Genomic DNA, 144,179 nt, shown 5'->3' on the forward strand with positions numbered 1-144,179 from the left:
TTGATAGAAAATGAATATTACAAAAATGAGTAAAGTGTCCCGCTTATGGGGTGGTTACAACTATATATACTACTAGGACTAATACTACTTGTAACTAAACTATATATCTCTAATAGTCCCCCTCAAGTTGGAAGGTGTTCAAAACATTTCCAGCTTGAAAAGAGAAAATACAAGGAAAGATGCCGGAAATACATCGGCCAAGAGAATAGCAACAACGCTTAACCACCATCCGGTAGAAGCCAACAACCACAAAGCCTTAAAAGGCACAACACTTAACCATCCTTGGACAGAAGCACAAGACATGAAAAACAAGGATATCCAAAAACAATGATGATATCCAAGAGAAAAGAAGTGCAAGGAAGGGCCAAAGTCTACAATGGAAGGAGGTCATATGTTGAAAAAACTTCACACCAAAGATACCATGAAGCAACAAGACCAAGTTTCCAAAGATAAAAAAGTGATGCCCTCCAATGCCGAGCCGAGACAAGAATAACCAAATGCAACCTGTAAACTACAGGGCATGTCAAGAGCAACAAAAAAAACAAGGAGCCAATGGAGATGCATAGCCATGTGATGTGTCTTCAAACCATATAAAAATGTGATGTGCCTTCAAACCGTAGAAAACAAAGCCATGTTGATGCATTCAAACCATAGGCCAAAATCAACGAGAGAAGCACAAATTGTACAACCCAGCTATATCCATATATTGGTGGCAGAAGTAAAACAAATTGGAAGGATAATTCCAAGTTGAACTTCCAATACTATGTAGTATCAAATGAGGATCTTGTAGTTGTCTAAAACCTTTTAGAATTGCAGCAACAAACAACATTCTCATAGCTGATCATATGCCACAACCAAGAGAGAACAAGGTGTGTACCATAAAACTCACCAAATATCAGCCATAAGCAAAACACAGAATATCTGTCAAACTAGAACTGCAGGTGTGTGTTGATTCAGCCAGAAACTCAACATAGGTAGAACACAGGAGCAATGTTCATAACAAAGCTAACATCTCAATATTATCTTATCAATAACATCCAGGTGAAGGAGAACCTTCATTTGCAATCATAAGACCAATAACAGTAGTTGAAAGCCTTATTTCAACCAAATCCCAGGTATGAATGAAATATAGACAAAGCAACACCCATAGAATAGGAGAAACCATCATCAACGATCCAGGAATGAAAAGAAAGGTAAGCAATCAAAGAACTTCCAACTATCCAAAACTGAGTTGGAGCCATAAGCCTCACCAAATACCAAACAGAAGCAAAGGTAACTCACAATTAAAACCAAACCGAATAATCAATATTGGCAGAAGAATTATGCAGCCCAAAACAAATGTCTTCAAAGAACATGATTGAAGAAAATCCAATATAACCAAGGCTGATCAACACACTATACAGAAAGTTAAAGTAACAAGTCGAATGTGTTTAAAATGACAACCCAAACAGCTTATGGTAAACATCCAAATCAAAGTATCTATGAACAACAACCAGCTAAATGCAGTATTGAACAAAGGTAATAAAAAATCTGCAACTATTTACTATTCCATCACTTGTTTCTTCACGTCAAACCCTCCATTCCAGCAAAGAGGTAAATCAAATCCAAAGAATTTCCAAACAATAGAGAGAAACTAACCAACCAACTAAATCTCAAATACAATCATGATATAAGAGTGCTTCACAACCACATTTCTATCAAGTGCATTCGACACATACCTGGTGAAATATCTTAGCACATAAATAGAGTAATTGGAATGATGAACACAAAAGGCATAAGCAAACAGCGGTGGTGATGATCGAAAGAGTCGAGTCGCAAGAAGCCACGGCCGTAGTAGAACACATAAACCAGAAGACAAAAAAACACCATTCTCATTGATCAAAATCCTTCACCACTTTCAACAAAATCAGATAGAACAAGAATCTCAGCGGAGACTAAAAATGAAGAGGCCGAAGTGGAGTAACACAAATAGGTTTCCAATCCCTCACCAACAACCAGTTATTGTAGCCTTGCAAGTTCTACTTGAATCATCATTTTACTGTCAGTTAAGACTTTCCACAAACACCTTGTGAACAAAATTTGTCACAGATTGCAAGAAACAAATCGTAACACAAAGCTCAACTAATGAAACAGAGATAGTGATTCCCAGTCAAAACCAATGAATTGAGCTGAACCAAATTAGAGAACTATGAAACCCTAGAAATTGGGGAAAAAACTTTGAGAACAGAATTTTGAACAGAATCGTGAAGGAGAAGATACACAAAACACGAAATAGATCGAAATTGAATCAAAACTTGAAAACAAGAAATTGAATCGAAAAGAAAATGAACGAGAAAGATGGAAGGATCGATTCAACAGAAAGGAGAAAACGACAACAAATCGCAAATTGAATCACGCGGGAGAAAGGAAACGCATGCAGGAATTAGGAACCCTAACATTTGGGAAAAACGGTTAGAACGAAGATTGAAAATCAGGAATAATCGAAGATGGAATCGCTTGAGAAGAAAAAGGAGGAGACAATGAAAAATGTTACGGAAACAGTGAGAAAAGAAGAGAAAACGAAGGAAAAATGCAACGAGAAAGGGAAAAAAAAATGGAGTAAGAAAAAAAAATGGAACGAGAAAAAAAGGTGAAGTTGAGAAAATTATATTTTCTCGAGAAAATGCAGCGGAAAAATCTTTCAAGGAGGATACCAGATTAGCTCTGATACCATGTTATGAAACATGGCATCCATGGAAGGAATGGGAGAAATAGATCAAAGTTCTTTGTATTGATAGAAAATGAATATTACAAAAATGAGTAAAGTGTCCCATTTATGGGGTGGTTACAACTATATATACTACTAGGACTAATACTACTTGTAACTAAACTATATATCTCTAATAAATTGCAGTACCGAAAGGTGAAGATTGATATTAGAAGAAGTGAGATTAGACAAGATGAACGAAACATGAGATTAGTTTTCTGAATCTTGAGACAAAATAAGATTTACACTTAGAGGGTCTCAATAATAATCAACCATGAGAATAGACTTGATTATCATTGAGATACACTCATGTATTCTGAAAGGAAACATGAAATGCAAAAGAGAATATTGTGTTTAGAAATGAATTTATCATAAGATAGAGATATAGACTTGGAATTGTTAGTATTTATCATTAAGATCTAACCACAATCCAAAGGCTTCTTTATAAAATCTGAATTTAAACAAAGAAACTATTTGACTTTTAATACTTAATCTTTTCAGCTAATCATCATTGAAAACGAAATTTGTAATTACAATAACTCTCTGTGGAACGATATTCTTTTACTACTCAATAGAACCGTACACTTGCGGATTCGTATCGATGTGTTCGCTAACCACTTCTATGGCTTGTTCTGGGAACAAAAAGCTCACAAACCATTTCTATGACTATTTTTTGGAAAATGGCAGAGATGACTAAGAGCACAATGAAAGGGTTTGTTTGAGGAAGATTCCATGATAGCTAAGAAAGTTTTGATGTTTCTATTCACTAATCAAACATCTTTAACTTTCAACTTTCAAGATAATCAATCATTTTTAACTTCTTAAAGATAGTAGTTATATATTTGTAACTTCTATGATATAGCAATTACTTATGGTTCATAATGATTAAAGTTTCTACATATAGTTCATAATGATTCAAGTTTCTGTCAAAAATCTCATATATATTAATTAGTGGATAAATATGATTGCTTTTATTTTAGTATACAAAACAAAACAAAATTACCAGAGTTTCAGTCAAAATTTTGAAAAAATAAAATAAAATATTACGGGCAATTTAACAGCGCTGTCAAAAGATTTGCTTTTAATTCTGCTTATTAATAGAGAACGCTATAATATACCAAATTTTGACAGCATTTACATCTGAAAGGATTGTTATAATTTAGAAGACATCCTATATCAGCGATTATATAAATAAAGAGCTGAGAAAAATAGTTTTTGATGAACTAACCTAATTATTTTTAAGGTCTTGCTAACAAGTGTCCTACGAATGTTCATTGTAACCTCTTCAAAAAACCTCTCTCTTCTCTCCTTCTCTCCTCTCTTTCTCAAACCTCAGCCATCACCCTTTCTTCTTCTTCTTCTTCTTCTTCTTCTTCTTCTTCTTCTTCTTCTTCTTCTTCTTCTTGTCAGAGAGGTGATTTAGGGTCAATTTTGACCTAAAAATCACCCCTCCGATTTGTTTTTCTTTATATCTTAATTGAATAAGTGATTTCACATGTTTTCTGTTTTCTTGTTTGTTTTTGTGATTTCGTCGTCCCTGCACGACTCTGTTTGTTTTGATTTCCCGTCTTTGTGCGGTGTGTTTTTGATTTCCCGTCTTAGTGCGGTGTTTATTTGATTCAATTGAAAGATTAGCTTTGAGCAAGTGTAGATCTGATCAATGACAATGACTTTGGCGTCGTCAACGTTGCAGATCCGGAGACACGAGTATTCCGGAGACTTGAATATAGTCATATTAGTCGTATTTGTAGGCATATGTACTTTGTCGTTTTATGCTATTAACATAGATGTTGTGAGTTTGTTCACATATTCATCCTTTTTGTTTTTAGCGATTTTGAAATTGTATTGTATCGATATACTCTATCAATTTGAATGAATGAATATCGTTTATTTTTGTAAAAAAAAAGTGTCCTACGAACATTCCAATGCATTGAATGCATCATCAATTTCTATAAAAACTTACTATTTAAAGGTTGTTAAAGAGTTTCCGAAAACACTCGTTTACATTTTCCTTATTATTAAACGGTCTATCTCAACTAATGAGACAAATAAATAATATTGAATTTGGCTTTAAATAAACTATCCTTGTAGACTAACTGCAGCTACTTAATTTGTCTAGCAATGGTCAGTGTAGGTTTAGATTAGAAGACGTCATTTTGAAAATTGATCATTGTTTAAACAATTAAAGATAAGTTAAACAATTACTCGATTTCTTTATGACTATCAAATAAACTAATCCAACAACCATATAAGATAATCTTGTCCAATCTTCCAACGATATGAACTTTCCATCAAGTCTTAATCATGAAGTTCACATGCAAATACGACTTTTCAGGGGTTCCACTATATATCTTTTTAGCTAGAGAAATGATATTCGTAAAACATTTTAGAACGACTTTTCAACAAGTTTCTCACTTAATTTTTTATTATATTCTTATTTCTCTCTATTATTTTTATCAATAAGAAAAATTTAAAATTATTTTTAAAGTTGTCATAAAGCATGGCAACAAAATCCATATCTGCGGGTACCCACCCGAATCAAAACTAATTTGACAGGTTTCTCCGTTTTGACTAGGTTTTGGTATTGGTTTGGGTTTTACTCAATTTTAAAACACGGGTACGAAACGGGTAACAAGTATATAGGTACTCACCCCGAACTCATATCCAAACCTGTTCTGAATGTAGAAAATAAATTTATTACCCCTTTAATATAAATAGATACCCAAATCCTAAATCACTTCACTCACACAATTAGAGTCTCAGTCTTTCAGATGACATTCATTTATTGTAGTTCCCTCTTTTCTCTTTCCATACCTCACATTCTCGGTCTCTCTTCTCCTTTACATAAGTTGTCGATTGTCATCATCTCTTTGCTGGATAATGCATTACATTATTACGCTCATGACTGAAAAATACTTTTATTTTTATTTTTTTTTTAAAAATTATCCATTGCGAAAATGGGGATGAGGCGGGGATACCCAAACCCGTCAAAGACGGGGATGAGATTTGATTTCTCCTCTCCAGTAGATATAAGTATAGTAATAAGTAAGTATATGAGGGTATGGTATGGGGATAAGGAAGGCAAAATTCGTCCCCACCCCATTGTCATGCCTACTTGGACAGCTAATTCCAATATTATATGTAAATTATTAAATGTCGACATCAATTTCAATGAAAAACTTCTTACAGAAAAATTCGAATAAAAAACAAACACTTAAAGACAGAAAAATATTTTTTTTTAAGGTAAAAGACAGAAAAATATTTTAAAATTCTAAAAATCGAAATTCAAAAATAGTATTAATATACGACTAATGTGTTTAAATATTTTAATAAATATATCTCATGTCTTCAAGAATAGTTATGTTAGTTTTACACTCTTCATAATTATTTTACTTTTGAGTCATGATAGACACTTGTTAGGGTTTTAAAAATAAAATTTATTGATAAAAATTTTGTAGAAAAAAATAATTTTTGTCATTTTAATGTGTTAAACGCACAAATTTTAAGATAAAATTTTTACTTTAAACTTTCTAACAAGTGTGCGCACTTGTTGGCATTTTCCTTTACTGTTTTATCATAAAATTACACAAATTCTATTGTTGATCCGGGAGAAAAAAAACCCATAAGATAAAAGATGAAACCCTACAACACCCACATCAAACAAAAATAAAACCCCCAACAACATCCTCAATAAAAACAAAAAGATAAACACCGCATAAAACAACTACAACTTGAAAGAACGACCCCTATCATAATTATTTGGCAAAGATTCTACAATTTATATTCTGAATTATGCAAATCAAGATAATTTGAACCCTGAAACTGAGTGTTTAGAGAATGAACAAATCAAAGAAGAGGAAGAGGAAGAATAGCTAATTGGATCACATTTCAAAGATTCATACTTGTATTCTTCTTGCACAATGTCAAATGAAATGTTTAATAGTCTTTTAGTTCATTTATCTTAATCTTATCATTTTTTGTGGAGTATTTTTTTATAAGGGCACCACTCTCCTGTTTCGCCCAAGACATCCAAATTTAAACGACCGGAAGGTGATTTGAGGGACAAATTTGTAAGGAAAATAAGGTACGTAAAATAAAAGTACTAAATCAAATTAAGGGGCCAAAGATCTAATTTAGCATATATAGATACCACTCACTTCTAGCCAGTATTGGCGTTCCCTAGGTTATTGACACTTTAAATTGAAGATGTATGACATCGTTCCGACATCGACTTATATTGAAGTCAATCATATATTGTCAAATTTCTGAATGGTTACATGTATATATATGTGCATGGAGATATTCATCCAACTTTGAGGCGGCTTTTAGTAGTAAGACTCATGCCGATTTAACATGACATCAGCTGGATTAAGGATGATGAATATGAGGAAGTTGGATCTAAGACCCGCGTTAGGTGTGCAGGGACGGATCCAGAAATTTCAAATAGTGGGGTCAAGCTCCTTTATTGTATGTATGCAAGTTCTTGAACATGAATTAAACATTGCCAAAATTTCTGGACTATTGCATGTATGCAAGTTTTTGAACAGCTTCATCTTTAAACTAGTTAGATAAGACTCGAATCCATTTAATAATATTGTCACGTTCAATTACCCTATGTATCAATGCTTCATATATAGCATATTGTTTATTGCCAAGCTACCCATAAAAAATGGATTGAATGAATAAAAAAATTGAAAGCAAGACAAGTGTTCCTAATAGTGTCATTTTATTTGGTGGGGGAAGGGACAAGAGAGTGAGTGAAAGAACAATTTGTTAATGCATCCCAAATTATTCTTTGATTCTTTATATATTGATGAACTAGATTGGCAAAAAATAGCTTCATTATATTTTTAAGAAAAATGAAGGGATTTTTTTCTCTAGTGTTGTTGATAGTACTGGTGACATTATTCATCAAACCACTCCATAACAAGGTTGCTGCTGCTTTGGATTCCAAGTTGAAAAACAACAATACTCAAGATCAAAGATGCATTGGCTTTCACTGCTTAGTCACCGGCGACAACGAAACTGATTTCTTCATGGATCAAAGAGGACCTAGCAGAATGCTTGCTACTAATAATAATCAAGTAACTCCACAAATTAAACAGCGAATTCAGGTCAACAATCACCTAATTGTCAGCCAAATGGCTTGCAAGGTTCAAGTTCATGTCTTGGCAGTCCTCAGTTAAATCAAGAAGGAAGGCCTTGCGAACCTTTATACAGAGCATCATATCCTTACTGCAAGTGAACAATGTGGTTTACTGTGACTCAATTATTTATCTTTCATTAAATGGTTTCCATATTTCTATTTTCAAGTTGAGCCATGTAAGGCTTCACATTTTTTACTTTGGTTTCTTTAAAGTATGTATTTCTATGTTGACGATGAATTGTTATGATGAATAATTCTATGATAATAAGTGACTTCTGCGATACACAATTAAGTTATTGTGCAACGAGCTAGCAAATTTATTTTGGTGTAAAATAAAATAAATTGATACTAATGATTATCACTGCATTAAGCACCTCAAGTGTAAATAAGCATTTAAACGACATGATAAATATAAAATAACAAAATATTTTTTATTAACATGAGAAAACGTGTTCCAACAATCAAAATGTTTTTATATTATTTGTGTTTGATACATTTTGATTCCTAGCAATAGAGATTGTTAACCTTCTATTAGAGTTGACAACGAATCAAACTAACTTAAAAATAATTCGACACTCAATTCGGTAAAAAAATATGTTAAACTTGTTTCGTTAACCAAATGAGTCAGACTTGAGTTAAAAGTTAAACTCATTAAAAGTTAATTCCTCTATATTTGAGCGGTTGTTTTGCCCAATTTTATTGTTAACTAAGCTCCCTTTGTAATTGGTTAAGAGATCAAAAGTGTCAAAATGATATGAAATACATCTATTAAACTTATTTAAATAAATAATAATAATTTGGGTAACTAAAGCTATAGCTTTGAACTCATAGGTTCTCCCCTGCGTTCATTTAAATTGGCTCCATTCGCCTCATCCCACTTTATAGTGGACTTAAATGGGACAGGCCATCTTGCTTTATCATTTATAGATGTTCTACGTATATCAGAGTATATTGAATCCCATAGTTAGTTAATATGTAAAATATAGTTCTTTCAAAAAAAATATAAAATATAGTTACTTGGTTGGTTAGGTAGTTAGGAGTTAGTTATATTAACTTTCCCCTTTAAATAACTTTCACCATCGTACTCTCTTATTCATCTTTTATCAATCTAATTCATTTTTACAAGAATCTCTATGAGTATCTCCCTCATGAGTGGAATTATGTTTGTTATCTTGCTGATCATTATGACCTTCTTCCCTATGATTTCATGATTCATAACATGGTATCATAGAGATACCACAGGGAGGAAGATGATGATGCTTCTGTTTCCAATTCAACATCTGTTGAAGATGAAGATTCCAGTGACGATGAAGTCCTCGTAGTTTCGGCACACGTTTTGGAAAATTTAGGTTCTTCTGATCGCATTGTTTTCGGCAGGTTCGAGTCTCCAATTAATCCATTTTCCAATCCTGTAATTGAACCAGAATTTGATGGATTTTTCATGAAGATTGGGGAGATTTCTTGTTTTATTGCTACTTCTTCCAGCAACATCGTTGACGATGACGATTTTATGTTCTTTGTTCAAAAAGAAATTGCAGTTTCTTGAACCAAACATGAAGATTTGCGACTCTGTTTTCATTAATTGTCTCTGAAGCGTCCAAGGAATTCGTCATTCACATACTTCCGGTGAGATTGTGTAGCTCTGTTTGCGGTGTCGCCAACGAGGGGCCTTTCGCCTCTTGGTTCTTCGTCGGAAAACAGGCTGAACCAATCGTTATTTTGCATCAGATTATGGAAAAGCGTTTTTTTAAAAACACCTTTAGTACAAGCTTTTTGGTAAAGCACATTCTGTTAGCAGTCTCGTGCAGTCTTCTGTTAGCAGTCTTTTGGTAGAGCTTTGGCAATACCGTACTGAAATTCCTTGCTATTTCTATTGGGCCTGGGCTATGGGTGAATCAGAATTTAACATTGGGACTGTGCTACCTCATTTCCTATCAGTTTCTTGTCATTTGCTAATTTTACCCCCCATTTTATTTAGTTACTTCAAATATGAATAATCATTGTATTTTTCATTGTATTTCTAACTTAAATTGGTGAATTTTTCCATTTTGAGTTTGAGGGGGACTACTACAGTATGAATAATCAACTATAGTTAGAATTGATAGGTTAACTAGCGTTAATAGCTTTGGTTAGAATTGCTAGCTTTTTTTTGATCATTTTGACCTTCTTCCCTATGATTCCATGATTCCCTAAACTAATTGCATTTTTTCCATAAAAAAAATAATTTAAACTAATTGCATCTCGATTCAAACTTTTACTTGACACAATTTTTAATTTAACTTTAATTTTTAAATATCTTTATATTTTGGGAATATTGAAATTAATATCGCATAATTCTATGGTAAAGCGTAATGCTTTCATATTTCAATCACTGAAAATTATAATAGTAATCAAACATCTGAATTATTTCCGGTTAGCTGTTTCCCTTGTCACTAGTACTTTCTATGGTGGTGAGCAAGCATGTGATGTTGATCCAGGCTGAAATTAAACAATCAACATAAATTCATAATTATTGGTACTCTTTATATTAATTTATAATATACACTAAGAGTTAAGTTAATTTCCTTACCACACATGTATGAACATCATCACATCCACACAATAGCTTTCCATTGAGAGTGTCCACAGCTTGAAATGACCCTCCTCCTTCACTCCTCTACATTTTAACCACCAAATTTTAAATAATATAAGGATTTCGAGTAAATTTTATTTTCTTAAGCAACCAAATTTAGAAGAAATAACTAATAAGCTAGAGATAAAATTTGCTTAAATCATCAACCTTGTAAAAATCAACAGCAACAAAATTAGCCCAACGGTTACCAGCAGCACCATAACAAGTGTGCAACATGTCAATGAGTCCATCAGAATTATCTTGACATGTGACTGGCTTAAATGGAGCTGTTCTAAAATAGTTTACCAAGACTAGGGATTTGCTTTTGTCATTAAGAGGAGGTGATTCTGCCCTGTTTGGACAACTTCCTTCTTTCCTTCCACCATCTCCATCTGCAAAATGGCAAACAAAGTATTAGAAAAATGGTTGTGTTGATGAGAACGAACTAGTAGTAATGAAATTCGTGTAAACAAATATTTTAAAAACCAAACCACATCTAACCACGGCAATGGCAATATATCTTCGTCATGATTCAACTGCTTTAAACTATTTAAAATGCGTCGAAACTGCAACTGAACCGCCAAAATAACTGAACCTTAGTAAAGCCTGGTTCGAAGTTTAATCGGTTGAATCTCCCGTCTAGGTTGGTTTTTTAACCATTTAGTGTAATTGTACTACAACAAAAAAAGGGTTGGGTGGGAAATGTGTAAACAACCGTTTTGATCCCTAATTGTGTTAGGCGGTATCACTAATTGTCTTTGAATGTGTCAAAATTGCATAAATAAATATATACACAGTTTTTTGTTGGTAATTTCAATCTCAATTTCAATGGATCAAATTGACTAATGAAAGACATATATGATCACCAAAGTAACCAATAAAAGACGCATTCAAAGACCAAATTAACCAAAAATTGAAGTACATTCATGTATGTTTTTGTAATTGTAAAACAAAGACTATAGTAAGGCTTTCTCACAAATTCCAAGAACAAAGTGACTATTTACTCATGTTTTTCCATCAAATGGCTATTTCTCACATATTCAAAGAACTTAGTGAATATTTATTTATTTATGTTTTTCCATCAAATCGCTATTTTGCAATGGTTTGGTGGCAAATGCATGCGCCCCTTCACCAAAAGGTACCAGGTTCAACACTCGGTGAATAAACTTTTCGCATTATACACTCGGTTAATGAAACTTTTCGCATTATACATTTCGTTGACCCTAATTAGTGGAATAAAGTTTGGCCTGTGTTAGATATATGCATAGATTTGATAGATGGTGTTTACTTACACTGATTTTCAACCATGTAATTCCACTGGTAAGCAATGCCCTCACTTTGTTCCTTGGCCTTTTTAGAAGTGAACACTAATAATCTTTGGTTTTTGGCTACCATATCACTCACTAGAGGCCAATTTCCACCATTTTTTGGCATGCTAGCCAATGGAAACCAATACTTCTTAAGACCAGCTTTGTTGAAGACATTTGTCAAACCATTTGGGGCTTCAACATAATCTTCCAAGATAAGTGTGACAATTTCATTCGGATTTGTTGACAAAAATGCTTCAATTTCCTTCAATGTGTCAATAGCTGGTTCCTAACAGTATGCACAAAGTTATTGATTATAGTTAAAAAAAATTGTAAACCGTATCTAATGTTAAAATAAATCATGTTCAACCGATTTTACGATGCAGTTGACTACTACAGATCGTTAGATTATTTTTCTCTTTATCTAATCGTTTAAAGCGACTTCAGAGGATCCAAACCCTTCTAAAAGCATAGAAAAATAAAGACAAACATAAATTAGGTAGATAAATTTTACATACAAATGCTGTGAAGTCATGGCAATGGCCTTGAAATGAATGACATAACCACACATCTCCATCAAAATCATATGTATCTAACATTAGTGCCCGAACTCCATTCTACAAATTAACCATTATTGAAACAATTGTGAGTGAAATTAACATTGTCAATAAGCTACTAAAAAATTGAAAATTCATGATATTTTAACCATATAATATATTTGTAATTTAAATAGCATACGTTAAGTTGTTGGGTGATGTTGTCTTCTTGGTTGGTGACAGTAATTCGAGGCACGCCTGTGTGAGATGGTTCCCCTTCAATTGCAAATGCGTTATGCGTTGTCAAAAATGCATATTTATTGAATGGTAGAGAATTATTCTGTACATAGAAAAATTGGAACAATTAGCAAGAGATCAAGATTAACACTACTCAATTTTTTTGTCTTTTTACGTTAAAAGAAAAACTGTAGGGTTAATTGCATGTTTGATCAAGTATTGTGGGTGTACAATTCGGGTTAAGATCCTCTCCATTTATAATTTTGTCCATTTGTTGCAATTTGGAGAGAGATAGACACAACAAAAATAATGATGGTGGGATCCACTTAGTGATAGGACCCACAACTTATTTTTTTGTGTCTATCTCTCTCCAAATTGCAACAAATGAAGAAAGTTATAAATGGAGAGGATTTTTACCCGTACAATTCGGTCTCTCATTTTATTCTTTTTTCACATAAGTATTGATTGACGTGTTACCGTCATCCAAAAATCAGCTTGTGCATATGAAATGAAGGGGTGGCACTTCAGTGCCATTGGAAAACTAATGGTATGGTGACATTACCAATCAGGTGCTGACACGTGGCATCTAGTTATTAAAATAAAAAAAAAGAATTTAAATGAAAAGGAAAGAAACACAAACACATCCCTCCACCGGAGCCGCCCCTTCTTTCTTTCTCTCTCTCTCTCTCTCTACATTACTTTCTCTCTCTTACTTTCGCCGGAAAATTAAATCTCCGGCGAGTTTTCCGTTTCCTGTTTCACTGGAGTTTGTTAAATCAAATCATTTTTGCTTAATCTTAATTATTCTAAAGCTATTTTTCGTTTTAAGTTTGTTGCGTGCATGATAAAACGGCGACGTTTTCTTACGGTGAGAAATCTTCGGAGAGTGGGAAAATGGCGTCGTACTGATGTAGTTTGATCGATCGGTGAAGATGGGAAGAGTGGTAGTGGGAGTGACGGCGGCAGTGGCGGTGGCGGCGTGTGCAGTGGCGGCGGTTATTGTCGCTAGAAGAGTGAAGAGTAGAAAAAAATGGAAGAAAGTAGCTAATTTGTTGAATGAGTTTGAAGAAGGTTGTGATACGAGTGTTGGAAGGTTAAGGTAAGTGGTGGATGCTAAGTTTGTGTGAACTGAGACTAAAATTAATAACTATAACGATAAAACAATTGAAGAAGAGGAATATGTCATATACGATGAACGGCCATTGATATAGAAAAACATTCAAAAGTATCCCAAATCTGAAATTAGATTTATGCGGCTGAGGGATGTGTTTGTGCGGCGGAGGGATGTGTTTGTGTTTCTTTCCTTTTCATTTAAACTATTTTTTTTATTTTAATAACTAGATGCCACGTGTCAGCACCTGATTGGTAATGTCACCATACCATTAGTTTTTCAATGGCACTGAAGTGCCACCCGAAATGAAGGAAATCTCTAATAATAGTTTCAAAAATTTTGTTGTCTTTTTCCTTTTTAATTTTAAAGAAAAGTTACGTTGGCTATGAGAGTTGCATTCCACTTTAACAAAGAATGCCTAAAATGAGAGGAGGCTACACAAATTATCACAAAGAAGAAAAATATAAGGTTTTAAAATCATACAATCACGATATTTGAAGGGGGTAAAAGTGTAATTGACTAAAAATTGTATTGTTGTCGATCCCACCAAAGATGATGTGAAGACAAAGGTGTTTTATGGTCACAACTCACAAGGTTTTGACATAAAGTTTAGGTACACCCTTCAAAAAGAAAAAAGAACAAAAATTAAATAATATATATTTTTAAAATTATTAAATGATGTATACTTTGGGTGTGAACAACCAAGTATTCCTCCAATTTCCCCTAAAAAAAAAGTATTTCTCAATGTGAAATGGTTTAGAAATAATTTCTTTCCTGCCCCACCAAACATGAAAAATGCAACGGGACAAATCAAAGTGATCCAACCACCATATGGTTGTTGTAGGATGCTACACAATCTTTTTGTGTTTGTGTGGGTCAGTTTTCTGAGAAAATTATGCAAAATGCAATGTAACATTAGTGCAGACATAAAATGCACACGTCAACACTAATAATAATTTGATAAAGAAAAAAATTAATTAAATATAATAAGATGTGTCAATGTCATATCATGGGTGCTCTGTCGGTGGACACTGGACACACACATCAATCAGAAACATCGTACTACCAAAAAATATATATAATTGAAGAGATAAGTATCATCTTACAATGAGCTTGAATTGATCTGTAACAGATGATCTCACACACCTTTTCCCATCAAATTCAAGAGCACAATCGAAACAGTAGAGTCCAGTTCCACAATCTTCATCAGAATTGCACTCATCACCAAGCTAACAAATTAAACATAATTTGAAACAAAGTAATTAACTGATAAGAACAATTAATAAATTTGATAATGTTGTATCAATGTAGAGATACATACCTTGCAAGCTCCATTAGAACAATCAGCAGCAACATTATAAACCAATGGAAGAATTAACATAAGCATGAACAAAACAGAACCCATGTTGACAATGAACAAAGAAATGAATAACAAGAGAGACTATAGTTTATATATATTAATGGATGATGGATTTTCTGTTTGACTGAGAAAACGAAGTAAATTTGGTATATTCTCAGTACTTAGATAAATTATAGGGAAAACCGTTACTCTATAATAAATGGTTTTCATCGTGGGCAAAATGTTTTCATTGTTGGTACAAAGGTTTTCAAATTTTTGGGCAAAATGTTTTCATTGTTGGTACAAAGGTTTTCAAATTTTTTTTAGCAATAAATAATGTTTTCAACCATCGCTCCATATAAAGAATAATTATAAATTACAGATAATGATAGAAGACCACAAAAAAGATCTTTTTTTTTAAGGACTACAAAAAAAGATCATGTTTGAACAAAATAGTGTAGTACGTTATTTGGTACAAGAATTAATATTTCTTTTATGTCCAAATTATTATTATTTATAGGATATATGATTTTTTTATGGGTAGTTTACAATTTTTTTCCTTATATTAAAATTTAAGTAAAGAGATTTTTTTCCTTCAAAAAGAAGGTAAAGAGATTTTTTTTATGTTCACCCTCATTGGGAAAGGGGTCGTAATTGGAATTCAATCGAAAGGTAAACATAGTCCGACAGAAAATTGTTCTACGTAAGAATTGAACTCAAATTTTCCTCAACGATTCATCTTTGCTCATGTACCACTTACATTCATTTGACACAGGGAAGACATTTGTACTCAAGAAACATTTACAGATAATTTACAATTAAAAAAATGGTTGATAATGCGATAATAATTTCGTTAAAAGTTATACGAATGAATAATTGGTTTATATCATTCTATGAATTCGAAGCCATAAGCCTTGTGTAGACCAAAGACAAAAACATTTCGCTTTCACTACATAAATGGAAATCGATGACCGCAACTTTGCCTAGTGAAATTGATAAAATTCAATTTTTAGGTTGAGATTTTCGTGGTTTTACTTTAAGCTTTTCCGCATTAAGAATTTATAATTAATCCACTTTTTGTTGGAAACTTACAATTTTACGTGGAAAGTCTTAGTTTAACATCCTAAACACGCATGCAAAAATTCAACTTTATGTCTACAAGGAAAATTCAAATTTTTTTCCTAGTTTAACGTTATTAAAAAATTTAAGTTTGGATTATTTTTCTTGATTTTATGTTCTTAAGGAAAAAATATAAAGTCAAAAAATAGAAATTATGTCAAATTATGTCGTATTTTCGATTGGTTGATGTGGAAAAACCTAGCATTGATAATCTCAATTTAAAATGCTTAATGTGGGGCCATGTTGAGATCTAATCAAAATTTTCATAGTTGACATCAAGAGTCCAGGTCCAGATGGTGTTAATTTTGACTTTATCAAAGACTTTTGGCTAGAATTAATGGAAGACATTATGCGTTTTATCTCTGAATTTCACAGGAATGGGAAGTTATCAAATAATATTAATAGTGCTTTTATTGCTTTAATTGTTAAAATTGAGAGCTTGCAATGCCTAAATCATTTCAGACTCATCTCTATGGTTGGAAGTTTGTACAGGGTTCTTTCTAAGGTTCTCACCAATTGATTGCGAAGGGTTGTGAGTAGTGTAATCTCCGAAATACAATGAACTTTTTATTCATGCTAGACATTCTTGATTGAACTCTGATTGCTAATGAGTTGGTGGAAGATGTTAAGTGTCTGAAAAAGGATTTACTTCTTTTCAAGGTTGGTTTTGAGAAGGCTTTTGATTCAATAGATTGGTCCTATCTTGAAGTAGTCATGGAAAAAATGAATTTTCCTACCTTGTGACGAAAGTGGATCATGGATTCTTATCAATGGATGCCCAACAGATGAATTCAAATTTGAACGTGGTTTGAGGCAATGTGACCCACTTTCACCTTTTTTATTTTTAATAGCAACCGAAGGCTTGAATGTTATGGTGAATGCTTTAGTGGAGGCTGGACTTTTCTCTGGTTTAAGATGTCGCTAATGATCTAGTTCCTATCACTCATTTTTTTAGTCAGTGTTTGGTCTAAAGGTGAATTTTCATAAAAGTATGTTAATTGGTGTTAACGTTCATGATTCTTGGGCAGCTTCTGTTCTTAACAGTAAATTGGCCCGATTACCTTTCCTCTGCATGGGGCTTCCTATAGGTGGCAATACTTGTAAGTTAAATTGTTGGCGTCATTTGCTCTATCGAATTAATTCAAGATTATCAAGTTAAAAGAGTAAAAATCTATCATTGGGTGGTCGTTTATTACTACTGAAGTTTGTCTTGTCCTCTCTTTCGGTCTATTTTCTTTCCTTCTTCAAGGCTCTCGTGGGTACCATTTCCTATATTAAATCTTTTTTTTTTTTTTTTTTGGGGGGGGGGGGATATTAGGAAAATAGCGTGGAGGTAAATGATGGTACTCAAAATTTATTTTGGTGGGATGGATAACATAATTTAATTTGACATTACTTGGTAAATGATGTTGGAGGATGAGGGTTGAGATTAGGAGCCTGTGGTATATAGTTTTAGCAGCGAGATACAGGGAGGTAGGAGGAACGATAGCATGGGCGATTTAATTCAATATGGTGGAATAATATGTGATTAATATTAAAAGTGGGGTTGGTGTGGGAGTTAGGGGGTTGTTTGATGTTAATGTTGGGCGGGAGGTAGGTGATGGTACTCAAACTATATTTTGGTCGGATCCTTGGGTAGATGACATGGTTTTGAAGAATAATTTTAATCGCATTTTTAATCTTGCTATTAATGAAATGGCAATGGTGGTTGAAATGTATTCTCTTAGGTTGGGGGAGAAAAGTGAGTTTTGGAAGTGGAGATGTTAGTTATTAGCTTGGGAGTGTTGCAAGTTCTTAACTAATATTGTTTTGCAGCCTAATCTTTATGACAGGTGAATTTGACATTGATACGTGTCCATCAAATACAACATAACAAATGCTTATAATTATATGATGCCATCGGTCAACAACTTGGCAGCCGATCACACAACAAAAATTTGGAATAAGGAGGTGCCCCTAAAAGTCTGTCGTTTTGCTTTTCGTCTGCTGTGTAATCGTTTATCAACAACAGACAATTTAATTAAAAGACAAATATTACAACCTAATGCTCATCTTTTTGTGGATGGATGTGGCGTGATGGAAGATGCAAGGCACGTATTACTGTCTTGTGATTTTTTTGGTAAACTTTGGTACAATATTTTTAACTAGCTTAGTTTCAACACAATGTATCTTGAACATGTGCCATATCATTTATCTCAATTTGGCACCTTAGGCGGGTTATCAAAAAGTATCCACTCAACTTTTACCGTCATTTGGTTTGTATGTGTGTGGATGATTTGGATTTAAAGAAATGTTCGAGTCTTTCGTCTACAAGAGGCCTTGTTACAAGAAATGCTCGACAAAATTAAGTTTCAATCTTATTGGTTGCTGAAAGCGAATTGTTCTAATTTGTATTTCTCTAATCATTTGTGGTGGCTTAATCCTTAACCTTGTTTGGGTATATATAAATATTGTATTGGGGTTGCTTTGACCCTTGTTCATTTTCTATTTGTTTCTCGTTGTTTTTGGATGTAAATTGATACTCTTTCTACTGGATTTTTGGTACTTCTTGTAGTAAAATTTCCATACTGTTTCAGTAATGTATACCATTTTAGCTTCTTAAAAAAAAAACAACAAACTATATATGTTAGATGATCAATTTAAACAATTAACTTTAGAAAATAATAACAAGTTCTGGGTAACCAACCACCTGCATTGCCTAACTGCCTAAATATAGGTAACAAGTTTTTAATTGTACATGCATCACACCTTCGTGTATTCATGTATTTTCGTGGGTGATGCATTGGAACCATACTTCGAAAGATACGAGGAACAAATCTGCCTTTATTTATTAGCCGCAAATACATGTGTCAGAGGATGGGCTGTTGGGTGAAGGCTTATATAGTCAAGGGTGTGTTTGGTAAAATTAAGCTATAAGCTAGTTTATAGCTGATAAGCTAGATGATAGCTGAAAAGCTAGCTTATAGCTGATAGCTGAATGCTTATAGCTGAAAAAGCTTGCTGATTTAAATTAAAGTGTTTGGTAAAATTAGCTTTTGAAGTTACATATATGTTTAATGTATTATAAATTTAATTTATAAAAAAATTTAACTTTTTTTACCCATAAATAATTTAACTACAAATTTATCTTAATAATTTTAATTTATTTCAAAATATTTTTATGGAAAATTATTTCTAAGATTTATATTGGTAAAATATGTTCAAAGAAAAAAATAATGATAAATATTTACAGATATTTTTTTTGAAGGAATAAATAAATATTTAAATATGAATTTAATAGGAAGTTACCGTGTAAAAAAAAAATCAAATCTAGAACAATATTTCAACCAGCAGGAAAAAATAAATCAAATAGAAACCAATGTAAAGCAAACTTCAAAAAAAATTAAGCACTACGTGGGAAGTTTTTTCCTTTTACGTGGGTAGTTTTTTTAATAAAAAATAATAATATTAAAGGTTAAAAATGGAATAAAATGTAAAAAGCTACAAGCTCTAAGCTCAAAAGTTACTTGGATTAGCTTCTTAAAAAACGCTATAAGTTAGTGAGAAAAGCTTTTTATCAAACACATCTCATTCTATCAAAACTATCTTGTAAGCTAATCCAACAAGCTATAAGCTAGCTTTTTTATGTTACCAAACACAACCTAAGAACTAGTGTAGTGACCCATACGGACACACCGATAGCATCAACTGTGATTAATTGTAATAGAAAAACATAAATTTAAATATAAAAAAAGACATAACATTAATCCAAATCACATTTACAATCAAACACACAAACAAAATCCAACCAAACGAGGCAATCTAACAACAATAGTCTCAAACACCAATACACCAACAATATAAATAATTTGCAGCAGTTGCACTGACATAAAGCAAGCAATGCACCAAATGTGTTGGTTCAGTAGTAGCACTTACATACAACAGTAGGACTTCATTTCACTAATCCTTTTATTTCCTTTAATACTTTCTGCTGCAACAACCGGTAACTTCCAAAGCCCCCTGAATACTCCTAAATGTGTAATGCATCTACTACTGAAAACCAATCCAATTCCCATCCAAAAATGGTCCTTCTTTTGCTACCGCATTTGTTATTGAATTTCTTTCCATCAGTATGCTCGAGATTGAGGCAGATGAATCTTACTGGTTCAATATGACGGATACAGCGATAAGCTATAGGGTTCAATAGCTTTTCCCAAAAAAAAAATTTACGAAATTGTGGCTTTGAAATTCTTTTGAAAACAAATGACTATGGAATTTTATGCAACGAATGCTAACGATAGCAAGATATACAATGTGTTTGAGCAATTCAAATCAAACGAAAGTTCACTTGAATTGTATATATTATTACACACAATAATCTTAATCAAGAAATCACTACCACAAGAAACAAACAAATTTGATATATGATTATCCCAAGTTAATCACCTATATGCTAAGTCAATGAATTTATATTGAATTGGTCTTAACAAAGATCAATGGAAATTAGGTTTCAGGAAAATATTCAATCACACTCACAAGGCAATTAAACTCATCGTATATCAAATTGATTTTGCAAAAACTAAATAGGTTAAAGGAGAAGAGAACACCAAAGATTTATAGAGATTGATGTAATTTTTATATCGTTTTCACAGGGAACAGCGCGCTATATTATAAGCCGATCAACAATCGTTATCATTCTAAGTTAGGGTTCAAATGATTGTTTGTTACGAAAACCTATTCGAACTATAATGCGGTAAATAAACGAGATTTGATACAGACTAAAAACTGTTGGGATTAGACTTCACTGACTAAACGTCGCATATATCGTCATGATCACACATATAGATTCTAGCTATTACTAGATATTACCACATATCCTCGACAACATCATTTATGTCTAAATAATGTTGTGATTTCAATCGTATTGTTTAATTGACGATTTCTCAGCCTATTAAGCAATACAATAGCATCAAGCTTTGATACATAATGTTATTATCAAAACCTAAAACCATTTTTAGCATTTAGGGTTTAATAGATGTTATTCTAACCTAGATTCAAAAAGTATTTTTCAATAAAAATTCAAATCTATAAGATCAAAGCATGGAAAACAAGAATAACATCAAATATCATGAATAACTAGAAGTCTAGAATCATATATATATATATATATATATATATATATATATATATATATATATATATATATATTGCTTATATGATAAGATTAATTTACCTCTAATCCCAACAAGATGAGATTTATCTACTTATTGTCATGGTAGCCTTGCAAAAATGGAAGAAATGATTAAAATACATCATCAATAAACCTTTTGATTTCTCAATAAACCTTTTGAATCCACACTTTAAGACTCTTGCTCTATGTTCTCTGATGACACCCTGTCATTACACTTTTAGTAGGCATTTTTCATGTAATTTTAGGTGATATTCATTGTAATTCATGGAGCTGTAAACCAAAAAAGCACAAAAATTGTAGAATTTGGATTTCCAACAAAGTTCAATTCAGGCGTCAAATCCAAGCATTCGAGCACCGAATTCCAACCACCAGAAGAGTAGTTTGATTCGTAAAAATTTGGGCCCTGAATAGAAAAGTTCGGGCACCGATTTTGACAAACTTGGGGAACGCGTTTTTGACTTCGGGCACCGAATTTCTGGGCTCGGGGTCCGATTTTCACCGGCCTATATATAGAAAAGTCCGTTTTTGACATAAGGGTTCGCGATTTTAGAGAGAAAAGGCATATTTTGGAGTGGAGGCTTTGCAGATCTGGTGGGAGACCATCCCAACTTATAGTTAATCATCCATTACATGTATGAACCCTTGTTTTTATGTTAGTTATCTTGTACTTTAGCTATGAGTAACTAATCTCTTTGTAGTTAAGCTTGAGATGAATCTGATGTAATCCTATGGGAACCCTAATTTGTTGAACTCCTTTAAATTTCAATGAAAGTTTAGTCTTTATTCATAATACTTTTTGTTTAATGCTTTTTGTATGTTTATCATCGACTACTGACCCTAGCTTTATGAATATGCAAATTGATCGTAGAGATTGAATGACCACTGGCCCCGGCTTTTGACTATGAACTAGGTAATAGGTTTAACCTAAGTAATCAAGCTAGAGATAGATCATTATTAGATTATGACATATGGATTAATGTTCTTTTAATACCTCCAACAGTTTCGAATTCACTTAAGAGATTAAGGGGTAGTCACTTGCGGGTAGAATTCTAGGTCAAGGGGTAGTCACTTGCGAGTTACCAAGTTAATCTGTCGTGAAACTAAATAATCATTGTTTGAACTAGGAGTGCAAATTACCATAGGAGAGCTTCGGAGGATTCAAAGGTCTTAACCATACTTCTCTCTAATATTCTTAAAACCAACTTTTATTGTTTTATTTACTTTTACGTTACAAAAACCAATCCAACTGCCTAAGGCAACCTTGAATTTAATACATCTTTTTTGATAAAGAAATTGTTGAGTAGAAGTTAACAGCGGTCCTCGTTGATACGAATTTATTTATTACTTCGATAATTTTAGTTCACTTGCCAAATATCAACCAAGTTTTTGGCGCCGTTGCCGGGGACTGTTGAATCATTTCAACTTGGTAATTTCGTTATTATTTAGGATTTCTGTCATTTATATTTTTGTTTATATATAAAAAAATTGAAAAAAAAATTATTATGATTTGATCCCTTCATGTTTATCTCATTGTACTTTGCTGCTAAAGAGTTTATCCAAGTTTTGCAGCTATGATAGACAGGTTAGTAGAAAATTACGCCTTTATGACACATAAGAGATTGTTACGTTAGAGTATGGAAAATATATGCTATCTTTGAAGATAAAATATTTGGAGAATAAAATCTTGAGATTAAATGAGAGATGTGATCTTTACAAGGTAAATCAACCAGGTAGTGATTGTGAAGGGAAGAAAGAGGTGATCAACATCGATTACAATACTCAACTTTAAAATATTTTAGATGATTTTTTGATGTCAAATCAAGTTTCATTTGAGAAATTTGAAGTTTAGTGTGGTGATCTTGTTGAGAAAGCATATGAGTCTCAGCAAAATTTGGTTTAGATGGAGACTGAGTGTCAGACTACTGTGGTGGACAACAGTCCACAAGTGATGAATGTTGGTCTCTACCTGAAGTCTCAGCAAATGGGGTCAGAAGAACTCACTCATGTGCAAATGAATACATATCCTTGTTTTAGGTGGGAGAGCTTAAATTCCAAAGGATTAACAGTGAACGCAAGGGAATATATGATTCTTTATGCCAAGTTCATGGAATTCCTGCCAAACAAGAGGTAGAAGAAGGGTGATATATTCTTTCTATCATTTTTGCCACCCTAACAGTGGTTGAAGCATCAAGCTCAATGACGTAAAAGAAAGCGCTTGATGGGAGGCAACCCGTCCTTTTCCTTGCTTTGTTATTTGTTTCTATTATTTCCATTTGTAACGAGTCAGATTTGAAGAGTGTCTTGAATAAGATTGTACAAGTCCCCTATTTTGTAATGCATCTAAACTTGTTTGATTTTAATGAATTTACTTTTCTTGAAATTTACCAGTTCAGTAACAAAGACTTCATCAATGGTTTGTCAAAAGTTCAAAGGAGGTAGTGCTTGCATGATTCTATTAGGGAAGTGTACGGTTGGAAAGATGCTTAGGTAGCCACAACTTCCAGAAACGTCAGCTTGTAAGGTTATTGCCTAAATTTATTTTTCAATTTTTACAAATATGAGTGTTTCCGTGTAGGTGCTATTTCTAGGATTTGTGATTTTCTTTATAATTGATTGGTCATATATTGTACACACTAAGGCAAATTGCTTGTACCTTGACCCTTTGTAGCCCACATTTGTTTATATTGAATTATGCTTTGTTTAAACCTAGTTGAGCCACTAAGATTAGACCCCTTGTTTCGGTGACTAGCCACATTACAAGCCTAGAGACCTTAAGAATGTACCCAAAAAATTTGTTGGAGTTAGGCATGTTTATGTGTGTTATGTTGAAAATTAAGTTCAATTTTGGGGTTGCTCTTGGAACTAGCAACACTTTAAGTTTGGGGTAGAGATAGTAGAGAAAAAGGAAAAGAAAATCAATCCGTGATAAAAATATATATATATATATAATAAGCATGATAAAATAAGCTGAATTGTCAAATTTGCAGCTCAAAAAAAAATATAGAATGCTTAAAGACAAAAAGTGATCACAAATTATTAAGAGTCTAGATGTTGAAGGAGTTAAGGGGTTAATATTAGAATATGTCTATATTCGTTGTATATTTGACTTCTAAATATTCATTAGCAATTCATTAGCCATGAATTATATAGTAATTATGTAGTTACCAAAATAGGATATATTAACAATAGTTGTATATTCTGTCAAAAAAAAAAAAACAATAGTTGTATATTATTCAGAAATCATATCAATGAAAGGAAGAGGATTACATTTCTATGTGATATCAGCTTTACCGATCCAAACCTAAAACTCTCTCTCCACCGTCGCTTCCCTTCCTTCAATCCTAGCCATCTCTGCAAGCACCAATCCCCCCATAAACGATGATGTCGACATTTTGTCGATGTCAAGCCCACCTGCTCCTACAACATCAAAATCAAATTTTCACACCGCTTTCTCCATTACCAATGTCAAAACCATCGTCCCGCTCACATTGGATACTAATGCTATGTCTATCTATTATGGTCTGCACAACCATGTTATAAAATTCGCTCTACCTAGGAACCCCGTGTCTGCACTTAAAGACCCAAATTGGAAAATGGCCATGGATGATGAATATAATGCTCTAAATAAAAAGGAGACGTGGGACCTAGAACCCCGACCATCTGATTTTAATGTTATTCGTTCCATGTGGATTTTTGGACATAAAGAAAAATCTGACGATACTTTTGAGAGGCATAAAGCCCAACTTCTAGGTGATGGTGCATGTCAATAGATTTTGGCATTGACTGTGGAGAAACTTTTAGCCCAGTTGTAAAACCAGCTACTATTCACACAGTTCCCAGCATTGCTACATCCAGATCTTGGCAAATTCATCAATTGGATGTCAAGAATGCTTTTCTTCATGGTGAATTGAAAGAAACAGTCTACATGCACCAACCTTTGGGATTTAAAGATCTTGAAAAAAAACCCCATCATGTATGCCGTCTCCGCAAATCACTCTATGGGCTAAAACAAGCTCCTTGAGCTTGGTATAAGCAATTTGCCGACTACGTGTCATCTGTTGGTTTTTCTCAAAGCAAATGTGATCACTCTCTTTTCATATACCGGAAAAAAACTCATATGGCATACATTTTACTTTATGTTGATGATATTATTCTCGCCACCTCCTCAACTGATTTGCGACAATCTATCATTTCACTACTCAGTTCTGAATTTTCTATGAAAGATTTGGGACCCTTAAGTTAATTCTTGGGTATTGCAGTCACTCGTCACCAACGTGTTGTTTCTTTCGCAAAAGAAGTATGCTGAAGAAATTCTTGCACATGCTGGAATGTCCTCTTGTAAGCCGTGTCTAACCCCAGTTGATATAAAACCGAAAATGAGTGCCGCAACTAGCAATCCATGTGAGGATCCATCTCTCTTTCGTCGTTTGATAGGAGCTCTTCAATATCTCACCTTCACTCGTCCTGATATCTCATATGTAGTACAAAATATATGTCTCTTTATGCATAATCCGACGGAAGACCACATGAACGCTCTTCGACGTATCTTGCGCTACATTCAGGGCACAAGCCAATACGGTTTGCATCTTTATCATTCATCCACTACTTCCTTAATTTCCTATACAGATGCTGATTGGGGTGGGTGCCCCGATACTAGACGTTCCACTTTTGGATATTGTGTATTTCTTTGTGATAACTTGATCTCTTGGTCATCCAAACGGCAACCCACTTTATCTTGATCTAGTGCCGAAGCCAAATATTGTGGGATTTCCAACGTGGTTTCTGAGTCTTGCTGGCTACGCAACGTTCTTCTCGAATTACATTCTCCCATTCACAAAGCCACCATGCTTTATTGTGACAACGTCAGTGCAATCTATCTTTCTGGTAACCCTATCCAACATCAAATAACAAAACACATTGAGCTAAATATTCATTTTGTTCGAGAAAAGTTGGCTCGTGGCCAAGTCCGAGTTCTACCATTACCCTATCAGATTGCGGATGTTTTCACCAAAGGTCTTCCCTTGATACTTTTCCAAGATTTTAGGGACAGCCCCAGCGTCCGTCAACATCCCGCTTCAACTACAGGGGAGCATTAGAATATGTATATATTCATTGAATATTTGACTTGTAAATATTCATTAGCAATTCATTAGCTATGAATTATATTCATTAGCAATTATGTAGCCATGAATTATGTTCATTAACAATTATGTAGTTACCAAAAAAGGATCAACAATAGTTGTATATTATTCAGAAATCATATCAATGAAAGCAGAGATTATATTTCTATAGTTAAAGGGACAATCATTGCTTAAAGAAATTGGAAATCTAGGTAGTCTTAAAAGCAGTCATATACAAATTCTTCCATCTTCACGAGGAAATTTAGTGAATTTGCAGAGCATAAATTTGCAAACCATCAATGAACTATGTTGGGATTCGATAGTAGAAATTCCAAACATATTATACAAGTTGAAAAACTTGAGGCATTTATATCTTCCAAAATGGAGTAGAAACGTTTCTGGCATCTTGCAACTTGACACTCTTATCGACTTGCAAACACTAGTAAAGTTTCCAGCCAATCAATGTTAGGTAAAAGATTTATTCAAAATTGAAAAAGCTGAGAAAATTGGTATTGAACGATACAAGGTATTTTCAAAACTTCGTCGTAAGTTTCAGTTTGTTCGATAAAATATTGGAGTATAATCATTGTGCTTAAAAAATAAGTTGCTTTCATTCCCTCATCAAGCAGTGGATGTCCAAAAATAGCTGTTAGGCTGTCCTTCACAAACTACATGTAGAGGCAACAATTGAAAGTTTTCCAGAAGCTCAGCTATTTCCTCCACAACTTTCAAAGTTAACTCTGTGGGGTTGTAAGCTTGTGGAAGATCCAATGATAACCTTAGAGAGGCTTCCTAATTTGAAGTATCTAAGTTGTTAGCAAATGTTTGTTCGAAAGAAAATGGAATGCTCAACAAAGGATTTTCCTAAATTAGATTTTATTGATCCGTGGTTTTCATAATTTAGAAGAGCGGGTGATAGAAAATCAAGCCATATGCCTTATCTTTGTAGATTGAGCATATCTGGTTGCACAAAGTTAAAGAGGGTTCCTATGGACTAAAATTTGTTGTTGGTCTAAGGGAGTTAGAGATTAAATGGATGCCTAAATCATTCAAGAACATGCTTGGAATTCCTGAAGAGGATTACAACAAAGTTCAACATTTTCCATCCATTATGTTTTTAAACTAGACATGCAATTTGAAATCATCAAAGGTAAAAGTCACTTTCCCAAAATTCTATTTTCATTTGACTATATCTGATTTATTTTATTACTTTGTTTTTCCCTAATTATAAAACCCTTTGGAATATTTTCTTTTCCCATAAATTTTTCCAAAATCATATAAAGAAATTAAAATTATTTTGACAGAGTTTTGTTTCGACAATAGTTTACTCTTAGAACGGCCAGGATGAGAGACCTCTTAGAGCCCCATACTTAAAGGAGAATCATGTATTTTTTTAGTAAGATATATATCATGTATAAATATTTACAAGTCCACTAAATTTTTAAGAATCGTATATGTTAATAGTAAATTTTATAAAATAGCATATGTTAATAGATAATTTTTATTATAGATGAAGACAAATGTGAGACAAAAAGAATAATTAACATTTTAAATTTTTATATGTATTTACACATTTATTTGATTTTTTAAAGGATTTATTTGATAGATAATAGATATATAAATGTAGTAGCGTTTAAAATTTAGAATGACTTTATATTTCTAATATATAATATTCATTTTCACATGACATGCATGACTCAATGAGTAATATTTAATACATGAAGAATTAAGAAGATATATTCTTTGTAAGATTTCTTGGTGGTTCAGGCGTATAGTTGGTGGTATTATTTGTGATTAAAATGCATGATTCAAAGAGTCATGTTAACTTCATGATAATGAGAGAACATAAATTTTTGTGTGATTTACATAATATTCAAAATTTGTTTTTTAATTTAAAATTCATGATAAATTAATTGTGCTTTTGTCGTTTCTTTAATTACTAAATCTTACATATGCGGATTTCTGATATATATTTAAAAGGCTTCTCATTGTTAATTGATTCATGCAAAATCAATTCGTAATATTTAATTTTGTAATGGCTAGTATCTTGGCAGAATTTAAGTTATTTATTTTTTAGATCATTCTTATCAACAAAAAGAAAATTTTGTTGTTTATTGGAACGAAAGATATTATGTAAAGGGAAAATGAGTTGTATTAAAGCTCTAAGAGACCTATTCACTGATTATGCTCTTTGTTCTGGAAAATGAGTCCCTCCAAATCAACCATTTACTCTGGCTCCATATCTTTATTAGAACATGTTAGCCTCTTTTGTCAACTTGTTGGGTTTTAATATTGGAACTTTACCTTTTATTTATCTAGGGGTCCCAATCGTTAAAGGTAAACCTATAGCTGACAGAATACAGGTTAAATTAGCTCCATGGAAAGCCACACTTCTTACTATGGTTGGTAGAGTTTAGTTGGTTTCATATGTGATTCAAAGCATGCTTATTCATAGCATTTCTGTCAACTCCTGGCCAGTTTCCTTGCTTAAAGATATTGAAAGATGGGTCAGAAACTTCATTTGGTCTGGTGACACTAAAAAGCGAAAATTGGTGATAGTTGCATGGCACAAGTGTTGTAAGCCTCTGAAAGAAGGTGGATTAGGTCTGAAATGGCTTACAAAGCTAAATGAAGCTTCCAACTTGAAGCTTTGTTGGGATTTGATGACCTCACAGGAAACTTGGGCTATGCTTCTTAAAAGTAGAGTCTTCAACAAAAATGGTCCAATTAAATCTCACATTTATTCTTCTTTATGTAGCAGCGTGAAAGTCGTGGTTAACCATGTTTTATAGAATTCATCTTGAAATCCTGGTAATGGGAATCAAATTAATTTTTGGAGAGTAATTGGTGTTGGAAGCCTTCTCATTTTATGGACCGTTGAGGATGATACATTTCAATTTCCAAACCTATTCCCAATTGAGGTGCAACAAGCTGTCTACAAATTACTTCTTGTTAATTCCAGATTTCAGCTTGCAGATTTTTTTTACTATGCCATTGCCTACTAAAAGTTTTCACTCATTCATTTCCAAGCTCAGCATGTTAAATATCTACCATGTTCAGCTTTAGGGAAGGTGTTAAGCATAACAAAATAAGAGTTTACTTGCAGACCAAGTAATTGGATTTTAGCTTAATTCTAGCTAATCAACCATAGGATTGTTAATTATTATGGTGAGCACAACATAGCCTAGAATAGCCTAGTAGAGTTAGTTATGCAGACTCACCGATCTTATTTAGAGTTAGTTAGATTGACTACCAATAGTTTGTTAGATTGACATGCTATAAATAGCATTTTTTATCATTTTCTCACCATTGACTCAATAACAAAATTTGATTCTCAGTTAGTTTTTCTCGATTTCATCTTCAAGATTCTAGAACGATGTTCGTGTTTGGTCTTGATCTTGAAATCTTCCATTTGACACCACCTACATCTTGTTGACGTTCACATATTGTCAACAACGTGTTTTTACTCCATTGATGTAACTTTTGACAGTCACTACCAAAACTCTTAATCTTCTCTTTGACACTATATCATAAATGTTTGTCAAATTATAAAATTAAAATCGTTGTAACAGGAACGTTTGGAAAGGATATATTTTCCTTTTCTTTTCTTTGTTATTCCAAGAATTGTATTCAACCTCAACGACAACGTCACCCATTGTTGGTTTTTCATTTGATTCTATATTCAAACGTATTTTGATGATATCCATGAACACTGCCAAAGATACTGGTGCAATCAATCTTATAAGAATGGGATCCATAATCTCAGATCTAGGAACTTCTCAAAAAAGCTAACTGCATTATTTATATCCTCTTCTAAGAACTCAATTTTGTCCATGAACATTTTCATCTTATCCAAGATCATATACTTGTTGTTTGTGCATGCTACATCAAGTAGAATCGTACCAAAAGAGTAAACATCGCATTTATTTGTGAAAGTATTTGTTCGGACACACTCTGGTGCCGTGTAACCATGGCCAGTTGTACCTGTCAACAAAAGCATTCTATCTAACTTAACTTCTGAAATTATCAACAAAACTTGCATATGCCATTTTATTTCTTCAGAATTTTATTTTCATAATTAGTGCTCAAGAAGGAAAATTTCAGAATACACTGGTCTTTTAAGAAGGAGAAACCCAGGGCATTTAGGGATTATCATGTCCGACTCTATCATTTTCATTGAAATAAACTTAAGTGCCACATTAAAAAGGTTAATAAAGAGTGGTTCCTTGAACGTTATAAACTGAATTTGTAAGGATGAATTAGAACTAATATAAAAGTATACTAAGTCAACCCTATCGTACTAGGCGTGAGGTATATTAAGAAACACTCAAATTCTACATTAGAACAGGATAAAATATAAAGAAATATAAATTGTGATGCTTTTCATCCTAGTAAGGATACACAACAACAATTTCAACAAGAATTGCATAACTAATTTCATTGAGTGTTTACTCTAAAAATAGAAGAAAGTGAATCAAAAATAATGTTAAGGAGTTGATTGGTGTATAGTCGGTGTTGCCTTTGATTTAAAATGATTCTCTTGTAAGGAAATTCCAAGTTGCGCGAGTTTTGGTACCATTTTGTTATCTAAAAGAATGGTTTGAGGCTTTATATCACAATGAAGAATTGTGCGCTTTGCTCCGGTGTGAAGATAGTGTAGGGAGAGTATACATTTTCTTTTTCTTTCCTTTTTCCATTCCAAGAATTGTATTTAGAAGCACAACATTACCATGGTTAATTATGTAGAACTGGTGCTTGGAAAAAGGTAAAATCACCATGACTTTTTCCACAATCTGCTTCCTCCTGCAGTGCCAGAGCAAGCTCAAGTTCAACCTCAACCTCACCTATCGTCGGCCTTTCATTTGGTTCTATTTTCAAACATCTTTTCATGATATCCATGAACACTTTCAAACATTGCGGCGCTATCAATCTCATGAGAATGGGATCAATAATCTCATCAGGAGGGAACCTCTCCAAAAAGTTAGCTGGATTAGATGACTTTTCTAACATGACCATCTTATCAAAGATAGTATTCTTGTAATTTGTGCCAGCTAGTTCAAGTAGAACCATACCAAAGGAGTAAACATCACATTTATCTGTGAATGTATTGGTTCGAACACATTCTGGCGCCATGTAACCATGGCCAGTTGTACCTGTCAACAAAAGCATTTTGTGTAACTTAACTTCTGAAATTATAGACAAAACTTGCATATACCATTTTAGTTTTTCATAAACTTTCTTTCATAATTAGTGCTTGAGAAAGAAAATATTCGAATACATTGGTCTTTCAAGAAGGACAAAATCTGAGCATTTAGGGACTATCATGTCTAAGCTTTATCTTTCTCATTGCACCAAAAGAAGGTATATTAAGAAAAACTCAAATTCTACCTGCAAGATCAGCAAAAGGAATTAGCTCAAGGCTCCGTTGAAAGCTTATTGTTTATAGAAAATGGTGTGATGACTTGTGACTTGAAAAAATTAAATTTATTAAACTTCCATATGCTACTTCAAATTTCTACGTTGACTTGATGAGACTTGCTTCTTCGAGCAAAATGGAAGAAGGCAAAAACGACGAAGCTTCAATTCTCAATTTAACTTCATCCATTTGTCTACTCTTTCAGAAATTTTGGATCACACGTTGTTAGATTATGATATTAAACCAAAGTAATGGCTTGTATGTCATTTTATTTTGGTTATTGTGACTTAGTCCCACAAGGCTTGTGTTATTTATTGGTGTGTGTAACTTTGTATACGTAATAGTTTAACACATCTTTGTTCGGATTAATATATCTAATTATACTGCTTTTCTAATAAAAAAAATTAAATTGATCCAATTTATATAAGGTTTATGTTAAAAAAAAAAGGTTTATGTTAAAGATATAAGATTTTGTTTTAATCTTAAAATTTTTGCTCTTATTAAAAAATAAATCATTTTTTACGCAATAAAAAGAATGTTTTTTTTTTGTTGGCACTAGAAGAAATCATTTTAAAATATTGTATTTTTATTAAATGAAGCAATAAAAACTCAAAAATATTATTATTCCAAAAGTTTTTAAGTCTACATTTAAATATGATAACTGTTCTTGACCAAAAAAAAAAAAAATATATATATATATATGATAACTGTTTATTAAAATTTACTAATGTTTTAATCACCAAATATAATATTTTTTTTGACATAAAGTAAGTATGCTATAAAATGTTATTACAATGAATAAAATGTTATCGAATTGTTATTTTATTTTTTTTGGTTACATATTGAATTGTTATATGATCATATGTTATAGTACTTTTTTTCCAAAAAAAAAAATTAAATATACGTTACAATATAAATTTAGCATTTCAAATGCCTCAATCTCCTTCCAAGTTCAACCTTAGGATCCCTCAAAAAAGTTGAACCTTAGGAATGGGACCCTCATTTCATTGGAGTAGTATATACACAAATCAAATCGAAGTAGAAAACTGAAGCTTCTTCGTTTTTGACTTGTCCATTTTGATCTAAAAGGCATGAGTACGAAAGTTTCATTTCAACAATTAGTTTCTTTCAAGTCTCGAGTCAATCATATATTTTTTACGGAAATGGAAGCAAAGGCTTGAACCTTTAATCTACATCTGTTCTAACTTGAACTCAAATTCAAAATTATACAAAAATGTTCCATATCCTATATCTAAAAAATTTCTTTATCAAAAAAATTAAGAAACCAAAAATATTACCAATTTCTAAATTTCATGAAGAAAATAAAGAAGTTTAGGGACATTCCTCATCCGCATAAAAATAACTTCCAACCAACATATATCAGTTTTGCCATTGTCGTCCTTGACCTTGTGTATTTCGTTTTGATCTTAAACTCGTCCATCCGACACCATATGACACCACCTTCATCTTGTTGATGCTCACATATTGTCGAAGACATGTTTTTACTTCATTGATATAGCTTTTGATAGTAACTACTAGAACTCTTAATCTTCTCTGACACTATACAATAGATGCTTGTCGAATCAAAATTGACATTCTCATCGTAACAGGAATGTAACGTAGGGAGAGTATACATTCTCTTTTTCTTTTCTTCTTTCCTTCCAAGAATTGTATTTAGCAGCAAGCCAAAAAGGAAGCACAACATCCATAAAATTTATTCTCAGCCCAAATGGGAGCTTACCGTGGTTACTTAGGTAGAACTAGTGCTTGGAAAAAGGTAAAAATCACCATTACTTTTTCCACAATCTGCTTCCTCCTGCAGTTCCAGCGCATGCTCAAGTTCAACCTCGACCTCACCCATAGCTGGTCTTTCATTTGGTTCTATATTCAAGCATCTTTTCATGATATCCATGAACACTGCCAAACATTCCGGCGCAATCAATCTCATGAGAATGGGATCGATAATATCATCAGCTCGGAACCTCTCGAAAAAGTTAGCTGGAATAAATGACTTATCAAAAAACCAATCTGTGCATGCTACTTGAAGTAGAACCATACCAAAGGAGTAAACGTCAGATTTATCTGTGAAAGTATTGGTTAGGACATACTTTGGTGCCATGTAACCTAATGTTATAAAGAGAATAAAGACCGAATTTGTTCCCTCGCAATTTGTTTGCAGCCTAATTCAGTCCGTGATGAAAAAATACTTGGGACATTATAACACAGGGTCTACTTTGTCTCCCGTATGAAATGTTGTTTTATCTTGGTTTTTCGGGTGTCAAACATTGATTACGTTTGAACCTTTTAAACCGGTGATATCTTATTTTTTCTTGGGAAGGGAAAAAGTAAGCAAAACCCTTGAGAATCGAGGTCCGGGAGTTGTTTTCGCTACGGGAAGGTGTTAGGCACCCATAACGACTATAGTATCCTATAGGAACCGTCTTTAATTTCTACGCGCGCGCTTTATTTTTAAATGCTATTTTGAAAGTGATATTAAGCCTAAGAGTTTCTAAGTGAAGAATTGGAGGGAGAAGAATGTGTTTGGTTTTTTATTTTAGTTGAATTGAAGGAATTTTGTTCCTTGCCTACGTACCCGTTTAAGGGATCAAATCCACCGTAGTTCTCTCTCAAAAATGTTTTTGTTTTTGTTGGTTGATTTTAAGTTTGAAAATTGGAATTTGAAGAATAGAAAGAGAGGCCTCAAGGGCATGAGATTTAGAAAAGAGTGGGGTTTGATTAGTTATTTGCAAAAACAAGTCAAGGTATGATTAGAATTTATTGAGATTTGATTAAGAAAATGAAAAGGAAAATCAATGGGGTTTTGACCCCAAGGTTTATTGTGAAAAAGATTTGAGTGAAGTTTGTTCATATTTTTTGGAAAATGATTTTTCTAAGTATAAAGCCTAAACATTCATCTAAGCATACAATCCTAAACATACATCTAAACATGCATATTCTAGCTATATCTAAAGTGGTGTGTGTGCATGTGTCGGTGCTTGTGTCGGTGTACATTATTAGAGTCCATTGTCCTTTACATCATACCCTAGATACATTCTATGGCCTCTTTGCCAAGAAATTAAAGTTGCATAAAAGCAAAATACAAAAAAACTCCTAAGTATTTACATTCTAATTTTTTTGTATGAAAATTTAAAGTGCTAAAAAGAATATGAAGGGATGAGGAAGTGGGATGGAGAAATGCTTGTAATGCTCATGGAACAAGGGGTAGAAATGTTAGTAGAGAGAGATGAAAAATGATGGGACTATGAACAAAGAAAAATGGTATGGAAGGATAGTAAAAGTTAGAAGTAAAGAAAAAAGCAACCAAAGGGGCCTAAAAGGCTAATAATGTGAGAAACAAGGTCATGACCTATAATTGTTCAAGTCATGCTTGTTTTCAAATAGCTTTAGGTGCTGTAGCAATATGAACAATTATAGGTCAATATCACACTAAAATGACATGAAACACATAGACATCATCCACCCATTTAATTACACCATGTCTCATAATGCAAGAAATTAATCATACTCATTCTTATGCAGCAAGAAACACACCCAAACAGTAGTCAATTCATCATAAACTCCCTCATCACCAATCACAAACATATATCAAGAATTGAGATCAAAAAAATCATGTTCATTTCCACAAGTTTTTTCAACATAGGATTCATAAGTTAAACACAAAAAAAAACAGTATATATTTTTTTTGAAGTTTTTTGGTGCAAAAACATCACAAAAAAAAACCAAGCAGTCTTTACAGAATTTTGAGAATTTTTTTTTAACATTCAAGACATGGTAGGGGTGTGATTATCAAACAATGGTAAGAAAATAGCACAAAGTATGCAAAACACAGAAAATGAACGGGCTTAAGGCCCAAACCCAAACTCAAGCGGATCCTGGGTCACAGGGAACAACACAGACCGTCAGATTGACCCAGGGACCTAATCCTGGATCAGACGGTGGGCATTCAGGTTTTAGGAGTGAACCAGACCGGTCTGACTGAACCAATCTGGTTCACTCCAGTATAAAAGCAGGGAGACCGGTTCAAAATCATTCTAACCCTAGTTTTCTCTCTCACTTCTTCAGACTCTCTCATACTCTCTCGTTCCCTCTTCATCGTTTTCATTCATCCTCATGATTCTTGAATTATAAACTATGAACTAAGCCACAAACTAGCATGGATCTGACACAGAACGTTTCGATCTTGTGATTTTTGAAGGATGTTGCTCAAACCGTTTCGAACTTTGTGATTTTTTGAAAGATGTTGTTCAAACCATTTCGAACTTGTAGTTTTTCGCAGAAAAGTATTCGGAACACTTCGATCTTGAAGTTTCTTGAAAGAAACTGTTCGAACTGCTTCGATTTTGATATTTTTGACAGGAAATCGTTCGAAATAGTTTGAACTTGTTGTTTTTGATGGAAAATTGTTCGAAGTGATTTGAACTCGTTGATTCGAACGGATTTAATCTCAAACTCTCACCAATTCGAAACGTTTCGGATTTCTGGAGATTTTTGGAACTGAAACCCTAATTGATTTGTTAATGATGAATTTGCATTCTGAATTGAAAGGTAACCGGTGAATTTTCATGATCTTGTGTCTTAGGGTTTCAGTTTTCAACTTGTTCGAATTTTTTCAAGTTTTCAATTGAATTCACCGTTCATCTTTCAATACGAAGCTTCGATGATGAATATGAGAAGGTTTCTTTGTGTTTTTACCTGAATTACTTGGAGATTTGAACAAGTGGATCCTTGCGAGCTTCAGATCCTTTTGGTAAGCTTCGAAACCGAAAATAAATCGGTGTTGATCTTCTTCTTCTTCGAACTGGTCTGATTTTGCTTCGATTTCCCTTCTTCTCTCTTCCTTTATCCCTGTGATCGCACGATTTGTCACTCCAGTGATGAATCTGTGCTTGAATTGCAGGGAAACAAGCTCGATGATGAAGATTACGCAAGTAATCCCTGAGAGTTTGTTGAATCCGAAAACCTTTTCGATGAATTGCAATTTTTTGATCTTGATTCTCAGAAACTTGTATTGATTTTCGTGTATTTGGCAATGGATTGGTGAATTTGTGATAGTTCTGTGTCGAATTTGCAAAGAATTGGTGTAGTTTTGTGTTTGTTACGGTGGTTCAAAGGCTGAAAAAGTTTGTTAGAGTTTTTGTTAGGGTGGCGCGTGGGCGCGTGGAAATGAATGGTGTCAGTTTTTTTTTGTGAGTTGGCAATGAATCCTTGGCTCTGTGATGCTGATGTGTTGTATTTATAGCTGACATGTGTACTTGTGAGCCAGTGGCAAGCTGCCACGTGTTTCTTGACTTGTTTGGACTGGAACCTGGACTTTTGGCCTTGAAGGACTGATCTGCAATTCCTAAACATCAAAGGACCAATTTGCAATTGACTAACAAACTTTAAAACAAAAAAACTTGACTAAAATTCGAATAAAAACTTAAAAAGAAATGAAAATGAGATAGAGGGACGAAAATGCAATTACTAAAAATTTGTGGACTAAAAGGAAAATTAATAAAATTGGAATAAAATTGGTAAACTTGACTAAACGTAAAGTGAAACCAATAAAAAACACACAACGGACTAAAACGAACCAATGGCCTAAATGAGGTACTTTAAAGTACCTCTCTGCCGAAATTTCGTGTGAAATGACCAAAATGCCCCTGGGGCTAAAACGACTGAAAATGACTCAGATGCAAATTTAAAATGGATTTTTAACAGAGAAATGAAACAACAGTTTATTTAAACCAACTTGAAAGACTCAGAGACAATTTTTAAGATTTGAACAGAGTCTTGACACTTGAAAAGACTAAAATGCCCCTAGGGGCAAAACTGACCTAAGATGACTTCAAATGTAATTTTTTTGAAATGGATTCTGACATGGAATGAATCAAAGATTTATTCAAACTTATCTGAAAAGGACTTTAAACAAAATTTTGAAAGACTGAGAGAAATTTTGACACAGGAAATGACTAAAATGCCCTTCCATGTGAATTTTGCAAATAACATTGAAATAGAATGCAGAGAAAGATGCCATTGATCAGAGACAGTTCAAATGACTTATAATACAAGAAAAAAAAGGAATTGAGTTAGTATTTTTAGGTCCAAAATTAGGGTATGACAGCTGCCCCTATTTAAGTTTCTTTGTCCGGAGAGTCAAGAGACGAAGTCTTAGAGTTGACGGGACGAAGATACTTAAATATTAGCATTTGCACTGCTTTTGGACATAAAAATACATTTTCAGATTTTCAAAAACATGAATGTTATGCAATACTTTGATTATGAATGCAAGACAAACGACTGGAGTCTATGGAACCTGTCATGTCACTGGGGACTCCGGTGGACATTAACAGGGTAGACAAACCAGGGGGTAGAAAAAGGGTACAAGTTGTTCTTTGGGTCGAACTAGCCACTTGACCAAGGAATACAAAACAATAGATGGGTGCAAGCTGTTCTTGGGATTGAACTTGGCACTTGACCGGAAACATAGACATATAGGCAGATACAAGTTGTTTTTTGGATCGAACTTGACACTTGGTTGAAGATACAAACAGATAGGCAGACACAAACTGTTCTTTTGGATTGAACTGGCTGTTTGGCTGGAGACATAGACAAAAGAGTTGATACAAGCTGTTTCTTTGGATCGAACTTGCTGGTTGGATTATCACCACATCATGTGGGAAGGTGCAGACTGTTCTCTTAGAACGAACTTGTCGTTTGACCGATAACAAAGCATAAGCTGGGTACAAACTGTTCTTCAGATTGAACTTGCCGTCTGACTGATAACAAAGCATGAGCTGGGTACAAACTGTTCTTTTTAGATCGAACTTGTCGTTTGTCCGGAAGCATAGGTATATGAGCAGGTACAAGTGGTTCTTTTTTGGATCGAACCTTGCACTTGACCAGTAACGAGATACAAATTGAAAGTCTGGTTTAACAAGATACCCATTGAGGGTAAATTGTCATTGACTTAATTTGAGAATAGACATGACCATTTTGGTTGGCCCAAGAGTAAATTGAGAGTAAATTGACATTGATTTGAATTGAAAATTGACATTGGAAGAGGGGTTGAGAATTGAGATTGAGCAGAGACATAGACATAGACATTGGATTGAGAGTTGAAATTGAAAAAGATATTGGAAATTGGAATTGGACTGAGACATAAACATTGACATTGGATTGGAGAGTTGCAATTGACATTGACATTGGATTGGAATTGAATTGAAAATTGAAATTGACATTGACATTGGATATTGACATTGGAGATTGTCATTGGAGATTGACATTGAAATTGGAATTGAAATTGGAGATTGGAAATTGCTTCGAATTTGACACTGAATTGAAATTGAGATTTCTTCGAATTTGACATTTGACATGGTTTGAAATTGAGATTGGAAAATTGAGATTGCATCGAATTTGACAGTTGAAATCGAATTGAATTTGACATTGGAATTGGAATTGAAATTTGAAATTGAATTTGACGGTTGACAGTTGGATATGCAACATGTATGCATGGTATAGCAAGATTATTGGATGTATGAGCACATAAAATGCATGATTATGCATGTATGAATGCTTGAAATGCATGATTGGTTGGCAATTTGGCAGAGAAATTTCACAAAGGCAGACAAGGCATTGGAAGATTGGGCACGTAGTGGCTCGTGCTGCAACATATTTACAGGGGAAAAAACCTCTTTGGAGAGACCGTCGTTGAGAGACGTATCAAAACCATGGCTGAGGGCAATAAAACTTGTAAAGGAGGAACTCTTGGAAGATTCCTGGATACAGGTCGCCGTTGCTAGGCGTGTCAGTGCTGGGTAAACATTGGATGTTCGCATCTGTGGTCAATGCTTTTTCAATATTCCATTCTTTCATTTTTCATTTTCAAACCCCACTTTTGCCTGAACCGCCCTTTCGGGTTTTCGATTCACCGGGGAGTAAAGATTCTTTTCATTGCCCCATTTTTGCCTGAATTGCCTTCATAGGTTGTCAATCAGCGGGGTGCTCATTTTTGCCTAAGCCGCCCTTTCGGGTTTTCAACTTAGCGAGCTTCTTATTTTCATTTTTCATTTTTTCATTTTCATTCTTTTCATTCTGTTTTTTTTCATTCTTGCTATTGACCACAGATCATCCTGGGGGTAACCTGCTTGTAACATGTATTGAAATAGACATTGACACTCATTCATTCATGCATGTTTCATTGAAATGTACCCTATTGCTCAGGTTTGCTTTCAAAATAGACATGGAAAGAGTTTTCAAGTTTTCAAAAGATGTTTGTTTCAGACATTGTCATTATCAAATAGAAAGAAAATATTTTGTATAAAGCATTGAAAGCAGAAAGAAAATAGAATTTCAAACAATAGAAAGGCTCAAATTGATGTAGAAGAGTGAGAATCAGCCAAGGGCATGACTTCACGGATTTACAAAGCTTGGAAAATGGTAATTTTATTGGTTGGTGATACATTGAACACGATGACCGCTACATTTCATAGAAATCTTGATTTCCAAAGTACAGAAGCCTCTGATGAAGACGACCGTTGACAGTTGCAGATGCCCCAAGGGGTGATGGTGATTTGCTAGGTATAGTTACTTGTCTTTTATTGTCAACCTCATTTTTGCATGAACCGCCCTTTCGGGTTTTCGGCTCATCGAGGCGCTCATTCTTGCCTGAGTTGCGTACAATCTCAGCGAGCTCTTTCATATTCATTTTTTGTCCCTAACTTTTGCCTGGATCGCCCTTTCGGGTTTTCGATCCACCGGGATGCGCATTTTTGCCTAGGCCGCCATTTCGGCTTTTCGACCTACCACGCTGTTCTTTTCTCTTTAGACAAAGTATTTCTTGACTATATCGGCATTAACAGGATTTGGGAGCTCAACACCATCCATGTGTGTAAGAATCAAAGCACCACCAGAGAAAGCCTTCTTGACAACATAAGGACCTTCATAGTTAGGTGTCCACTTGCCCCTTGGGTCGGGTTGCTGACTTATCCTTCTTTTCAATACAAGTTCGCCTTCCTTGAATTCTCGAGGTCGGACTTTCTTGTCAAAAGCATTCTTCATTCGCACTTGATACAACTGTCCATGAGTCATAGCATCCATACGTTTCTCTTCAATCAGATTCAATTGATCGTACCGACTTTGACACCATTCAGCCTCAGTTAATTTTGCTTCCATGATTACTCGAAGAGATGGAATCTCCACTTCCAGAGGGAGAACTGCTTCCATGCCATACACGAGAGAAAGGAGTTGCCCCGGTTGAGCTGCGCACTGTAGTACGGTAACCATGCAGGGCAAAAGGTAGCATTTCATGCCAGTCTTTGTAAGTAGTGACCATCTTCTGAACAATTTTCTTGATGTTCTTGTTAGCGGCCTCAACTGCACCATTCATCTGAGGTCTATAAGGAGAAGAGTTGTGATGTTCAATCTTGAATTCTTCACATAAAGCTTGCATCATACTATTGTTCAGATTGGAACCATTGTCAGTGATAATTTTGTTGGGAACACCATATCGACAGATGATGTTATTCTTGATAAATTTGACAACCACTTGCTTGGTCACATTTGCATAGGAGGCAGCTTCAACCCACTTGGTGAAGTAGTCAATTGCCACTAGAATGAAACGATGTCCATTGGAAGCTTTCGGTTCAATTCTTCCGATCATGTCAATGCCCCACATAGAGAAAGGCCATGGGGAAGAGATAACTTTGAGGGCATGTGGAGGCACATGAATCTTGTCAGCATAAATTTGGCATTTGTGGCATCTTTTAGCATGTTTGTGGCAGTCACGCTCCATAGTTATCCAGTAATAGCCGGCTCTTAATAGCTTCCTTGACATGGTGTGACCCGAAGCATGGGTCCCAAAAGTACCATCATGTACATCATGCATCAATTTCTCAGCTTCTTGTTTGTCAACACATCTCAACAAGACCATGTCATAGTTCCTCTTGTATAGGATTTCTCCGTCCAGAAGGAATCTGCTAGCCCATCGTCTCAATGTCTTTTTATCCCTGTTAGAAGCACCAGGTGGATATTCACGACTCTGCAAGAATTGTTTGATGTTGTGATACCAAGGCCTTTTGTCATTCACATCTTCATCAGCTTGATCTGGCATATTTTCAATGGTAAACACATGGACGGGTCTATCAAGACGCTGCACCTTGATCACTGGCACATCATTCCAATGATTGACACGAAACATAGAAGACAACGTAGCAAGAGCGTCAGTCATCTGGTTTTCATCCCGAGGGATGTGGTGCAGCTCAACTTTTGTGAAGTATGTCAACAGGCGTCTTGCATAGTCACGGTAAGGGATCAGCTTCTCATGATGAGTCTCCCATTCACCCTTTATCTGATTGATAACAAGTGCAGAGTCTCCATAGATGTCAAGGTGTTTCATTCTCAGGTCAAGGGCTTCTTCAATGCCCAAGATGCATGCTTCATATTCAGCTATGTTGTTTGTGCATTCAAAGGTTATTCGAGCAGTGAAAGGAATGTGGTGCCCCTGTGGAGTTACAATGATGGCTCCAATTCCTTTACCATAAGCATTGACAGCACCGTCAAACACCAATCCCCACTTGCTGTTGGGATCTGGCCCTTCATTGATCTGTGGTTCTTCACAGCCTTTTGCTTTCAGATACGTAATCTCTTCATCAGGGAAATCAAACTTAATTGGCTGGTAATCATCAAGAGGTTGACAAGCAAGATGCTCAGCAAGGACACTTCCTTTGATTGCTTTCTGAGCTTTGTACACAATATCATATTCAGACAACAACATTTGCCAACGTGCAATCTTTCCAGTAACAGCAGGTTTCTCAAAGATGTACTTGATTGGATCCATTCGGGATATCAACCAAGTTGTATGATTCACCATATAATGACGCAGGCGTTTGGAAGCCCAAGCTAAAGCACAACAAGTCTTTTCAAGCATCGTATACCGAGTCTCACAGTCGGTGAACTTCTTGCTCAGATAGTAGATAGCATGCTCCTTCTTACCAGTCTCATCTTGCTGACCGAGAACACAACCCACTGAATCGTCTAACACTGATAGATACATAATCAAGGGCCTTCCTTCCACTGGTGGGACAAGGATAGGTGGTTCCAACAGGTATTCTTTAATGCTATCAAAAGCTTCCTGACATTCATCATTCCATACGACAGGCTGATTCTTTCTGAGCAATTTGAAAATTGGTCCACAGGTAGTAGTCATGTGAGATATGAATCTTGAAATATAATTCAGACGTCCGAGGAAACCTCTAACTTGCTTCTCAGTTTGAGGGGCCGGCATTTCTCTGATGGCTCGGACTTTATCAGGATCAACTTCAATGCCTCTCTGACTGACAATGAAGCCTAGCAACTTTCCAGATCTTACACCAAATGTGCACTTGTTCGGATTCAACCGTAGCTTGTACTTTCTCAATCTTTCAAACATCTTTTTCAGATACACAATATGCTGCTCTTCATCACTTGACTTCACAATCATATCATCGACATATACTTCAATCTCTTTGTGAATCATATCATGAAACAGAGTTGTCATACCTCTTTGATAGGTAGCACCAGCATTTATCAAGCCAAACGGCATCACTTTATAACAGAACGTTCCCCATGGAGTGATGAAGGACGTCTTTTCTCTATCTTCAGGAGACATTCGTATTTGATTATAACCGGAGAAACCATCCATAAAAGAGAACACTTTGGATTGAGCAGTACTGTCCACAAGCACATCAATATGAGGCAATGGGAAGTTATCTTTTGGACTGGCTTTGTTCAGATCTCTGTAATCAACACACATTCGAACTTTCCCATCTTTCTTTGGTACTGGTACGATGTTGGCAATCCACTCAGGATATTCAGCTGTCATGAGGAAACCCGCATCAATTTGCTTTTGGTACTTCAGCCTTGATCTTGAGAGCCATGTCTGGACGAGACCTTCTCAATTTCTGCTTGACAGGAGGACATTCAGGTCTTGTCGGTATCCGATGTTCCACAATCTTGGGATCTAGACCCGGCATATCTTCATAGGACCATGCAAAGACATCTGGATAATCATGGAGGAGCTGAATAATCTTCCTTTTCACTTCTGGCTCAAGTGCAGCACCAATCTTGATCTCCCGCTTGTTCTCTTCAGTACCCAGGTTGATAAGCTCAATCTCTTCCTGGTGAGGCTGAATGGCTCTTCTTTCTTGCTCAAGCAGTCGAGTGATCTCATACGGTATCTCTTCATAATCATCATCCTCATCTTCAGCTTCATATACAGGGAATTCAAAATTTGGAGGAACCATAGAGTCACTGTGTTCAACGGGTTTATTGTGGTTCAATCTGCATAATATGATTGGGATGATTTTTAGAAAAAGTTTTTCTATGCAGATCTTTGAAATTAATAAGAAAATACAGATGTTTTGGTTTTTTCTGGCATTACCATTATTTCCAAGAGAAAAAAGCACTAAAAGTGAAGAAATCAAAGAGTCGTGAGAAAGACGACAACTTTTATTGAAAACGGCAATGCCGAAACAAACACGCCCTTACAATGATATCACTTTCGCCTTGGGCAGAGCGAAAGGATTGTTATTTTGAAAACAAAAAACACGAGCAACAAAGCACATTACATGGAAGCATGCATGACTAAAGGAACATCAATGGCTTCCCAATTTCTCACAGTGCCTCCTGGTATAACAAAGGTAGGCACGTAACCACCTCCAGCAGTATCTTCAGTAATAGCATTGATGTACCCAGCACTGTAGAAAGTTCCCTTTGAAACAGCAGATGTCGGGGAGAATCCAAGGCCTTCTTTACGCTTGTTTTCCAGAATCTGAATCACTTTGCCCCAGCCAGCAGCTTGCCCTGCTTGAACAGCCTTCTGGGCGTCTTTCAGTGAAGCCATGCTAGCACCCGCCCTCCGGGGCTCTGCACCCTCAACAGTCAAGCCTTGAAACGACGTCCCTTCAGCGGACCCTGCTTCAACACAAGAGAATGATGATACCTGGCTAACTAGATATGCTTCCTCACCATGCACAGTGACAATCTTACCATTCCTCATGAACTTGAGCTTCTGATGCAAAGTGGAAGTTACCGCTCCAGCGTCATGGATCCATGGTCTTCCGAGGAGACAACTGTAGGAAGCATTGATGTCCATAACTTGGAAAGTAATCTGAAATGTCTCGGGACCAACGGTAATTGGCAAGTCCACTTCCCCGAGAACATCCTTGCGGGATCCATCAAAAGCTTTAACCAGATAGCTGCTACCCCTCAGAGAAATTTCATGATAGCTCTATTGCCTTAGTGTGGATTCAGGCATTACATTCAGAGACGATCCAGTGTCCACCAATACATTGGATATCATATCAGACCCACAGTGTACCGAGATATGTAGAGCCAAGTTGTGGCGTTTCCCTGCTTCGGGGAGCTCATCGTCACCGAACCCCAAGTTGTTGCAGGCAGTAATATTACTCACTATCCCATCAAATTGATCCACAGAGACTTCGTGGTCAACATAAGCTTGCTCCAGTATCTTCATTAACACCTTCCTGTGAGCTTCTGAGCTCATAAGTAGAGACAAGATGGATATCTTTGATGGGGTTTGTAGCAGCTGGTCAACAATCTTATAGTCACTTTTCTTGATAAGCCTCAGGATTTCGTCCAGATTGGACTCTTCAATAGATTGGCCTGCTGGGCCAGTATTCTTGTCAACAGGAGGAGCAACTGGTGGAGTTACCGTGGCAATGGGTGTCACCACCTTCTTTTGAAACAAGGGTGGACGGACTTTTCCACTTCTCAGAGTTGTAATTTCACTGGCAACATTGTCAACTGTAGCTGGGGATACCAGAGGCACCTCCACCCCGTTTTCAACCATGGTTGCATTGTATTTGTAGGGAATTGCTTTGGTAGAGGTATAAGATACCGGACCAGGTAGCCTGATCACCAAAGGCTCAACATTCTTTGCCTGAGATACACTTTCAACAGGAGAGTCATGGAACACTGGCACAATCACACATATCACTGGCAATCAAATACTTGTCATCCATCAGGCTCTGGATATCATTTTGCACCACACAACAGCCCATAGGATTCTGCAGACATTCTGAACAAGAATCATGATCATGTTTGAACAGAGAAGCCTGGCAAAGTTTGACATGTAATGGCACCAAGGGAGTGACAACATTACGGACATCCAATATGGGCTCTTCCTGAGGAACAGGGATTCTTTCAAAGGTCTCAATCATGTTAACAGCAGCATGGTTTGGAAGCGGGTTGTCAAGAACATGAGGAACACTATTCTCAAAAGTCAACCGTCCCTTTTCTATCAGGTCTTTCACAATATATTTCAGAGCAAAGCAACCTTCAACATCGTGGCCTTGAGCGCCCTGATGGAACTCACACGTCAGATCCTGTCGGAACCTGGGAGGCAATGGATTAGGCGGAGGCTTGCCTGGTCTAGTGACACAGTGTCCCTTAGCCAGTAGAGTTGGGAGCAGTTCACCATACCGCATTGGTATTGGTGGAAAAGAAGGTTTGGGTCGGGGACCCTGTTGTTGCTGCCGTTGCTGTTGAGCGGGAGGCTGTTGTTGTACTTGCTGAGGAATGGCATTGACGGGCATTGGTGGTTGACCCGGTGGTAGAGGATACTGTTGATAGAATTCCCTACGTCAGATTCTTTCCTCTTGTGATGACCGTTACCGTACTTCTTCGGTGCACTGTTTGAAGATTCACCTTTCTCAAGGACAATAATACCATCTCGTACAGCCTCCTCTAGGCGAGTTCCCATTGTAACCATATCAGAGAAGTTGTTTGGAGCAGAGACTATCATTCTCTCCTTATATTCCTTCTTCAGAGTCTTCAGGAATGTCTGTGTCAATTCTTCCTCATCGAGTCGGGGAGAGACACGGGCAGCTGCCCCTCTCCACCTCTGAGCATATTCTCGAAAGGTCTCATCTGATTTCTGAGATAGAGCCTTGAGAGAGTCCCTATTTGGCCTCAGACGGGTGTTGAACTCATATTGACCCTCGAAAGCAGCAGCGAGTTCCTCAAAGGTATGAATGTTATCTTTGCTCAGACTAGTGTACCAATCTGCTGCATCATCTGTCAAGCTACTCTGAAAGCAGTGGATCATCAGTGCATCATTGTCGGCGTAGTTAGCCATCTTTCGGACATACCGGATAACATGGTTGTGCGGACAAGAAGTTCCATTATACTTGTCAAATTCTGGCTCTTTGAATTTCTTAGGAACCTCAAATCGGGATACCAAGCATAGATCACGAGCTTTAGCAGGAGCACCATTGTTTCCCCGGCTAGCCTTGACCTCACGGAGTTCTCCAGCCAACTCCCTTAACTGTCTCTTCATAGCTTCCATTGCGGGATCTTGTCCACGCGGAGTGTCAACATCAATCACTTGTTGCACAGTGTGTACAATAGGGTCGGTGACAACAGTAGTTACCTGAGGCATGGCAGTAGACACAGGAATCTGTCCTTGACCAGCAAAACCAGAAACACCAGCAGCAGTATTAGGAGAGTAGTAAGCTGAGAGGCCATAAGGACGGCCATCGGGCATAACAAAACGAGCATCAGTAGCCACAGTAGATAGTGGGATAGAGGGAATCACCTCAGCAGTGACCGGAATAGAAGTGGCTGGCTGTTCTTGTGAAGCCATCATAGCGGACATAGCGTCATGAGCCTTAGCCAAGTCTTCTTTCATAGCAGCCAATTCGGCACGGAGCTGAGCATTTTCCTCTTCAAAATTAGCCATCATCCTTCTCTTGTGAAATCTTGTCTGATGAATTCTATCTGGTTGGTAGACTTTGCGAACACGAGCCACTTTTCAGACTGCGGCGGACAAAACCAGGAGGCAATGAGCACGAGAGAAGTTTTTTTGTGACCAATGAATGCATATGATGCATGAAATGTGTTAATGCATATGCAAAAAAGACTCTTTTTAGGTTATCGAAGGGTTTTAGACAAATTATAAACTCGTAAACATTACTAAACCACAATTAACATAAACGGGAAACAAACAACCAACATATAGTTTTACAAGACAATTTCAACATAAACAAATGGAAATAACAACCGGAAAAGAAATCCTCAAGCATAGGAAGTGGAAGCATCATCCTCAGACTCAGACTCATAGCTGCAGTATCGTGCATAGAAGTCACGGGCACCCCTAGCCCTCTTGGAGTCCCTCATAAGCATCCTATCTTTCTCTTCAATCTCTCTCTTAGCCTTAGCTAACTCTTTCTTCAGTGTCAAGACCTCATGAGTCTGCTGCTCGCCCTTTCCATCCAAAGTCATGATCAAGTTCTCAGCCTCGTAGTATCTAGCCCTCCACTGATGCTTCTCCCGACTCTCCATAGCTAGATGCTCCTGATACATCTCCTGGGTAGGTGGGAGTAGAGGCAAAGGCATGGTAGGAACAGATGCAGACACATATCTCATAGAGGGGTAAGGCATACCGATCTCCTCAGCTTGGTTTATCACCCACTGTGTATAGGCCTCATGAGCAACACCGGACCTTACACCCATGTGATTCACCTCTTTCTTTCGAAGCTTAGTCCAAGCTTCCATGAAATCCTCTCTAATTCCCGTGGGAGCACTGGAGTAGTGAAAGAAGTAAGGAGCCGTAGCAAGATTGATGGGCTTATCTTTCATCGGGAAACCAAATTGTCGCAAAGCAAGCTCCGGGTTATAGTTAATTCCACCCCGGGTACCAAGAAGAGGTACATTAAGAAACTTCCCACCACCAAAGATAATTTCCTTAACTCTAGAAGCTGGAGTAAGCCAAACCACTTCATTAGGAGTGAGAGCCATAATCTTCTGTGAAATAGACCAATTCCTCGGATTGTCGTGGAAAGACTGCGGAAGGTGCGAAATAAACCACCTATAGAGGAGAGGCATACAACAAAGAATGTATCCACGACCTTTGTCAGAGCGATCGTGAATAGCATGGTATGTGTCAGCTAGCAAAGTAGGGACCGGATTCTTGGAGTGGAAGATCATAATAGCATTCATGTCCACGAAGCCATCAAGATTCGGAAAGAGAATAAGCCCATAGATGAGAAGTGCAAGAATAGCCTCAAGAGTGTCCTGACAAGTGGTATTGAGGTTGGCTTTCCCAAGAAGATACTCTGAAGTGAACCCTCGGATGCGTGCCTTAGTGATAAGATTCTTGGAGACATCGGTGGTCTTGAGATAGAGATCTTTAGCAATAACCAATGGAGTAGGAGAATTTTCAGGTCCTGAGAAAGGTATCCCCTTAGCAATAGATAAACCTATCAAGGAAGAATAAGCCTCTAGAGTAGGCACCAACTGAAAGTCTGGGAAAGTGAAGCACCGATACCCCTGATCATAGAATTGTACTAGAGTGTGCACAAGCTTCTCATCCACATTAGTATGGAGAATAGGAAGTAAAGCCCCGTAACGACGTCGGAAACCAGTTGGATCCTCAATCTTGAGTGCCAAATCTCTCAAACTAGCCAAATCCACTTCCTTGAACTTGTAAGACTTAGTCATCTTCATCCCTACAATGTTTACAAATTCAACTTGTCTAAGCCCTTCGATAACAATGCATGACAAAAGTTTATGCATGTATGCATGTATGCATGAATGCATGATTATGTTCAAGTTCGGAGAAAACATGGTGGGTTGGAGTTCAAAGTCAAGGAGTCATGGGTGGACACGGTGTCCGGTGAAACTAGGGCTTTAGGAAGTAGTAACCGGGTTCTAAAAAGGTTCCCAAGTTGCAACCTCTCCGACGTATCTCATGGTGTCATGAGACAACACTCGCTCCATGATTATACGTGGAAGGTCTAACTTGAGTGTAGTATCGCGTGACGACTAAAACTCGAGACAACACTCGGTTTAGCCTCCGCACTACGTCCTAGAAATTGGCCATGGATGGGTTTGGTTATCTACGGTTCATAGCGTCATAGAACAATTAGAAGTAAAGTGCCTAAACGCGACAACACGCGCCGACAACATCACCCCCAAAATGCCTCAGCTATGTGGGATTGATCGCATAATCCAAAACACGAGGCAACCCCCGGAATGAATTGTCGATTATATCCCTCCTAAATCCTAAGTTCACTCAGCCCGGGTGCAGGACTTTTGATATTCTCACCCCACACGTTTGCAAGAATTTAAACATTTATTCACATAGGAAAGCAAGTAAAAGAAACAAGTAAAAAGAGCGCTAGCGTGGAAATAAAGACTAGGCGTAACTCTCGAATCCCCCCAGCGGAGTCGCCAGCTGTTTTATCTTGGTTTTTCGGGTGTCAAACATTGATTACGTTTGAACCTTTTAAACCGGTGATATCTTATTTTTTCTTGGGAAGGGAAAAAGTAAGCAAAACCCTTGAGAATCGAGGTCCGGGAGTTGTTTTCGCTACGGGAAGGTGTTAGGCACCCATAACGACTATAGTATCCTATAGGAACCGTCTTTAATTTCTACGCGCGCGCTTTATTTTTAAATGCTATTTTGAAAGTGATATTAAGCCTAAGAGTTTCTAAGTGAAGAATTGGAGGGAGAAGAATGTGTTTGGTTTTTTATTTTAGTTGAATTGAAGGAATTTTGTTCCTTGCCTACGTACCCGTTTAAGGGATCAAATCCACCGTAGTTCTCTCTCAAAAATGTTTTTGTTTTTGTTGGTTGATTTTAAGTTTGAAAATTGGAATTTGAAGAATAGAAAGAGAGGCCTCAAGGGCATGAGATTTAGAAAAGAGTGGGGTTTGATTAGTTATTTGCAAAAACAAGTCAAGGTATGATTAGAATTTATTGAGATTTGATTAAGAAAATGAAAAGGAAAATCAATGGGGTTTTGACCCCAAGGTTTATTGTGAAAAAGATTTGAGTGAAGTTTGTTCATATTTTTTGGAAAATGATTTTTCTAAGTATAAAGCCTAAACATTCATCTAAGCATACAATCCTAAACATACATCTAAACATGCATATTCTAGCTATATCTAAAGTGGTGTGTGTGCATGTGTCGGTGCTTGTGTCGGTGTACATTATTAGAGTCCATTGTCCTTTACATCATACCCTAGATACATTCTATGGCCTCTTTGCCAAGAAATTAAAGTTGCATAAAAGCAAAATACAAAAAAACTCCTAAGTATTTACATTCTAATTTTTTTGTATGAAAATTTAAAGTGCTAAAAAGAATATGAAGGGATGAGGAAGTGGGATGGAGAAATGCTTGTAATGCTCATGGAACAAGGGGTAGAAATGTTAGTAGAGAGAGATGAAAAATGATGGGACTATGAACAAAGAAAAATGGTATGGAAGGATAGTAAAAGTTAGAAGTAAAGAAAAAAGCAACCAAAGGGGCCTAAAAGGCTAATAATGTGAGAAACAAGGTCATGACCTATAATTGTTCAAGTCATGCTTGTTTTCAAATAGCTTTAGGTGCTGTAGCAATATGAACAATTATAGGTCAATATCACACTAAAATGACATGAAACACATAGACATCATCCACCCATTTAATTACACCATGTCTCATAATGCAAGAAATTAATCATACTCATTCTTATGCAGCAAGAAACACACCCAAACAGTAGTCAATTCATCATAAACTCCCTCATCACCAATCACAAACATATATCAAGAATTGAGATCAAAAAAATCATGTTCATTTCCACAAGTTTTTTCAACATAGGATTCATAAGTTAAACACAAAAAAAAAACAGTATATATTTTTTTTTGAAGTTTTTTGGTGCAAAAACATCACAAAAAAAAAACCAAGCAGTCTTTACAGAATTTTGAGAATTTTTTTTTAACATTCAAGACATGGTAGGGGTGTGATTATCAAACAATGGTAAGAAAATAGCACAAAGTATGCAAAACACAGAAAATGAACGGGCTTAAGGCCCAAACCCAAACTCAAGCGGATCCTGGGTCACAGGGAACAACACAGACCGTCAGATTGACCCAGGTACCCAATCCTGGATTAGACGGTGGGCATTCAGGTTTTAGGAGTGAACCAGACCGGTCTGACTGAACCAATCCGGTTCACTCCAGTATAAAAGCAGGGAGACCGGTTCAAAATCATTCTAACCCTAGTTTTCTCTCTCACTTCTTCAGACTCTCTCATACTCTCTCGTTCCCTCTTCATCGTTTTCATTCATCCTCATGATTCTTGAATTATAAACTATGAACTAAGCCACAAACTAGCATGGATCTGACACAGAACGTTTCGATCTTGTGATTTTTGAAGGATGTTGCTCAAACCGTTTCGAACTTTGTGATTTTTTGAAAGATGTTGTTCAAACCATTTCGAACTTGTAGTTTTTCGCAGAAAAGTATTCGGAACACTTCGATCTTGAAGTTTCTTGAAAGAAACTGTTCGAACTGCTTCGATTTTGATATTTTTGACAGGAAATCGTTCGAAATAGTTTGAACTTGTTGTTTTTGATGGAAAATTGTTCGAAGTGATTTGAACTCGTTGATTCGAACGGATTTAATCTCAAACTCTCACCAATTCGAAACGTTTCGGATTTCTGGAGATTTTTGGAACTGAAACCCTAATTGATTTGTTAATGATGAATTTGCATTCTGAATTGAAAGGTAACCGGTGAATTTTCATGATCTTGTGTCTTAGGGTTTCAGTTTTCAACTTGTTCGAATTTTTTCAAGTTTTCAATTGAATTCACCGTTCATCTTTCAATACGAAGCTTCGATGATGAATATGAGAAGGTTTCTTTGTGTTTTTACCTGAATTACTTGGAGATTTGAACAAGTGGATCCTTGCGAGCTTCAGATCCTTTTGGTAAGCTTCGAAACCGAAAATAAATCGGTGTTGATCTTCTTCTTCTTCGAACTGGTCTGATTTTGCTTCGATTTCCCTTCTTCTCTCTTCCTTTATCCCTGTGATCGCACGATTTGTCACTCCAGTGATGAATCTGTGCTTGAATTGCAGGGAAACAAGCTCGATGATGAAGATTACGCAAGTAATCCCTGAGAGTTTGTTGAATCCGAAAACCTTTTCGATGAATTGCAATTTTTTGATCTTGATTCTCAGAAACTTGTATTGATTTTCGTGTATTTGGCAATGGATTGGTGAATTTGTGATAGTTCTGTGTCGAATTTGCAAAGAATTGGTGTAGTTTTGTGTTTGTTACGGTGATTCAAAGGCTGAAAAAGTTTGTTAGAGTTTTTGTTAGGGTGGCGCGTGGGCGCGTGGAAATGAATGGTGTCAGTTTTTTTTTGTGAGTTGGCAATGAATCCTTGGCTCTGTGATGCTGATGTGTTGTATTTATAGCTGACATGTGTACTTGTGAGCCAGTGGCAAGCTGCCACGTGTTTCTTGACTTGTTTGGACTGGAACCTGGACTTTTGGCCTTGAAGGACTGATCTGCAATTCCTAAACATCAAAGGACCAATTTGCAATTGACTAACAAACTTTAAAACAAAAAAACTTGACTAAAATTCGAATAAAAACTTAAAAAGAAATGAAAATGAGATAGAGGGACGAAAATGCAATTACTAAAAATTTGTGGACTAAAAGGAAAATTAATAAAATTGGAATAAAATTGGTAAACTTGACTAAACGTAAAGTGAAACCAATAAAAAACACACAACGGACTAAAACAAACCAATGGCCTAAATGAGGTACTTTAAAGTACCTCTCTGCCGAAATTTCGTGTGAAATGACCAAAATGCCCCTGGGGCTAAAACGACTGAAAATGACTCAGATGCAAATTTAAAATGGATTTTTAACAGAGAAATGAAACAACAGTTTATTTAAACCAACTTGAAAGACTCAGAGACAATTTTTAAGATTTGAACAGAGTCTTGACACTTGAAAAGACTAAAATGCCCCTAGGGGCAAAACTGACCTAAGATGACTTCAAATGTAATTTTTTTGAAATGGATTCTGACATGGAATGAATCAAAGATTTATTCAAACTTATCTGAAAAGGACTTTAAACAAAATTTTGAAAGACTGAGAGAAATTTTGACACAGGAAATGACTAAAATGCCCTTCCATGTGAATTTTGCAAATAACATTGAAATAGAATGCAGAGAAAGATGCCATTGATCAGAGACAGTTCAAATGACTTATAATGCAAGAAAAAAAAGGAATTGAGTTAGTATTTTTAGGTCCAAAATTAGGGTATGACAAATGTCAGGGACTAATATCATATCATGTTTTGTCAGGAAATGAATTGGCCGCAAACAAATTGTGAGAGACCAAAATAAGTCTTTATTCTGATAAAAATATGAGTGAAGGCCAAAATGAATTCCTGACAAAGTTGCATATACTAATTATCTGCAGCCAAGTTATAAAAATAAGAGTAAAGGTGAAATTATTTATCTGCAGCCAAGCTATTAAAATAAGAGTGAAGGCCAAAATTAGTTCCTGACAAAGTTATGCAAAAAATCATTTCATAACTAGTGCTCTGGAATGGAAATATTAGAACATGCCTCTTTATGACAAAACCAGGGCATTTAGGGAATAGGGACTAACATGTCAAAGTTATATCATTGTTATTGAAAAAACCCAAGTCCTACAAAGTTGCGCCCGTATACATTATATTTTATTTTATAAATACGAACTAGAACCAATTTGAAAACATACTTTGCACACCAAGTCCAATAGTATTGAGTGTGAGGAAGTGTACTGATTAAAACTCATATCTTATATATTTTTTTAAAAAAGGGCCAATGCCGTTCAAAGACATCATTTGTGAAATTTGAAATCGCAACTACGTTGAGATTTCAGGCACTACCAGACTCAAATCATATCCTATATTATAAAGAGATTAGAGTTAAAAAAAGAGTTAATAAAAAGTAAAACTTGTCGCCATGCAAATAATACACAACAATTTCAACCAGAAGTCTACAACTAATTTGAGTGTTTACTCCAAAAATAAAAGAAATTAACTCACCATTAAGCATGTTGACTTCAATTGGTTTTGGATTTGAGTTAGGAAGCTTCCCTTGTAAGGAAAATCCAAGATGCGAGAGTTTTGGTACCATATTCTTATCTAAAAGAATGGTTTGAGGCTTTATGTCACAGTGAAAAATTGCGCGCTTTGCTCGAGTGTGAAGGTAGTGTAGTCCTTTTGCAGCTCCAATGCATATTTCTAGCCTTTTCTTCCATGACAATGATTCCATATCCCTCGAAAGTAAGTGGTCATAGAGAGAGCCATTGGACATGTACTCATACACAAGAATTTTCTCATACTTGTGGTCACAGAATCCTATAAAAGACGTTAAATTTGGGTGATGAAGCTGGCAGTTGAGTTCAATTTCCTTCTTGAACTTCCATTCATTAAATATATTTATCATCCGTTTAACTGCTATTGGATAATCAGTTTCACCATTATGTTTGAGATAACCTTTGTAAGCTATACTGTATTTTGTTAACCCTATTCTTCGATGTTCGTCAAAGTTATTGGTAGATTTCTTAAGATCTTCCAGAGAAAATTCATGGCATAGCTCTTCTATAACTGTTGGATATTGTTTCTTGGAAGGACTTTTAAGCTTTGAATATTTTACAAGCATATTTCCCACGTTAGAGTTCTGTTTGATGGCCAATGATAATAAAGGTTCGGATTCAAATGTACTTAACAACCATGCCTACATTGCATCATCAAATATTAATTCCTTTTAGAGAATAATAGGTGGTTGTAAATGCATCATATAATTGAACTAAGAAGTAAAATGATGGAAAGAAATTGGAAAAAACTTTATCATTGGCAAGATTGTATGTATCAAACCATTTTCTAAGCTAAAACTGATCAATTTTCCAATACCACAAGTCCACTTAATGCATAGCTAAACAATTTCTACAAGCCAAATATCTTTTGGTTCTCAAAGACAGGGATCGGAAAAAAATCTGAGGTAGGGAACGTGACAAAGATTAATGTGGCGAACAGGGACAGGGTGCAGGCAAACACTCTACTGCCTCGTCCTGTTGACATCTCTATCTGTGCATAATGATATCCTTCCCATGTATTTCAGGTAAGTTTCTTAGAAACATACAACTACGCTGAAATTGGGCATCAAAAAGTGTTGGTGGAAATAAACAAAAGCAAAAACCAGATGTTAAGTGAATTATGTTGCAGGTAAATAATGGAATTTCTATATTTATGTTTTAGTTTCTTGTTTTAACATCTTAAGCATATCAACCATACCAGTAAATTGTTGTATGATATTTAATCCAGTGGTTTCTCTTAATGATTTCTGTTAGATTCTTCTTAAAATAATGCTATTCTCTCATTTTCTGTGTTTTGTTGTGATCATTACAGGGACCTTGGAGTGTGTTCCTCTCTAGATCTCATGTTCGAATCCGCCAGAGTTGTGAAGCACAAACTCAGACATGGACAGGTTGACACCGATAATAATTTGAGAAAATTACACAATTCAATGTAATCATATAATCATATGTGTCAGTGTCGTGTCGATGTCGGACACGATACGTATCTGACACTAGGACCCACCTAATCCAAGGATTATATGTGCTTCATAGTCCAGGAGCTAACAATTCATGTGTTGGGCTAGTGCGCACAAGACTTTCAACAGGAACCAGAATCTTTAGTCTCACTTTTATATCATCATAATTAAATAGTACATTTTTTAGCCGTATATGTACTATAGTTACAAAATTGAAGAAAACATCAAATAAACTAGAATTTATATAAAATGAAATTTTACCTGGATCAATAAATCCTGAAGTGCTTATCTTCATTGATCAGCAGCTCCATATTTAGTTCAACCAATGAAATTAATTAATTGATGAAATAAAACTTCCTTATTCATTTATGCATCTTCGAGCAAAAAATGGAAGAAGAAAGCAAAAACGAACAAGCTTTAGCTTTCTACTTTGACTTCATTTGTTTGTGTATGTTACTCTTGCATTCTTCAACGAAGTGGTCCCATTTCTTAAGGAGGGGAGAAAAATTCTTACCTGAACAACTCATTTTCGGCCACATCCAATCATCTATTCACAGCTAATAAATTAAAAATGTAAATGAAAGTAAATCCTTAATTTGATATCTAACATTTCATCTTTTATTGTGAATAAATGACAGATTTGAAGCTCAAACATCATTTTTTTACATATACGATTTATATCTTTATCACCTGAATTAAACACGTAAAGATAAATTTTGGTCTCATTTTTTTCTCATATTTTCTTTTATTGTTATTTCTCATCATTTAAGAATTTCAATACTATCAACTGAATTAAAGATAAATTTTGAACAATTTATAAGACTTTAAATCTATTGTTTGCTAAAAATCTATTGTCTAATTATGTTCAAGTGAAATATCCTTTGAATCATTTTCCTTTGAAATCCAATTTAATATCGAAGAATATTTTATAATTGGCAATAACATAAACATTGTACACAATGAAAATGTTCTTGGTATTGCAATTGCGGTGCACCTATTTGAAAATAATTATAGGTCTTAGTATTTTAAATGCACAAAAATCCTGTTCACCAATAGTTTATTTAAAGTCTCCAAAGCAATCCTGTTCCCTTGTTTTACATCTTTTATTTCAATTATATGATGTATTTAGTACCACCACCCCTCCTTCATTGAAAGCATTCATGTTTCATGATGCAATGTAGGCTTAGTTATTATGTACATCTGAGTAGTTGTCATGTGGAAAATATGCTTGTTCAATATTCAAATCTTAATCAAAGTGACCATGTCAGGTTTAATCAAAGCATACCTTATTAGAACTTTTCTGTAGGTGACAAAATAATCATAACGATTGAGTCAGTTGTGTCATTTACAATTGAAAAGCTTCGTGACCCACTAATTGTAGAGGCAAAACTTTTATATGGGGTAAGTGACCAAATAAAAACGTTGCAAGTTGAACTAAAGAGGATGAAATGCTTCTTAAGAGATGTTGATAGAAAGCAAGATGAAGGTGGTGAGACTATGAAGAATTTGATATCAGAAATTAGAAAAATAGCTTACGATGTAAATAAGAATCTGATTGAGAATTATGCCATCGAACTTGCACTTACAAGTGCATTGAATCCTGGCTATAAATTATGGCATATTCACAAGATTGGAAAAAGGATTATAGTAATTAATTGTCAAATAGCTAACCTTACAAAAAGATTACAAACATATGGTTTGACTGCAACAAGAGGCAATGAAGAATTACACTTTTCATTTGAGCTAAAAAGACAATTAAAATGGTCTTATCCTCACGTGGTGGACGACTTCATCGTAGGGTTAGATGACAACAAAAAGCAAGTTGTGAAATGGCTATTAAATCAAGATCACCAATGTAAAAAAGTTTATATTTGTGGAATGGGTGGTCTAGGCAAAACAACACTTGCTAAAAAGGTTTACCATTCTAGCTCCATTAGATGCCACTTTGAGTGTTTTGCATGGGCTTATATATCTGAACAGTGCAGGAAAAGAGAGGTTTGGGAGGGAATTTACTCCAACGTATTCCTTCTTCTTCCAAAAAGGATAGAGATGAGGTTAGGAACATGAGACATGAAGAATTAACTAACAAGTTGTATAATCTTCAACAAGAGAAAATGTGTTTGATCATCTTGGATAACATAAGGAGTAATGATACATGTGATACTTTAAGTCCAGCCTTTCCATCAAAAAATATGAAGAGTAAGATTATTTTTACAGCACGCGATAAAGGCATCTCATCACATGTAAATCCCAAAGGCATGCTTCATGAACTAGAGTTCTTAAATGCAGTAGATAGTTGGGCGTTGTTTCAAAACATAGCTTTTTCAGCAAAGGATTATCCAGGTAAAATACTTTTATCTTGAGAATATATTTATCATTTATGGAAAATAACTAGTAGTAGAAAATTATGTTTGAGGGTAGCAACAGTTGTTCTTAGTACATCTACTGATTGATTTGAGAACAAGAAACATAAGTAAATAGTTTAGTTAACATAACAGGAAATACGTAATCTTCCTTTGACTAAGTTGGGTTTGAGATGGAATAGTCGTAGACTTCTCTCGTAGTTATTTTTCTATTGAATAGTTTCCGAAGGATTCTAGTAATAGATTTCTTTCTAGTCTTCAGGCTTGACATTAATTTTCTCTTACTCCTTTCTCCATCAATAAATCATGTTGAGGAAGCGGTTCAAAGAAAACAAATATTTGCTAGAGCACTGTAAATAATAAGCTGAAATTGGGGTATATACTAGTTCATGCATTACATGCTATGTTTTTTTTAACAAGGCATTACATGCTATGTTAATAGTAGAGATTCTCTATTTTTATTAAAACGTTAGCAGTAGTTGTTCTTAGCATAACCATGTATTTGAGAACAAGGAACTTGAGTAATAAGTTTAATACATGTTACACTTACATGAAATACCGAGTCTTCCTTAAATAAATTGGGTTTAATTTATATATTGATTATTAAATGAGAGAAGAAGGATTGTGCTCCCATGCATTTGCATAAAGAATCCAAAGTATCACTTAAATTATCGAAACCTCTTGTTTATATTTCTGCAAATTCCTCAAGGAATAGTTCATGCATGCTTATTTATAGTACTATTAATAGTTTAACTTGATTATTATCATATATATACCATTTGTAGAACTAAGTATTTGCAATGAGTTTGAAAGATTGGGAAAAGATATGGTTGAAAAATGTGCTGGTCTATCTTTGGCTATCATGGTACTTCGAGGGCTTTTGGCTACAAAGGAAACTCTCGGTGAGTGGGAAATAATACACAATCATATAACCTCATACCTAATAAGAGGAGAGGAAATCGAGGCAATTGAGATTAATAGAGGTATATGAATTAAGTTATCACGACTTGCCTTACAAACTAAAACTGTGTTTCCTCTATTTGAGCCAATTTCCCGAACAATTTGAGATGCCAAAAAATAAACTAATTCAGTTGTGGATAGCCGAAGGATTTGAAAGGAATGAAACAATGGAGGATGTCGTTGAGCGCTACTACCTAGATATTTTAGTTAGTCGTTGCATGATTAAGGTTGGTGAAATAGAATCTATCGGAAAGATTAAAAACTTCCGACTCCATAATTTGATGCATGAAATGGGATTGTCAAAGGCTAGAAAGGAGCATTTTCTCAATGCTATTGGTATTTCGCAACAAAAGAATAGCATTAATCATGTATCATCATTATCATCATCTAATCAAAAGAAGTAACCGAAGTTCGTAGGGTTTCTCTCTTGTTGGATAAAAATGTTGATAAATTGATTCCATCTGATGAGCAGGTTAGTCAATACCTTAGATCTCTTATATATGTTCATGACAAAATACGTAAAGTGGAAAATTGGAAGCACCAGTTAAATGTGTTTTTGACAAATTCAAATTATTAAGAGTCTAGATGTTGAAGGAGTTAAGGGTTAAAGGGACAATCATTGTAAAGAAATTGGAAATCTATTATGCTGGTTTTAGAGTCTTAAAACACTCAGATACAAATTCTTCCATCTTCACTAGGAAATTTAGTGAATTTACAGAGCCTAAATTTGCAAACCATTGATGAACTAAGTTTGGATTCGATAGTAGAAATTCCAAACATATTATGCAAGTTGAAAAATTTGAGGCATTTATATCTTCCAAAATGGAGTAGAGATGTTTCCGGCATCTTGCAACTTGACACTCTTATCGACTTGCAAACACTATTAAATTTTCTAGCCAATCAATATGAGGCAAAAGATTTATTCAAATTGAAAAAAGCTTAGAAAATTGGTATTGAACGATCCAAGGTATTTTCAAAACTTCGTCGTAAGTTTCAGTTTGTTCGATAAAAAATTGGAGTGTTTAGAATCATTGTGCTTAAAAAATAAGTTGCTTTCATTCCCTCATCAAGCAGTGGATGTCCAAAAATTGCAGTTAGGCTGTCCTTCACTTCACAAACTACATGTAGAGGCAAGAATTGAAAGTTTTTCAGAAGCTCAACTATTTCGTCCACAACTTTCAAATTAACTCTGTGAGGTGGTAAGCTTGTGGAAGATCCAATGGTAACCTTAGAGAGACTTCCTAATTTGAAGTACCTAAGTTGTTGGCAAATGTTTGTTGGAAAGAAAATGGCATGCTCAACAAATGGTTTTCCTAAATTAGAAGTTTTATTGATCCGTGACTTTCATAATTTAGAAGAGTTGGTGGTAAGCCATGCCTTATCTTTGTAGATTGAGCATATCTGATTGCACCAAGTTAAAGAGGGTTCCTATGGACTAAGGGAGTTAGAGATTAAATGGATACCTAAATCATTCAAGAACATGCTTGGAATTCCTGAAGAGGATTACAACAAAGTTCAACATGTTCCATCCATTATGTTTTTAAACTAGACATGCAATTTGAAATCATCAAAGAACAGGTACAAGTCGCTCAAAAAAAAAAAAAAAAAAACAGGTACAAGTCACTTTCCCAAAATTCTATTTTCATTTGACTATATCTGATGTATTTTATTACTTTGTTTTTCCCTAATAATAAGAACCCTTTAGAAGACTTTTTTGCCCATAAATATGAAGATCCTCTAAATTTTTAGATGCATCTATTATTTTTTCTAAATATATCTCTTAATTAATTTTAGGCAAATGTTAACTTGTGCCCTCAAGGGCACATGTTAAGGAATTCATTATAGAAATATACGCATTAAAAGTCGTGTAGTCAACTTTTAAAAAGTTAAAATATCATGTTTTCCAATGCAAAGTTGCTCTTTTTGGGTTCCTTAACATGTGCCCTTAGGGCACAAGTTAACATGACCCTTAATTTTATTAATTTGTTTTGGAAAATGAAAACTCAATACTAAATGCATTTATACATATTAAACACACTACAATTTTTTGTACAAGCTTAAAAAACGTCAAAGGGTCTTATAAATTGGGGTAAAGTTAGCAGTATATTTTCTGCATTTTTTATGTATTGAAAAAATTTCCACACTAGGAAGGTCGGTTATATATGCTTAGCCGGTGTTGAGAGTTTTACGTTAGATGAAATATGGTCTAAAAATGTATTTATAAGCGGGAGACTTTACTCACTTAGTATGGTCTAAAAATGTATTCTAAGAGTACGTTAGCCCAATAAAATCCTTTAACAAGACCATGTGTAAAATTCATTTGATCCTCTATTAATCTTATACTAATGTTACCTTCAGAGTATCTTATATTTCTTCCTTATACATGTGACCTTTTACTCCTCCCACCCTCGAGTTTCCCACATATTTTTAATATCATCTAATCAAACAAATTAGTAGGAAACACATGTTGTCAATGTTGTTGATTATTGTTGATATTCTCTTAAGTTTTATGATCTTCTTATGTCATATAATGAAAATAAAGTTATTTTGACAGAGTTTTGTTTCGACTATGGTTTACTCTTAGAACGGCCAGGATGAGAGACCTCTTAGAGCCCCATACTTAAAGGAGAATCATGTATTCTTTTTAGTAAGATATATATCATATATAAATATTTACAAGACCACTAAATTTTTAAGAATAGTATATGTTAATAGATAAATTTTATAAAATAGCATATGTTAATAGATAATTTTTATTATAGATGAAGACAAATGTTAGACAAAAAGAATAATTAACATTTTAAATTTTTATATAAGTATTTACACATTTATTTGATTTTTTTAAAGGATTTATTTGACAAATAATAGATATATAAATGTAATATCGGTTTAATTTAGAATGACTTTATATTTCTAATATATAATATTTATTTTCACATGACATGCATGACTCAAAGAGTAATATATAATACATGAAGAATTAAGAAGATATATTCTTTGTAAGATTTGTTGGTGGTTCACGCATATAGTTGGTGGTATTATTTGTGATTAAAATGCATAATTCAAAGAGTCATGTTTACTTATGATAATGAGAGAACATCAATTTTTTTTGTGTGATTTACATAATATTCAAAATTTGTTTTTTAATTTAAAATTCATGATAAAGTGCTTTTGTCGTTTCTTTAATTATTAAATCTTACATATGCGGATGTCTGATATATATTTAAAAGGCTTCTCATTGTTAATTGATTCATGCAAAATCAATTCATAATATTTAATAGGGGAAATAGTCACTTTAGTCCCTGAATGAGGAACGAATAGTCACAATAGTCCCTCAATGTATCGAAATTTCAAAATAGTCCCTGAGTGTGCATTTTGTTAGTCAAAATAGTCCTTGATATTAAAATATTTCGTTAATATTGTCATATTAGTCCTTCAATAGACTTACTTATTATCATATTAGTCCTTATACGTACTTACTTATTGTCATTTTAGTCCTATATAAAAAGAGTTATTGTGAGTATTAAGGGATCATTTAAGCGTTAAGGACTATTTTGACTAACAAAGTGGACAATCAGGGACTATTTTAGAATTTTGATACATTGAAGGACTATTATGACTACTTGCTACACATTCAGGGACCAAAGTGACTATTATCTCAATTTAATATTGTAATGGCTAGTACCTTGGTAGAATTTAAATTATTTGTTTTTTAGATCATTCTTAACCAAAAAAAAAAAAAATTGTTGTTTATTGGAACTAAAGATATTCTGTAAAGGCTGTATTAAAGCTCTAAGAGACCTATTCACTGACTATGTTCTTTGTTCTGGACAAGTAATTAGTCCCTCCAAACCAACCATTTACTCTGGCTCCATATCTTAGACAGGTTAGCCTCTTTTGTCAACTTGTTGGGTTTCAATATTGGAACTTTACCTTTTATTTATCTAGGGGTCCCAATCTTTAAAGGTAAGCCTATTTAAAGAAGCTTCCAAATCAGATATCCCAGATGGGCTAAAGTCATTTGGTCATCAGATATCCCTCCTTCCAAATCTATGCTTGCTTGGAGATTGATGCAAGATAAAATCCCAACGATGACAAACTTAAGCATAGAGGCTTCATCATGGCTTCCATGCGCAGTCTTTGTTCAGCTTCTGATGAGTCATCTTCTCATCTTTTCCTTTTCTGTCCTTTTGCTTCGAAAATCTGGATTTGGCTTGCTAGCATCTTGAACATTTCCCTACATGTTAACTCTGAAGAGGACATTTTGAGCATTTGTAACAGAAGATTCACTCAGCAATGCAAAATGGTCATTAAAGCTAGCATAATTAACATCATTCACTCTAAATGGTACACTAGAAACCAAGCCAGATTCATGAACAATAAAATTCATTGGATTTGGAAGTCAGCCATCAACACAATTATCTCAAATAATGAAATAGTGACAAAACACTACGATGTTATGCATGACAAAACAACTCAAGATTAGTCTAGTCCTTATTAATTAATTATTTAAAGTTGGCTATGTCCTTAAGGACAGTTCAAAGTTAATTATGCCCTTATGGACAATTCAAAGTTGGCCTACTCCTTATAGGCTATTCAACGCTGGACTTACCCTTAATGACACACATTATGACTTATTCAATAGTACTTCCCTGAAATCATTGGGCTTGTCAAACCCTACATATATCATGACAAGTAATGTCCACTTTAAGACTCCTAATATCTAATCTCTCTCCTCATTGGCCCAACATGCTTCTTAGATAACAATATTCATTCATCTCAAGTTAATCACATCTATCACCATCACATATTCTCATACTCCCTCCGTTTCAAAATGAGTGTCGTTTTAGCCAAAAAAATTGTTTTAAAATGAATGTCACTTTACATTTTCAATACAACTTTAATTTTTTTCTTCCAACTTTACCCTCAATAAATACTCCAACTTTTTTCACATAATTTTCAATGCAACTTAAAGTTTGTCTTTTTCATATAAAACAAGGGCAGTTTAGTAAAATTGTTATGTCTAATGATTATTTCATTCCATTCCTTAATCTGCATGCAATTTGGCTAAAGCGACACTCATTTTAAAACGGAGAGAGTATAAGGTTATCACGTTGTATAACTAATCAAAGTGTACTTATCATATCACATACATCACATTACATATACATCATCAAATATACATCTCATCATATTTGTTCAGCAACAAGAATATTAACAATTACAACAATAACAACTAGTTAAACTAGCGAAAAGGCAGACATTCACGTGTTTGTCTTTCCGTTCTTTTTATTGCGTTAAAGTTTTAAAATTATGAACGGTGTTTTTTTATTAAATTTTGATTAAAATTATAAATATCATTGTTTGTTACTTTCAAATTATAACAAACCAAACTAAACATGTTTATCTATTTCAATGACACCAACAATATAACAAAAAAGATAATATAATAAATTCTTTGTTATGAATAATATTAATATGATGTGGACGTCCATTACCCTAAGGTTTTCTATGTTCCTTAACTCCTATGAGTGAATGCTTATATTCATTGTTATTGACATTTAGTCTTATGACTCTTCATATACTTGTAACTTGCCACATTTGTGTCCTATAAATAGATGAGAGAACCTTTAGGAACACTGGAACCTTTGGAAATTTAGGAACTCAAATTTAAGTTTATGTTTCAATTACCCATGAGGGAGTAAGACCCCACACGTAAGGATCATCGTGTGACCAGCAGGTGCAACTTGAAAAACTGATTAGGTTATCACGTCCCGACGAACTCATCACTTAGATAGTCTACTTAGAATAACTGAATTTTACTTGACTGTTAATTAATTCCAACAAATAAACAGAGGGGATTCAAAGAATTCTAACCGCCGCTATCATTCTGCAATCAAATAAGTAACTTTTCTATGTCGCAAACAAATAAAATTGCAAAACTCTAAACCATTATATCTTTATTTATTTTATTGTTCCCAAATAAGTAACGCAAATTGTTTAGACGAAACGACAATCTCTGTGAATACGATGCGATACTCTACTTATCACTTTATTACTTGATAAACGATTTGATACTCTTGCCTAATCCGACCATAAACACTTATGGATTGGAACCCACTCTTATCTCATACCTAAATTGAAGATTTTTCCCAACGAAATAAAATCATATTTAATGTGTCTCCTCTTTGCCAATTGTTGTATCTAATAACCCGCAAGGCAATAAAACAAATGCAACAACCAAATGAAAAATATATTATTAACAATTCGTTGTAAAATCTAACCTGCTAAAAATATTACCAAACAAAGTTTTGATTCATGAAGTGCAAATTCAAATGCCAAATCTTGGAAGAACTAAAATGTATCTATCATTTGTCATTTTATGGACCAATGAGGATGATACATTTCATTTTCCAAACGTATTCCCAATTGAGGTGCAACAAGGTGTCTACAAACGACTTCATGTTAATTCCAGATTTCAGCTTGCAGATTTTTTTACTATGTCATTGCCTACTAAAAGTTTTCACTCATTCATTTCCATGCTCAACATGTTAAATATCTACCATGTTCAGCTTTAGGGAAGGTGTTAAGCATAACAAAATAAGTGAATAAGAGTTTACTTGCAGACCAAGTAATTGGTTTTTAGCTTAATTCTAGCTAATCAACCATAGGATTGTTAATTATCATGGTGAGCACAACATAGCCTAGAATAGCCTAGTAGAGTTAGTTATGCAGACTCACCGATCTTATTTAGAGTTAGTTAGATTGACTACTAATAGTTTGTTAGATTGACATGCTATAAATAGCATTTTCTATCATTTTCTCACCATTGACTCGATAACAAAATTTGATTCTCAGTTAGTTTTTGTCGATTTCATCTTCAAAGATTCTAGAACGATGTTCATCTTCACTTGTGTGTTTGGTCTTGATCTTGAAATCTTCCATTTGACATCACCTACATCTTGTCAACAACGTGTTTTTACTCCATTGATGTAACTTTTGACAGTCACTACCAAAACTCTTAATCTTCTCTTTGACACTATATCATAAATGTTTGTCAAATTAAAATTAAAATCGTTGTAACAGGAACATTTGGAAAATATATATTTCCTTTTTCTTTTCTTTGTTATTCCAAGAATTGTATTCAACCTCAACGACGTCACCCATTGTTGGTTTTTCATTTGGTTCTATATTCAAACGTATTTTCATGATATCCATATACACTGCCTAAGATTTTGGTGCAATCATTCTATTAAGAATGGGATCCATAATCTCAGCATCTAGGAACTTCTCGAAAAAGCTAACTTCATTAATTATATCCTTTTCTAAGAACTCAATTTTGTCCATGAACACTTTCATCTTATCCAAGATCGTATACTTGTCGTTTGTGCATGCTACATCAAGTAGAACCGTACCAAAAGAGTAAACATCACATTTATTTGTGAAAGTATTTGTTCGGACACACTCTGGCGCCGTGTAACAATGGCCAGTTGTACCTGTCAACAAAAGCATTCTATCTAACTTAACTTCTGAAATAATCAACAAAACTTGCATATGCCATTTTATTTCTTCAGAATTTTATTTTCATAATTGGTTCTCGAGAAGGAAAATTTCAGAAACTAGTCTTTTAAGAAGGAGAAACCCAGGGCATTTAGGGATTATCATGACCAACTTTATCATTTTCATTGAAATAAACTTAAGTGCCACATTAAAAAGGTTAATAAAGAGCGGTTCCTTAAACATTATAAACTGAATTTGTAAGGATGAATTAGAACTAATATAAATGTATACTCTATGCACCAAGTCAACCCTATAGTACTAGGCGTGAGGTATATTAAGAAACACTCAAATTCTACATTAGAAAACGATAAAACATATAGAAATATAAATTGTGTGCTTTTCATCCTAGTAAGGGAGGGGTAACCCTGGCGCAACTGGTAAAGTTGTTGTCATGTGACTGAAAGGCCACGGGTTCAAGTCATGGAAACAACCTCTTGTGTAAAACAGGGTAAGGTGCGTACAATACACCAAATGGTGGGAACCCTTCTCGGACCCTGCATATGCGGGAGCTCTAGTGCATCGGGTTGCCCTTTAATCCTAGTAAGGATACACAACAACAATTTCAACAAGAATTGCATGACTAATTTGAGTCTTTACCCTAAAAATAGAAGAAAGTGAATCAAAAATAATGTTAAGGAGTTGATTATTGGTGTCAAGTATAGTCGGTGTTGCCTTTGATTTAAAATGATTCTCTTGTAAGGAAATTCCAAGTTGCGCTAGTTTTGGTACCATTTTGTTATCTAAAAGAATGGTTTGAGGCTTTATATCACAATGAAGAATTGTGCACTTTGCTCCGGTGTGAAGATAGTGTATACATTTTCTTTTTCTATCCTTTTTTCATTCCAAGAATTGTATTTAGAAGCACAACATGCATAAAATTTATTCTCAGCCCGAATGGCAACTTACCATAGTTAATTATGTCGAACTGGTGCTTGGAAAAAGGTAAAATCACCATTACTTTTTCCCCAATCTGCTTCCTCTTGCAGTGCTAGAGCATGCTCAAGTTCAACCTCAACCTCATCCATCGTCGGCCTTTCATTTGGTTCTATATTCAAGCATCTTTTCATGATATCCATGAACACTTCCAAACATTGCGGCGCTATCAATCTCATGAGAATGGGATCAATAATCTCATCAGGAGGGAACCTCTCCAAAAAGTTAGCTGGATTAGATGACTTTTCTAACATGACCATCTTATCAAAGATAGTATTCTTGTAATTTGTGCCGGCTACTTCAAGCAGAACCATACCAAAGGAGTAAACATCACATTTATCTGTGAATGTATTGGTTCGGACACACTCTGGCGCCATGTATCCATGGCCAGTCGATCCTATCAACAAAAGCATTTTGTGTAACTTAACTTCAGAAATTATCGACAAAACTTGCATATACCATTTTATTTATTCAATAACTTTCTTTCATAATTAGTGCTTGAGAATGAAAATATTAGAACACATTGCTCTTTTAAGAAGAAGAAAATTTGGGCATTTAGGGACTATCATGTCTAAGCTTTATCGTTTTCAATGCACCAAAAGAAGGTATATTAAGAAAAACTCAAATTCTACATAAACAAAAGGAAAAAACTTTAAAATAATAATAATAAAAAATGTGATGTTTTTCATCCTACTAATGATGCACACAACAGTTTCAACCAGAATTATATACCTAACTTCAATGCTTCCTCTAAAAATAAAAGAAAATAAATTACCAATAATGTTGTGGAGTTCATCGGTGTCGAGTTTAATCATTGTTGGCTTTGATTTAGAACGCTTCTCTTGCAAGGAAATTCCAAGTTGCGCGAGGTTTGGTACCATTTGGTTATTTAAAAGAATGGCTCGAGGCTTTATATCACAGTGAAATATTGTGCGCTTTGCTCCGGTGTGAAGATAGTGTAGTCCTTTTGCAGCTCCAATGCATATTTGAAGCCTTTTCTTCCATGAGAGTGATTCTAAATCCCTTGAACGTAAGTGATCATAGAGAGAACCATTGAACATGTACTCATACACTATAATTTTCTCATCTTTTTCGTCACAAAATCCTATTAAGGATGTCAAATTTGGGTGATGAAGTTGGCTTTGGAGTTCAATTACCTTCTTGAACATCCAATTGCCCAATCTAAGTGTCATCCTCTCCAATGCTACTGGATACTCATTTTCACCATTATGTTTTAGATAACCTTTGTACACTATACTGTATAGTGATTGTCCAAGTTTTCGAGTTTCATCAAAGTTATTGGTCGATTTCTTAAGATCTTCAAGAGAAAATTGATGGCATATTTCTTTTATAAATGTTGGATATTGCTTCCTGGATGAACTTTTATGATTTGAGTATTTTACAAGCATATTTCCCATGATATTTCTGTTTGATAGCCAATGATCAAGGTTCGCATTCAGAGGTACATAAAAACCAATCCTACATTTCATCATGAAACATGAATGCCTTTTAGGGAAGGAGGGGTGGTTGTAAATGCATCATATAATTAAACTAAAATAAGTAAAACAAAAGGAAGAAAAAAAGTGGGAAAATTTTGAATATCAAACCATTTTCTAATTAGTCAGTGGTAAATGAATCTACTTTGATTTGAGATACTTTGGATTTCTCAAAGGAAATGAAATATATATTTCATTTAAGAGAGGAGAGATAGACATAAATTTAAAATAATTATAATATTTTAAATGATAAAAAAGTTTAGTAAATCAATATTTCCTTTGCATCTATCTTAAATGAAGTCATTACATTTCTTTTGGAAAAAAAACAAAGGCTCTCAACTTGGATAACTTACAAGTAATTTCTGGTTTTTTCAAAGGTAATGCAGAGCTAAACAATCTCGACCAGCTAAACATATTTTTATTACCAGTAACCGAGATAAAAAAAACTCTCCGAGGTAGAGAGGAGACAGCGAGTAATATGGAGCACAGAGTCCGCGAGAGGGATAGTGCTACTATCCAAGTAGCTCGCTTGGTTGAGATGATCAGATAAAGGATTAAATGAGTTAAGAAGTTAACGATCTAGGATTGAATCTTAACAAAAGAGAAAATGTTAATCTAACAATTAATACACTAGTATTTGTCATTCAAAACAAAAAATCAAGAACGCCTTAAACCAAGTACCTGAAATTTATAAACGTTTCATGAGCTATCCATCCAACAGAAAGAATCTACTTGTAAGCAATGTAAAGAAGATTGTATTATTTGGTAGAAACATTGCAATATGCGTGGACGGAATTTAAGACAACGGTCTATTTTACAAAAAAAAAAAAAAAAGAAAGACAAAATAGATTAAATTTGACCTGCAAGATCAATCCTCAAGCGCTATCGTCCATGATAAGCAAAAGGAATCAGCTAATACTTTGTTGAAGGAAGGAATCTTGGAAGCTTATCGTTTATAGAAAATGTTGTGATGACTTGAGACTTGAAAGAATTTAATTTATTAAACTTCCTTATGGTCCTTCGAATTTCTACGTTGACTTGATGAAACTTGCTTATTCATGGTTGTTCGAGCAAAATGGAGGAAGACAAAAACGAGGAAGCTTCAATTCTCTATTTAGTTTCATCTATTTGTCCACTCTTTCAGAAATTTAGATCACACGTGTTAGATTATGTTAAGTAATTAATTAAACCAATGTAATGGCTTGTATGTCATTTTATTTTAATTTGGTTCAAGCCTTATTGTGACTTAGTCCCACAAGGCTTGTGTTATTTATTGGTGTGCGTAACTTTGTATACGTGCTAGTTTAACACATATTTGTTTGGATTAATATATCTAATTATATTGATTTTTTTTATAAAAAATAATAATAATTAAATTGATCCAATTTATATAAAGTTTATGTTAAAGATATAGTTGTTTTAAACACTTTGAAGATTTTATTTTAATCATAAAAAAATTTCTTTAATAAAAAGAAAATGTTGTTGGCACTAGAAATCATTTTAAAATATTATATTTATATCAAATGAAGCAACTAAAACTCGAGACTATTATTATTTCAAAAGTGTTTTTTACTCTACAATTAAATATGATAAAATTTATTAAAATTTATTAATGTTTTAATCACCGAATACAATAGATTTTACATAAAATATGCATGCTATAAAATTTTATTAAAAATAAATAAAATATGATTGAATTGTTATGTGATCATATATTATAGCACTTTTTTATAAAAAATAAAAAAAAAAAAAAAAAAAAAAAAAAAAAATTAAATATATGTTACAATATAGATTTAGCCTTTCAACTGCCTCAATCTACTTCCAAGTTGAACCTTAAGAATGGGACCTTCATTTCATTGGAGTGGTATAGACTATAGACAAATCAAATCGAAGTAGAAAACTGAAGCTTCTTCGTTTTTGACTTGTCCATTTTGATCTAAAAAGCATGTGTACGAAAGTTTCATTTCAACAATTAGTTTCTTTCACGTCTCGAGTCAATCATATATTTTTTACGGAAATGGAAGCAAGGCTTGAACCTTTAATCTACATCTGTTCTAACTTGAACTCAAATTCAAAATTATACAAAAATGTTCCATATCCTATATTTAAAATTTTTCTTTATCAAAAAATTTAAGAAACCGAAAATATTGCCATTTTCTAAATTTCGTGGAGAAAATAAAGTAGTTTAGGGACATTCCTCATCTGCAGAAAAATAACTTCCAACCAACATATATCAGTTTTGCCATTGTCGTCCTTGACCTTGTGTGTTTCGTCTTGATCTTGAACTCGTCCATCTGACACAACCTTCATCTTGTCGACGCTCACATATAGACAACATGTTTTTACTTCATTGATCCAGCTTTTGATAGTCACTACTGGAACTCTTAATCTTCACTTTGACACTATACAATAGATGCTTGTCGAATCAAAATTGAAATTCTCGTCGTAACAGGAATGTAATGTAGGGAGAGTATACATTTTCTTTTTCTTTCCTTTATTCATTCCAAGAATTGTATTTAGAAGCAAGCCAAAAAGGAAGCACAACATCCATAAAATTTATTCTCAGCCCAAATGGGAGCTTACCGTGGTTAATTAGGTAGAACTGGTGCTTGAAAAAAGGTGAAAACCACCATTACGTTTCCCACAATCTGCTTCCTCCTGCAGTGCCAAAGCATGCTCAAGTTCAACCTCGACCTCACCCATAGCTGGTCTTTCATTTGGTTCTATATTCAAGCATCTTTTCATAATATCCATGAACACTACCAAACATTGCGGCACAATCAATCTCATGAGAGTGGGATCAATAATCTCATCAGCTCGGAACCTCTTGAAAAAATTAGCTGGATTAAATGACTTATCAAAAAACCAATCTGTGCATGCTACTTGAAGTAGAACCATACCAAAGGAGTAAACGTCAGATTTATCTGCGAAAGTATTGGTTAGGACATACTTTGGTGCCATGTAATGTAACCTAATGTTATAAAGAGAATAAAGACCCAATTTGTTCCATCGCAATTTGTTTGCTGCCCAATTCAGTCCCTGATGAAAAAAATAATACCCTAGTCTCTAGCATTTTTATACTGGGACAAATTAGCCCCTATGTTATATTGACCCATTATAGCACGGGGTCTAATTTGTCTCTGTATGAAATGTCAGGGACTAATATGGTACGATGTTTTGTCACGGAATGAATTGGGCCGCAAACAAATTGTGAGAGACCAAAATAAGTCTTCATTCTGATAAAAATATGAGTGAAGGCCAAAATGAATTCCTGACAAAGTTGCATGACAATGATTGAATATAACATTTTAGTTCTTAAAAAATTTTACTTCATAACTAGTAAAGAAAATATTAGAACATGCCTCTAAAGAATGACAAAACCAGGACATTTAGGGACTAACATGTCAAAGTTTTATCACTGTTATTGAAAAAACCCAAATCCTACAATAAAAAGAGACTTGAAAGTAGTTTATAAAAGTTGCGCCAAGAACTAGAACCAATTTGAAAACATAGTCCGCACACCAACTCCAATAGTACTGAGTGTGAGGAAGTGTATTGAGTAAAACTCAAATATTTTTTTTTAAGAAAAAGGGCTAATGCAATTCAAAGACATCATTTGTGAAATATGAAATCCCAATTACGTTGACACTTCAGGCACTACCAGACTCAAATCATATCCTATATTATAAAGAGATTGGAGTTAAAATAGAGTTAATAAAAAGTAAAACACGACCCATACTAAAAACACAACAATTTCAACCAGAAGTCTACAACTAATTTAAGTTTTTACTCTAAAAATAAAAGAAATTGACTCACCATTAAGCTTGTTGACTTCAATTGGTTTTGGCTTTGAGTTAGAAAGCTTCCCTTGTAAGGAAAATCCAAGATGCGACAGTTTTGGTACCATATTCTTATCTAAAAGAATGGTTTCAGGCTTTATATCACAGTGAAATATTGCACGTTTTGCTCCAGTGTGAAGGTAGTGTAGTCCTTTTGCAGCTCCAATGCATATTTCAAGCCTTTTCTTCCATGACAAGGATTCCATATCCCTCGAAAGTAAGTGATCATAGAGAGAGCCATTGGACATGTACTCATACACAAGAATTTTCTCGTACTTGTGGTCACAGAATCCTATAAAAGACGTCAAATTCGGGTGATGAAGCTGGCAGTTGAGTTCAATTTCCTTCTTGAACTTCCATTCATTATATATATGTATCATCCGTTTCACTGCTATTGGATAATCAGATTCACCATTATTATGTTTGAGATAACCTTTGTAAGCTATACTGAATTCTGTTAACCCTATTCTTCGATGTTCGTCAAAGTTATTGGTAGCTTTCTTAAGATCGTCCAGAGAAAATGGATGGCATAGCTCTTCTATAACTGTTGGATATTGTTTCTTGGAAGAACTTTTAAGCTTTGAATATTTTACAAGCATATTTCCCACGTTAGAGTTCTGTTTCATGGCCAACGATAATAAAGGTCAGATTCAGATGTACTTAACAACCAAGCCTACATATTTTATGTAATGTATTACAAGCCAAATATTTTTTGGTTCACAGATACGGGGGATCGGAAAAACTATGAGGTAGTGAACGGGGACACAGACTAATGTAGCAAATAGGGACGGTGCAGAAGAAAACTCTCCTGCCTCGTCCTGTTGAAACATACAACTACACTGAAATTGGGCATCAAAGTGTTGGTGGCAATAAACAAAAGCAAAAACCAGACACCAAAATTGTTGTGGAATTAACATATGGTTCATATGTTAAGTGAATTATGTTGTAGTTCCAAAGTAAATAACAGAATTTCTATATAGTATTTTCACATTTATGTTTTATTTTCTTGTTTTAACGTCTTAAGTATATGAACTATACCAGTAAATTGTTGTATGATTTTTAATCCAGTGGTTTCTCTTAATGATTTCTGTTAGATTTTTCTTAAAATTATGGTATTCTCTCATTCTCTGTGTTTTGCTCTGATCATTACAGGGACCTTGGAGTGTGCTCCTCTCTAGATCTCATGTTCGAATCTGCCAGAGTTGTGAAGCACAAACTCAGACACGGACAGGTTGACACGGATAATTATTTGAGAAAATTACACAATTCAATATAATCATATGTGTCAGTGTCGTGTCGATGTCGGACACGATACGTATCTGACACTAGGACCCATCTAATCCAAGGAGTATATGTGCTTCATAGTTCAGGAGCTAACAATTCTTGTGTTGGACTAGTACACACAAGACTTCGTTATGTCTTCAATTAGGCCCTGCACTAGTGGACGGTGGGATTGGTCCCTCAGATTAGTCGGTCCTAAGGTCCGATACCGAGTTTCAAAACAAAAACAAAAAAACTGAGGAAAATCACAGGCAAGAGAGAAGTAATGGTTTCTAGCTTTTATTGAATTCTGCTCTGGTTTTAGGCTTTTTTTATTGTTTGATTCATAGCATATTGATTTTGTTTGTGTTTCGAAAAGGCAAAGTAGGTTAATGCTTAATTATACATCTGATGTACTATCTAATCTATTGTTGCATTATGTGACAGACCACTAGATTAGTTTATACAAACTTTCAGCAAAAAGGAAGGACTTGAAAAGCTTTAACATGTCAACCTTATCCAACAAAATACCTAGGTTCTTGATGCTACTGCCAATTTTGATAGTGATAATCATATCAAACTGTTTTCTTTTCAGGTTATAATTTACAAGACATTGAAACAACAGTTAAGGTTCTCTCTTCTGACACAAGAAGTTTTTAGTCTATGAAGCACGGACACTGACACGCCGACACATAATAATTTCATAAAATCACATAATTCAGTGGAATCATATGTGTTGTGTCGCTGTCATACACCGATGCATGTCCGTGCTTCATATGTCTCATCCCTCTTCCTCCCAAGATAATGGTGTCGGGTAATCCGGAGTTTAGCCGAAAGCTAAATAGAGTCAGACTAATGATTCTTTCAACCAGAACCAGAATTTTTTGCCTCATTTTTATATCATCATACTTAACTAGAATTTATAAATCTTCAGCATTAATTACAAGCGCTAATAAAAAATGAAAATTTACCTGGATCAATAAATCCTGAAGTGCTTATCTTCATTTATCAGCAGCTCCATACTTAGTTCAACCAATGAAGCTAGAAAGCCTTGAATGAAATAAAACTTCCTTATTCATTTATGCATCTTCGAGCAAAAAATGGAAGAAGAAAGCAAAAACGAACAATCTTTAGCTTTCTACTTTGACTTCATTTCTGTGTATAATTATTCTTCCATTCTTCAACGCAGTGGTCCTATTTCTTAAGGAGGGGGAGAAAAATTCTTACATGAACAGTTAGCTAACAACTCATTCTCAGCCACATCCAATCATCTATTTACAGCTAATAAAATAAAATTAAAATTAAAAATAAATCATTAAATAACGGGAAAAAATTAAATCGTATTTTTTTGTCAAATAATTTGATGACTAATCATTCATCTCTTACCGTAAATAAATGAGAGATGTGAAGTTTAAACATCATCTTTTACGTATACAATGTAATATCTTTATCAATCGAGTTAAATTCGTGAAAATGAATTTTGGTCTTATTCATTTATCATATTTTCTCATATTATTATGATATAAGTTATACTGCACTTTCACGTAAAACTTATTAAATAGTTATTATCTCAGGTATGATGTTAATCACAAATTACAATTATTGGTGAAATTTTTCGTTTTAGGAATATTTATCCAAAATTTTTATGTCTCAATGACAAACATTTTTCAATTTTTTTATGTATTGGGGACAAATATTTACCCCTTGTTTCTTATAAATCAATGTCAAACATATCTTGTGGTATTTTTTTTGTTGGTCAAGTAGTCTAGTGGCTAGATTCACACACATTATGTGTGGAGAAGTAGGAATCTGGGGTTCGAACCTTGGCCTCTGCACAATTTATTATTTACCCCTTGTTTCTTATAAATCAATGTCAAACATATCTTGTGTGTGTATTTTTTTTTTGTTGGTCAAGTAGTCTAGTGGTTAGATTCACACACATTATGTGTGGAAAAATGGAGAACCTGGGGTTCGAACCCCAACCCCTGCACAAATTATTCCTGGTAGCTACCAACTGAGCTACACTTACGGGACTCTTCTGTGTGTTTTTATCATCGACAAAAAAAAAACCGCCTTTTTCTGTATTTATCAGTGACAAATATTTAATAGTATGGGAGAATCAAAGAATAAGGAAAAATAAAGAAGAGGTATTGGAGAAAATAAGGAAGAGAGAGTGGTAGAGAATAGAAAATTTGAATTTTAAGATAAAAATTACGATTGGAATTGAAAGGAGGATTAGATTCTTCAGGTGACAATTGTGGCATTAGCTTTGAGTTTTAATCTCTCTCATTTTGTTTACAAAGGTAATTGATGTATTATTTCACGTAGTTTTGAGATAGAGTTTTCCTCTTATTTTATTTTCACCAATTGGTTTTGAAATTTGTTGGGTCACCAGTATAACTGATTGTAATACTAATTGATTAAACAATCTCATATACTCCTTTAACTCAGTTTTTCTGTAAAAGAATTGATAATTTGACCTTCAACAAAATGTTTTGAATTGAGTCATGTATCTATTAAATAATTTTTAATTGGATCTCTAAATTTAGAGACCAAACTACAAATTATTTAAAAATTTAGAGATCTCTCATGAAAAACAAAGACCTAATTAAAAATTACCCACAAAGTTTAGGGATCCAATTACACATTTTTAGTTCAGAAGCCTATTATTTCAAGGAAGTTCAGAAACCTATTTAAAATATACAAATAGTACAACCCCTAAAAATATATATCTCCAAATAGTACAATGACCAATAAAATATCATAAATAAGTTCAACAAAGGGTCGATGCAAACAAACACAGACCAGAAATGGAGGTATTCATCATAAAAGTTCACAGTTTAAAATTCAATCTTCTGAAGCGCATTGAAACGATGATGACACCTGCTGCCATACTGCAAAAGAAGTGAGGAGATTTGTAAAAATGAATTACAGTGTAAGCAAACTTCTAACAAAATAAGTTTATTTTCATTATACATGACATAAGATTTCAAATGTTTAGAGAATATCACTTATTATCAACAATATTGACAACATGTATTTCCTATTTCGCATTTGCTTGGTTAGAAAATAGTAACAATATGTGAGAAACGCAAGGGGGACACAGACAAAATCATAGGCATAAGAAAGATACGGAGCAGACTCTGAATGTAACATTTGTATGGATTAAAAGATGGTCAAATGAATTGTACACATTGTCTTATTTATAGCGTTAAGCTCAAATTCTACAAACTGGCTTGTAGGTTGTAAGCCGAGGGATTTCTGCCTCTTTGGAACGTGACTCAAGTTCCCCACTAGCGTTAGGTTTTGATACCATATCTTATCTATAGTGGGACTCTCAACACAGGCTAATCATATATAACCAGGCAGGTATTTTATCATGTCAAATTGCATACCTAATTGAAAAATCAATGCACAAAAGAAAGCAGAACATAATAAAATAAAGAAAATGTACGGGAAGAAAGAAGAATTTTGAGAAATTCACCTATATTGTACCTGGTATTTGATAATTTCAATTGCATGCTTAGTTGAAAAATACAATGGATGGAACATGTTGTACTTTGTGATAATCCTCTCCATCAATTCCAAGTTTAGTCTTGAATGATTTAGGCATCCATCTTATCTCCAACTCCCTTAGACCAGCAACAAATGTTAATCCATCAGGAACACTCTTTAACTTGTTGCAATCAGATATGCTCAATCTACAAAGATGAGGCATGGCTTGATTCTCGACCGCCCACTCTTCTAAATTAGAAAAGCCACGGATAGCTAGAACTTCAAGTTTAGGAAAACCATTTATTGAGCATACCATTTTCTTTCCAACAAACATTTCCCATCCACTTAGGTACTTCAAATTAGGAAGCTTCTCTAATGTTACCATTGGATCTTCCACAAGTTTACAACCCCACAAAGTTAACTTTGAAAACTGTGGAGGAAATAATTGAGCTTCTGGAAGCCTTTCCATTCTTCCCTCTACATGCAGTTTGTGAAGTGAAGGACAGCCCAACACCAATTTTTCAACATCTACCACTTGTTCAGGGAATGAAAGCAAGTTGGTTTTTAAGGACAATGATTCCAAGCATTTCAACTTTGCATTACAGACACTAAAACTTTCAGCAAAATTTTGAAAATACCTTGGATCATTCAATACCAACTTTCGGAGCTTTTCCAGTTTTAACAAATCTTTTACGTCACATTTACTGGATGGAAAATTTACTAGTGTCTGTAAATTGATCAAATTTTCAAGTTGTAGAATGCCACAAACATCTCCACACCAATTAGGAAGATATAAATGTCTCAACTGCTTTAACTTCCATAATATGTTTGGAATTTCCACAGTTGAATCCCAACTTACTTTAGTAATAGTTTGCAAATTAAGGCTCTGCATATTTTCCAATTTGCCTAATGAAGATGGAAGAATTTGTATACAAGTTCTTTTCAAACTAAAAAATTTCAACCAAAACAAATTTCCAACTTCTTTAGGCAACAATTGTCCCTTTGGTCCCTTAAAACCTTCAAGATCAAGAACTCTAAGTAATTTAAAGTCCTCAAAAACAGTTCTAAGTAGTTTCCAACCTTGAACTCTGCATTTCTTACCATTGAAATGTACAAGAGATCTGAGATGTTCATTCACTTGCTTATTAAGCGGAATCAATTTATCAACGTGTGGATCCAAATCAAAGAAAAAAGCAAGCCTACGAACTCCACCAGTGTTTCTTGCATCTAATAATAGATTAGATGATGATGCATCATTAATGCTATTATTGTTTGGTAGTGATCTATTAATAACACAGAGAAAATTTTCCTTCATAGCCTTTGACAAACACATATCACGCATTAAATCATGGAGTCGACAAGTTTTAATCTTTCCAGTAGACCCCATTTGACCAACTTGAACCATACAACGACTAATTAAGCTACCTAGGTAACGCTCGGCAACATCCTCCACTCTTTCATCCCTTTCAATCTCATATCGAGATGAAACAAAACCTTCTGCAATCCACAATTGAATTAATTTATTTTTTGGTATCTCAAAGTCTTCAGGAAATTGACTTAAATAGAGAAAACAAGTTTTCAATTGATAAGGCAAGTCATGATAACTTAAGTCTAATACCCCAGCTAATCTTGATTCCCTTTCAAGTACCTCTCCTTTTATTAGGTATGAGGTTATATGTTTATGGATCATTTCCCATTCATTGATTGTTTCTTTTGTAGCCAAAATCCCTCCAAGTACAATGATAGCCAAAGGCAGCCCAGCACATTTTGCAACCATATCTCTGCCTAATCTTTCAAACTCATTGCAAATTGTGAATTCTGCAAAAGGTATAAGCTAGTATTCAACTTAATTGAGAAAATAGTACTAGAAATAAAAATGCATGAATGATTACTAGATGTACATGCAAACAATAGACATAAAGTTTTGACATATTGTCTTGTTTCCGTACAAGTTTTTCGAAATCATAAACTCAATTTTTAATCTTTGCAATAATTTCCACCCACCAAATAATTTAATATAGTTTAAATATGTAATTTGTCTCTCTCTCTCTTTTTTTATTTTTTTTTTGAGCAAGTGTGATTTGTCTCTCTAAATGTATCACTTTTTGGTTATAGTCTCTTCAATTTTTTTTGTTTGGTTTTGGTCCTTACAATATTTTTTATTTTGCTTTTGGTCCTTGTTCTTTTGTTTTAGTTTGCGCAAAATTGGTTTATATTGGAATTTATCCTTATGATACGTAGAATAATTGATTTTCGTCCCTCCAATATTAATGACGTAAAGACCAAAATCACATATTCTACATATTGCAGGGACAAATTCCAATATAAATTAATTTTGCAAGGCATGTAACAAAAGAACATGGACCAAAAGCAAAATAAAAAAATTTGAAAGGACCAAAACTAAACTATAACAGTTACAGAGACTAAAACCAAAATGTAATATATTTGCGGATACCAAATACATATTAAAACCTTCAATATATTTAAATCTTGTCTACTCTCATATAGACTCCATTTCATCTTGTAAATTAATGTCAATTCTTCAATAACATACATTTTAAAAATCTGTCATAATTTAACTTCATATCCTATTACAAATACAAATTAAAGTCAATTCTTCAACAACTTAAATTTTCAAATAGGCAAATTTTACCGGCTCGTGAGAATCCCTTCTTAACTAAGCAAAAGATCAAGTTAATAAGGTAAGATCCTTCCATTTCTCAAAAGAAATGAAGATGTTTGTTACTATAGTTTCGGAGTGAATAAAGGTCATAAATTCACATTTTCCAACATTGTCGAGGATAATTAGATATTTATACACCAAAATTATCGTAATGGACAACTCTATTTCTTTTAAGAACTGGAGAGAATCTTTACTATATTAACATAGCATGTAATAAATACATGTGCTAGTCTATACCCCGATTTAAGCTCATTATTTTCGGTGTTTCTGGAAAAAAAATTGTTTTCATAGAACCCCGCGTCTAATTATTTTGCAGATAAAGAAAGCAATAAAGCAGATCAATGTCACGTCAAAACTTTGAATGCCAGAAGGAAATGCAATTACAATGAATATGCTTAAGAAACTAATCCATATTTTATTTTTCTGAAATTTTGGATTTATCGACATCTATTGAATAGACAAATAATATGAGAGGAGAAATCTACAACTTGTCTCAACCCAACTTAGTGAAAGGAAGATTATGTATTTCCTCTTATATTAATTAAATTAGTTAAACTAATTACTCATGTTTCTAATTCTCAAATCAATCAATGATTCTACTGTGAACAGCTTTTGCTACACAAACATCAATTTCTACAACTATTTTTTGTTCAGAAAAGAAAAATATATTCTCAAGATACAAGTATATACCTGGATCATCTATTGCTGAAAACGCTTTCTTTTGAAACACTGCCCAACTATCTTCTGCATTTAAGAACCCTGGTTCATGAAGCAAGCCTTTGGGATCTACATGTGATGAAATGGCTTTATTGCGTGATGTAAAAACTATCTTGCTCTTTGTATTTTTTGATGGAAAGGCTGGACTTAAAATATCCCAAGTCTCATTGCTCCAGATGTCATCCAAGACGATCAAACACATTTTCTCTTGTTGAACTTTGTACAACTTTTTTGCCAATTCATTATCTCTCATGTTCCTAATCTCATCCCTCTCCTCTTTGGAAGAGGAAGTAGTAAGCTGAAGTAAAATTCCCTCCCAAACCTCTCTTCTATTGCATTTTTGAGATATATAAGCCCAAGCAAAACCCTCAAAGTGTCGCCTAATGGAACTATAATGATAAACATTTTTAGCAAGTGTTGTTTTACCTAGACCGCCCATTCCACAAATATAAACCATTTGACAATGTTGGTCTTGATTTAGTAGCCATTCCACTACTTTCTTTATGTTCCCATCCAAGCCTACAGTTAACTCATCAGCTACATGAGAATAAGACCATCTCAATTGTCTCTGTGTCTCAAACACAAAATTTGATTGTTCATTGTCTCTTGTTGCAATCAAACCATACGTTTGTAAACTTCTAGTAAGCCCGACTATTTGAGAATTGATAGATAAAATCTTGTTTCCAACTTTATGATCATGCCTTAGTTTGGAGAAAGGAGTCATTACTCTTGAAAATGAATTTTTTATGGCATAAGTTTCAATCACATCCTCAGCATCATAAGCTAATTTTCTGATCTCCGATATCCAATTCTTTATAGCCTCACCACATTCATCCTGCTTTCTCTCGGCATCCCTTAAGAAGCATTGCATCCTCTTTAGTTCAATTTGCAAGTCTTTGATTTGGCCACTTACCCCACTTAACAAACTGGCTTCTTCAATTAAGAGGTCAGCAAGCCTTTCAATTGTAAATGACACAATTGACTCAACCATCATCATTATTTATCCTGCAGAAAATTTCTAATAATGTAAGCATTATATCTTACATAGACAGTGTGTAGCTCATATGATTGTTTACATAATCTTACATAGACCAACCCATCCAAATTGATACTGGGGAGAATCAAACCTGAAACCTTGAGGAGGAACACACTCCAAGATCCCAAACCAACACCACTAGATCAACCCAAATAGGTTTCATAAAAATCTCTTATCATTGGTTGAAGTTAGTTACAACCAAGGTTATCAAAATCGGGACTTTACTTCAAGTCGAAAGGGAGTAGCAAAATCGGGACTCGTAAAATCGCAATCAAAATCGAAGGATTTTACTCAAGGACTTTTGTAGAATCGATATAGGATAGCAAAGTCGGGACTCGTAAAATCGCAATCAAAATTGAGGATTCTACCAAAACAAAAATAATGTTAAATATATGTTATATATTGCATATAGTCATAAATGACTAAAGTTCAAAGTCCACAAAATACATATACATAAATGTGAGGGGAAGTGAAAGAATGAAAAAAAAATTGCCTTTTGGGTATTTATAGAACGGGTCATGGATTCAAATCAGGTCAATTTACGAACCGGGTCAAAAATTGACCCTTATCGGAAAAATGAACAAAATCCTTCAAAATCCTGCGATTTTGAATGGATTTCACGATTTTGTGCGATTTTGTGCGACTTTGATAGGATTTTGCCTGTTTTGGGACTTTGCTATGGATTTGAGTCGTTGAAGCTACGCAAAGTCGCAAAAACCAGGATTTTGGGACTTAAGTCACCTTTTTGATAACAATGGTTACAACTAAAAACAAGTATGTAAAATTGAATATAATGTCTCTTAATTTACACCAACTTTATCTATGAACTAAAATAATTAATAAAACATATGTATACATTTGTGTTTATTCTAAATATGTTCCAGAAACCATAAAACTGAAGATAGCAGCGTTGACTATGGAAAACATATCAAAGATTAATGTATTTGTTTGTAATACTAAATTACTAGAGAATAAGGCAAAATATTAAAGAATATATATCACCTTGAATTTGTTTTCTTCTTCTTCGTCGGGGTAAGAAAAACTATCACCTTGAATAGTGAGTTGAGCTTAGCGGCGATTGTGGTATGGTATTCTAGTGGTATATAAGAACACGGGACACTACCCTTATCCTTTGTTTGTGGTATGCAAGCGCGTTTTGTGTGCTGTGCGTGTGGGACCAGCGCGTTTTGTGTGCTGTAGGAGATTTCTTTTTTCTGATGTTACCAAAATAAATTCCAATTCTGACCCCCTTTCATTTTTTTTGGTAGTGAGTGACCCCTTTCATATTTATATATCAAAATAACCCACTTTTTTTTTTCATTATTGTCGTTTACGTGTGGCGGTACTGAACTTATATTATTTTTTTTTTTTGTTTTCTCACTTGACCTCTATAAATACATGATAGGTCAAACCGCAAGTGCACGGTCTATCGAAGTAGTAGCAAAAGAGAGTATCGATTCGCTAGGGAGTTGTTCAATTTAACTAACTTTAAGGGAATGATTAGAGGAGAAGAAAGATTATAAAATAGGAGGTTCAGTTGGTTGGAAGTAAATAACAATAATAAAAAGAGCCTTGGGATTATTGGTTCATCGTAATGACGAATCCTTCACAAACAAACCCTTAAACTTATAACCTTACGTTGGTCCTAATTTCTAAAGACAAGTTTCTCTTTAGCCTATCACATCTCCTTTCGGTCTCAGTGAATGTGTTCCTCCAACAACCACACCTATTTTCATGGGTGATTGCCTTTGGAATCCTTGAAGCTCGAAACTTTATATGTCTCAAGGTTTGTTAGACTATTTTCATGTTTCGCAATCCTTGTCTAGATTCACTTGTTCGAATATCAAAACTCCACTTTCGTTTTATGAATTGATATTTGGAATAATGGATTAACAATTATCAAACCCTCCACTTTCACTTCCACAATTTGATAATGATTAATTCATGTTAAAACGGTGAATCTAGATTAGAAATTAGGGTTACATAAGATTAAGGTTTAAGGCTTGGTTTGATCCGGATTACGTCATTAGACTTATCCAACAATCCCAAGACAAAGAAGTCTACTCGCTCATGCTCATCGTAGACATGGGGAAGAAGAGAGAAAGCATAAAGTAAATAACAAGAAAGTAAATAAAATAAAAGATGAACTTTATTAAGAAAACAATTGTCACTATTGAATTCCAAGAAATAAAGATGAATATTTGTGATGGGAGGCTACTCTATTTATAGCTTACAATCGACTTAAAATCTAAGCAATTACAAGGGCTTTTCGGTAAAACTAAAACAGAGTAGCTTGGGCCCGAAGAAAAAGCAGCAAAAGGAGCTTCTGGGGGGGGCACGGCAGTGCCACATGTTGGCACGAGCCGTGCCAAGCTTCTGACTTGGGGGAATATATTTTTGTTCCCGAATCTTTCGTATTTTCGCTCCGAATCAGTTCTAGACTCCTTTCTTTTGCTCCAAGACTCCTTCCATCCAATATTCATTCCTGAAATATAAAAATAGGCAATTGAAGTAAAATAGCTCAAAATGGAAACAATATTAAAATAAAATAAAACCAAATCTAAATAAAACGAAACTGAATAATATATAAAAATAGACTAAATATTGACTCATCAATACACCATACTATTCATCCAAATTTACAATCATTTTTTCATATACTTCTTTTGTATCGTGTCTGCTTCTGCCTCAGATTCTATTTCTTCTCCTTCTTATCCTTCCTCTCCTCCTTTAAGATTGGCCACTCTTAAATTTGATCAATGATACAACCATTTGAAATGTCAGTAACTCCATGTATGACTTTAGTGGAGTTGAAGAATGAGCTCAATCATATTTTTGGTCTAGCTAATGAGTCTTTAAGAAAAGTCAGTAAAATTTATTATGGAGAGTCGTTTATCTCGTTAGCATCCCATAAACATTTTGATTACTATTACTAATATAAACTTCTCAAGAATGATGTTGATGTTCAAGAGATGTTTTCGTACGAAGAAAATGCAGAAGGTCCATTTAATCTGGACGTTAAGTCACAATAGTCAATACGTGAAGAATCAATTGTTTTAATGTTGCTTGGTTGTATGTTTGTTTAAGTTAATGTAATTTTGTTTGAGTAGTGTTTGAATGTTTAATTAAATTTTAAATGAAACAACATTTCGTGTTTGTTTTGTCTCATCTATTATATTGTTTAATTAACATAATAAAAATCAAAATTAAAATCATAATGCTGGTTACTTTTTTTAAACGACGAAATTTTATTGAAGGTAAAAAACAAGTCATAAATACTTATAAAAACTTGGTTGAACACATAATACATAACGATATTAACCACTGATTATTAATGGTCAGACAATTTCTCCTAATATGACCGGGATTTCGTCACAACCCAGACAATCTCGATGTCGGTGTCCTTTCTCGTCCATTTTAGTCTTAATGCGAGTACTATTGGGTCGACCTTTCTTTAGTTTTCGCATGTCTGGATTATGGCAAAGCTCAGGACCGTCGTATGGGGGCCGATAACTCTTGTTGTGGACTACTTTGAATGATGTATTGTAGATGGCGTAAACACTATCGTTTTTTAACACATCTGAAACAAGGGTTATGTAGTCATTGTGAAATGAATAAGGGTTATGTAGTCATTGTCTCCTTCATCACATTCAACCATTACGGAATAACATTATAAGTTTCCTCCTAATTCTTGTAAATAGATTCAATTGCCGCATTCTTTGTCAGCCACGCCTTTCTATATGTTGTTATGTAGTTAAACTTTTCTCGTATGTGCGCAATGATCAACTTTGGCTTTGTTGAGACATCTGCATGCACCAGGGTTTTGATGTTATCACTTATAAGTTTGTAGTTGAGCTTGTGAAGATCTTGTGTCATTGAAGAGGATGTGCAGTTGTATGGACCAATCATCATCCCAATCTTCCAGTTGCCACTCCTTTTTTTTAGAACGTTCTCAACTTAAATCGACATGTCTCGTGGGTACATTGAATGACATATCTTCCTGGATCAGAGTGTATAACATTGTAATCTAGCGATCTTCGGATGTGGAAAGACTTGATGGCATGCAAACAATCTTCTTTGCTGTGAAATGTCATTCCTTCTGCAATAACTCCATCAACAGGAAAAGAATCGTATTATAGTGACTGTCGGTGGGTACAACATCAAATGCAGCAACGTCAAGGTTACGCATATTGCAAAGGTTGTGGTTGTGTTCCAGACAAAATGTTTCCTCAAATGTTTTCATCTTTGTTGTTGTGTTCATGTTCGTCTTCTTCGTCTCCCTCATGTTGAAGTTATTTGTCTTCGTCACTTTCACTACTAGCTTCTTCTTCTTCGATTTCATTTGGGATGACTTCAAATTGATGAAGGAAAAGCTCTGTCATCCAGATTTGTGTTTGTGGTTGCGTTTGTGGTGGTGCTTGTGAAGACGATGGTTCATATTCACACTTTGTTTGTAAGAATGGTTGTGTGTATGACAAGGGTTGTGATGAAGATTGTTCATATTCATACTGTGTTTGTGAGAACGGTTGGGTGTACAGTAAATGTTGTGTTGAAGATGGTTCATATTCATACTATGTTCGTGAAAAATGTAGGGTATATAGTAAATGTTGTGATGAAAATGGTTCCTATTCATACCATGGTTTTTGATTGTGTTGTGGTATTTGATGAGGTTGTGGTGTTTGACGAGGTTGTGGAATCTTCTGATTTTCAATTGTAACTGATTACTTAATGGCACCGATTAACTCAAATATTTTATGATTGGCAAACATATATGCAATGTAATCGTTATCACATATTTATGCGTTATTATACTGAATATGACTTGCAGCAAAGCTTTGTGGTGCTCGATATATAATTTTAGATACCACATGAGAATCACTTAAGTGTAACGTTTGCCCTATTATTTTTTTGCAAGTGATCAAATGTGCTTTTGACACTAAAGTGATCAAATGTGATTTCTTGAAACTTTTCCATTGTAATGAACAATGAAAAATACATTCTCTGGTGTGGGTGCCATTGTTGTTTTATCTGGTTTGTGTGTTTTGAAAATATTTGCATGTGAAGAGTACGGTTTTATAGTTGAATGGTTGTGTTACATTTGAACCTTCTTTGCCACGTGTAAGGTACGGAGTGGCCGGTTCATTACCTCCACTTCAGATGGTGGTACTGAAGTTGCAACAAGCACACACTACGGTAGCCATGCCGTAATATATACAGGCGCGTCGCATATTCACTTCAGGTTACACAGGGACGTGTGTGAGGATTTAATTGTCTAGGCAGTCTTGCAAGCACGTGAACAGTAGCCAATACCGACATTTCATATGGCAGTAATGGAAGGCATGAAAAATAATTCCAAAAATTATACTTTGCATGTGCATATTGAAAAGATAACACTACACCACTTATGTAACACCCCATTTTCCCAACATAAAAATTTCATATTAAATCAGAGTATTTAAATCATAAATGGAATGTCACATACTACTTTTAAGTCATAAAATAGATATTAATAAATATCCTTCCAGGTTCAACATCATAAAAGTATGGAAATACGCAGCGGAAATAGTTCAACATGAACAAAGTCTTGGCACGCAGGCCTTATCAGAAAATCTCATAATTTGATTCAATACTTATTCGTAAAAAGTTCATAAAGACACGTAAGGAATAGATAAGAAAGCAAGCCCCATCCCGTTACGTATCAGAGCACCTAGACACAAGTGAGGAGTCCTCTCACGAACACTTCTAATCTTTATTACCTGCACATTACCCACGGTCGAGGCAACATATACGCAGAAGGGGTGAGATTTCACAGTCAATAAATTAAACATATAATTCATCAAAATGCATTTAACAACATAAATCATCATTTACATATAAAACATTTATCATTTAGCATTATATCGAATCATATTTAATTATCATTATCAAATATCATCATTAGTTCGTAAACAATTATCATCTCTAATTCATAAGCAAAAATCAACATTAAATCATAATCAAGTATCATCATATATTTTACAACTTAAGACATCATAAACATCAGCATTAATAATCATTTAGTATCATATTATTATCATCATCAATCATAAACAGACATCATCATCAAAATATCACCATCAAATCATAATCAAACATCATCATCAAGGCATCATCGTCAGACATCATCGTTAAATCATCATTAAATATAAGTTATGACGACTCTACAATGCAACTACAACTTCAACAACAACTTAGACAACTTCAACAACAACTTGGACAACTTCAACAACAACTTAGACAACTTCATAATGCATGTGGTACCACCAGGGCATTAAGCCCCCTTCGCTAAGGTCACATTTGGACCTGTCGGGCATTAAGCCCCCATCGCTAACGTCATAAAGGACCTGTCAGGGATTAAGCCCCCATCGCTGACTATGCAACATCACAACTCTAAACGCAACTTGGACAACAACGTCAACATCTTATACAACTCCATTAAAATGGACAACTTCTTAAATCATGACAACTTAGACCGACTCATGCAACTTCAAGACATTAACAGTCAACAGCAGTAAACAGCAGTAAGGTATATCATATAATGGTGCTTGAATGCATTAACATCATTTAAGGAATGAATTACATCAACTTAATTATCACAAAACATCATAATATTACTTATGCAACATTACTAATAATCTCAGTCATCTAATCAGGCTTCTGGACATTCTGGAAATATCCTAACAACTCTCACTCTTACCCCTAAAATCAACTCACAACTACACGTGCGAAAGAATCGCATGGAACAACAATTTGGGCAAATAACAGTCTAGCTCGCAATGGCGAGTAACTTGGCTCGCAGTGGCGAGCTCAATGATCTTGCTCGCAATGGCGTGCGATTCTGGTCGCAGTTGCGAGCTCAGGGTCTTGCTCGCATTGGCGAGCGGTCTGGGTTAGCTCGCAGTTGCGAGTGCTCCAGCTCGCAGTTGCGAGCGATGACAGTTCAGGCTCGGGCAGAAACCTTAAAACTTCAACTTTTCATATCTCTTCATGATTCTAACACCAAAACAGCATCTAATTAACACCCTAATGTATATCTGAGGTCTATACACTAGTTTTGTATCAATCTAACATCTTTTCATGGTTTAATCATCAAATCGGTCATATAACCCTAATCTCAATTCTCACCAAAACATAACATAATCATGTCAAATTCAATTCTCAGAATCATACCCTTAATAATATTGAAAGTTAGTCCCACCCTTACCTGGTTATAGATGAAAATCGACAGCCTCCTCTTGTTCTTCTCTCTTTCTGACTTTTTCTGCCTTTTCTCCAAAAACGTACGTTCTGCCTAGCCAACTTTTCTCAACCTAAACTCCTTCTATTTATAACCTCACTTCTAATTTCTCTTTACACCTCGAAAATGCTCTTTTCACATCACAGCCCAAATTCTAATATTTTTATTTTATTTCTCAAATCTTATTTTATCAAATAATAAAATAAGTCTCAACACCTCATAACATCTCTAAAAATCATAACAACGCATATATCACATAATTTTCAGATAAATCATATATCTCACATAAACTCACGTAAACCTCATAAATCACTTAAATTCATAAATCATATAGGAATATAAATATATTATAAACTTCATTGAATTAATTAGATAATTAAGACGGGCGTTACAACTCTCCCCAACTTATAGAATTTTCGTCCTCGAAAATTTACCTCAAGCAAACAACTCTGGATAAGACTCCATCATCTTACTCTCTAGTTCCCACGTCAAGCTTCCACCAGTTACTCCACTCCAAACAACTCTCACTAGCGGTATCTCCTTGCCCCTCAACGTCTTCACCTTGCGATCATCAATCCTCAAAGGTAAAGTCTCCACCTTGCTCAAGTACACATACTCTCAACAAATCTTCGAGTGACTGAATCGTTCTTTCCGACTGACCATCTGTTTGGGGATGATAAGCCGAACTCAATCTCAACTTAGAGCCTAAAGCCTCTTGCAAAATCTTCCAAAATCTCGAAGTAAATCTTGGATCTCTATTTGACACAATGCTTGAAGGAACACCATGCAACTTCACAATATCTCGAATATAAATTTCTACTAACTGAGCTACAGGAAAACTAATATTGATCGGAATGAAGTGTGCCGACTTCGTCAATCTATCAACAATCACCCAAATATCGTCGTTCCCTTTAGGAGTATTCGGCAAACACGTCACAAAATCCATGGATATACTATCCCATTTCCATTCTTGTACATCTAACAGTGTCATCAACCCAGCAGGTTTCTGATGTTCGACCTTCGACTTCTGACAAATCAAACAAGAGTACACAAATTGTGCTACATCACGTTTCAATCCAGACCACCAAAACAACTTCTTCAAGTCATGATACATCTTTGTAGCTCCCGGATGAATACTTAAGCTACTCCTATGACTCTCTTCAAGAATCATCTTCTTTATCTTATTATTGTCTGGAATACAAATCCTACCCCGAAACCTCGACACACCTTGATCATCGACCTTAAAGTCATTATCTTCAGTTTGATTACTAGCAACCAACAAGTCTACAAACTTAACATCAACCTTCTGCGCATCCCTAATACTCTTCAGGAAATCATTATCAATTTTCAGCATTCCTAGCTTAACACTCCGAGACGACATTTCACAAACTAAGCTCAAATCTCTAAAATGTTCAAGAAATTCAAACTCTTTAACCATCATAGCGGACATATGTAAAGTCTTCCTACTTAAGGCATCTGCAACAACATTAGCTTTACCCGGATGATAATTCAAGCTAAAGTCATAATCTTTCAACAATTCGAGCCACCTTCGCTGTCTCATATTCAATTCTTTCTGATCGAACAAATACTTCAAGCTCTTGTGATCACTAATCACCTCAAATCTCAAACCATACAAGTAATGTCTCCAAATCTTAAGCACAAATACGACTGTAGCTAATTCAAGGTCATGAGTAAGATAGTTTCGTTCATGAGTTCTTAACTATCTTGATGCATAAGCAACCACTTTACCATCTTGCATAAGCACACCGCCTAAGCCCAATTTGGACGCATCACAATACACCACAAAAAGGTTCATCAGGTTTTGGTAAAATCAAAACTGGAGCCGTCGTCAAACGCTTCTTCAATTCATTAAAACTGTTCTCACAATGAACATCCCACACAAAGGTTTTACCTTTACACGTTAACTGCGTTAACGGAAGTGCTAACTTAGAAAATTCTTCAATAAATCTTCGATAGTAACCTGCCAAACCCAAAAAGCTTCTAATCTCTGTAACCGACTTAGGAGTCTCCCATTGTGATACTGCTTCAACTTTAGACGGATCGACCGCAATACCACTACCAGAAATAACATGGCCAAGAAAACTTACTTCATTCAACCAAAATTCACACTTAGACAATTTAGCATACAACTTCTTTTCTTTCAACACTTGCAAGGCAATCTTCAAATGCTCAGCATGTTCTCCTTCCGTCTTAGAGTAAATCAAAATATCATCGATGAACACAACCACGAAGCGATCCAAAAATGCATGAAAAATGTGATTCATATACTCCATAAACACGCCAGGCGCATTACTAACACCAAAAGGCATCACCTTGTATTCATAATGTCCATATCGCGTCCTAAAAGCCGTCTTCTGCATATCTTCGTCCTTTACTTTAATCTGGTGATAACCCGACCTCAAGTCAATCTTGCTGAACACACGTGCACCCACTAACTGATCCATCAAGTCATCAATTCTAGGAAGTGGATACCTATTCTTTATAGTTACTTTGTTCAACTGTCGATAGTCAATACATAGCCTCATACTACCATCATTCTTCTTAACCAACAATACCGGTGCTCCCCAAGGTGAAACACTCGGTCTTATGAACTTCTTATCTAGCAAATCTTCCAACTGTTTCTTCAACTTCGCCAACTCAGAAGCTGACATACGGTAAGGTGTCATAGACACATGCTTCGTTCCAGGAACAAGATCAATAGAAAATTCAATCTCTCTCTCCGGCGGTACATCAGGAATTTTATCAAGAAAAACTTCAGGAAAATCGCACACCACTTGTAACTTATCAATCAGTGCTTGATCCTCCAAAGATAAGGATGTCATCAAAGAAAACATTAAGATTCCATCGCGTTCCAATTGCTTCAGCTGCTTAGTTGACAAAAACTCTGCTCCACTTTCCTCTTCAGCAGAAGAGAAATGCACCGACTTACTAAAACAATTAATATGGTCATGGTTGTACTCCAACCAGTCCATACAAAGGGTTAAACAACAAACAACAAACAAGGCAACTCAAATACAGTGCAAAACTGTAAAACGACACATCGACTCATCTACTTGGCCGGACGGACCGACCTGCTCTGATACCAATTGTAACACCCCGTTTTCCCAACATAAAAATTTCATATTAAATCAGAGTATTTAAATCATAAACGGAATGTCACATACTACTTTTAAGTCATAAAATAGATATTAATAAATATCCTTCCAGGTTCAACATCATAAAAGTATGGAAATACGCAGCGGAAATTGTTCAACATTGTTTTATCTTGGTTTTCGGGTGTCAAACATTGATTACGTTTGAACCTTTTTAACCGGTGATATCTCATTTTTTCTTGGGAAGGGAAAAAGTAAGCAAAACCCTTGAGAATCGAGGTCCGGGAGTTGTTTTCGCTACGGGAAGGTGTTAGGCACCCATAACGACTATAGTATCCTATAGGAACCGTCTTTACTTTCTACGCGCGCGCTTTATTTTTAAATGCTATTTTGAAAGATGATATTAAGCCTAAGAGTATTCTAAGTGAAGAATTGGAGGGAGAAGAATGTATTTGGATTTTTATTTTATTTGAATTGAAGGAATTTTGATTCCTTGCCTACGTACCCTTTTAAGGGATCAAATCCACCGTAGTTCTCTTCCAAAAATGTTTTTGTTTTTGTTGGTTGATTTTAAGTTTGAAAATTGGAATTTGAAGAATGAGGGAGAGAGGCCTCAAGGGCATGAGATTTAGAAAAGGTGAGGTGGGATTAGTTATTTTGCAAAAGAACTCTAAGTATGATTAATTTTCATTAAGGGTTTTTGTTTAAGAAAAGGAAAGGAAAATACAATGGGATTTTGATCCCAATGTTTATTTAGAAAAATATTTGAGTGATATTGTTCATATTTTTGAAGAAAATGGTTTTTTCTAAGTGTAAAGCCTAAACATTCATCTAAACATACAATCCTAAACATACATCTAAACATGCATATCCTAAGCATATATCTAAAGTGAAGTGTGTGCATGTGTCGGTGTTTGTGTCGGTATACATTATTAGAGTCCATTGTCCTTTACATCATTGGCCTAGATACATTCTATGGTCTTGCAAGAAATTTAAAGGCATAAAGTAAAATATTACAACATTCCTAAGTTTTACATTCTAGTTTTTGCATGAAAGTTAAAGTGTAAGAAAATAAAAGCCAAGAATGTGAGATGGAAGATGAGATGCTTATGGGATGCATGAAACATGAAGCAAAATGGTTAGTAGAATAAGGCATGATAGAATAGAAACTAGAAGCAAGAGAAAGTACTAAAAAAAATTGACAAAAAGTAATGGAACTTTAACCTAGAAGTAGCAAGATGCACCTAAAATTTACCATGACATCAAGCCAAGTATATGCCCTATGATCCTCATATCATGCCAATTTGCTAAAGGTTTTATCACATTCAATGATATGAGAAAGACAAGAACATATTCAAGTCAAGAATCATGATGCATTTTATGCATATTTGGCATTTTATTCACAAACATAACTTGCGAGCCAAGCAATTAAACAAAATCCACACACATGCAGCAATAACACATACAAACAGTAGCTAAAACCTCACAAAATCATATGGTATAGGTCACAAACATTCATCAAGAAATTGGAACTAAAATCAAGCAAATTTTCACACATTTTTTAATACAAAACATCACAAAATAGCAAGAAAACTAACACATTATTATTTTTAATTTTAATATGCAAAAATCATCACAAAAATACTACAAAATTATCAAGAAATGTGCATGAAAATTTTTAGAGCTTTTAAAGAATTTTTAGACACAAGAAACATATGACAACTTCACAATTTTTAACAAACAATAGTAAACAATTAACTAGAAAATATCACATACTTTTTAGTCAAGATTTTACCCATAACAACATCACAAAAAATATCAAGAAAAAGATCGAGAACACATAGGAAATTTTTAGGAATTTTTTAAAAGACTTTTAGGCTTGAAATGTGCAAGATAATCACTAATTTTAACAAGTAAAGCAAAAAATGCTACATATATTTTCCTCAGGCTTTAGCACAGAAAGATATCACAAAAATGTTAAGAAAAATATCAAGAACACATAGAACAAGATTTTAGGAGTTTTAAGAAAAATTTTGGACAGGCAGGGGTGAAAATAGCAAGAATATACTACAAACTCATAAGGGAGAGGGGTGTGCAAAGCAAACGTATGAAATTTGAGCCCAACAGCAAGAATCCAACGGGTCAGGGTTTGGAGGTGGGTTAAACCATGGGTTAAACCGGTTCATTGGCCTATATAAGGCCTTGAACCGGTTTTGGTCCATTTTTCATCCCTACTTCTCTCTCTTAATGGAAGCTAGAGAGAGAGAGAGTCTGCAACAGACTCCTCTTCTCCGACCGTCCTCACCTTTTCTCCGACGTGGTGGCCAACGGTGGCGCCGCCGCGTCGGAGCTCCAAAACACTCCGTTTCTAAACCTAATCACATCATCTTAACGCTCTTTCTCTCCTCTACATGATTCTGAAACTAGTTTTCTAAAAAGATTCGTGGATTGGTGTAGATCTAGAAAGGAAACTTACGGTTTTGACGTTTCTTTTTTGAAAGCTTTCTTCGGATCTTATGAAACAAGGCTCTAACATGAACTATTTTCACTGCTGATCATGAATATGAACTCGTATTTACGAAATAAACGGTGAATCCTCGTGGATTTATGTGAGGGTTTCGACTTCAAGTTTTTTCGAATCTCTTTCAATCTTTTTCAAACAAACAAGTCTCAGGACTTGTTATCCTACTTGATTCACCGTTTATTTTTGTTCACGGACCTTCGATGAAGATTTGAGGCAAAACGAGAAGGTTTTTTTGAGATTACCTGGATTTTGATGTAGATTCGAACAGAAATCCTTGAGAACGCCTATGATTCTTCTTCTTCTCGCTCTTTCTGGCTGTGATCGTGCTGATCCACTGGATTTGCGCTTGAATTGCAGTCGTTATAGTTCGATGATGATGATTCCTTGGTGAATCTCTGAGAACTAACACGAAATCCACTTCAATTTTGTTCAATTTGTGATTCTGGCAGCTTAGGGTTTACGTGAATTTCTTGTGAATTTCTTGTTTTCTTGTGAAATTGAACAAGTTTTGATGATTGTGATGGTTCTGTGATATTGAATTTGGTGTGAATTGACTGAATTTGGATGGTTTTGTGGTGGGTTGTGTTTCTGGAAATTCAGTTAGGGTTTGAAGATGATGAAGTTCTCCATCGTGTTCTTCAGATTTTGTGGCTTTTTGATCTGTTTGATGGAGAGAGAGAAAAATGAAATGTGTTTGTGTGAGTTGGCAGAAAATGAATGGGCCTCTTGGACTTTGACTGTGATGACTGGGCTTTATAGCTGACACATGTGATAGTTGGACCAATACTGAGTTGCCACGTGGACTGTAAATGTAACAAACTTTGACCAACTCTAACTGCTTTGACCTGTGGGCCTTTTATGCAAAGAGGAAAAAACAAGGACTGGACTGCAATTATCAAAAATTTAAGAGACTAAAAAGAAAAATAACAAAAAGGACTAAAATGCAATTTTTTAGGATTTTAGGACTAAAATGAAATTAAAATAAAATTGAATTAAAATTGGTAAAATGGAAAACAACGTAAAGTGAAACAATTAAAATGACAAAACGGACTAAAATGAACCAACTATTTAAATGAGGTACTTTAAAGTAACCTCTCTCTGTCGAAATTTTATGTGAAAAGACCAAAATGCCCCTGGAGACTAAAACGACTAAAAATGACTCAGATGCAATTTTAAAATGGTTTTTTTTTTGACATGGAATTAAGGCAAGAGTTTATACAAGCAAATTAAAAGACCCAGAGACAAATTTTAGAATTTAAAGAGGGCTTTAACACATGAAAAGACTAAAATGCCCCTAGGGGCTAAACTGCCTCAAAATGACTTCAAATGCAATTTTTAAAATGGATTTTGACATAGAATTGAAATGAGGACTTATTCAAACTATTTGAAAGGACTCAAACAATTTTTTTTTAAAAGACTGAAGGAAATTTTAACATAGGAAATGACTAAAATACCCTTTTTCATGCAATTTGCAAGTAATATTGAAATAAAATGCAAAGAAAGATGTAATTGATCAGAGACATATCAAATGACTTATAATGCAAGTAAAGAAGAATTGAACAAGTATTTTTAGGTCCAAAATTAGGGTATAACAAACATGAACAAAGTCTTGGCACGCAGGCCTTATTAGAAAATCTCATAATTTGATTCAATACTTATTCGTAAAAAGTTCATAAAGACACGTAAGGAATAGATAAGAAAGCAAGCCACATCCCGTTACGTATCAGAGCATCTAGACACAAGTGAGGAGTCCTCTCACGAACACTTCTAATCTTTATTACCTGCACATTACCCACGGTCGAGGCAACATATACGCAGAAGGGGTGAGATTTCACAGTCAATAAATTAAACATATAATTCATCAAAATGCATTTAACAACATAAATCATCATTTACATATAAAACATTTATCATTTAGCATTATATCGAATCATATTTAATTATCATTATCAAATATCATCATTAGTTCGTAAACAATTATCATCTCTAATTCATAAGCAAAAATCAACATTAAATCATAATCAAGTATCATCATATATTTTACAACTTAAGACATCATAAACATCAGCATTAATAATCATTTAGTATCATATTATTATCATCATCAATCATAAACAGACATCATCATCAAAATATCACCATCAAATCATAATCAAACATCATCATGAAGGCATCATCGTCAGACATCATCGTTAAATCATCATTAAATATAAGTTATGACGACTCTACAATGCAACTACAACTTCAACAACAACTTAGACAACTTCAACAACAACTTGGACAACTTCAACAACAACTTAGACAACTTCATTATGCATGTGGTACCACCAGGGCATTAAGCCCCCTTCGCTAAGGTCACATTTGGACCTGTCGGGCATTAAGCCCCCATCGCTAAGGTCATAAAGGACCTGTCAGGCATTAAGCCTCCATCGCTGACTATGCAACATCACAACTCTAAACGCAACTTGGACAACAACGTGAACATCTTATACAACTTCATTAAAATGGACAACTTCTTAAATCATGACAACTTAGACCGACTCATGCAACTTCAAGACATTAACAGTCAACAGCAGTAAAGAGCAGTAAGGTATATCATATAATGGTGCTTGAATGCATTAACATCATTTAAGGAATGAATTACATCAACTTAATTATCACAAAACATCATAATATTACTTATGCAACATTACTAATAATCTCAGTCATCTAATCAGGCTTCTGGACATTCTGGAAATATCCTAACAACTCTCATTCTTACCCCTAAGATCAACTCACAACTACACGTGCGAAAGAATCGCATGGAACAACAATTTGGGCAAATAACAGTCTAGCTCGCAATGGCGAGTAACTTGGCTCGCAGTGGCGAGCTCAATGATCTTGCTCACAATGGCGTGCGATTCTGCTCGCAGTTGCAAGCTCAGGGTCTTGCTCGCAGTGGCGAGCGGTCTGGGTTAGCTCGCAGTTGCGAGTGCTCCAGCTCGCAGTTGCGAGCGATGACAGTTCAGGCTCGGGCAGAAACCTTAAAACTTCAACTTTTCATATCTCTTCATGATTCTAACACCAAAACAGCATCTAATTAACACCCTAATGTATATCTGAGGTCTATACACTAGTTTTGTATCAATCTAACATCTTTTCATGGTTTAATCATCAAATCGGTCATATAACCCTAATCTTAATTCTCACCAAAACATAACCTAATCATGTCAAATTCAATTCTCAGAATCATACCCTTAATAATATTGAAAGTTAGTCCCACCCTTACCTGGTTATAGATGAAAATCGACAGCCTCCTCTTGTTCTTCTCTCTTTCTGACTTTTTCTGCCTTTTCTCCAAAAACGTACGTTCTGCCTAGCCAACTTTTCTCAACCTAAACTCCTTCTATTTATAACCTCACTTCTAATTTCTCTTTACACCTCGAAAATGCTCTTTTCATATCACAGCCCAAATTCTAATATTTTTATTTTATTTCTCAAATCTTATTTTATCAAATAATAAAATAAGTCTCAACACCTCATAACATCTCTAAAAATCATAACAACGCATATATCACATAATTTTCAGATAAATCATATATCTCACATAAACTCACGTAAACCTCATAGATCACTTAAATTCATAAATCATATAGGAATATAAATATATTATAAACTTCATTGAATTAATTAGATAATTAAGACGGGCGTTACAACTCTCCCCAACTTATAGAATTTTCGTCCTCGAAAATTTACCTCAAGCAAACAACTCTGGATAAGACTCCATCATCTTACTCTCTAGTTCCCACGTCAAGCTTCCACCAGTTAATCCACTCCAAACAACTCTCACTAGCGGTATCTCCTTGCCCCTCAACGTCTTCACCTTGCGATCATCAATCCTCAAAGGTAAAGTCTCCACCTTGCTCAAGTACACATACTCTCAACAAATCTTCGAGTGACTGAATCGTTCTTTCCGACTGACAATCTATTTGGGGATGATAAGCCGAACTCAATCTCAACTTAGAGCCTAAAGCCTCTTGCAAAATCTTCCAAAATCTCGAAGTAAATCTTGGATCTCTATCTGACACAATGCTTGAAGGAACACCATGCAACTTCACAATATCTCGAATATAAATTTCTACCAACTGAGCTACAGGAAAACTAATATTGATCGGAATGAAGTGTGCCGACTTCGTCAATCTATCAACAATCACCCAAATATCGTCGTTCCCTTTAGGAGTATTTGGCAAACTCGTCACAAAATCCATGGATATACTATCCCATTTCCATTCTTGTACATCTAACGGTGTCATCAACCCAGCAGGTTTCTGATGTTCGACCTTCGACTTCTGACAAATCAAACAAGAGTACACAAATTGTGCTACATCACGTTTCAATCCAGACCACCAAGACAACTTCTTCAAGTCATGATACATCTTTGTAGCTCCCGGATGAATACTTAAGCTACTCTTATGACTCTCTTCAAGAATCATCTTCTTTATCTTATCATTGTCTGGAATACAAATCCTACCCCGAAACCTCGACACACCTTGATCATCGACCTTAAAGTCATTATCTTCAGTTTGATTACTAGCAACCAACAAGTCTACAAACTTAACATCAACCTTCTGCGCATCCCTAATACTCTTCAGGAAATCATTATCAATTTTCAGCATTCCTAGCTTAACACTCTGAGACGACATTTCACAAACTAAGCTCAAATCTTTAAAATGTTCAAGCAATTCAAACTCTTTAACCATCATAGCGGACATATGTAAAGTCTTCCTACTTAAGGCATCTGCAACAACATTAGCTTTACCCGGATGATAATTCAAGCTAAAGTCATAATCTTTCAACAATTCGAGCCACCTTCGCTGTCTCATATTCAATTCTTTCTGATCGAACAAATACTTCAAGCTCTTGTGATCACTAATCACCTCAAATCTCGAACCATACAAGTAATGTCTCCAAATCTTAAGCACAAATACGACTGCAGCTAATTCAAGGTCATGAGTAAGATAGTTTCGTTCATGAGTTCTCAACTATCTTGATGCATAAGCAACCACTTTACCATCTTGCATAAGCACACCGCCTAAGCCCAATTTGGACGCATCACAATACACCACAAAAAGGTTCATAAGGTTTTGGTAAAATCAAAACTGGAGCCGTCGTCAAACGCTTCTTCAATTCATTAAAACTGTTCTCACAATGAACATCCCACACAAAGGTTTTACCTTTACACGTTAACTGTGTTAACGGAAGTGCTAACTTAGAAAATCCTTCAATAAATCTTCGATAGTAACCTGCCAAACCCAAAAAGCTTCTAATCTCTGTAACCGACTTAGGAGTCTCCCATTGTGATACTGCTTCAACTTTAGACGGATCGACCGCAATACCACTACCAGAAATAACATGGCCAAGAAAACTTACTTCATTCAACCAAAATTCACACTTAGACAATTTAGCATACAACTTCTTTTCTTTCAACACTTGCAAGGCAATCTTCAAATGCTCAGCATGTTCTCCTTCCGTCTTAGAGTAAATCAAAATATCATCGATGAACACAACCACGAAGCGATCCAAAAATGCATGAAAAATGTGATTCATATACTCCATAAACACGCCAGGCGCATTACTAACACCAAAAGGCATCACCTTGTATTCATAATGTCCATATCGCGTCCTAAAAGCTGTCTTCTGCAAATCTTCGTCCTTTACTTTAATCTGGTGATAACCCGACCTCAAGTCAATCTTGCTGAACACACGTGCACCCACTAACTGATCCATCAAGTCATCAATTCTAGGAAGTGGATACCTATTCTTTATAGTTACTTTGTTTAACTGTCGATAGTCAATACATAGCGTCATACTACCATCCTTCATCTTAACCAACAATACCGGTGCTCCCCAAGGTGAAACACTCGGTCTTATGAACTTCTTATCTAGCAAATCTTCCAACTGTTTCTTCAACTCCGCCAACTCAGAAGCTGACATACGGTAAGGTGTCATAGACACAGGCTTCGTTCCAGGAACAAGATCAATAGAAAATTCAACCTCTCTCTCCGGCGGCACATCAGGAATTTTATCAAGAAAAACTTCAGGAAAATCGCACACCACTTGTAACTTATCAATCAGTGCTTGATCCTCCAAAGATAAGGATGTCATCAAATAAAACATTAAGATTCCATCGCGTTCCAATTGCTTCAGCTGCTTAGTTGACAAAAACTCTGCTCCACTTTCCTCTTTATCAGAAGAGAAATGTACCGACTTACTAAAACAATTAATATGGTCATGGTTGTACTCCAACCATTCCATACAAAGGGTTAAACAACAAACAACAAACAAGACAACTCAAATACAGTGCAAAACTGTAAAACGACACATTGACTCATCTACTTGGCCGGACGGACCGACCTGCTCTGATACCAATTGTAACACCCCGTTTTCCCAACATAAAAATTTCATATTAAATCAGAGTATTTAAATCATAAACGGAATGTCACATACTACTTTTAAGTCATAAAATAGATATTAATAAATATCCTTCCAGGTTCAACATCATAAAAGTATGGAAATACGCAGCGGAAATTGTTCAACATGAACAAAGTCTTGGCACGCAGGCCTTATCAGAAAATCTCATAATTTGATTCAATACTTATTCGTAAAAAGTTCATAAAGACACGTAAGGAATAGATAAGAAAGCAAGCCCCATCCCGTTACGTATCAGAGCACCTAGACACAAGTGAGGAGTCCTCTCACGAACACTTCTAATCTTTATTACCTGCACATTACCCACGGTCGAGGCAACATATACGCAGAAGGGGTGAGATTTCACAGTCAATAAATTAAACATATAATTCATCAAATGCATTTAACAACATAAATCATCATTTACATATAAAACATTTATCATTTAGCATTATATCGAATCATATTTAATTATCATTATCAAATATCATCATTAGTTCATAAACAATTATCATCTCTAATTCATAAGCAAAAATCATCATTAAATCATAATCAAGTATCATCATATATTTTACAACTTAAGACATCATAAACATCAGCATTAATAATCATTTAGTATCATATTATTATCATCATCAATCATAAACAGACATCATCATCAAAATATCACCATCAAATCATAATCAAACATCATCATCAAGGCATCATCGTCAGACATCATCGTTAAATCATCATTAAATATAAGTTATGACGACTCTACAATAAAACTACAACTTCAACAACAACTTAGACAACTTCAACAACAACTTGGACAACTTCAACAACAACTTAGACAACTTCATTATGCATGTGGTACCACCAGGGCATTAAGCCCCCTTCGCTAAGGTCACATTTGGACCTGTCGAGCATTAAGCCCCCATCGCTAAGGTTATAAAGGATCTGTCAGGCATTAAGCCCCCATCACTGACTATGCAACATCACAACTCTAAATGCAACTTGGACAACAACGTGAACATCTTATACAACTCCATTAAAATGGACAACTTCTTAAATCATGACAACTTAGACCGACTCATGCAACTTCAAGACATTAACAGTCAACAGCAGTAAACAGCAGCAAGGTATAGCATATAATGGTGCTTGAATGCATTAACATCATTTAAGGAATGAATTACATCAACTTAATTATCATAAAACATCATAATATTACTTATGCAACATTACTAATAATCTCAGTCATCTAATCAGGCTTCTGGACATTCTGGAAATATCCTAACAACTCTCACTCTTACCCCTAAGATCAACTCACAACTACATGTGCGAAAGAATCGCATGGAACAACAATTTGGGCAACTAACAGTCTAGCTTGCAATGGCGAGTAATTTGGCTCGCAGTGGCGAGCTCAATGATCTTGCTCGCAATGGCGAGCGATTCTGCTCGCAGTTGCGAGCTCAGGGTCTTGCTCGCAGTGGCGAGCGATTCTGCTCGCAGTGGCGAGCGGTCTGGGTTAGCTCGCAGTTGCGAGTGCTCCAGCTCGCAGTTGCGAGCGATGACAGTTCAGGCTCGGGCAGAAACCTAAAAACTTCAACTTTTCATATCTCTTCATGATTCTAACACCAAAACAGCATCTAATTAACACCCTAATGTATATCTGAGGTCTATACACTAGTTTTGTATCAATCTAACATCTTTTCATGGTTTAATCATCAAATCGGTCATATAACCCTAATCCCAATTCTCACCAAAACTCAACCTAATCATGTCAAATTCAATTCTCATAATCATACCCTTAATAATATTGAAAGTTAGTCCCACCCTTACCTGGTTATAGATGAAAATCGACAGCCTCCTTTTGTTCTTCTCTCTTTCTGACTTTTTCTCCCTTTTCTCCAAAAACGTACGTTCTGCCTAGCCAACTTTTCTCAACCTAAACTCCTTCTATTTATAACCTCACTTCTAATTTCTCTTTACACCTCGAAAATGCTCTTTTCACATCACAGCCCAAATTCTAATATTTTTATTTTATTTCTCAAATCTTATTTTATCAAATAATAAAATAAGTCTCAACACCTCATAACATCTCTAAAAATCATAACAACGCATATATCACATAATTTTCAGATAAATCATATATCTCACATAAACTCACGTAAACCTCATAAATCACTTAAATTCATAAATCATATAGGAATATAAATATATTATAAACTTCATTGAATTAATTAGATAATTAAGACGGGCGTTACAACTTATATTATAAATCAGACTTCAATTTCAACACTACACAACTACCATTTCTCAGAATCAATTCACTATACTATCAAACTATAAAGCTCTTTTTTTTGCTACTCCTTCCTCTGTTCAATACTAGTGTGTGGCCCGTGGCGATGCACGGGACTACAAATTAGGAAGAGACCTTCCTTAACTGTACTTGTGACTGTCCTCACTCCTCCAGAATTTGGCGTCATATTGGTTTCAATACTGATGCTTTCTTTACAGAAACTAACACTTATGTTTGGTTAAAAAATGGCCTTACGGGTTCTCAATCTCCTGCCTTCTCAGCTGGTGTTTGGTGGGTGTGGCTACACCTCAACTTAATGTGTCTCAACAATGAAGAGTGGTCTCTAAATCGCCTTGACTTCAATATTCAGAATTCCATTGATGTCAACCGCACATCCTTCCATCAAAATTCTCATTCTGATGACGTCAACAAAGTGGTAAAATGGAATTGAGGTAGTCATTATTGTTATATTCTTAATGTCGATGGGAGCTGTCTTGGCAGCCCTCAAAGAACCAGATTTGGTGGCCTTATTAGGAACAATGATGGTATTGTTATCTCTGGTTTCTCCAGATACATTGCTAACTCTTCTGATATTCCTCTTGCTGAACTGTTCGCCATCTTTAATGGTTTGCACTTGGTTAAAGCTCTGGAAATCGCTGATTTGTGTGCTAGTCCGACTTTCTCCATTCTGTTAGCCTCATCAACGGACCTCCCATGAAGTTTCATGTTTATGCCATTCTTATCCAAGACATAAAGGACTTGATCATTCTCATCAATTCTTCTGTTTTACACACTCTTCGTAAGGGAAATAATTGTGTTGATTTTCTAGCAAAGATGGGAGCTGCTGCGGACTTTGTGATGACTAATCATACTTCTCCACGTGAAGGGTTGTTACTGCTGATTAGGGATGTTTCTTGGGAAACCATCTTCCCTAGGGGCTAACTAGTTTCGCCCCTATTTTCCTGTTCTGATTGTTTCCTTTCTGTTTCTGTTTTTGCTTTTCCTTTCCCCTTGCAACAAAAAAAACAGAGAAAACTATAAAAATGGTGGTAATGAAAAAAATTCTAAAAAAAAGTCTTGTCCCTGCCACGCCACTGTGCTGCCTGCAACGCCAGTTCAATATCGCCATATCAAGTGGCGGTAATGAAGAAAACGACAAAAAACTCTGGGAGAAAGTGGGTCATTTCTGTATATAAATATGAAAGGGGATCAGAGTTGGAATTTTTTTTTGTAACTAGGTTGGGAAAAAAAATCCTTCGTGGAACCATTCACAACTTGTATATTGCAGGAGGCAAAATAGATGGTTTGGTTGGATATGAATTTGGATGGAAATGGATGGTTAAAAAAATTCCGTTAACCCATTACAATCCAATAAACTTATTCAAAACAATCCAATCCAATCCATTGAAAATAAAATCTATCCATTTTTCATTTTTTTTAATGGATGGATGTCCAATCCATCCACATATTTTTTTAATTTCATAATATAAAATACCAAAACAAATAATTTTTTTATTTTTCTATAAAAAAATTATTTTGTTTTTGAATCTCTCTCTCCCCCCCTCTCTCCCTCCCTCCCATGTTTATTTTTTAAATTATACCTTTCCAAGTTGTGTTTCCTTATTCAACAACTCTTCAAAAGAATGCATGCATCTAAGATAACTTTGTCATGATAGACCAACATAATTACTTCTCAGAGTGTGCACTGCAAGAGAGTATGGATTTCAACTTCTCAATTACCATAAATATTTCATATCAAAATCTACTTAATCCTACATAAAATATTGATCACACACATACAAATCAAAACAACTAAAATTCATTTTTTAGACTTAGGATAGGACAATAGTTTGGTGTGATATGTCAAATATTATAAAGTTTTCACGTCACAACAATACAAGGCCAAAATAATATAAACCCCCCACATCAAGGTAAGTTAATATTTAATCTTCAAATACTAAATACTAATAAAATTCAAACATTTCAACCTTCAAAGTTATGGTAACGACATCTTTAAACTGAACATCTTCAATCTATCGAAGAGAAGACCGAAAGGTCCTCAACAAATTTATTACCATCAAGATTTATTCCAGCTACAAAAGAGAACCGGAAGTAGAAAACAATTAAACATACGCTTAATTAAAAAAGACACGTTTTAAATGAAAAAGATTACAAATAGCCAATCATAGAAACTAACCCGTAGTTCCACAAAGCCAATCATAAGTACACAATAATGCTTCAACATTATCAGGCAAAAAAGTACTTCTATACTTGTCGAGTATACGTCCACCTATACAGCTGAATGATGACTCTGATGCAACAGTAGTGATCAGAATGCTCAAAACATCATGTGCCATCATAGCTACTGTTTAATGATTCTAAAATAGAAATAAAAGGGTTAATTATGTTTCTAGTCCCTATAAAATAGCGACCTTGTAAGTTTAGTCCCTACTTAATTTTAATAGCATTTTTAGTCCCTAATTTTGTTTTTCTGCACTGAGTATTAGTCCCTACTCAATTCAAATTTGTTTAATTTATGCTTAAACTCTTAAATTTTTGAACAATTTTTTGCAGACATGTTTAGAACATTACTAAAAGTTCATCCGCAAAAAATTATTGCAAAATTTGATTTCTACATCCAGATTTTATTACTTTTTATCTTTAACTTTTGTCGTTTTAAAAAATTCATATTTAATTCATTTCATGTCAGAAAATTCTAAATTTTAGTAAACGAACCTTTCATAGTGTTCTAATCTTGTCTCAAAAAAATCGTTCAAAAATTTAACAGTTTAAGGATAATTAATCAAACTTTGTTTTAGCAGGGACTAAAATTATAAGTAAATTTTTTTTATAGGGACTAAAAATGCTATTAAAATTAAGTAGGGACTAAACTTACAAGGTCGCTATTTTATAGGGACTAGAAACATAATTAACCCTAGAAATAATTGGTAAAACAAAATTCTTAACAAAACAAGTACGTGTTAGAATTTCCCAATCTTTTTTACGACCATATCTAAAAGATGTGTTCAAATTTTTATGAGTGAATATAAGATGAGCTGTTAGGTAATCCGTGTGGGGTGAGACTTAGCCGCCATTGACAAAACAATGCCAAAGGAAATGGGACCGACCACTATGAAGTTTCATCAAAGTAGAAATCTGTAGTTTCGAGGAACCATAAGGGAGTTTAATAAACTTAATTCTTTCAAGTCTCAAGTCATCGCACAATTTTCTACAAGCTTTCAAGATTCCTTCGTTGAACACAGCATTGAGCTAATTCCTTTTGCTGAACATGGACGATAGCGCTTGAGGATTTGATCAGATCTTGCAGGTAAAATTTAATTTATATATTTAAAACTTTTATTTAATGTTTTTGTTTTGGATAATAAAATCTTTTAAATAACAACAAAATTTATTTAATGTTGGTTGATCTTTTAAATAAATAATAAATTATTTCACAAGCAGATTCTTATTTAAATGGATAATTCACATAAAACATTCATAAATTTTAGGTTCTTAGTTTGAGGTGATCTTCAATTGTGTAACACCTAGTACAGGTACAGTACAACTAGAAAATGTATTGAATTATGATATAAGAACCAATATATATGATGAAATGTTGTGTTGAATTACTGTCCAATAATATCAATAAACCATACATTGTGTTTGTGTTGAATTACACATCCTCTAAATATTAGAATCCAGTGGTACGAATGAATCAGTTTTATCTTACAAAATGGTTTGATACTTACAATTTTACCCATGATGTCATTTTTTCCCCAACTTCTTTCCGTCGTTTTACTTCATTTATATGATGCATTTACCACACCAACCCTCCTTCCCTAAAAGACATTCCTGTTTTATGTTGAAATGTAGGCTTGGTTTTTATGTACTTCCCTTGATTATCATTGGCTATCAAAAGGAACTCGTGTGGGAAATATGCTTGCAAAATATTCAAAGCATAAAAGTTCATCCAAGAAACAATGTCCAACATTTATAAAAGAGCTATGCCATGAGTTTTCTCTGGACGATCTTAAGAAAGCTACCAATAACTTTGATGAAAATCGAAAAATTCGAGAAGTAAAGGTCAATTGAGAATTTAAAGAAGTAAACAGCAATATAGTGTACAAAGGTTATGTCAAACATAATGGTGAAAATGATTATCCAATAGCATTGATGCGGATGAGAAATATGGTCGAGGAACGAGAGTTCAAGAATGAAATTGAACTCCACTGCCAGCTTTCTCACCCAAATTTGATATCTTTGATAGGATTTTGTAACCAAAAAAATGAGAAAGTTCTCGTGTTTACAAAAGATGATATGGTCAATGGCTCTCTTCATGATCACTTATGTTCAAGGGATATGGAATCACTCTCATGGAAGAAAAGGCTTGAAATATGCATTGGAGCTGCAAAAGGACTACACTATCTTCACACTGGAGCAAAGCGCCCAATTTACCACCGTGACATAAAGCCTGAAAGCATTCTTTTAGATAACAATATGGAACCAAAACTATGGCAACTTGGATTATCCTTACAAGGGAAGCTTTCTAAATCGGAGTCAGATCCAATGGACGTCATGATTTTTGGTAAAGTGTCAAATTTTATTAAACTATTTTTATGGCGAATTTTTATTTATCCATCAATAAAAAGGAAGGCAAATAAATTGTTTTGATTAGTGTCAATTTTGATGGGTAACCTCTACACACCTTACCTTTTGTCGATGAGTATTTTTTAGGGATCGCCTAAAATGTCCAATATTCTCGATTCCCTTGGCTCTTTTTATGTTCTTCTTGCCTTTTATTTCTTTTTATGTCCTTCAAAAAAATTCTTTTGCCTGGGGTGCGACAAAGCACCTGAACTTTTTGTATTTCTTTTTCTTTTATTAATAAATTTTGTAGTAGGCTCATAAGTGATTTGCAGTTCTAGAGGTGTCAACTTAGTTGGGATGTCTATTGTAACTTCGATGCAAGTTCATACTCTTACTTTATCTAAAAAAGACTTTTGTGGATGAGTAATTTAGTTGTCACCTTTTTATTGTATGTTTTATCTCCTTTTGACTGGGATTTGAGTATTGCCACTACAACTACTCACCAGAGTAATATTATTGCTCTGACTTGGTGGTACCTTACAAAATTGGTTTATAATGTTTGAGGTACCACTTTTTAATAATTTTTTAATGTGTGAGCTAAGTTTTTTTTAATGAGAACGATAAAATTTACACATGTTAGACTTAAATGCCTTGGTTTGACCTTCTTAAGAGATTAATGTGTTCTAATAGTTTCGTTCTCGGGAACTGACTATGAAAAAAATCTCAAAGAACGTATATGCAAATTTTGTCATGAACTAATTTTGGCATTTTCTTGTGTCCTAAGGGCACATGTTAAGGTACCAAAGATGAAAATTATACCTTAGAAATTGTACAAATTTAATACACAAAAAGATTGAAATTTAATTTTACACCATAAATATTTGCTTTTTATGGAAACCTTAACATGTACCTTAAGGACACATGTTAGCGTGACCCTATTTTTATAAGTTGGCTGCAGATAATTTTAGAAGTTAGACTAAATGTTTTGCAGGTACGGTTCGTTTCATGGCACCAGAGTATGCCTGCTACGGAATTTTCACAGTTAAATCTGACGTTTACTCCTTTGGTCTGGTTCTATTTCAAGTAATTTCATGCGTAAACGAATTTTCCACCACCGTCTTTAATAAGATGGATATGTTGATTGAGGGGTTCCCAGCTGATGAAATTTTTGATCCCATTCTCATGAGATTGATAGCGCCGCAATGTTTGGCAGTGTTTATGAATATCATGAAAAGATGCTTAAATAGTGGAGAACCAAATGAAAGACCAGCTATGGGTGAGGTTGAGGTTGAACTTGAGCATGCTCTGGCACTGCAGGAGGAAGCAGACCGTGCATGAGATATAACTTTTTATGAATGAAGGCTGCTTTGGATTTTTTATCATGTTATGTTGGTGGGATCCCTTATATGGAATTCTAGTTGGTGTGAACCATGAAAGTGCTCTATTTGATACTTTTTGTTGGAAAAGCCCAGTTTTGTAGCCCAAATCCATTTGGAAGCAAACCTATAAATACAAGAATTCTGCTCTTTACCCAAATGGTTTTGCTCACTCCCAAAGTAAAAGTCCAAAATGCCCCTACGCAACTTAACATGCGCTAGTGTATTCTGAGCTCATGTTAAGTCACTCTACGTGACTTAACATGTGTTAGTGTATTATGAACGTGACTTAAGTCACACTCCACTTAGCACTAGCGCAAGTTAACTCACGCTAGTTGGCCGGTGAAGAATAAACGTTTTTCCAACTTTGGTCAGCTTTTCAACATTAAAGAAACACGTTTTTTTACCACTTTCACACGTTTTTTTGACCACATTTATGTTAGATACAACCTAGGTTCTCATTTCTACTTATAAATACCCTCACATACTTCCTATATTCCTCATATTATCTCCTCCCACCCTCTCCCTCTAATTCTCTTCTTTCTTTGTTTTTTTTTCAATATTCTCTTTGGGGTAAAAAGTGATCAAAATTCGTCGGGATAAAATAGTGAGTAGCCGGCTTGGGAAAGTGATCGACCCTTGGGATAATTTTAAATCTGCTTTTTTAACCGCAGAAACTTTTAACCGTGGGTAAAAAGAACTTCTTGTGGTAAAAAAAAAACCAGATTTAAATTTAGCCCAAGGGTTGATGATGTATTTTCCCCAAGAAGGCTGCTCACTATTTTACCCCACGAAGATTGATTGCTTTTTACCCCAAAAAGGAGAAAATAATTAGATTTAGTGAATGAGTTCAAAATTATTGTATGACAATTGTTGTAATGTATGAATTATTAATAAAATAAGATATTGTTATATGCATCAATTTTATTCATTTATTTTATATTTGCTTTTATTTTCTAATGTTGTATTTACTTTTATTAATATTTGTATTTATTTAAAGAATAACATCGAGTCAATAATTTAGATTAATGTAAACAAAATAATTTCGGAATAATGTTAATAAAATAATTTAGAAAAAATTAAAAAAATAATTTAGATTAATGTAAACAAAATAATTTCAGAATAATGTTAATAAAATAATTTAGATTAAAGTTAAGAAGTTAATTTAGATCAGAATTAAGTCATGCAATGTGACTTAAGTCACGTTTCTATTATAACTAGCGCAAGTTAACTCACTCTAGCGTGAGTTAACTTACGCTAGTGCTAAGTGGTGCGTGATTTAAGTCACGTTCATAATACATCAACGCATGTTAAGTCACGTAGCGTGACTTAACATGAGCTCATAATACACTAGTGCAAGTTAAGTTGCGCAGCGCAACTTAACTTGCGCTAGTGTATTTCTGTTCAGAATACACTAGCGCATGAATACACTAGCGCAAGTTAAGTTGCGTAGGGGCATTTTGGACTTTTACTTTGGGAGTGAGCAAAACCATTTGGGTAAAGAGCAGAATTCTAAATACAACTTCTATCATTCACAAATTCTTATTAGAACGAAGCGGTAGGAAAGCACTAGGAGTTTCAAAGAAGAAGTTTATCTCCTCATCCTTAGTCTCTCGTATATGTTTTATTTCTTTTATAATTTATCTTTTGTTATCATGAATAACTAAACCCTATTTAGTAGCGTTCTAAGATGAATCTTTATTTTATTTGTTGGATCTATTTAATTTAAGTCTTTTTATTCATTTACTCTATGAGTCCTGTTTAATTTTATTACGCTAAATATTTAATGCTTTCACCCAAATTAGATGCATCATAAAATTGTACAACATAAAATTATTCAAAAAGAGGAATTCTATTTACATATTATTTAATCATTCATATTTCCTTTTTTGTGACTCTATTAAAAAGATATATTCAAATTTTTACGTTCACATAACAAATATTTGGAAATTAATTATGAGTGGATATACGATGAGCTGTTAGGTAATACGTGGTGTGAGACTTTATTTGCTTCCTAGCCATAGACAAAACAATGCCAAAAGAAATGGGACCGACCACTATGAAGTTTAAGTAAGTTTCTTCGTCTTTGCTCGAAGAAGGAATAAGGAAGTTTCATCAAAGTAGAAATCTGTAGTTTCGAGGAAGCATATGGAAGTTTAATAAATTTAATTCTTTCAAGATATTCCTTTGTTCAACAGAGCATTGAGCTAATTCCTTTTGCTGATTAGGACATAGCACTTGAGGATTGATCTTGCAGGTAAAATTTAATTTATATATTTAAAACTTTTATTTAATGTTTTTGTTTTGGATAATATGATCTTTTAAATAACAAAAAAAAAAATTTATTTAATGTTGGTTGATGTTTTAAATAATAAATTATTTCACAAGCAGATTCTTAGTTAAATGGATAATTCACATAAAACATTCATAAATTTTAGGTTCTTAGTTTGAGGTGATCTTCAATTGTGTAACTCCTAGTACAGATACATCTAGAAAATGTGTTGAATTATGATATAAGAACCAATATATATGCTGAAATGTTGCGTTGAATTACTGTCCAATAACATCAATAAACCATAAAAACCATACATTGTGTTGAATTACACCTCCTCTAAAAAAATTAATCCACTGGTACGAATGAATCAGTTTTAGCTTAGAAAATGGTTTGATACTTACAATTTTTTCCATGATGTCAATTTTCCCCAACTTCTTTTCGTCGTTTTACTTCTTTTATTTCATATGATGCATTTACCACACCAACCCTCCTTTCCTAAGAGGCATTCATGTTTTATGATGAAATGTAGGCTTGATTTTTTTGTACCTCCCTTGGTTATCAAACGGAACTCTCGTGTAGGAAATATGCTTGCAAAATACTCAAATCGTAAAAGTTTGTCCAAGAAACAATGTTCAACATTTATAACTGAGCTATGCCATCAATTTTCTCTGGACGAGCTTAAGAAAGCTACCAATAACTTTGATGAAAATCGAAAAATTGGAGAATCAAGATATAGTATAATGTACAAAGGTTATGTCAAACATAATGGTGAAAATGATTATCCAATAGCATTGCTGCGGATAACAAATAATAAACGATATTTCAAGAATGAAATTGAACTCCACTGCCAGCTTTGTCACCCAAATTTGATATCTTTGATAGGATTTTGTGACCAAAAACATGAGGGAATTCTCGTGTATAAAGAAGATGAAATGGTCAATGGCTCTCTCTATGATCACTTATGTTCAAGGGATATGGAATCACTCTCGTGGAAGAAAAGGCTTGAAATATGCATTGGAGCTGCAAAAGAACTACACTATCTTCACACAGGAACAAAGCGCCCGATTTTCCACTGTGACGTAAAGCCTGAAAACATTCTTTTGGATAATGATATGGCACCAAAACTCTCGCAATTTGGATTATCCTTACAAGGGAAGCTTTCTAAATCAGAGTCAATACCAATTAACACCAACATTGCTGGTAAATTATGTTCTTTTATGTTTATAGTAAACACTCAAATTAGTTATGCACATTCTTATTTACTCATCAATAAAAGCTGCGTAGAAATTACTCATATGAGCATAGACTAACCAAAATTATTCATCTGTCTTCAATTGTTTATAACATAAATAGCAAAAGATAAATGAATGATTTTGATTAGTGTCAATTCAGATGAGTAACATAACATCTACCCATCTTTTGTTGATGGGTAATATAGTTGTCACTTTTTTTATTTTATGTTTAATCCCCTTTTTATTAGGAGTTGAGTTTTTCCAAATACAATTCCTCACCACCGTACTATTGGTCTGACCTGGTGCATAAAGTATAATTTATATTAGTTTTACTTCATCCTTCCAAAATAGTTTATAATGTCTTAGGTACCACATGTTAGACCCTTATGTGGGACTAATGTGTTCTAGTATTTTCATTCTCGGGCATAATTATGGAAAAAAAAATCTTAAGAACTAAAATGGTATATGCAATTTTTTGTCATGATCTAATTTTGGCCTTTTCACATATTTTAATAACTTGGCTGCAGATAATTGTAGAAGTTAGACTAAATGCTTTTGCTGACAGGTACGGTGGGTTTCATTGCACCAGAGTATTGGGAAACCGAAACTTTCACGGATAAATGTGATGTTTACTCCTTTGGTGTGGTTCTACTTCAAGTAATTTTATGCATAAACAACTTTTACACCATCATTGTGAAGATGAACATGTTAGAGGGACGAGATGTGATTTTAGAACCAAATATAGTACGAACACTAGATGAGTTACATTTCTTTAATCTAGCCAACTTTCTGGAGAGGTTCCCAGCTGATGAAATTATTGATCCCGTTTTCATGAGATTGATTTCACCGGTATGTTTGGCAGTGTTCATGAATATCACGAAAAGATGCTTGAATAGAGAAGAACCTAGTGAAAGACCAACAATGGGTGAGGTCGAGGTTGAACTTGAGCATGCTCTGGCACTGCAGGAGGAAGCAGGAGGTTGAACTTGAAAGAATCAAGTCGCTTCTGAACTATCTGCTTCTGATGACTATCCGCTTCTGAAGGCTATCTGCTTCTGTTGACTTTCAAGTTCTGATGATCTTCAGCTTCTGATGACCTTCAGCTTCTGACGACGTCATCATTCTTCAGGAGCACTTATAACTTCAGATGCACTTCATTTCAGATGCTTCAAGCTTCCTTTTCTTTAGTCCATAGCTCTCTTTTTGTTCTTCAGAACCTTTATATGATGTACATTTTTAACTATGGTCATGTACACTTGAACAAATATTAGCTAGTCCAATTTACAATTTTTAATACTTTGTTATCATCAAAACTCTTTAAGGTTCATTGTTAAACACATTTTGTTCCAACACATTAAACCGAAAAAGAGACTATGGTCTTAAGAACACTCTTAATTTCGAAGGGACAGAAAAAAGAAATGAAGAGATGAAAGACTCGTCAACACAAGTCAAGAAAGGAAGAAGAGAGAAAGAGTTCCCGACAACTCAATGAAACTCTTTGGTGTATCTTTTGAACTAAGTGGAGTCCTCTATTTATATAGAGATTCTGTAACTGTTTTAGCAAAAATTGCGACAGCAGTTGCTCTAATGGATAAGATTAAAATGGTGTTTATCCATTAATCAGTTCAGCAACACTTGCGGATAGGATCAAAAGAAACAAATCCACAAAAGTGGAGGAAACAAACTATTGGATTTGAATGAAGGAAATATAAGAAATTTATTTAAATTCTTATTCTTATCACAACCACCATAAGCTAAATTTATGGGAAGTGATATTCACGAATAAAATAATAATTACTATTATTTTTATCATTATCAAGTATTTAAAATTAAATACCGCAGTTTAAACATTACTAATGTGTGTGTTCTATTTTATGTGGGACCCCCACACTATATTTTTTCAATTCACACAACATTAGACCAAAGTATGATTACTTGGTGTTTAATCTTCCAATTTATTTTCCAACATCACACTAATGTTCCAACATCTATAAACGATAAGCTTTCAAGATTCCTTCCTTCAACAGAGTATTGAGCTAATTCCTTTTCCTGTTCAGGACGATACGTTTGAGGATTGATCCTGCAGGTAAAATTTAATTCATATATTTAAAACTTTTATTTAATGTTTTTGTTTTTGATAATAAAACCTTTTAAATAACAAAAAAAATTATTTAATGATGGTTGATCTTTTAAACGGAATTCTCGTGTAGGAAATATGCTTGCAAAATATTCAAAGCATAAAAGTTCGTCCAAGAAACAATGTTCAACATTTATAAATGAGCTATGCCATCAATTTTCTCTGGATGATCTTATGAAAGCTACTAATAACTTTGATTAGGGGTGTTCGCGGTGCGGTTTGGTTCGGTTTTGAGCATAAAAGTCATCCAAACCGCGAGATAAAAAAGCATGCGGTTTGGTTTGGTTCGGTTGATTTTTAAAAAGTCATCCAAACCAAACCAAACCAATGCGGTTTGGATTGGTTCGGTTTGTGCGGTTTATCGTGAGATAAAAAGATATTACATTAACTCTAATATTGTCAACTTGTTACAAAATAAACATAGGACATTTTATTTTGTTGTTTATATGATAAAATATTAGGTAAAACTTATATCAAAATAGGTAAAGTTAAGAAGAAACATAAGCATGCAACAAATTATTGGGAAGTAAAGGAAACAAATTCATCATGGGAAATGAATTGAAAGAGATGGAAAGGAATTAGAATTGAACTTGATGGTGCAACAATGGAAAAATCGAATCAAAAGATATTATTCTTGAGCTATGTAATTGGGCTAATACATTTTTAAGTAATATTCATTATTCTTGCAGTTTGGTTTGGTTTGGTTTGGTTGCTGAGATGCAAACCGCAAACCGAACCGAACTGCGCGGTTTAGTGCAAAAATCAACCGAATTTATCCGAACCAAGTGCGGTTTTTTGCGGTTTCGGATTGCATTGGTTTGATTTGCGGTTTTTTTTATTGGGTTGGTTCGGTTTTGAACACCCCTAACTTTGATGTAGATCGAAATATTAGACTAGTAGGCAGCTATAAAGTGTACAAAGGTTATGTCAAACATAATGGTGAAAATGATTATCCAATAGCATTGATGCGGATGAGAAATGGAGTCAACGAACGAGAGTTCAAGAATGAAATTGAACTCCACTGCCAGCTTTATCACCCAAATTTGATATCTTTGATAGGATTTTGTGACGAGAAAAATGAGAAAACTCTTGTGTTTAAAAAAGATGATATGGTCAACGGCTCTCTCTATGATCACTTATGTTCAAGGGATATGGAATCACTCTCATGGAAAAAAAGGCTAGAAATATGCATTGGAGCTACAAAAGGACTACACTATCTTCACATAGGAACAAAGCGCCCGATTTTCCACCGTGACATAAAGCCTTGCAGCATTCTTTTAGATAACAATATGTAACCAAAACTATGGCAACTTGGATTATCCTTACAAGGGAAGCTTTCTAAATCGGAGTCAGATCCAATGGAAGTCATGATTTATGGTAAAGTGCCAAATTTTATTAAACTATTTTTATGGCGAATTGTTATTTATCCATCAATTAAAGGAAGGCAAATAAATTGTTTTGATTAGTGTCAGTTTTGATGGGTAACCTCTACACACCTTACCTTTTGTGGATGATTATTTTTTAGGGATCACCTAAAATGTCCAATTCTCAATTTCCTTGGCTCTTTTTATGTTGTTCTTGCCTTTTATTTCTTTTGCCTAGGGAGCGATAAAGCCCGTGAACTTTTTGTATGTCTTTTTTTTATTAATAAATTTTTTAGTATCCTCATAAGTGATTTACAGTTCTAGGGGTGCCAACTTAGTTGGGATATCTATCGCTACTTTAATGCAAGTTCATACTCTTACTTTATCTAAAAAAGACTTTTGTTGATGAGTAATTTAGTGGTCACCTCTTTATTGTAAGTTTTTCCCCTTTTAACTGGGATTTGAGTATTGCAACTACAACTCCTCACCATAGAAATATTGCTCTGACTTACTTGGTGGTACCTTACAAAATTGGTTTATAATGTTTGAGGTACCAGTTTTTAATAATTTTTTAATGTGTGAGCTAAGTTTTTTTTAATGAGAACGATAAAATTTACACATGTTAGACTTAAATGCCTTGGTTTGACCTTCTTAAGATATTAATGTGTTCTAATAGTTTCGTTCTCGGGAACTGACTATGAAAAAAATCTCAAAGAATGTATATGCAAATTTTGTCATGAACTAATTTTGGCATTTTCTTGTGTCCTAAGGGCACATGTTAAGGTACCAAAGATGAAAATTATACCTTAGAAATTGTACAAATTTAATACACAAAAGATTGAAATTTAATTTTACACAATAAATATTTGTTTTTTATGGAAACTTTAACATATATCATAAGGACACATGTTAGCATGACCATATTTTTATAAGTTGGCTGCAGATAATCTTAGAAGTTAGACTAAATGTTTTGCAGGTACGATTGGTTTCATGGCTCCAGAGTATGCCTTCCACGGAATTTTCACAGATAAATCTGACGTTTACTCCTTTGGTATGGTTCTATTTCAAGTAATTTTATGCGTAAACGACTTTTCCGCCACCTTCATTGATAATAAGATGGAGATGTTGTATGAAAGGTTCCCAGCTGATGAAATTATTGATCCCATTCTCATGAGATTGATAGCGCCGCAATGTTTGGAAGTGTTCATGGATATCATGAAAAGATGCATGAGTATGGAAGCAAATGAAAGACCAGCTATGGGTGAGGTTGAGGTTGAACTTGAGCATGCTCTGGCACTGCAGGAGGAAGCAGACCGTGCATGAGATTATAACTATTTTATGAATGAAGGCTGCTTTGGATTTTTTATCATGTTATGTTGGTGGGATCGCTTTTAAATTACATGGAATTCTTTTTTTTTTGAACAAGCCAAAATGGAATATATATATCAACTGTGGTGATTCATCCCGCACAAGATGTGCAAAAGATAATCACCACTCGAAAAGTACAAAGACAGTTCACAGGTGCTTCAACAAAAAACACCAAAATAAAAAGTACTGAGCAATATGATTACAACATGACACCCATACATAACAAGGGGTGTAGCCACCAATCATGATAACTAAAAACAAAAGTTTGCATACATGGAATTCTAGTTGGTGTGAACCATGAAAGTGCTCTACTTGGTTGTAGTAGGTGATAGAGAACATGAACAAACGCTTAATTACGTTTTAATAAAAAGCCTGTGTTTTGTTTGAGGAGCCTATTGTATGCATAGTTGACATATGTGGAACCATTATTACCTTTTGGAGAGACAAATGATGATGTGAGAAAATGGCCTTAATACATTAGCTCATGATTTAGTGCATTTTCTTTTTGGGTTTGTCTAACATGTGCATTATTGCAAGATGGAGAAATTCTATTCCAAGTCTCAAGGCAAGTTCCATGGAAGAAAACACCAAAAAAGACGAAGAAACATGTGATTACGCGTAGAAAATAGTGTTGTGCACCTCCTGGTGTGATCCAGGCGCCCCCAAGTGCGCAAAAATACACTCATGCGCCGCCGAGTGTGATCCATGCGCAAAAATACACTCATGCGCCTCCCAGGTGTGGTTTGCTCTCCCAAGGGTGTGCTATTACGAAAAATAACCAAATTTGATACTTTTTGGTGGAAAAGCCCAGTTTTGTAGCCCAAATCCATTTGGAAATAGGGCCGTTCCTATGAAATTTGTGGTCCGGTTCTCAAAACAAAAGAAGCCCCTAAGAAAAAAAAAAACTCAATTTTTTAAAAGAGAATATATTTGTTTATAACTTTTGTTTTGTTTTATTTTTTACGAAAATAACTATAATTTTGTTGTCAGAGCTTTGTTATTTTATACTATAGGTTTGGGCAAAAATATAACATGAATAAATGAAAAGAACAAAAAAAAAAAGGTTCTAATGTGTTTGTTAATAAAACAAACCCAAAAAAAAAAAGAATTAAAAGAAAAAAAAACATTAATCTTGGGTGGGGAGTTGAACCCAGGAACCATGGGAGGATCAACACAAATTGCAACAACTAGTGTATATCTGCAAGCTCGGAAATTTTTAAGCGTTAATACTATATACTTACTCCAACCAACATCATAAAAATAAAAAATATTTGGGCCCCCAAATTTTGGAAGCTCGGTTCTGTAGAGCTGCTTGCACCCCCCAGGGTCCGGCCCTGTATTGAAAACAAACCTATAAATACAACTTCTATCATTCACAAATTCTTATTAGAACGAAGCAGTTGAAGCGGTAGGAAAGCACTAGGAGTTTCAAACAAGAAGTTTATCTCCTCATCCTTAGTCTCTAGTATATGTTTTATTTCTTTTGTAATTTATTTTTTGTTATCATGAATAACTAAACCCTATTGAGTAGCGTTATAAGATGAACCTTTATTTTATTTGTTGGATATATTTAATTTAAGTATTTTTATTCATTTATTCTATGAGTCCTGTTTTTATTATGCTAAATATTTAATGCTCTCACACAAAATAGATGCATCATAAAAATGTACAACATAAAATTATTCAAAAAGAGGATTGCTATTTACATATTTTTTTTTTTTTTGGTTACAGAGGCGAATAAAAGAAAAAAGAGCAACAGGAAAGAAAAAGAAAAAAGACCACCCAAAAAGGACTACTCTCTAGGAAAGAGAGTCCCAGTAGCGTCCGCTCTAAGGAGATTCAAGAGATCATTCGGTGGGGAAGGATGGTAAAGCAGCTCAGTATCTGAAGAGGCACCAAGTTTCGCCATGAAATCCGCACATTGGTTACCTTCTCTAAGGGTGTGGTAAACACTGACATTATTTTGCTCCAACAAATCTTTCACATCTTGAATCAAGACAGCGTAGACATGAAAACTCGAGTTGGGACCTTTAAGGAGGTTGAAACAATGCAAAGAGTCGGTGTAGCAGACTAGATCATCAATGTTTAGGCTTCTAGCCAAAATAAGGCCCTGATGGATAGCATAAAGCTCAGCATATAAGATGTCAGAGGAGTCAGGAATAAAACCGGAAAAACCTGATAAGTAATAGCCTGCATCATTTCGAATGACTCCACCATAACCAGCTCTCAAGGGGGTGCCCAGACAACTACCATCAACATTAAGGATGATGCCAGGATGATTGTCGTTGTTCCACTTGATGAAAATGTCATCTAACACAGTTCTTGGATTAGAATCAAAACAAATTTTGAAAGAATCCACCATGCTATGAATGTTATAAGAGAGGCGACAAAGAGGCCAATTCTCGTTACTTAAACACATAAGATTACGGTGGCGCCAAGCCCACCAAACAGTAGCGGAGAAGAGGAAATTGTTATGGCCTGAAGAGCCTTCCTTCAACCAATCAATAACATTCAAATTTGCAAAGAAGTTCACATCATTGAACCCGACATGGTGCCAAATGGTACGAGAGAAATTACAATCACGAACACAGTGAAGAAAAGTCTCATCTTCAAGGCCACAACGGGAGCAAAGAGGCGATGGAGCAATATTTCTATGGTTGAGCAAAAGAAGAGTAGGAACAGAGTTGTGACAAGCCAACCAATAAAGAAATTTAAGCTTTTCCGGAAGTTTTAATCTCCAAATCCAAGACCAAGGGGAGGTAGTGCTAGAATGAGTTACCATGTTAGTACGGGCCAGCAACCACTTGTAAGCACACTTGGTAGTGTAGACACCATTTATGTTGGAACTCCAAATAAAAACATCTTCAATGGAAGGATTAAACTTGAAATTCATGGTATTAATAAAATCAGCTGCCAATGGAGGGAGTTGAGAGTATAAGTCCCTAGTATGAGGACCATTAGTGGAGAGAACATCTCTAACAGTCAAGTGCAAATCATGGATGTCTATGTAGGGGACAATGGAGCCTAAGGAACCGAGAGAACTCCAAGGACAAAACCAAAAGGAAGAGTTACCTGATCCCGCACGCCAAGTGAAACCATCTTTGAGAGCATTTTTAGCATGTATGATAGAAGACCAAGTGGGTGAGTCCTTGGGGTGAGCTGTAGCATGGAGAATATTGTACCCAGAAACATACCTTTTGGATAGAAGATCCACCCAAAGCTTAGGAGAAGATTGGAGCATATCCCAAACAAGCTTGCCAAGAAGACATATATTGGTTTCCCTAGCTGATCTGATTCCCAAGCCGCCTTGATGCTTAGGGCGGGCAATTTTATTCCAACCAACCAAATGAATACCTTTGTTGTTGCTATCCCTCCAAATAAAGTTGCGGGTTGTTTGGTCAATGTTGTCACAAATACTTTGAGGGAGCCAAGCAATCTGCATATAATAGGAAGGGATGGAAGAAAGAACAGATGAAGCGAGAGTTAATCTTCCGGGTTTGTTTAACAACTTGTTTTTCCAAGATGCTAACCTTGTCTGCATTTTGTCAATAATGAAAAGGAAATCACTTCTCTTCGCTCTTCCTTTAATGATAGGAAAGCCCAAATATTTGTCAAGAGAGGTTGTGCTTCTTATGCCAGAGATGGAAGTGAGCCTATTTATTTTAGCCTGAGGGATACCTGAAGAATAAAAGGCTCGAGACTTAGACAAATTAATTTTCAAACCTGAGGCCCTGCTGAAGCGGTCAAAAGATCAGTGATGAATCGGAGCTGAGAATTTTTTGCTTTGGTGAAGAGAAGAACGTCATCTGCAAAGAGAAGATGAGATAATCTGGGCCCGTTGTTGGAGAGCTGAATGGGGTCCCAATCACCTTGAAGGACAACTTTGTTGATGGCAATGGAGAGCTTTTCCATGCAGAGAATAAACAGGTAGGGAGATAAAGGGTCTCCTTGTCTTAAACCATGAGTAGGCTTGAAAGGAGGCAATTTGTTCCCGTTCTAAAGAATAGAGAGCGATGGAGAAGTAACACAATGCATGATAAGTTTAATAGTGATGTCTGGAAAGCCAAAGTCCTGGAGGCAAGACTGAAGGAAAACCCAGTTAACATTATCAAACGCTTTTTCAAGGTCAAGCTTGAAAGCGGCAAAGCCCTTTTTCTTCTTCGACTTTCTCATGAAATGAATAATTTCCTGCAAAACAACAGCATTATCAAAAGTACCCCTACCTGGCAGGAAGCTGCTTTGGTAAGGGCCTATAATAGCATCCAGTAAAGGACGAAGACGGAGGACCAAGACTTTAGTGATGATTTTATAAACTATGTTGCATAAGCTGATGGGCCTGAAATCCTTGTAAGAAATTGGAGAATCAATTTTGGGAATGAGAGAAATTAGAGTATCAGAGATTGCCGGATCAAAATAACCTGTTAAAAAGGATGTTTTGACCAACTGGAAAATGTCTTCCCCGACTACATGCCAATATTGTTTGTAGAATATGGTTTGAAATCCATCTGGACCAGGAGCCTTGTAAGGTTTCATAGTGTTCAAAGCAGCAAACACTTCTGCTTTAGTGATAGGGTCAGTTAGAATTTTTTTACCACGATCATCAAGAGTTGGATGGTTGCCAGCAAGAAAAGGATGAGATGCATTCTGATTGTTGTTGCAGAAAAGATTTTTAAAGTAAGTTTGAGCCTCACTTTGAAGAATAGAGCTGTCATCTGACCATATACCATTTGGAAGCTGAAGCCTGTGAATTCTATTTCTCTTTCTTCTAATGATGGTTTGAGCATGAAAGAAAGAGCTATTTTTATCACCAAACTTGACCCATTGTTCTCTAGATTTTTGGTACCAATGCATTTCTTCCTGGAAAAGAATGTGATTATATTCATTTTGAAGTTGTTTTTCCAGCAAGACATAGTGGAGGGAATCAACTCTATCAAGGTATTGTTGGACACCTTTCAATCTTCTTTCAACATGCCTTTTCCTCTTGAAAATATTGCCAAATACTTCTTGATTGAAAATAATAGAGTGCTCCCTAACTTTGTTTAGGGCGACAACTGGATTGTGGTTAGATGAGTTCAAAGCCGTGGTAACTAAATCAGAGTAGGCTTCATGATCAATCCAAGCAGCCTCAAAGCGGAAAGGCCTAGGCCCTCTGGGTAAGGGGAGACCACCAAAGCGGAGGAGGATAGGATTGTGGTCAGAGTGGAGTCTGCATAACACTTCAACAAAGGCTTCAGGAAAAGCTAATCTCCAATCAACATTAGCTAGCCCCCTATCAAGTTTTTTGGAAAGAATACGGTGACCATTATTATTGCGGTGCCAAGTGAAGCGACCCCCAATAGTAGAAAGATCAAGCAGGTTGCAGTTGTCCATAAAATTAGCAAAGATGGCAGCTCTAGAGTGTTGGAAGATACCACCTCGTTGATCACTAGGGAGGAGAGTTTCATTGAAATCTCCAATGAGCATCCAAGTACCAGTAATGGAATGGGAAAGGTTGATAAGGTAGGTCCAAAAATTGTTACGGATGGTTTGGTTTGGGCTAGCATAAACACAGGTGCAGGTTGAGGAAGCACCACCAAGATTGATAGTGAAGGTTATAGAGAATTGGTTGGAGTCTGTGATGGTTGTAGTGGTTATAACAGTGGAGTTTTGAAGGAGCCAAATGCCTCCCGAGTGACCGTTAGCCTCAACAATGTGAACAGGATTATAGTTGTTGTTTGTCCAAAAAGTGGATAGTCTCGCATAAGGTACATGAGTTTCAAGAATGGCAAGAAAAGTAGGATGATACTTTCTAATCAAATCTTTCAGATGTCTTCTGGCATTGCTGTAACACCCCGTTTTCCCAACATAAAAATTTCATTTAAAATCAGAGTATTTTGATCACAACGGAATGTCACATACTTCATTTAAATCATAAAATGGATAATAATAATTATCCTTCAAATTCAACATCATGAAAAATCTTAAAACTGTTGCAGCGGAAAATAGTTCAACATTTAAAAGTCTTGGCACGCAGACCTTATTAAAAAATCTCATAAATTAGTTCATAAAAGAGACACGTAAGGAATAGAAGTAAAAGCAAGCCCCCGTCCCGTTACGTATCAGAGCACCTAGACACCAACTGAGAGTCCACTCATGAACGCCTCTAATCTTTATTACCTGCACATTACCCACGGTTGAGGCAACATATACGCAGAAGGGGTGAGATTTCATAATCAATACATTAAGCATATAATCCAATAAAATGCATTTAACAACTTAAACATTAATAACATGTCAACAATTAACAATCAGTATATTTTTCATTTCATAACTAATACAATCATCAAATATCATTACTAATTTTTATCACAAATCATAATCAACTTAACACTCAACTTGACGACACAACTCATCTTTGACCATGCAACTCTATCAACTCAACAACAACTTGACAACACAACTCATCTAGACCATGCAACTCTATCAACTCAACAACAACTTGACAACTTAAACATCATGAAACTTCTTGATATGCAAATGCATGTGGTACCAATCAACAACAAATGAGCATAATAGGCTCTTCAACGTGTGAGCACAAAGGCTGCCGGGCCTAAAGCCCCCAACTTTAATGAGCACAAAGGCTGCCGGGCCTAAAGCCCCCAACTTTAATGAGCACAAAGGCTGCCGGGCCTAAAGCCCCCAACTTTAATGAGCATGCAATGAACTCAAACTTCCAACGACTTAGACGACGACATGAACAACTCATACGACTCATAATCACGGACAACTTCTTAAAATTCCAACAACATAGACCGACTCATGCAACTTCAAGACACTAACAGTCAACAGCAGCAACCAGCAACATTTACATCGTAAAACAGTGTTTAAATAACATAACAACATTAAAGGGAATGAATCATAACCACTTATCATCATAAAGCATCTTAAATAATTCTTATACAACATCACTACTAATCTCAGTCACCTAAACAAACTTCTGGGACTTCTGAAAGCATCCTAAACAACCCTCTTTCTTACTTCTAAGATCAACTCATGACTACACGTGCGAAAGGATCGCATCAGAACAATTTTGGGCAACTAACGGCCTAAGTCGCAGTTGCGAGTAACTTTGCTCGCAATGGCGGGCAAAGCGTGCATTCTGGGTTCCTAAGTCTTTACTCGCAGTGGCGAGTTATTCTGCTCGCAGTTGCGAGCTTACAGGTCACTCGCAGTTGCGAGTTGCATTGCTCGCAGTTGCGAGTTCTGGGTTCTAGCTCGCAGATGCGAGTGTTCTTGCTCGCAGGTGCGAGCGATGAATGTCAGTACGGCCAGAAACCTAAAGATCACAACTTTTCACCTATATTCATGATTCCTTCATCCAAATAGCATCTAATTATCATCTTAAGTCATATCTAAGGTCTGTACACTAATTTTGCATCAATCTAACATCTGTTCTTGATTCATTCATCAAAATTGATCCTAAACCTAATTCTCAATTCTCACCAAAACTTAACCTAATCATGCTAAATTCATCCTATAGAATTATACCCTTAATAATATTGAAAATTAGTCTCACCCTTACCTGATAATAGCAGAATCGCAGCCCTCCTTGGTTCTTCTCTCTTTCTGACTTTTCTCCCTTTTTCTCCAAAAACGTACGTACTACTTTTCCTAACTTATGTCTGTCTATTTATCTCTCCTTTTTACTCTTCTCACTACTAATTGCTCATCTCACCACGCAGCCCAATCTTTAATATTTTTATTTTATTTCTCATATCTTATTTTATTTAATAATAAAATAAGTCATAACAACATAGCAATTTCACCACAACAAAATACTCCACATTATGCAGTTATAAATCATATAACCCACTCAACTTCATGAATCATAAAGTTCACACATATCAATCATGAAAATCACGTAAATCATATATATAAATATATTTTTAAATAATCGAATAATTAAGACGGGCGTTACAACTCTCCCCAACTTATAGAATTTTCGTCCTCGAAAATTTACCTCAAGCAAACAACTCTGGATAAGACTCCATCATCTTACTCTCTAGCTCCCATGTCAGGCTTTCACCAGTCGTTCCACTCCAAACAACTCTCACTAGAGGTATCTCCTTGCCTCTCAACGTCTTCATCTTGCGATCATCAATCCTCAAGGGTAAGGTCTCTACCGTAAGGTTGTCTCTAACTTGCACATCATCACTCTGAATCACATGGGATGGGTCTGGAACATATTTCCTCAGCTGCGACACATGAAACACATCGTGCAAATTCGATAAATGCGGTGGTAAGCCAACTCTATAAGCCACCGTGCCAATTCTCTCGGATATCTGATAAGGACCAATAAACTTTGGAGTCAACTTCTTTGACTTCAATGCACGTCCAACACCGGTCGTTGGAGTAACTCTCAAGAACACATGGTCTCCCTCTTGAAACTCAACGTCTTTCTTACGCTTATCATGGTAGCTCTTCTGTCGACTCTGCGACGCTTTCATCTTCTCTTGAATCATTTTCACCTTCTCAGTAGTCTGATGAACAATTTCTGGTCCTAGAACCACACTTTCACCGGTCTCAAACCAACACAACGGAGTCCTACACCTCCGACCATACAAAGCCTCGAAAGGTGCCATCCCAATACTTGAATGATAGCTGTTATTATAAGTGAACTCTATCAACGGAAGATGACTATCCCAAGTTCCACCTTGCTCAAGTACACAAACTCTCAACAAGTCTTCGAGTGACTGAATTGTTCTTTCCGACTGACCTTCTGTCTGAGGATGATAAGCCGAACTCAATCTCAACTTAGAGCCTAAAGCCTCTTGCAAACTCTTCCAAAATCTAGAAGTAAATCGTGGGTCTCTATCTGACACAATGCTCGAAGGAACACCATGCAGCTTCACAATGTCTCGAATATAAATATCTGCCAACTGAGCCACAGGAAAACTAATATTAATCGGAAGGAAATGTGCTGACTTCGTCAATCTGTCAACAATCACCCAAATTGCATCATTCCCTTTAGGAGTATTTGGCAAACTCGTCACAAAATCCATGGATATACTATCCCATTTCCATTCTGGTACATCTAACGGTGTCATCAACCCAGCAGGTTTCTGATGCTCTACCTTCGACTTCTGACAAATCAAACAAGAGTACACAAATTGTGCCACATCACGTTTCAATCCTGACCACCAAAACAGCTTCTTTAAATCATGATACATCTTTGTAGCTCCCGGATGAATGCTCAAGCTACTCCTATGACTCTCTTCCAGAATCATCCTTTTTATCTCATCATTGTCTGGAATACAAATCCTACCTCGGAACCTCAACACACCTTGATCATCGACTTTAAAGTCACCATCTTCAGTTTGATTACTAGCAACCAACAAGTCCACAAACTTAACATCAACCTTCTGTGCATCTCTAATACTTTTTAAGAAATCGTTATCAATTTTCAGCATTCCTAACTTAACGCTCCGAGACGACATTTCACAAACTAAGCTCATATCTCTAAACTGTTCAAGTAATTCAAATTCCTTCACTATCATAGCAGACATATGTAAACTCTTCCTACTTAAGGCATCCGCAACAACATTAGCTTTACCCGGATGGTAATTCAAACTAAAGTCATAATCCTTCAACAATTCGAGCCACCGTCGCTGTCGCATATTCAATTCTTTCTGATCAAACAAATACTTCAAGCTCTTGTGATCACTAAACACCTCGAATCTCGAACCATACAAGTAGTGTCTCCAAATCTTAAGGACAAATACGACTGCAGCTAATTCAAGGTCATGAGTAGGATAGTTTCGTTCATGAGTTCTCAACTGTCTTGATGCATAAGCAACAACTTTACCATCTTGCATAAGCACACCGCCTAAACCCAATTTGGACGCATCATAATACACCGCAAAAGGTTCATCAGGTTTTGGCAAAATCAAAACTGGAGCCGTCGTCAAACGCTTCTTCAATTCATTAAAACTGTTCCCACAATGAACATCCCACACAAAGGTTTTACTTTTACACGTCAACTGAGTTAACGGAAGTGCCAACTTAGAAAATCCTTCTATAAATCTTCGATAGTATCCTGCCAAACCCAAAAAGCTTCTAATCTCTGTAACTGACTTAGGAGTCTCCCATTGTGATACTGCTTCAACTTTAGATGGGTCGACTGCAATACCACTACCAGAAATAACATGGCCCAGAAAACTTACCTCGTTCAACCAGAATTCACACTTAGACAATTTAGCATACAACTTCTTCTCTTTCAGCACTTGCAAAACGATTTTCAAATGTTCTGCATGTTCTTCTTCTGTCTTAGAGTAAATCAAAATATCATCGATGAACACAACCACAAAGCGATCCAAAAATGCATGGAAAATGCGATTCATATACTCCATAAACACGCCAGGCGCATTACTCACACCAAAAGGCATCACCTTATATTCATAATGACCATATCGTGTCCTAAAGGCCGTCTTCTGCATGTCTCCATCTTTTACTTTAATCTGATGATAACCCGACCTTAAATCAATCTTGCTGAACACACGTGCACCCACCAGCTGGTCCATCAAATCATCAATTCTAGGAAGTGGATATCTATTCTTTATAGTTACTTTATTCAGTTGTCGATAATCAATGCACAACCTCATACTTCCATCTTTCTTCTTAACCAACAATACCGGCGCTCCCCAAGGTGAAACACTCGGTCTAATGAACTTCTTATCTAGCAATTCCTCCAACTGTTTCTTCAACTCAGCCAACTCAGAAGCTGACATACGATAAGGTGTCATAGACACAGGCTTCGTTCCCGGAACAAGGTCAATAGAAAATTCAACCTCTCTCTCCAGCGGCAGACACTTCCTGATGTGCCGGTAAGGTCAAACAACAATCTCTTCAGGAAAACTTCGGGAAATCCTCACACAATTTGCAACTTATCACTCATTTCTTGATTCTCAATAGGCAGTGACGCCATCAACGAAAACATCAAAATTCCATCACGTGCTAACTGTTTCAGCTGCTTAGTAGACAAAACTCTGCTCCACTTTCTTCTTCGGCGGAAGGAAAGTACACCGACTTACTAAAACAATTAATACGAACATGGTTGTACTCCAACCAGTTCATACTAGGGATTTCACAACAACAACAACAGGACAACTCCAATACAGTACAAAACTGTAATACGACACAACGCGACTCTACTACTTGGCCGGACGGACCGACCTGCTCTGATACCAATTGTAACACCCCGTTTTCCCAACATAAAAATTTCATTTAAAATCAGAGTATTTTGATCATAACGGAATGTCACATACTTCATTTAAATCATAAAATGGATAATAATAATTATCCTTCAAATTCAACATCATGAAAAATCTTAAAACTGTTGCAGCGGAAAATAGTTCAACATTTAAAAGTCTTGGCACGCAGGCCTTATTAAAAAATCTCATAAATTAGTTCATAAAAGAGACACGTAAGGAATAGAAGTAAAAGCAAGCCCCCATCCCGTTACATATCAGAGCACCTAGACACCAACTGAGAGTCCACTCATGAACGCCTCTAATCTTTATTACCTGCACATTACCCACGGTCGAGGCAACATATACGCAGAAGGGGTGAGATTTCATAATCAATACATTAAACATATAATCCAATAAAATGCATTTAACAACTTAAACATTAATAACATGTCAACAATTAACAATCAGTATATTTTTCATTTCATAACAAATACAATCATCAAATATCATTACTAATTTTCATCACAAATTATAATCAACTTAACACTCAACTTGACGACACAACTCATCTTTGACCATGCAACTCTATCAACTCAACAACAACTTGACAACACAACTCATCTAGACCATGCAACTCTATCAACTCAACAACAACTTGACAACTTAAACATCATGAAACTTCTTGATATGCAAATGCATGTGGTACCAATCAACAACAAATGAGCATAATAGGCTCTTCAACGTGTGAGCACAAAGGCTGCCGGGCCTAAAACCCCCAACTTTAATGAGCACAAAGGCTGCCGGGCCTAAAGCCCCCAACTTTAATGAGCACAAAGGCTGCCGGGCCTAAAGCCCCCAACTTTAATGAGCATGCAATGAACTCAAACTTCCAACGACTTAGACGACGACGTGAACAACTCATACGACTCATAATCATGGACAACTTCTTAAAATTCCAACAACATAGACCGATTCATGCAACTTCAAGACACTAACAGTCAACAGCAGCAACCAGCAACATTTACATCGTAAAACAGTGTTTAAATAACATAACAACATTAAAGGGAATGAATCATAACCACTTATCATCATAAAGCATCTTAAATAATTCTTATACAACATCACTACTAATCTCAGTCACCTAAACAGACTTCTGGGACTTCTGAAAGCATCCTAAACAACCCTCTTTCTTACTTCTAAGATCAACTCATGACTACACGTGCGAAAGGATCGCATCAGAACAATTTTGGGCAACTAACGGCCTAACTCGCAGTTGCGAGTAACTTTGCTCGCAATGGCGGGCAAAGCGTGCATTCTGGGTTCCTAAGTCTTTACTCGCAGTGGCGAGTTATTCTGCTCGCAGTTGCGAGCTTACAGGTCACTCGCAGTTGCGAGTTGCATTGCTCGCAGTTGCGAGTTCTGGGTTCTAGCTCGCAGATGCGAGTGTTCTTGCTCGCAGGTGCGAGCGATGAATGTCAGTACGGCCAGAAACCTAAAGATCACAACTTTTCACCTATATTCATGATTCCTTCATCCAAATAGCATCTAATTATCATCTTAAGTCATATCTAAGGTCTGTACACTAATTTTGCATCAATCTAACATCTGTTCTTGATTCATTCATCAAAATTGATCCTAAACCTAATTCTCAATTCTCACCAAAACTTAACCTAATCATGCTAAATTCATCCTATAGAATTATACCCTTAATAATATTGAAAATTAGTCTCACCCTTACCTGATAATAGCAGAATCGCAGCCCTCCTTGGTTCTTCTCTCTTTCTGACTTTTCTCCCTTTTTCTCCAAAAACGTACGTACTACTTTTCCTAACTTATGTCTGTCTATTTATCTCTCCTTTTTACTCTTCTCACTACTAATTGCTCATCTCACCACGCAGCCCAATCTTTAATATTTTTATTTTATTTCTCATATCTTATTTTATTTAATAATAAAATAAGTCATAACAACATAGCAACTTCACCACAACAAAATACTCCACATTATGCAGTTATAAATCATATAACCCACTCAACTTCATGAATCATAAAGTTCACACATATCAATCATGAAAATCACGTAAATCATATATATAAATATATTTTTAAATAATCGAATAATTAAGACGGGCGTTACAATTGCTATTGTTGGCCCCTCTAATATTCCAAGAGAGGATTGAATTATCAAAGAGAGCTTCCATAACAAAACTACCAGACAAGTGCAAAAATGATAGCACGGCTAAGTTATCATATCCTCCTCACCATTGGCAGGAGTCTCAGTAACATCAATACAATTCCCTAATTCCGCTTCCTGGTACATATTATTTGTTGGGTGAGATAGGAAATTGTTATCAGTTTCGTTGGTTTGGTAGGGGTTGGAATCCTCACTGTTATTAGAGTCAACAACGTTAGCATTTGGGTTTGTCTGACTGGTGGCATTTTTGTAGTTCGTGGAAAAATTTGGGGTAATTTGGTCATATTGAGGGTCATGGGTGGTGTGCAGCAACGTGGGGACCACGGGTTCCTTTTGGTTCGGCAGTGGAGGGACATGGTGTGACGTGCCAGCTTTTTGAGTGGGGATGTCATGATTATGTGATGATGATGATGCAGGGAAGGGTGATGATGGCGTGATGATGGGGTGATGATGGGTGTCAGCATGAATTGTAGGGGGTGGGGTCAGCATGATGATTGGGTCATGATGATAGTCATCATCGCTGCGCCGCCTTTTAGGGTCAGTTTTTTTGTGGGACCGCATGATGTCCTTATGATTGGGTCTAGGAGGGAGAATCTGATGTGATGGTGCAGTCTTTGTTGTGTGGGCCAGGGGGGACAAGGCAATAAATTTGTTTGATTTATTGGGGGCGGTTTTCAAGGCTGGCAGGTTTTGTTTACTGGTTGTTTTTTTCCTCCTTGTAACTAGGAGCCAATCACCATGTAGGTCTTGATTTTCATCATTAATAGCAATTATTTTTTCAGTTTCGTTTTCCTTTCTTTGCAAGGTGGGTCCAGTTTGTGTTTGGCTGCATATTTCTTGGTCAGGGTTAATTGGGTGTTGACTGAGAGTTGACTTTTGGGTGGGGCGCAAGTTTTGGTTGTTGGGGGGTTGTGACGCCGCTTCCGGCACAGTCTGGGTGAGAGGACAGTTCCGACCGAGGTGACCGTAACAACCGCAATTTGTGCAAATAAGGTGGAGGCCTTCATATTGGACCTTATACCAGTGACCATTAACCCAAATTTTTCCTACCACAGGTACTGTAAGGTCCACTTCGACACAGACTCTAGCAAATCTACCTCTTTCAATTTTCAAAGTATTTGTGTCTACCTTAATTGGTCTTCCTATTGCTGAAGCCATTGCCAATAGGAAACTTTCATCATAATAAACTAAATTAAGACCAGGAAAAAGTACCCATACGACGGTGCGATCGATTTTTGCATTAGGGGATGCAAACTCAGGAGACCAGTGAGAGACCGCTAAACAATGATCAAAAATCAGCCATGGCCCTCCAGTGATAATTTTTCCTTGTCAGCAGCCTGGTCAATCTTCACCATGTAGAATCCGTTATCATTATCCATGATTTCGAATCCGCCTTGCAATTTCCAGACTTTTTGTAGACGATCCTTCATAGTGTTGTAACCGAGTGTTTTCCCCAGGAGTTTAACAACAAGGGCATCTTTCCAAGGGGTACACAATTCTTGAAAAACATTTGGCTCCAGATGAATTTTAGGGAGAAGACGGTTGCCATTTTCGAGCTCAATACGAACAAGTTTCTTTTCTATCAAATCTTCTTTTTCACGAGGAGGTATCTCTTGGGTAGATCCCAACAGTTTTTCTCTAAAGGATGGCTTGGGGGTGGCGGCTTTGTGGGGGTCAGGGGGTTTTTTGGTCGGGTGGGGTGGAGGGTTAACATGAGCGGAGAAGACAAAATCCATTACATATTATTTAATCATTCATATTTCCTTTTTTGTGACTCTATTAAAAAGATGTATTCAAATTTTTACGTTCACATAACAAATATTTGGAAATTAATTATGAGTGGATATACGTAATACGTGGTGTGAGACTTTCTTTGCTTCCTAGCCATAGACAAAACAATGCCAAAAGAAATGGGACCGACCACTATGAAGTTTAAGTAAATTTCTTCGTCTTTGCTCGAAGAAGGAATAAGGAAGTTTCATCAGTAGAAATCTGTAGTTTCGAGGAAGCATATGGAAGTTTAATAAATTTAATTCTTTCAAGATTCCTTTGTTCAACAGAGCATTGAGGTAATTCCTTTTGCTGATTAGGACGATAGCACTTGAGGATTGATCTTGCAGGTAAAATTTAATTTATATATTTAAAAGTTTTATTTAATGTTTTTGTTTTGGATAATAAAATCTTTTAAATAACAACAAAATTTATTTAATGTTGGTTGATCTTTTAAATAAATAATAAATTATTTCACAAGCAGATTCTTATTTAAATGGATAATTCACATAAAACATTCATAAATTTTAGGTTCTTAGTTTGAGGTGATCTTCAATTGTGTAACACCTAGTACAGGTACAGTACAACTAGAAAATGTATTGAATTATGATATAAGAACCAATATGATGAAATGTTGTGTTGAATTACTGTCCAATAATATCAATAAACCATACATTGTGTTTGTGTTGAATTACACATCCTCTAAATATTAGAATCCAGTGGTACGAATGAATCAGTTTTATCTTACAAAATGGTTTGATACTTACAATTTTACCCATGATGTCATTTTTTCCCCAACTTCTTTCCGTCGTTTTACTTCATTTATATGATGCATTTACCACACCAACCCTCCTTCCCTAAAAGACATTCCTGTTTTATGTTGAAATGTAGGCTTGGTTTTTATGTACTTCCCTTGATTATCATTGGCTATCAAAAGAAACTCGTGTGGGAAATATGCTTGCAAAATATTCAAAGCATAAAAGTTCATCCAAGAAACAATGTTCAACATTTATAAAAGAGCTATGCCATGAGTTTTCTCTGGACGATCTTAAGAAAGCTACCAATAACTTTGATGAAAATCGAAAAATTCGAGAAGTAAACGTCAATCGAGAATTTGGAAAAGTAAACAGCAATATAGTGTACAAAGGTTATGTCAAACATAATGGTGAAAATGATTATCCAATAACATTGGTGCGGATGAGAAATAGAGTCAACGAACAAGAGTTCAAGACTGAAATTGAACTCCACTGCCAGCTTTGTCACCCAAATTTGATATCTCTGATAGGATTTTGTGACCAAAAAAATGAGAAAATTCTCGTGTATAAAAAAGATGAAATGGTCAATGGCTCTCTTCATGATCACTTATGTTCAAGGGATATGGAATCACTCTCATGGAAGAAAAGGCTAGAAATATGCATTGGAGCTGCAAAAGGACTACACTATCTTCACACAGGAACAAAGCGCCCGATTTTCCACTGTGACATAAAGCCTAGCAACATTCTTTTAGATAACAATATGACACCAAAACTCAGGCAACTTGGATTATCTTTACAAGGGAAGCGTTCTGAATCTGAATGGGATACATATGAGATTCGTGGTAAAGTGTCAAATTTTATTAAACTATTTTTATGGCGAATTCTTATTTATCCATCAATAAAAGGAAGACAAATAAATTGTTTTGATTAGTGTCAATTTTGATGGATAACCTCTACACACCTTACCTTTTGTCGATGAGTATTTTTTAGGGATAGCATAAAATGTCCAATTCTCGATTCCCTTGCCTCTTTTTATGTTCTTCTTGCCTTTTATTTCTTTTGCCTAGGTATGACAATGCCCCTGAACTTTTTGTATTTCTTTTACTTTTAATAATAAATTTTTTAGTAGGGTCATGTTAACTTGCCCTAAGGGCACATGTTAAGGAATCCAAAAAGAGCAATTTTGCATTGGAAACCATAGTATTTTAACTTTTAAAAGTTGACTGCACGACTTTTGATACGTATATTTCTATAATGAGTTCCTTAACATGTGCCCTTGTGGGCATAAGTTAGCATTTGCCTTTTTAGTATGCTCATAAGTGATTTGCAGTTCTAAGGGTGCCAACTTAGTTAGGATGTCTATCGCTACTTCAATGCAAGTTCATACTCTTACTTTATCTAAAAAAGACTTTTGTGAATGAGTAATTTAGTTGTCACCTTTTTATTGCAAGTTTTATCCCCTTTTAACTAGGATTTGAGCATTGCCACTACAACTCCTCACCAGAGTAATATTGCTGTGACTTGGTGTTACCTTAAAAATTGGTTTATAATGTTTGAGGTACCACTTTTTAATAATCTTTTTAATGTGTTCAAATAGTTTCATTTTCGGGAACTGATTATGAAAAAAATCTCAAAGAACTAAAATGTTATATGTAAATTTTTGTCATGAACTAATTTTGGCATTTTCTTGTGTCCTAAGGGCACATGTTAAGGTGGCAAAGATGAAAATTATACTTTAGAAATTGTATAAATTTAATACACAAAAGATTGAAATTTAATTTTACACAATAAATATTTGCTTTTTATGGAAACTTTAACATGTACCCTAAGGACACATGTTAGTATGTACCGTAATTATGGGAAAAATAAATCTTAAGAACTAAAATGGTATATGCAATTTTTTGTCATGACCTAATTTAATTTTGGCCTTCTCGCATATTAAATAACTTGTCTGCAGGTAATTTTAGACTAATGCTTTTGCTGACAGGTACCTACGGTTTCATGGCACCAGAGCATGCCATGTGCGGAATTTTCACAGATAAATCTGACGTTTACTCCTTTGGTGTGGTTCTACTTCATGTTATTTTTTGCATAAACGACCTTTCCACCACCAATGATAAGATTAACATGTTGTTTGAGAACCCAGCTGATGAAATTATTGATCCCATTCTCATGAGATTGATAGCGCCGCAATGTTTGGAAGTGTTCATGGATATCATGAAAAGATGCATGAGTGCGCGATCAAATGAAAGACCAGCTATGGGTGAGGTTGAGGTTGAACTTGAGTATGCTCTGGCACTGCAGGAGGAAGCAGACCGTGAGAAAAGTAATGGTGATTATAAAACTTCATAAGAACGATTTATTCTAAACAAATCTAGATAACTATTTTATGAATGAAGGCTGCTTTGGACATCTTTTATCATGTTATGTTGGTGGATTCCCTTTTAAATTACATGGAATTCTAGTTGGTGTGATCTACTTGGTTGTAATAGGTGATAGAGAATATGAACAAACGCTTGATTACGTTTTAATAAAAAGCCTGTTTTGTTTGAGGAGGCCATTGTATGCATAGTTGACATATGTGGAAACATTATTACCTTTTGGAGAGACAAATGATGACGTTAGAAAATGGCCTTAAAACATTAGTTTATGATTTAGGTGATTTAGTGCATTTTCTTTGAGTTTGTTTGACATGTGCATTATTGCACACGATAGAGGAACTAAAAGTAGTAACATTTCATTGAAAAATAAAAATTTAGTTGAGAGTAGAGACTACCATATCATATTATCCATACTATTTTATAAGTGGAAGAACCCTCCCTTTCAGTTTTCAATTAAGGATGGAACGAAGTCTTACGTCTAGTATAACACCCACACTAAACGTATCTAGAAAGTTTAGCATGTGCATTAACTTTAGTACTAGATACATTAAAATTTACAACTTAAATTTTTCGAATGAATATCGTATACAACATTTCACGTTCGTACATCTAAAAATACAACACAATCTATCCTATACATAGAAATACACTCTTAAATCCATATGAACATCAAGTAGCGGGTACGAACGAGTCCTTGTTGATTATCCCTTCGACCACAAGCTTGCTAAATCCTGCTAAACCAACCTACTGATTTGAAACAAATAAGGATTGGGATGAGACATAATGTCTCAGTGAGTTCTACCTAAACCTAGGCTATAGGTAACCTCGGGGGAAACCTAATGTTACCGCGTGTCTACAATACAACCTGCCGGTTGATTATACGTGTGTGGAACTTGCTTACCTAGACGGTCGTGCATACTAGATCCGTCATAGGTTCTTCATGTCATAAGTTATAAGTCTTTACTTTCATTCTACATATCATAGAGGTCAAGGGAACCTAAGACCGCTACGTCAAGATACGATAAACGCATCAAGGCCTAATCATAACTTATTCGTGACACGATCCTAAACCAGACGATCGGAGAGATCCTAAGATCGTCAACGGTGTAACTTCATAACCTCATCATGATACATAAGCTTAAACATGTTTCATAATATATCATAATCGTATCATATCGTAATCATGTTCATTCATTATGTTAGAGGTTAGCGTGTAACAAACAACATTATCTTGGTTCATTTTACGGAGTGTATCGGGTGGAGTAACCCCGAGTACATTCCCTTACTTGACCGATGAAAACCTAGATAAGGTACATCGGACTTCCTCAGTGTCGTGCGGGCCTACCTTGTGGAGCGTGTCCCGTCCCCCTGGCGTGAACCTCTTGTATCCCCCTGGCGTGGATAATAAGAGACACGGCACCAACATCTTGCTTAAAGTCTTGATCATACTGTTGGAACAAAATGTGTTTAACAATGAACCTTAGAGAGTTTTGATGATAACAAGGTATTAAAAATTGTCAATTGGACTAGCTAAAAATTTACATCATATAAATGTTCTGAAGAACAAAAGAGAGCTAAGGAATCAAGAAAAGGAAGCTTTAAAGCGTCTGAAGAGAAGTGCTCCTGAAGACAAAAAGTGCTCCTGAAGATGATGACATCATCAGAAGCTGAAGTTCATCAGAAGCAAGTTCAGAAGCAACCTCATCAGAAGCTGAAAATCACCAGAAGCTGAAGATTCATGATTTAACACTTCAAAAGATGTCTATTGGATTCAAAAGCAATGCAGAAGACTGGGAATGCAACACAACAGTCATTTGTGTGAAGATTTGAAGGCATTGGATGCTTATCTTCAAAGAGCGTTGACATAGATACGAAGTGTACAACCACTATCTCCACTACTCTGCAGTGTCCACGCTACAAGACAAGAAAACAGCTCCAGAATACAGCTCTGCCTGCAAAGATGTTCCTTCACAATGGGAATGGATTTCAAATTGGTTCTTCATCGGACAACAACCAAATCAGGCAAAAGATCATTGGTGATTGATCAAAACTTCAAACGACTCTTTTTGATGTGCTGGCAATTTCACAATGTCTCTTTCACACCTCTATATAAAGGAGTGAAGACTTAGAGATTGGCATAAGACTCAACTACAATTTACAAGCGCCAAAACTCTACTGAAATTGTTCTGCTTTTAAAAGTCACTTAGAATTTCTGTTTTCAAGTTCATATCTTAGAAATTCTTAAGTCTTAAGAGTCTTATCTGATTTGTATTGTGAGCACCTCTGATTGTATATCAAGTGTTCGACCTCAAACATTTTTCTTTGTAATATTGTTTGATTAGAAGTCTCTTGCAGTTGTGCTTGAGCATTGGAAGTCTCTTTTAGTTGTGCTTGAGCATAGAAGTCTCTTGATTGTGTTCTTGAGCATAGGAAGTCTCTTGCAGTTGTGCTTGCGCAAAGGAAGTCTCTTGTTGTGTGCTTGAGCAGTTGTAATTTGACATTACTTTTTAGTGAAATCTCCTTGGAAGTGCAAGGGGGACTGGACTACTTCCGGATTGTGGAAGGAACTAGTATAATTGCTTTGTGTCTTTCTTCTTCTCTCTCTCTCTGTTTTATCCGCTGCATTTAGATTATGAATATCACTTCAGAAGCTGTCTCAATTTGCTTCTGATCAGTGTGCTTCAGTTTAGGAGAAACGAAGAATTTTTCAAAACACAATTCAACCCCCCCTTCTTGTGTTTTTCTCACCTTCACATACATGATAACATATACTATACTTGCTTACTTATTTACCACGGGTCTGTGATCTACCCTATTAGCGGTAATAATGCTTACATGGTCATTCTTGTTCACGGTGAAGATTTTATACTCATCAATTCTTGTCTTAACATACTTAGGGTTCATGCTACCTTATAGTTCTCAACGGTCTACGTCGAGGCTCTATGATTCATCCCCATTCTTAGTTTATTGCTACACGAATAAACATGCTCAACTCTCTTGTGCCATTCTTGATGTACATGTTAATATTGTCCATGATTTTCGTTTCAAGAATCGTTTGATGTTATGTGCATTGATTCGATGATGTTTAGGGGTTTTAACTTTGAAAAACATTGCTAGAAAAGCATCAGACGGCATTACAGACCCCATACGAGCCAACAAGCCAATTAACAAAATGGGAGGTCAGCTCGATTTCGCTAATGGCGAAATTGCTCTGGAAGGATTTCGCTATTAGCGAAATATTTTGCTAATAGCGAATTGCTTCGAGTCTGTAGTGCAGATTTTGCATTTTTGGCCCCCAAACTCATCATATTTGATCCTGCAATGCACCATGTACATCCAGCAACACATATAGATAGTAATTAACATATTGCATGGGAATTTCAACATATAAACAACAAGATTGACATTTGGGTACCAAATCATTCTCACACAATCTTAACACACACCCAAAGGTAAGAAGAACTAGCTAAAGAACTCACCTAGTGATTCTCAGCAACATGCATTCCTTACACTCTAAGCAAAACCCTAGCTCTTGATTCAACTTGCATGCATTGTGATGACATGCTGTCATTACGTAATTTTTAGGACTTATTGTGACATTTTGATAGAGTTCTCATGCAATTTATACTGTTCTGGAGTGCAAAAAAAGCTGAAATATTGAAGTCTGTTCGAAGCAAATCGCGCCACGCCAAATTCTAGCCGTGTTGCGATTTTTGGAAGTAAAATTTATCCTCCCTGTTGTATGGAAATCGCGGCACGCCAATATACAAGGCGCGGCGCGATTTTGACGGGTCAGGCCCAAGACTTCTATAAATACTGCACTCAATCTGAAGAACAGGGGTTACGATTTTGGAGAGCTAAAGTGCGATTTTAACACCCAGAAGGCTGCAGCGGAGAGGATTTCATCATCTCTAACCCAGTTTATGTATGTTTTAATTCTTCCATTGATTATGCTATTTGTAAACTCAATTATGAGTAGCTAAATCTCTTAGAGATTAGATCCGAGATGAATCTTTGTAACCCTAATTGACACATGTTGCTGTGAAACTCTATTTTGTTTATGAATTCAATTCTAGTTTATTCAATTCAATTGTTCTTAATGCTTTTTATATCTTGATCACATATAATTTGATTTTGTGAGAACGAATGACCACTGACCATGGCTTTCGACTTAGACCTAATTGAATTGTTCTAATAAACAGGGTTAGTCTAGGAATAGATAATCGTTTGTTAGTGATAATAGGTTAACGTTCGGTAAAACCTTCAAGAATTATTAGATCACCTAAGGAATTAGGGGCTGTAGTTTAAGAAGACGGTCCTAACTCAAGGGATTAATTAGGGCTATTTTGTTAATCATCGTAAATTAGAAAAGGATTCATAACAAATAGGTGCAGTAGACCAATTAGGGGAACTTAGAGGATTCGAAGGATCTGATCTCATCTCTCTCCATATTTTCTTAATCAAATCTAATTCTCTTATTTGATTTCATAAAATCAAACCAATTCTACTGCCTAGTGGCAAAACAAAATAACTTTTTATACATCCTAAAATACAACGCGATTGAATTATTGAAGTTAAAAACAGTCCTCGTGGGATCGATATTTTTACTACTTCGATAGTATTTGGTGCACTTGCCAAACGTCTATCAAGTTTTTGGCGCTGTTGCCGGGGACTGTTAAGTCATTTCAATTTGGCAATTTTGTTATATATTTAGGATTTCTGTCATTTATATTTTTGTATATATATATATATATATATATATATATATAATTATTATGCTCTTTGTTTTCTTCTCATTGTACTGTGCTACTGAAAAGTTTATCCAAGTTTTGCAGCTATGATAGACAGGGTACTCCTCTATGACACAGAAGAGATTGCTAAGTTGCAGTATGAAAAATATATGCTATCTTTTAAGATCAAAATTTTGGACAACAAAATCTCGAGTTATGGTCATTATGAGGCGAATCAACCAGGTAGTGATGGTGAAGGGAAGAAAGAGGTGATCAACATCGATTACAATACTCAACTTCAGAATATTTTAGATGACTTCTTGGTGTCAAATCAAGTTTCATTTGAGAAGTTTGATGTTTAGTGTGGTGATCTTGTTGAGAAAGCACATGAGTCTCAGAGGAAGCTGGTTCAGATGAAGAGTGAGTGTCACAAGGTTGAGGTGGAAGAAAAACCCAAAGTGAGGAGTGTTGATATTTTCCCGAAGTCTGAACCAACGGAGGTTGAGGAAATCACTCGTGTGCAGATGGATGCACGTCCTTCTCTACGGTGGGAGAGCTTAAACTCTAAAGGTTTAATGGTGAGAGCATGGGAGCATCTACTTCTTTGCTACAAATTCATGGAATTCCTACCAAACAAGAGGAAGAAGAAGGATGATATATTCTTTCTGACATATTTGCCACCCTAACAGTGGTTGAAGCGTCAAGCTCAATGACGTAAAAGAAAGCGCTTGGTGGGAGGCAACCCACTAGATTTAATTTCAGGTAGTATTTATTTTTATTGTTTTCAATATAAAAAAAAATATTTTCAACAACGAAACACAAAGCAGGCAGGAATTTTTCTTTCAAAGTTTTAGTGTGCAAGCCCTGCCAAGAAGATTGTGATACAATACTGATGCTGTGTCACAATCTCCTCTTCAAAAACTCTTGTTTCTTAAAAGTGGAAGTCCATGAAAAAATTGCAAACTTTAAAATTTTTTATTATGTCTTCAAAGTCGCGTTATGATTGCCAAATTGTAATACGATTTTGAAGTAAAACTGCGTGGACCTGACCGCTTAAATCATATTACGATTGGGGGATCGTGGTACGATTTCAGAAAAATTTTGCACCCCTTTCTGCCTCAGCCAAATTGCGTCACGGTGGTGATAATCGTGATACGATCCTTGTGATAATTTGAAAAAGGTAACCGTTACAAATTGCCATCGCACCACGATTTCCCAATCGTAACGCGATTTTGCCAGAACCTATAAAAGAACCAGCAGTTTCAGCATAAACCTCTTCCCATTTTCCTAGTGTTCCTCTGCCCAATTTTCTCCATGAACCCTAACCCACGAAAATAAACCCTTTTTCATCAATTTTACATCTCCTTAGCATATCCCAACACCAATTCATCCAACATTCTTCATCTTCATCCATTTCAATTAACCAAAACAACCTACCCTTTTTCACACACTCTCAAACTTTCACACAAATGGCACCCAAACCACAAAATGTTTCAAAACCACAAACTAGACAACAAACCAAGCCTAAGACAACTACCACCCAACCTTCATCTAGCCAAAACAAACGCAAAAGAAACGTTGTCCCACCATCAAATGTTAACCGGTTTATTTCTGATGACGCAAGAGAATGGTTCGATTATTGCAAGAGTTTGAGGGTGATTTGCATACTCCTACTGTTCAGCCTATCACCGACAAGACCATGGATGTCTTTATGAAGAAGTATGAGGAGTTTATGAGGAAGAAAGGTGGGGCACCTGAAGCACCCCCACAGCAGCAGCCACCTCAAATGGAGAGAGGAGAAGGTAGTCAACATGGTTCTTATCCGCCGGTTCATCCTATGGTTCTGGAATACATGTTTACTTCTGCTAATTGGATGAATGAGACCTCTGATCTTATGTGGGTAAACCGTCCTAGGTTTTCCACTGAGTTTGCTGCAGAGGCACAGATGCATAGGAGGCCGATCACTGGCTCTTTCGAGAGATTTGACAAATTCTGCCAGTCTTCTTTGATGGGTTACCTAAGACTGGTGATGATGAGGATGTGGACATGGGACTGGACCACTGAGGGTTCAGCTTTGCTTGTTTTAGTGTTTTCGTTGTACTTTTCTTTTTAGTACTTTGTTTCATTTCGTACTGTTTTTATTTTCTTTTTATGTCGAAGTCCATTGAACTTATTTCCCTATTGTAATTGTTCCTGCACTTGTTTATTATTAATGAATTTGTTTTGTTTCATGTGACCTATTCCAGTTTAGTAACAGTTGTTTGATGAAACGGTATTCCAAAAGTTCAAAAGGAGGGGTGACTTGATTCAAAGGCGAAGTGTACGGCGTTGCTAGGTAGTCACATACTCCCAGAAATCTCAGCCATAAGGTTCATTGCCAAATTTTGTTTTTCAATTTACTTATATTTAGATTAGTTTCCATGCAACTACATTTCTAGAACTTGCATTGTTTCTCTATTATTGATTGGTCTTTGTTAATTACACACTGAGGCAAAAGTGCTTGGTCCTGTGAGCCTTTTTGAAGCCTACCCTGTTTTAATTTGTTGAATATATCCTTTC

General features: G+C 35.1%; 8 protein-coding genes, 1 long non-coding RNA gene and 4 pseudogenes across 22 annotated transcripts; 6 read left to right on the top strand and 7 right to left on the bottom strand.

Annotated features, from left to right (window-relative positions):
• Positions 1-10,159: 10,159 nt before the first annotated feature.
• LOC146904507 (PI-PLC X domain-containing protein At5g67130-like) lies at positions 10,160-15,376 on the bottom strand. 2 transcript variants are annotated; one of them, XM_085722863.1, is made up of 8 exons: positions 15,016-15,376; positions 14,801-14,923; positions 12,549-12,686; positions 12,329-12,427; positions 11,796-12,099; positions 10,672-10,895; positions 10,462-10,548; positions 10,160-10,370 (listed from the first exon to the last, which is right to left on the bottom strand). In XM_085722863.1, the coding sequence occupies exons 1-8, from the start codon at positions 15,097-15,099 to the stop codon at positions 10,335-10,337; spliced, it is 1,095 nt and encodes a 364-aa protein (XP_085578989.1). In that variant the 5' UTR covers positions 15,100-15,376; the 3' UTR covers positions 10,160-10,334. The 2 variants fall into 2 exon arrangements, with proteins under 2 accessions (XP_085578989.1, XP_085578990.1); XM_085722864.1 differs by lacking the exons at positions 14,801-14,923; positions 15,016-15,376 and adding an exon at positions 13,007-13,036.
• A 10,790-nt stretch (positions 15,377-26,166) lies between these two features.
• LOC146904508 (putative disease resistance protein At1g59780) lies at positions 26,167-27,568 on the top strand (annotated as a pseudogene).
• Positions 27,569-31,034: 3,466 nt separating this feature from the next.
• On the bottom strand, positions 31,035-56,695 carry LOC146904509 (receptor-like protein kinase ANXUR2). 4 transcript variants are annotated; one of them, XM_085727958.1, is made up of 4 exons: positions 56,505-56,695; positions 54,734-55,370; positions 33,888-33,940; positions 31,035-31,485 (listed from the first exon to the last, which is right to left on the bottom strand). In XM_085727958.1, exons 2-4 carry the CDS (start codon positions 55,350-55,352, stop codon positions 31,177-31,179), a joined length of 981 nt encoding a protein of 326 aa, XP_085584084.1. In that variant the 5' UTR covers positions 55,353-55,370; positions 56,505-56,695; the 3' UTR covers positions 31,035-31,176. The 4 variants fall into 4 exon arrangements, with proteins under 4 accessions (XP_085584084.1, XP_085584085.1, XP_085584087.1 ...); XM_085727959.1 differs by having other exon boundaries at positions 54,734-55,427; XM_085727961.1 differs by lacking the exon at positions 31,035-31,485 and having other exon boundaries at positions 32,981-33,940.
• Positions 55,714-61,115, top strand: LOC146904510 (putative disease resistance protein At1g50180; annotated as a pseudogene).
• A 5,697-nt stretch (positions 61,116-66,812) lies between these two features.
• On the bottom strand, positions 66,813-69,564 carry LOC146904511 (receptor-like protein kinase ANXUR2). Of its 2 annotated transcripts, XM_085727956.1 has the most exons (3): positions 68,835-69,564; positions 68,033-68,456; positions 66,813-67,062 (listed from the first exon to the last, which is right to left on the bottom strand). In XM_085727956.1, the coding sequence occupies exons 1-2, from the start codon at positions 69,550-69,552 to the stop codon at positions 68,038-68,040; spliced, it is 1,137 nt and encodes a 378-aa protein (XP_085584082.1). In that variant the 5' UTR covers positions 69,553-69,564; the 3' UTR covers positions 66,813-67,062; positions 68,033-68,037. The 2 variants fall into 2 exon arrangements, with proteins under 2 accessions (XP_085584082.1, XP_085584083.1); XM_085727957.1 differs by lacking the exon at positions 66,813-67,062 and having other exon boundaries at positions 67,234-68,456; positions 68,835-69,541.
• A 1,967-nt stretch (positions 69,565-71,531) lies between these two features.
• On the bottom strand, positions 71,532-75,934 carry LOC146904512 (receptor-like protein kinase ANXUR2). Of its 2 annotated transcripts, none has more exons than XM_085727964.1 (3): positions 75,626-75,934; positions 73,372-74,011; positions 71,532-72,479 (listed from the first exon to the last, which is right to left on the bottom strand). In XM_085727964.1, the coding sequence occupies exons 2-3, from the start codon at positions 73,991-73,993 to the stop codon at positions 72,148-72,150; spliced, it is 954 nt and encodes a 317-aa protein (XP_085584090.1). In that variant the 5' UTR covers positions 73,994-74,011; positions 75,626-75,934; the 3' UTR covers positions 71,532-72,147. The 2 variants fall into 2 exon arrangements, with proteins under 2 accessions (XP_085584090.1, XP_085584089.1); XM_085727963.1 differs by having other exon boundaries at positions 73,372-74,067; positions 75,626-75,918.
• A 1,310-nt stretch (positions 75,935-77,244) lies between these two features.
• Positions 77,245-83,661, bottom strand: LOC146904513 (putative disease resistance protein At1g50180). 2 transcript variants are annotated; one of them, XM_085727954.1, is made up of 4 exons: positions 83,588-83,661; positions 81,523-82,554; positions 78,150-79,967; positions 77,245-77,548 (listed from the first exon to the last, which is right to left on the bottom strand). In XM_085727954.1, the coding sequence occupies exons 2-3, from the start codon at positions 82,544-82,546 to the stop codon at positions 78,178-78,180; spliced, it is 2,814 nt and encodes a 937-aa protein (XP_085584080.1). In that variant the 5' UTR covers positions 82,547-82,554; positions 83,588-83,661; the 3' UTR covers positions 77,245-77,548; positions 78,150-78,177. The 2 variants fall into 2 exon arrangements, with proteins under 2 accessions (XP_085584080.1, XP_085584081.1); XM_085727955.1 differs by having other exon boundaries at positions 78,139-79,967.
• Positions 83,662-101,987: 18,326 nt separating this feature from the next.
• On the bottom strand, positions 101,988-106,613 carry LOC146904514 (uncharacterized). Its single transcript, XR_015017722.1, has 2 exons — positions 106,424-106,613; positions 101,988-102,258 (listed from the first exon to the last, which is right to left on the bottom strand). It is a non-coding gene; the product is annotated as an uncharacterized LOC146904514 (long non-coding RNA).
• Positions 106,614-107,371: 758 nt separating this feature from the next.
• Positions 107,372-137,061, top strand: LOC146904515 (receptor-like protein kinase ANXUR2). 4 transcript variants are annotated; one of them, XM_085723391.1, is made up of 3 exons: positions 107,372-107,554; positions 134,646-135,351; positions 136,497-137,061. In XM_085723391.1, the coding sequence occupies exons 2-3, from the start codon at positions 134,709-134,711 to the stop codon at positions 136,859-136,861; spliced, it is 1,008 nt and encodes a 335-aa protein (XP_085579517.1). In that variant the 5' UTR covers positions 107,372-107,554; positions 134,646-134,708; the 3' UTR covers positions 136,862-137,061. The 4 variants fall into 4 exon arrangements, with proteins under 4 accessions (XP_085579517.1, XP_085579521.1, XP_085579520.1 ...); XM_085723395.1 differs by having other exon boundaries at positions 134,646-135,348; positions 136,467-137,061; XM_085723394.1 differs by lacking the exon at positions 107,372-107,554 and adding an exon at positions 133,900-134,104 and having other exon boundaries at positions 135,040-135,351.
• LOC146904516 (receptor-like protein kinase FERONIA) lies at positions 107,408-110,603 on the top strand. The gene is made up of 3 exons (XM_085723396.1): positions 107,408-107,554; positions 108,100-108,811; positions 109,805-110,603. Exons 2-3 carry the CDS (start codon positions 108,400-108,402, stop codon positions 110,149-110,151), a joined length of 759 nt encoding a protein of 252 aa, XP_085579522.1. The 5' UTR covers positions 107,408-107,554; positions 108,100-108,399; the 3' UTR covers positions 110,152-110,603.
• LOC146904517 (putative receptor-like protein kinase At5g38990) lies at positions 112,293-115,003 on the top strand. Of its 3 annotated transcripts, none has more exons than XM_085723389.1 (3): positions 112,293-112,446; positions 112,994-113,664; positions 114,262-115,003. In XM_085723389.1, exons 2-3 carry the CDS (start codon positions 113,049-113,051, stop codon positions 114,678-114,680), a joined length of 1,035 nt encoding a protein of 344 aa, XP_085579515.1. In that variant the 5' UTR covers positions 112,293-112,446; positions 112,994-113,048; the 3' UTR covers positions 114,681-115,003. The 3 variants fall into 3 exon arrangements, with proteins under 3 accessions (XP_085579515.1, XP_085579516.1, XP_085579514.1); XM_085723390.1 differs by having other exon boundaries at positions 113,347-113,664; XM_085723388.1 differs by lacking the exon at positions 112,293-112,446 and having other exon boundaries at positions 112,509-113,664.
• Positions 116,707-119,062, top strand: LOC146904518 (putative receptor-like protein kinase At5g39000; annotated as a pseudogene). Its single transcript, XR_015017721.1, has 2 exons — positions 116,707-117,210; positions 118,174-119,062. The product of XR_015017721.1 is annotated as a putative receptor-like protein kinase At5g39000 (transcript).
• LOC146904519 (uncharacterized) lies at positions 132,030-133,720 on the bottom strand (annotated as a pseudogene).
• Positions 137,062-144,179: the final 7,118 nt, after the last annotated feature.

Source organism: Medicago sativa, chromosome 7 (assembly GCF_051527215.1).
Source record: "Medicago sativa cultivar Bolivia chromosome 7, Bolivia_mono, whole genome shotgun sequence".
NCBI lineage: Eukaryota > Viridiplantae > Streptophyta > Magnoliopsida > Fabales > Fabaceae > Medicago > Medicago sativa.

Bases quoted from the DNA above. Each gene is read 5' to 3' on its own strand.
- LOC146904517 (XM_085723388.1), top strand. From the start codon at position 112,929: ATGATGCATTTACCACACCAACCCTCCTTTCCTAAGAGGCATTCATGT. The intron at 113,665-114,261 runs GTAAATTATGTT...TTTTGCTGACAG, and splicing joins AATTAACACCAACATTGCTG to GTACGGTGGGTTTCATTGCA.
- LOC146904515 (XM_085723395.1), top strand. From the start codon at position 134,709: ATGCTTGCAAAATATTCAAAGCATAAAAGTTCATCCAAGAAACAATGT. The intron at 135,349-136,466 runs GTGGTAAAGTGT...ACTTGTCTGCAG, and splicing joins ATGGGATACATATGAGATTC to GTAATTTTAGACTAATGCTT.
- LOC146904512 (XM_085727963.1), bottom strand. From the start codon at position 74,020: ATGAAACAGAACTCTAACGTGGGAAATATGCTTGTAAAATATTCAAAG. The intron at 72,480-73,371 runs GTGAGTCAATTT...ATACTTTCGCAG, and splicing joins TGAAGTCAACAAGCTTAATG to ATAAATCTGACGTTTACTCC.
- LOC146904507 (XM_085722863.1), bottom strand. From the start codon at position 15,099: ATGGGTTCTGTTTTGTTCATGCTTATGTTAATTCTTCCATTGGTTTAT. The intron at 14,924-15,015 runs GTATGTATCTCT...TTAATTTGTTAG, and splicing joins GTTCTAATGGAGCTTGCAAG to CTTGGTGATGAGTGCAATTC. The intron at 10,896-11,795 runs GTAAGTAAACAC...GCCATTTTGCAG, and splicing joins TTACATGGTTGAAAATCAGT to ATGGAGATGGTGGAAGGAAA.
- LOC146904513 (XM_085727954.1), bottom strand. From the start codon at position 82,546: ATGATGATGGTTGAGTCAATTGTGTCATTTACAATTGAAAGGCTTGCT. The intron at 79,968-81,522 runs GTATATACTTGT...TACCTTTTGCAG, and splicing joins TTCAGCAATAGATGATCCAG to AATTCACAATTTGCAATGAG.
- LOC146904511 (XM_085727956.1), bottom strand. From the start codon at position 69,552: ATGATGAAATGTAGGATTGGTTTTTATGTACCTCTGAATGCGAACCTT. The intron at 68,457-68,834 runs GTAATTTATTTT...TTTTGTTGATAG, and splicing joins TGAACTCCACAACATTATTG to GATCGACTGGCCATGGATAC.
- LOC146904509 (XM_085727958.1), bottom strand. From the start codon at position 55,352: ATGCTTGTAAAATATTCAAAGCTTAAAAGTCCTTCCAAGAAACAATAT. The intron at 33,941-54,733 runs GTGAGTTAATTT...ATACTTTCACAG, and splicing joins TGAAGTCAACATGCTTAATG to ATAAATCTGACGTTTACTCC. The intron at 31,486-33,887 runs GATTGGTTTTTT...CTAGCTGGCACA, and splicing joins TACTTCAAGTAGCATGCACA to AATTACAAGAATACTATCTT.
- LOC146904516 (XM_085723396.1), top strand. From the start codon at position 108,400: ATGCGGATGAGAAATATGGTCGAGGAACGAGAGTTCAAGAATGAAATT. The intron at 108,812-109,804 runs GTAAAGTGTCAA...AATGTTTTGCAG, and splicing joins AATGGACGTCATGATTTTTG to GTACGGTTCGTTTCATGGCA.